Source organism: Leptodactylus fuscus, chromosome 5 (assembly GCF_031893055.1).
Source record: "Leptodactylus fuscus isolate aLepFus1 chromosome 5, aLepFus1.hap2, whole genome shotgun sequence".
NCBI classification, from domain to species: domain Eukaryota; kingdom Metazoa; phylum Chordata; class Amphibia; order Anura; family Leptodactylidae; genus Leptodactylus; species Leptodactylus fuscus.
Window position 1 is genome coordinate 19,811,710 of NC_134269.1, and position 144,179 is coordinate 19,955,888.

A 144,179-nucleotide genomic window follows, 5' to 3' on the forward strand; every position below is an offset into this window, starting at 1 on the left:
GCGTCTTTCCAGATCCCTCTCAAGATGGGACTGTTGCCTTGACTGTGAAGAATGCTCCTCTACAACCGAAATTCTTTCTTCCCATATTCACAATTAGATTAAGTTTTAGGTTCATAACTAAGATGGCCTAGACTTTATGCCTATGATACATGTACCTCATGGGGTAGACATCACGTCTCTTAGGGACACGTGGTACGTTAGGTGCAGCATGGTGTATGATCATAGTGTTGTCATGACATGATCAGTACTTGACTTTGGAATTTCAAAAAAAGCCAATTGTACCAGAATATCTTTCTCCTTTTGATACCAAGACGGGAAGACTTAGCTTTTGGTGTATTCTTAAGCTAAATACATGTTTCTTGTCATCGAGTAACAGAATGGATTAGTGGTTGGCATTGTTGCCTTGCAACACTTAGTGTCCTGGGCTTGAATCAACGTGAGCTCTGGATTCTTCGTACAATCAAAAACATACAAGTGACTTGTTCTATAGGACATAAAGGTTGAAGATCTAGTAACATAATGATCTGTGGCACCAATAGGATGATGTATTTTTTGTCTTCCTTTTAGGTAGTACATGAATCTTGCTAAACTTATGCTAGCAGTAGGGTTGAGCGATCGGGATCGGAAAAGATTGGATTCCGATCCGCAATCGATTAAATTTCACGATCGCAATCGGAATTCTGATCTCGATCTTTTCCGGCGGGATCGAGGTCAGAGGTTATCTCAAGATCAGCTCAATCCTATTCATGTATATATCATGAATAGGGTTGAGCGATCGGGAAAGATCGGATCCCGATCGGCGATCAAGCAAATTTCACGATCGAGATCGGATGGAAAATGATCAGAAATCGGATTTTAAAATCGATCCTGAAATCTCAAGATCAGCTCAACCCTAGCTAGCAGGTATGTTATGCACAGAGCTTGTTTACATACACACCGGTGTCGGACTGGCCCACTAGAGTGTCAGAGGATCCTCCAATGGATGTAGCACAATAATACGACCTCTGGGCCTCCAGCTGTTATGAAACTACAACTCCCAGCATGCTCCAGTTACCTTTGTGGGAGTTTCAAGAACAGCTAAACATTTGTACTTGCCTGGAGATGTAGTTTCACAACAGCTAAAGGCCTGGACGTTGCTGATCCTTACTATAGACGGACTATAATGATTAAGAAATGGATTCCAATATTCCAAAAAACAGTGAGGGGCAAGTATGTGCCATGCCATACAACAGGATAACACCACGAAAAGTCTGGAGAGTGAGTGTTTGACAGGCTGGGTCCTTGGTTTCCATTAAACTTTGTCATATGTTGCAGCATCTTCTTGATGTTCTTTGAATAATAATAAGATTTTTTGCTTTTCATCTCAATCCTTACGTTGTTGTTATTATTGATGATTATGAGTCACCATGTTAGTTTTAGATTTCAACAACTATACATGTCATGTTTCTCCAGAATATGTTCTGTTTGTGTCTTTAAGATTCTCAAGTGTTCATGATGATCTGTCATTGTCTCCATCTTGTTGCTGCTCATTTTCTCAGCCTTTCCCTGGGACTAATAATTTCTCCTATGACCAAAATAAGACAGATCTGTGGCCATGTCTTGATCCGTAGATAGTTGAGTCTTCATTTGGTCAAGTATCCACTTGTCTTTTTAGCTCAAGAGTCTTCACAAACTCCATGGAATTCATTAGTGTTGATGAATATTCAGTCAAATTTCTTTATTGCTCAAGATTTTTTTCCACATAATTCCAAATACAATTCAAGGCTGAGGATTTCGAGATGGAGTAGAAGTCGGAATCTGGGCCAATTTTAGGTGGAGTCGGAAAAATTTACCAACTCTAATGATGAATTATTTTAAATGATGTTATACAATTATTATTGTATAATTCATTAGATGTATAGTTCGATGCATATTTAGTATTACTAACTTTTTCGGGAATTAGGTCACTGGTTCAAATCGAGCATCAGCCATGAAGAAGATTTCCCAAGAAAAGATAGTAGACTTTCAGCCAAGAAAATTGCCAAACTGCATCAAGTGCAATGTTGGTTAAAAGAATGAAGTTCCGTCCATTTATTGAACAGCCAAGAGGCGGATGTCCAGGCAAAATATCAGAGTCAACAAGTCGACTCATCACAAGGTCTATCAGTTCTGATGCGACAAAGCAAGCAGTGGAGGTGGCTCATATGCTTAATAATAGTGAGATCACAGACATCCATGCAAGTACTATGTGATGTGTATTACACAAGTCTGGAATGGTGGCCCAAAAAAAGGTAAAGCGGCCTCGACTTCAATATTGTCATAAGAAGTGTTGATTCTAATTTGCAAAAAAGTACAAAAAAGTGGACAGTAGAAGATTGGAAACTGGTGATTTGGAGGGATGAGACAAAAGTCAATAGACTGGGCTCTGATGGGTGCAAATGGGTCTGAAAAAAACAAGGGAAAAGGAGGCTAATGGATCGGGAAATTGAAGGAACTGTCAAATTTGGTGGAGAAAGCCTGATGGGGTTGTTTCACAGCCAATGGCGTTGGATACTTGACCAAGATTGATGGTGGTCTCAGTGTTGAGCCATGTGTGAGTGACCTACAAGACAAGTTACTTCGTACACTCAAGTACTATGAGTATGAAAAGGACGACATAGTGTTCCAGCAGGACAACGACCCTAAGCATACATTGAGATTAGTGAAGAAATGGTTCGATGACAATGACCCTCAGACACCTCAACCCAATCCAACACTTGTGGGTAGCGTTGAAGAAAATTTGTACCCAAGTGAGTCGGCCAATATGCACCAACATGTAGAAGAGACCTGGAATCAGATCATGGTCGAGACACACTTCAATCTGATCTACAGCATGTCCAGAAGGATTCTAGCAAAATAATAAAATTAAAAAATTTTAGGAGCAAAACAGTAACAATGTAGTTACATGACAAGAATCTGTCAGTGTAGGAAAGTTAGTTATACTAATTTATAGTTGACCACCAAATGCCAACAGGATACTGTTTTAGCATTTGTCTTGTCTACAAGACACCAGAGATGCTACATCTTCTGGCTGTTACGCCACCAAATGTCCAATGCAAATACACTGCAACATAATACTTTTGGTGTGTGATATATAATACTTGTACTGCTATTGCTCTACTTAATATGTAGAGTCCCAACCATGACTTATGACCTTGGCCATCGACACAACTTTCTACTACAAGCTGGTTGAAAATACTCACAAATGGAAAATAAAAAAGGACAAGGTTGGTAGCCATCAATACGTTTAACAAACTGTTCATACATATAGTAGATTTTGGGTAATGGGGTCTACGGTATATATGCAGTTGATTATATTATAAATATACAGGTCATATAACACAATGTATAATCCTACTAGTATTCATCTGATAGACATGTAGACGTGTTTTTGTTATAAGGCCATGATCCGGTTATGTTTTTTCCTCTGTCCTCAAAAAATGTTTTCGGACAAAAAAAAAATTGAGGTCGTAAAAGCTTCTCAGTATATTCTCAAAATGTCGAAACCAGTCACTCTAATCATTGATCGAATAGTAGAAGGAACAAGGACCTCAAATATACTAGAGTACACGTCCTGATAACAGAAGGTTGGATGAAAAGAAAACAAGAGTCATAAAAACCCAGAATCTTTAATGTCAGTAGTTCTTGAAAACTCGAAAAACTAAAAAGTTGGAGATACTATCTGTCAGTAGAAATGTATTAAAAATTCTCGAGGACTTTACCTATAGTAGTACCATACTTATCTCATGCAAAGTGTCATAAAATACCCAAAGAATTATAAGATTTGCATGAAAAAAAAGTTGGCCTTTTCACAAATTTTTCCAAAAATATTTACAAAAAATGTGAAAAAACACCCCAAACCTAATGATATCTAAAAACAGGTAATTTACCAACACACAAAAACTGTTTTTTAAAGCCTAAAAGTCAATCAATATTTTTAATAGTTTTGTAAGAATCTTTGTTTATTTTTGAAATTTTTATTTTAAGTCGTTTAATATTTTATGTAATGACAACAATCTAAAATCAGATAACTATTTCATAGACCACCTATGTAAAGATTTACAACACCACCCAAAATGGCATTGAAAAGTGGTCTTTTAGGGGGATGGTCTGCACCAAGAAAATATCCATTATGCATAATATATGGTGGAATGGAAAATTTGTCTTGGTCAGGGGGTGGCCTTGCCAAAGAGATGATCTTTTGGAAAGGTTTCAGTATATATAATAACAATTCTATAGCTGGGCCTTAAATTATTAAACCTCTGCAGTATTAAAAATCTGAAAACAATGTTAAAAAAAATAAAAAATCCCAAAATAAATTAAATGTAAATGAATATTTTTTTGTATTTATTTCAGGTTTGGACACCAATGAAGAACACAAAGGGATAAAAATAAGAAAAACCACGCACTTATTCCATTCCTTTCCTATAGAATATTCATTTCATATTATGGATCAAATTTCTATTTTATCAAAATAATATAAATTTTTGAGAAAAAAAAACCTAACCCAAAAATAGAGACTATTCCACTTTGCACTAAAGTAACGTGTGAAGAACGAGAATGAAACGCTGTAAATCACGATCCCACTAATAACTCAGATAGGCAGTCATATATTTGGTTATAAATCCACCCCAGTACAAAGGTGGCCGGGAGCCAAAAATTTTCCAGCAATGTTTAAGGAAGTTTGAGACCAAAAATGACTATAGTTATATGAAAAAGGTACAGAATCCGTTTTATTGTACAATATGAGCTCTGTTTAATCCAATGACTACTCACTTTCCGGGGAAGAGAATATTTTTTTAAGACATCTCAGCAAGATCATTTTTTTATTATTATTTTTGAAATTTTACTTTTTAACATAATGTTCTTGCTATAAGCACGAAACATATTATGTCATTGTTAAATAGGGGAATAATAGAGAGACCAAATTCCAGGGCTCTGGTGTCCGCCAGCAAGGCAATGCATTCACACTGAATTGAGAAAAAAAAAAGGAACAACTTGGAAGTGGAGAAAGAGAGGGCCGTGTCGGAGAGAAGAGCAGTACAGAGCTGAGCCCGCTGCTCCACGAAATAAAACTGAGCACCAGTAAAAGTTCCATCAGATTGGGTTACAGCCTATACTTATTACACTTAGTTCATCTGTAATAAGCGGATAGAAAAACCATCAGGAAACGTTCCACGTAGAAAAACTGCTCTGAAACTTTATTTTTGAAATATTGGCCCGGGTTCACCGGTCGTGCTTTACGAGAACAAACTCTGCACAACTGGGACACGTTGGACACCCAGATATGTCAAACTGCCAACTTTTTTTCAGTGTCAGGCTGGCTCTTTGATTTGTATGAGACCAGCTGAGGAGGCAAAGTGCATCCGAGAGAGAAACAGACGAGATCACACCAAAAAATTTTTGGACGGACGCGGCATCTAGAATTTATTGTAAGTACAAAACCAGATTTAGAATGCGGAATGAAGCTCGAACTAAAATATCCGGTAATATCGTCCATAAAAAGAGAATATTGGACCAAAAATTTATGGAGAGTACTCGATAGTTCCCCATAACATTAGAACTGGGATGTATTAAGAATTCAGAACGGATGTATATTTTATATAGGTCCAAAGAGAATATAATATGGATGTATCAGAACCAGAATATAAATATGGACCCAGATAAATCAGAACCAGAACAAAATAGGGAGCCAGATATATCAGAATATAATGTAAATAGGGATTCGGCTATATCAGGGCCAGATTATAATATAGATATGGACCCAGATAAATCAAAACCATAATATTATATAGATATGGACCCAGATAAATCAGAACCAGAATAAAATAGGGAGCCAGATATATCAGAATATAATGTAAATAGGGATTCGGCTATATCAGGGCCAGATTATAATATAGATATGGACCCAGATAAATCAAAACCATAATATTATATAGATATGGACCCATATAAATCAGAACCAGAATAAAATAGGGATCCAGATATATCAGAATATAATGTAAATAGGGATACAGGTATATCAGAACCAGAATATAATATAGATATGGACCTAGATAAATCAGAACCAGAATAATATAGGGATCTAGATAGACCAGAACAAGATATAGAAAATGACTCAGATATCACAGAACCAGGAATTATTTTATATAGGGATCCAGATATATCAGAACCAGAATATAATATAGATATTGATCCAGATATATAAAAATGGAATATAATGTGGATATGGATCCAGATATAACAGAACCAGAATAAAATATAAATAGGGATCCAGATATATCAGAACCAGAATATAATGTAGATATGGATCCAGATATATCAGAACCAGAATATAATGTAGATAGGGATCCAAATATATCAGAACCAGAATATAATATAAATAGGGATCCAGATATATCAGAACCAGAATATAATCTAAATAGGGATCCAGATATAACAGAACCAGAATATAATGTAGATATGGATCCAGATATAACAGAACCAGAATATAATGTAGATAGAGATCCAGATATATCAGAACCAGAATATAATCTAAATAGGGATCCAGATATAACAGAACCAGAATATAATGTGGATATGGATCCAGATATATCAGAACCAGAATATAATTATAAATATGGATCCAGATATATCAGAACCAGAATATAATGTAGATAAGGATCCAGATATAACAGAACCAGAATATAATATAAATAGGGATCCAGATATAACAGAACCAGAATATAATGTAGATATGGATCCAGATATATCAAAACAGAATATAATATAAATAGGGATCCAGATATATATCAGAACCAGAATATAATGTAGATAGGGATCCAGATATTTTTGGGGCTGGTATATAATATTATTACATGATCAAAATTTCGAATGCATTATTATTATGGAGGCAGATATACCCAATGTGAAATATGTAGACCAAGATATATACAGATCCAGATAGATCAGAACCTGAACATGATATAAATACTTGGCCATATAGGTCAGAACCAGAATATAATATATATACAGGGGAAGAGATATCAAAATGCTAATACTGACCCAGATATATCATAACTGTAATGTATAATATAAAGATACTGATCCAGGTATAACAGGAATATAATAAAAAATAGGAACCCATAGATATCAGAACCAGAATATAATATGAATGAAGATCAGAACTGGATTAGAATATAAAAAGTGATCTGAATATAACAGAGCCAGAATACAATATAAATACAGAACCTGACATATACAATATAAATACATACCCAGATATATCAGAACCAGTATGTATTGTAAATATGGACCCAGATATATCTGAGCCAGAATACAATATAAATATGGATGGAGATGTAACCTTCCCACAATATATCAGAAATATAGATCCAAATATGTCAGAACCACAATATAATATAAATGCTGTACAGGTATATAAAAACAAGAATATCATGTAAATAACCAGGAGGTTGGTAGTGATGGATGTTATTACATATATAGGTACAGATCTTCTTGTACTGTATGTATATACTGACCAGATACCTGCATTATACAAATATACACCCTGATCAGAATATACTATAAATGCACACCATGATATATTGGAATTGGGATATATTAGAAATGTCCATGCAAATATATGTTATAGAATAATTCTTTAGAGCAATAAATACATCCAGATAGACGGGTGACATAAAATACATAGGAGCCACGATGGATCACAAGCAGAATGTAAAAGCTATCATAGATCACAGATCCAGATATATCAGAACCAGAATATAATACAGACCAAAATATACCAGAACCAGTACAATATGTGGACCCAAATATATAAGCAGCACTGTAGTATACAATAGAGAACCAGATATATTAGAACCAGGATGTCATACACATATGGACTTTGGTGCTATCACATCATATCAGGCAAACCCATCTATAGTAGATTAATTTATAATATACATACAGCCCTGATATATAAGGATGTCATACTAATACTGAGCCACATACAGTATATCAACAGTAGAATATAATAGAAATGCAGGCCCAGATATATCAGAACTCACAATATAGATAGATTTTATAGTAGATATTGGATAGATAGATAGATAGATAGATAGATAGAAGATAGATAGATAGATAGATAGATAGATAGATAGATAGGAGATAGATAGATAGGAGATAGATAGATAGATAGATAGATAGATAGATAGATAGGAGATAGATAGATAGATAGGAGATAGATAGATAGATAGATAGATAGATAGATAGATAGATAGATAGATAGATAGGAGATAGATAGGAGATAGATAGATAGATAGATAGATAGATAGATAGATAGATAGATAGATAGGAGATAGATAGATAGATAGATAGATAGATAGATAGATAGGAGATAGATAGATAGATAGATAGATAGATAGATAGATAGATAGATAGATAGGAGATAGATAGATAGATAGATAGATAGATAGATAGATGATAGATAGATAGATAGATAGATAGATAGATAGATAGATAGGAGATAGATAGATAGATAGATAGATAGATAGATAGATAGATAGGAGATAGATAGGAGATGAAATATTGTTGCTGATTCACACATCCATTCCCCGCCATATACTTTGTGTTAATGAGAATTCTGTGCTTGTTTGGGGTTTTTTAGGCAAATTAAAAAGAATAATCCTCAGATGAATTTCCTTCTTGTGTTGTGCAGTGTCGGGTATTCTATACTCATTATATATATATATATATATATATATATATATATATATATATATATATATATATATATACACACACACGGCTGAGAGATGGACATTTCTGTATAATGTAGCCACCATTTCTACTCTACATCTCTTTCATGTTTTTCCTTTCTATATCCCAGGTGCAATAAAGGCACGGTCTTCATTTTGTAAATGTGTGAAATGGCAAAATGGCAGCCAGGCTATTACTTGCTGTATAGCCGCCGCCAAATCTCTGTTTAGTAAATTGCATTTATCCATACAGTCAAATAGATCCTCCACTGCCTCCTGGTGGTGGACAGCTGTGTGTGCTAGTGAACGAAACACCAGAGAGTTGGGGAGGAGATTTTACCTCAAGCCTAAACTACATTAAAAAAAACTTCTAGTAGAGGAATCAGGTCACCCCAATCAATTGTAATCTCAGGGATCTCATTATAGTCGATGGTGTTATGGAACAGAGCTCCATTTTATATCATATTCTGCTCTATTCTTGACAGACGCCAAGCCTCGTCTCCTTCTTCCCCACTGGTAACGCCGTACCATCAGATGCATCTGGCCTGACGTTTTAAGAGTTCTATTTGCACTTGAAAAAGGGCCCGCAGTGGTCTGAAACGCGTCATACTATACCACAATAAATTAATTTCATTGGATCATCTGGTTTTCGCATCATTCCTCCACCAGCGAGCGCAGATCCAACACGAACTTCTGGTTCTTGGTACCATCAGAGATATCGATGGTAAGGATAGATCTGCAGACTGTACTGTTCTTACAATCCATGATAGACATACAAAACCACCGATGTCATCTGAGTTCATTTACGTGGGGGATACCAAGCTGAAGCCTCGCCATAGACTTGAACTATTTGTTGACCAAAATTCACGATGCCGAGAGTTTTTTTCAAATTATTAGCCATCAATTTGTCAGATTCTTTGTCCAGCAAAAATGGCCAACCATAGTTTGATGATCACAAGAGTAACTTGAAGCATCGGTTCTCAGTGCAAAATGTATAGCGGAGAACCCAACTATCATGTGCCATCGATAATATGGTGGTGGTGGGGGGGGGGATGTTAAGGTCTGCACCAAAATCAGAGCCAAATGACCAAATTTTTTGTTCTTTTCTGTTACCCAACTGGTCTTCTTTTTATTTACCCAAACCACTGATGTTTTTTTAATGGCTGGCACTGGGGCCATGTGGACAACAAGGACAAGCCTCGAACATACCAGTTTTTTAAATGGACTGTTTCCTCTGACGGTCAAAATAAAAACGGGCACGTGAATACACTCATTCACTCTCATTTCGACAACGGCCATGACACTGTCGAATAAGACCTTAGTCTCACAGCTATCTTATTGATATATATGGCCGGCTTCAAGTTTAAAAGACTTGTCCAATTTGTACAACACATTCGGTACGTCAAGGAGAGACAACCAAGGGAACATGGTGGCCTCCCGAGCAATAAGAGATAAACACCTGAGGTTTTGTCAGCTGGACCCACAGAGACCAGTTAATCTCTGGGACTATTCTTCAAGGAGTTGTCCCCATGAGATATAGACTCCAGACAGATATGACTATTGTATAGTCTCAGTGGTCCCCAGCTGAGTTTAGTCCAATCTCCTTTCCAAATGGACGGTATGACCAATACAGGACTCCATTTCTTCGAAGGAAATGACACATTACCAAATAAAAATGGGAGAGGAACTTCAATAGGTTCCAAGACTGAAGGTCTAATGATTCACATAGGATATTGCCCAACGAAACAGCAAAGCTCTCCACTGACGGGAAGGTTTTATATTTAGACATCTTCATAGTCACCATTGCCTTCACTAAATATTCCCCCACCATCACTGTAGGGGAACGGAGAGTCCTACTCCCTCGGGCAGGAGACCCACACAGCCAAAAGAATTTTTAATGTGGCAATGTGGTGAAACATATCATGTTTCTGAATTGTGGGTAGAATTGTTCTCTAAGGATCCCCTCGTATTTGTCTACGAGCTTCAAAAATGGAGATTCATTGAAGTGTAGAGAAATTGGCTAGTCAACTTTTTGGGTCCGCTCCAGACCTACTGGAGAAAGCGAAGGAGAAGGAAGATTTTTAAATCTGATACGGTTCCATGAAAGAAATAACTTGTACATGGGTGTAGCTTGTTCGGTAGTTGAGTAAACATGCCAGTACGCTTAGGGAGAGAAACTGAGCTGCATATTATGACATGTAGAACTGCCGCGCAATGAAGTCCAAGGCCATCACAGGGAACAGTGACATGCGGCGGCAGGAGGTGTCAGTGACTAGAAGCTTAAAACATTGGACCCGTGTCCCATGTTAATCTACTTTCGACTGTTTTATTTGGACAGTACTAGAATACATTTTAAAGGAACGCTACAAAAACACACATAACATAACATGCAGAATGCCCATTTTTTTATTGACTTCTACATGTGTCCTCGGAGGTGACCATTTTACTCCTGACCTCCCTGGCTTGGCACGGGATAATTTTCAGATCAATGGGGGGTCTGAGTAGTTGAATCAAGAGAATGGGAAACTTCTGTCAAAGATAGCCATTTGTGTCACAGATAGCCAACGTACAGTGCTTGGCTATCTCCAGTGTTTCCACTGAACTGAATGGAACAGAGAGCGATAACCAGATCACCAATCCATTCAGAACCATTAAAAAAAAACCTCCCCCATTCTTCTGCAGCCAAACCCTCATTGAATTTGGTAACCTTCCCACAATGGGTGATGGGTGGGAAGGTTATCTGTATGCACTTGAGAAAGAGCAAAGTAGGGTCGAAACGCATTGTGCAAATAAAGTTTGTTGATTTACCTGGGCGAGCGCGGTTCTTCTGTTCTCCCCTCGAGTGAGAAGGTCCACCCCCAATATTGTTGCCTTGATGTCTCCCAGACATATATCCAGCTGCCGCCCACGTTTACCTGTGCCATCCATTTCTAAGATACACTATAGGGGTGGTTGTGTCTCACACAACCCCACCAGGTGAGCGGCCATTTGTTTCTTACTCTGCTTACCCTGACTTTTTCAATCAAAAAATACTACACCAAGGTCAGCTCGGTGCCTCTCTTCTTTTTTGCTTCATAGTTGCACTCAGGTCAGGGATACAGTCGATTAGGCACATTGGGGAGAATTATTATTATGGTGCATTTTACCATACAAGGGCACCTCTACCAGCGCAGACCATTATCACTACTCTTGGGTCACAATGGAGGACCATTATTCCCATAGGGGTCACTATTTCTAATTGGGCATTATGAAGGTACGATAAACTTACAGGGCACTCTGAGGGAGCATTATTATTATGGAGGCACTATTACTCATGGGCACTATTTACTGTACACAATTATTTTTTGGGCATTATATACCACACTAATTACCGTAGAGGGCACTACGTAGGACACTAACCACTGTAGGGGTTACTATTTGTATGGTACTAGTATTTTCACAGGGCTATCTGTATGGCACACTATTAGGGGTATCAGCACACTATTAGTACACCAGGATGGCGGGATGATGGAACAGTCGCAGACTTAAGATGTTTGTGTAGCGAACCCTTTCAGAGATGAGCCATGACTTGAAGAAGTGTTCATGGTGGTCTGGGCCAAATGGGGAAGTTGAAGAAAGAGAATAACTACAATGAGAGAAGTCGTCATCTCGGATTCAGTGGATGTAATCGGTGAGGATTTTATATGTGACTGCCTATATTTTTCTGTACACATAGAAATCTATTATTATAAATAAAACTATAAATTTGGTATTTCTGTGACTCTACTGACTACGGGATAAAGTGAATATTGTAAAAGAAAGCACCAGAAACGTTGTCTTTTGTGTACCGAAAATGGAATAATAAATGATTAAAATATTTTATAAATCCCGAAATGGTATCAGTGATACTACAGCTCATCCCTCAAAAAGCCAAGCCCTCACCCCGATCCATTGACAGAAAAGTAAAGTTATACCTGCCAGAGTAAGGACTCAAAAACATCCTTCCAATTTAAAATTTATCATTGAGTTGTAATACATGAAAAAAAAATACATAAAAATGTTGTGATATGTTGTATATACTGCAAGCGGAAGGTTGTAAGGGAACACCTTTCCAACTATACCTTGTCCTGCAAAAAACAAGTCCTCAAAGAGCTACAATGGTGAAAAATAACACTTGGCTCGGAAAGTAGGGATGAAGAAACGTGTGGTGTCACAATGGCATCAAGAGGATGTCTTGTGAAGTTACATAGATAGAGATATAACCAGAATACCGAGGCTCTTAGTAATGGCGTCTCCTGCAATGGTGACTTGGCTTGCTTATATATCATCACATGGGATGGCCCATCACACAAAGATCTCCGCATGTCCTGCAACTCCTTCACCAACATCATTGAACAGAGTTGCATGGTAACACTGAGGGTGCTGCGACTACTAGTCGCGGGCATTGATATTTTTGCCAGCAGAAGTCACAGTGGCAACACCTATGGGATTACAATGCAGCTCAATTCATTTACATTGTGTGATTTTTGGTGACACAACAGGAGTCAAGGCCAAAGTTGCTGCATCGCTCTAGTCAGAGAATCATCTGAATGAGTGTTTCTACGAACTTGGGCTTGTATGGAAGTTCCAAGTAACATTAAATGATGCGTTTTGTCACACACGTTTCAGACTGTCATCTAATTATTATTTATTAAAAATTATAAATAAAAATAAAATCTTCATTATTGGTAAATACCTCCATTTATGCCCATAGAGCTGGGCCCTCGCGTCATCAGTGGGCCCCTCTAGTAACATTATATGTGTTTTATGGGGAACAAAGGATCAGTAAATCTCGGCTACAGAAATGGAACACTGCCCCCTAATGGTGCTTAATAAGTATTTCCGAAAATATGAACCTAAGGGATACACCGGGACGCTCCAATTCCTACTACTACTAATGACAATATGGCATCTCTATCTAACCGCACACAGACCATTGTATGTATTTTGTTCCCTTTTATTTTCCATACTGACATTCTACGGATTCCTCGAATCTGGCAACAATCTATAGATTGTTTAATAAATCACATAATATGGATGGCGCAGATCTTCAGCCCAAACGCCCCCGGAGATGAAGCTGTGCTGTTATTAGGGATAAGAGAACACTGGTGCACGGTCAGAACATTTGGCAATGGATTCCAACAGGAACAGGAGGGAACTGCACAATTCCACCTCGGGCCTGTCTGCACATCATAATAAAAAGCCTTTGTGCAGAAAAAGAGGCTTTTTCTTGTGCTTTAACAATAGACACCTTTCAGCACCCCCTCCCCCCCCCCTTATCCCGCCTCGACATCCGGGACAGCGCGAGATTCCTCTCTTATTTTCATAACTAAAATAATATTAGCAGTGGAAGGGAGAAGCCATCAGTCTACCTGCCGGGGGCGCAATCACTTTCAAAGGCCTCTCTGTTGTCTCTAATGACTTTAATTACAAAAAATAAAAAGAGAAATGACTTAAGTGGATGGAGATTGTGGGAGGCTGCGGCTGCCGGCGTTGCGGGGCTTTTATTTATTCCTCACGTGCGTGTGGATGGGGAGGCCGACACAGACGTCACTGCAGGGTGTGCTGCGTACCAGGGATTAAAGCTGGGTGACGAGAATTATGAATGGCAGATCGCCGGCTGTAAAGGGTTTACCTAGGCTGACTTATACGTCCATTCACACCTGACGTATAATATTGCATCAAATATGGATTCCATCATCGTGTTCTAGACTCCATTCACATCAGGTTTTGTCACTATTGACCTCTATGTAAAGGGATGGTCATCCGTTGTACGAATCTGGATAGAGCCTCACCTGTACGTTCCAGCATTGTGGCATGTGATATATTACAGACGGTATTATAGTGGTTGTATCTCATGCAGATCTGTTGTGGATTGGCAGATCTGTGTATGGTCTAATGATGATCATAATATCCATGTGGTATTGGACTGGACTTCCTTAAAGGGGTCTTCAGGGAGTCTCCGTACATTCACATACACCGGGTGCCATACGTAAACCCAGTGCCATATCTTGGAATTATGGGTTCCAGATCAGTTCCAGCACCTCACCCCCAAGTTGCTCTGCCTACCTACCTGTATTATATGTACTATAGTCTGCCACATCTAGCTACTTGTGAACATGGGAGAGGAGGGAATGGATGAAGCATCTCAAGACCCGGGCGTTGGTGCTGATCACACGATCCAGCCTGGAACCCCTAACCTATCCCAGCTTTAACAGGGTTGTCTAAGATTAGTAAAACATGGCTCCTTTTGTCCAAAAACAGCACCACACCTGTCTACAGGTTCTGTGTAGAATTGCAGCTCAGCTCCATTGATACCAATCGAATTGAGCTGCAATACTAGACACAACCTATGAACAAACGGGGCGCCATTTCTACAGGAAAGTAGTGGTTATATGGCAGCTAGCATAGTATAGAAAGTTGTAAATCTCCTACTGTTTTCAACAGGCCTAGTATAATAATTGTACCCACAAGAGTTAAGCGTTGGTCATGGGGTATGGGGGGCCCCACAGAGCAAGATGGGGTTATACATGCATAGTCCATTCAGTGCAACTATGATCAGTGTTATCCTGTAGTCCTCCAGGATAGGATCAGTGCAATAAAATATAAGGATCTGTATACACAAATGTAAAACTTAAATACAACTAAAGTCACAAAAATATTAAAAAAATTAATATGCCATGTGCATATGTCTGCGAGCCGAGAAATAACAACAGAATATACATCGGTGGCCTGCAGATCAGCTGGGGGAATAAAATCTGCAGTCACAGGAGCCGTGGTGTAGTGCGCAGTGTGAAGGCGCCACGGTGTAGTACTACTGTATGTGCATACAAGTCACAGTTTAATAGGGAGTCCCCATCCATTGCTTTAACACCTTCTCTTCCCGCCAGCTGTTTGAAGTCTCTGGCGCTGCACCCACATCTGTTCCTTCTGCAAATACAGTTGCTGGTCACCATCTGGACTGAGATTTTGGTTACCAGCTCCTGGGCTTTTCCCCTCCCCATGAGGATGCCAGGCATATGGGCACCATTTAACAGTCTGCATGCCAGACAGAACTACGCTTTGCCTCCTGTATTACGGTGTACCAGCTGCCTGTAGTCGTGTTATCTTCTTGTAGTCAACCAGCTCCAAAACCTCTTCTTATTTTTAACTTGCAACTCAATCTCCAAACCTATTATTGCCTAAGTAACATCTTATTACAGTAACCCGGCTCCTGATCCTCTTATTACCTCTGTAACATCTTATTACAGTAACCGGGCTCCTGATCCTCTTATTACCCTGTAACATCTTATTACAGTAACCCGGCTCCTGATCCTCTTATTACCCCTGTATCATCTTATTACAGTAACCCGGCTCCTGATTCTCTTATTACCCTGTAACATCTTATTACAGTAACCCGGCTCCTGATCCTCTTATTACCCTGTAACATCTTATTATAGTATCCCGGCTCCTGATCCTCTTATTACCCCAGTGTAACATCTTATTACAGTAACCCGGCTCCTGATCCTCTTATTACCCTGTAACATCTTATTACAGTAACCCGGCTCCTGATCCTCTTATTACCTCTGTAACATCTTATTACAGTAACCCGGCTCCTGATCCTCTTATTACCCTGTAACATCTTATTACAGTAACCCGGCTCCTGATCCTCTTATTTCCCTGTAACATCTTATTACAGTAACCCGGCTCCTGACCCTCTTATTTCCCTGTAACATCTTATTACAGTAACCCGGCTCCTGATCCTCTTATTACCCCAGTGTAACATCTTATTACAGTAACCCGGCTCCTGATCCTCTTATTACCCTGTAACATCTTATTACAGTAACCCGGCTCCTGATCCTCTTATTACCTCTGTAACATCTTATTACAGTAACCCGGCTCCTGATCCTCTTATTACCCTGTAACATCTTATTACAGTAACCCGGCTCCTGATCCTCTTATTTCCCTGTAACATCTTATTACAGTAACCCGGCTCCTGATCCTCTTATTACCCCTGTAACATCTTATTACAGTAACCCGGCTCCTGATCCTCTTATTACCTCTGTAACATCTTATTACAGTAACCCGGCTCCTGATCCTCTTATTACCCTGTAACATCTTATTACAGTAACCCGGCTCCTGATCCTCTTATTTCCCTGTAACATCTTATTACAGTAACCCGGCTCCTGATCCTCTTATTACCTCTGTAACATCTTATTACAGTAACCCGGCTCCTGATCCTCTTATTACCCTGTAACATCTTATTACAGTAACCCGGCTCCTGATCCTCTTATTTCCCTGTAACATCTTATTACAGTAACCCGGCTCCTGATCCTCTTATTACCCCTGTAACATCTTATTACAGTAACCCGGCTCCTGATCCTCTTATTACCCCTGTAACATCTTATTACAGTAACCCGGCTCCTGAGCCTCTTATTACCCCTATAACATCTTATTACACTAACCCGTCTCCTGATCCTCTTATTACCCTGTAACATCTTATTACAGTAACCCGGCTCCTGATCCTCTTATTACCCCTGTAACATCTTATTACAGTAACCCAGCTCCTGATCCTCTTATTTCCCTGTAACATCTTATTACAGTAACCCGGCTCCTGATCCTCTTATTACCCTGTAACATCTTATTACAGTAACCCGGCTCCTGATCCTCTTATTAACCTGTAACATCTTATTACAGTAACCCGTCTCCTGATCCTCTTATTACCCTGTAACATCTTATTACAGTACCCCGGCTCCTGAGCCTCTTTTTTTTTGTAACTCAAATTTTTATTGAAAATTTTTTACAATAAGAAAAGAAAAAACAAGTACAAGGTACAGGGCGAACACCCGCCCTGCGAACAGGAAAAGCACACAGTGCAACACAAAATACAATAAAAAAAAAAAAAAAAAAAAAAATAAAATTAAAGACAAAGAAAACAACATAGAAGAAAGAAAAAGGGAAAAAAAAAAAAAAAAAAAAAAAAGAAGGGAGGGGGGAGGGGGTTAGTGGGACAGATGGATGGGGGAGAGGACTAAATGTGGGGGGAGAAAGGGTAGGTAGGGGTGAGTGTGAGCAGTCAGGAAACCAGTGAGAGCACTCGCCAGGTCATCCATACCACAGCCAGTTGGGAAGGGCTCGGGAGCAACCACTGGTCAAATACATGAGACGAACAACAAGAGTATCAATCAGAGGAGGGGTCAGAGCCCAGAAGCGTCCGGTACTCTGCAGACTGTTGAAACCTGAACCAGTAGAACCAGGTTTTGATGTACGCCTCAGTCGTGCCATGCAGGAATGACGTGAGATTTTCCATGCGCATTATCTCGTTGACCTTTGAAATCCAGAGGGAGAGAGGAGGAGGATCCACTCGTTTCCAAAAAAGGGGGATACAAGCCCGGGCAGCGAGGATCAGGAATCTAAGTAGGGAACGCTTAAAGACCTTTACAGAAGACTCACAGTGATTAAGAAGGAACAGGGCAGGGCCCAAATGGTGAGAAGTTTCAGTAAGCTGGAGGGTTATCCGTTTGACCCCCTCCCAGAAGGACGAAAGGGCAGGACAGGACCAAAAGATGTGTAGCAGCGTGCCTTCCTCGTCGCCACAGCGCCAACATAATGGGGAGACCTGAGGAAACATAGCATGGAGTCTCGTAGGAACCCTATACCATCGGGACAAGATTTTGTAACTGGCCTCCTGGTGGCGAGAGCTGATGGAAGCAGCATGAGAAAGGCGAAAAATGCGCTTACGCTGCTCCTGAGAGAGGGAAAGGGACAAATCAGATTCCCATTTCAGCAAGAACGGCGGAACAAAATCCTCCGGAGGTTCAACCAGGATCCGGTAAGCAAGCGAGAGGGAGTGGCGGAGGGGGCCAGCACCAACACAAATCCTCTCCAAGGGGGTAGGTTCGACGCGGAACTCTGCAGGAGCAGGGAGAGAATGTAAAAAGTGACGAAGTTGCATCCCCCGCCAAGCATCCAAAGGGGGCAGCTCAGGAGGGGCCTGGGAGTTCAGGAGTGTAGTCCATCCCCCTGCGTCCTGGAAGTGACAGGCACGGAAAATCCCATGACGGCGCCAATTACGAAAAACTCGGTCAAACATTCCAGGTGGAAAGGCAGGATTGCCCAGCACTGGAAAAAGAGCGGAATCCTTAGGGAGGAGAGTGGAGCGAACAAGGCCCCTGGAGCAAATCCGAAGCGTGGGACCAAGGGTAGGGTGAGAAAAGAGAGACGACAATGAGGAGGAGTCCAACCAAGGGGCAACCTGCAAAGGGATCGGAGAGAATGCCTGTTCGATGTAGACCCAAGGTTTAGAAACAGCATGCCTACACCAGTCCACGACACGAGTCAGGTGGGTAGCCAAGTAATAGGACTTCAGGTCCGGAAGCGATAAACCACCGCAACTCTTGGGACGAAAGAGAAAAGCCTTGCTCACTCGGGCGGGTCTGCCCGACCAGATGAACTTCAGTTGAACGGAAGTGAGGGATCTAAGAAAAGACAGAGGGATGTGAATGGGAAGCGCCTGCATCAAGTAGAGAAGACGAGGGAGAATGTTCATTTTAAAAATCGCGCATCTCCCGAACCAAGTAAAGGCTCCAGCGGACCATCGAGTACAATCAGCCCTGATAGACGCCAGAAGTGGGGGGAAGTTGCAACGAAAGAGATCTTTTGGGTTCGGAGTAAGATAAACCCCTAAATATTTGAGAGAAGTGGGGGCCCAATGAAAAGGGAAAGATTGACTCAAGGAGGAGGCCGCCGAGGAGGAAAGGGTCACATTAAGGGCTTCCGACTTCGAAAAGTTGATTTTAAAATTCGAAAGGGTCGAGTAAACTTGAAAGGCGAGCATCAGAGCCGGAAGAGAGACATGCGGGGAGGAGAGAAAAAACAGCAAGTCGTCTGCATAAGCCGCCACTTTGTACAAACGGGAAGAATGAGCAGCGCCTGAGATGTTCGGGTCGGCTCGAACTTGGCGGAGGAAGGGTTCAAGAGTCAGGACGAAAATGAGAGGCGAGAGGGGGCATCCTTGCCTAGTGCCATTTCGGATAGGGAAGGACTGGGACAATAAACCGTTCACCCTGACCATCGCTGTAGGGAGAGAGTATAGAGCCATGATCCAACTCATCATGCGATGTCCAAGACCAATATGTAACAGGGTCTCTTCCATGAACCGCCAGTTGACCCTGTCGAAGGCTTTCTCAGCGTCAGTTGAAAGAAGCATGAGAGGAGAGCCCGACTGTTTAGCCCCATACAGGAGGTTGATAGCTTTGGCAGTATTATCTCGAGCCTCACGGCCGGGTAAAAATCCAGCTTGATCCGGGTGAACAATATCTCCTAACAAGGGCGATAAACGGGTCGCAAGGATCTTGGCTAAAATTTTTAGGTCAACATTGATTAGCGAAATGGGGCGGTAGTTAGAGCACAGAAGAGGGTCTTTTCCGGGTTTGGGGATAACCGCTATGTGAGCACGCAGGGAGTCACGACAAAGGGCCGAGCCATCAGTGAGAGAATTGAAAACTTTTAACAGTCTGGGGCGGAGTTCAGGGCCAAGTTTCTTATAGTATACCAAGGTAAGGCCGTCTGGACCTGGGGCCTTACCCGTTGCCATACTGGAGACAGCTAAAGAAATTTCCTCTTCAACAATAGGAGATTCCAAGGCCGTCAAGTCTTCTAGGGACAGCGACGGGAGACCAGAGGAGGAGAGATAAGAACGAATGCGATCTCGGAACTCCGTTTCAGGGAGAGAAGAAGGGCCAGAGTCTACAGAATACAGAGAGGCATAGTAGTCCCGAAAGGCAGCCGCAATATCGAGGGGCATGTGTAATCGAGTACCCTGGGCGGAACCGATGCATGAAACATAGGTGGAGGACTGCTGAACCCGAAGGGCCCTAGCTAGGGAACGCCCGCTCTTATTTCCGAACTCGTAAAAATGACGTCTACATTTAGCTAGAGTACCCTTCACCCTATCAGTGACGAGCGTACGCAATTCCTCTCGGGCGCTGGCAAGCTGAGAATAAACATCAGGAGTGATTTGGCGTTTATGAAGAAGTTCCAATGAGCGGATCCGCTGCAGCAGAGATTCAATGCAAGCCCGGCGTTCCTTGTTCAAGCGGGAACCATGTTGCAACAGGATACCCCGGATAAAACATTTGTGAGCCTCCCACACCATTGGAGGAGCAATCCCCGACAGTTCCTCCCTCTCAAAATATTCCCCCAAACGGGTCTTAATGTCATCCAAGATGGTTGCGTCATCAAGAAGTGACGCGTTAAGTTTCCACTGACGCTGGAAGGGAATAGGGGAGGACAAGGAAACAGACAAAGTAACCAAAGCATGGTCGGAGAAAGTAATGTTGTCGACTTCTGCAGCCAATAAAGAATGAAGATGTTGGTGACGGATAAAGAGGTAGTCGATACGAGAATATCGGTGATGGACCGGAGAATAATAGGAGTAATCCCTATCTAATGGATGGAGTAACCTCCAGGAGTCCATAAGTTGGTGGGAATGAAGATCCCTCTTAACCCTCCTGATGAGTGAGTAAGGGTGAGAAGAGACGCCAGTAGAAGAGTCCAATGAAGGGTCTAGGACCAGATTGAGGTCACCCCCCGCCACCAGGAAGCCCTCCACAAAGCCGTCCAACAGCCCCAAGTAAGAACTAAGAGCACGACCCTGTCCCGAGTTAGGTAAATACAAAGAAACAAAAGTAAAAAGCTGAGAGGAGATACGACCCTTGACCATAACAAGTCTCCCCTCAGAATCAGTGCGAGTCTCCAAATGTTCCCAAGGCAGGGAGCGAGAAATCAAGATACTAGTCCCTCTGGATTTCGGGTCGGGAGAAGAGCTATGATATGCATGAGGAAACCAAGCATTAGTCAACTTGTATGGCTTGGTAGAGCAATGGTGAGTTTCCTGCAAAAACACAACATGAAGGCGCTTACCTTTGAGCAGATTGAAGAGTACGGAGCGCTTCTCTGGACTATGAAGGCCTCTCACATTGAGGGAACCCACGGTGATGGAGGAAAGGTGGTCAAGCGGAGGCATGGAGGGAGACGGGCTTTCCCAGCTCACACCCTAGGAGAGAAGAGGAAGAAAAAAAAAAAAAAAAAAAAAAAAGGGGGGAGGGAGGAAGGAAGGGGAGAGGACGGAGAATTGAGGAGGGTAAAGGGGAGAGAAAAATAAGAAGGTAGAAAAAGGAGAGCAGTAAAGGTATGGGGGGGAAAAAGGAAAGGGAAAAAGAACCAAGAGTAGAACAAATCTAACTACCCCTAGACAAATGAGCCAGGGGCACAACAACAAACAGGAAGGAGTGAGGGAGTAAGAAAAGATGGGGGGAGAAGTGGGCCCGCAAGCACCACGAGTGTACCTGGTAAGGAAGACCCCATGCCTCTATCCCCAACAAAGTGTAACGGGATAGGAAGCACGGGGCTACAAAGTGACTCTAAGGTCCAACATTGTATATAAAAAAAAAAACAGCAATATCAACAACAAGGGCCATCTATAAAGCCCAGCAGGAACAGGATCAAGAGGAACAGAGTAGCCACAGGACCGAATAAACACAGTGAAAATGTCCACAAACCACAAAACAAGTCCGAGACCACTCAGCATAAAAGGATATTAGCACCATCCTGTGAACAGATCAAAAACCCGGCGGCATGAGGAATCATGCTTCAATGGGAAGCTGAGCTGAGAGATCTGGTTGGCGGAGCGGAGACCCAGGCGGACCCGGTATTGGAAGACGTCGTGGAGATGAGTTTCGCCGAGGTCTCTCTCTAGAGGCAGCCGAAGAAGAACGCCTGGAACCGCGGCCGCGCCTGGATACAGCAGGGCGGGAGGAATCCAGAGCAAGCCAGTTCAGGACTGAGACAGGGCGCACATCCAGGGAGGCAAACAAATCGGGCAAGTCCGCCGGGGAACGGACAACAATCGAGGACGAGCCAGCACGAACAATCAGATGGAAGGGATGACCCCACCTATAGGAACCTCCACAGTCCTTAATCAGAGTTAACACCGGCTGAAGGGCACGGCGCATAGCCAAAGTGCGGGATGAGACGTCAGGATAGAGCTTGACAGAGGCATTCTCAAAAGGCACCGATCCCATATCCCAGGCACACCTCAGGATGTGTTCCTTGTCTGTGAAGTAATGTAGTCTACACAGAACATCTCTAGGATTAGCAGGGTCAAGCGGGCCAGATCGTTGGACTCTATGCACACGGTCCATCATGAAGGTAGCATCCAGCGGGCGTTGAGTCGCCATATTGAAAATGGTATTAACACGGCTGATCAGATCATCCTGAGGGCCTTTTTCTGGCACTCCTCGTAATCGAATATTATTTCTGCGACCCCGGTTCTCCTGGTCATCCAGGAGCAAAGCAATATGCTGGAGACGGGCCTCAGAGTGGGTTTGATTGCTCTCCACTGCGGACAGGCGTTGTTCCAGAGAGGACAGTGTTTGATCAGTAGCATCAGCCCTAGTAGTAAGTTGAGACACATCAGACTGGATCGCACCGAGGGCCTGTGCCTGGGATTGTTCCATTCGGGAAACTACAGCATCCAGGTCTTGTTTAGTGGGCAGAGCTTGAATAAGGTCCCGAAGTAGCTGAAAGTCCGCAGAGGCAATATGGGCTGCCGAGCAGGGCAAGGAGGTTGAGTCCAAGGATTGCATGTCATGTCCAGGGAGGGTGGCAGACAGTGAAGGAGGTGGCTGCGATTGGCGTAGCAGAGGAGATGGAGGAGCCATGTCATCAGTGCCAGACCCTGTAGCCGAGGTTCCAGATCGGGACAGGAAGGTAGAAATTGATGGTGAGTGAGTAAGAGAGCGGCCCGGGGTGCGGGAAGAAGCAGTAGAGGTGTTAGGACGTCTTCTGGACATATCACAATGAGAAGCGACCATAGAGGGTAATGAAGGTACACTCGCAGTATCACCAGGCCTTACATGAGGCGGTCACACAGTTCCATAATCAAACCCGGTACCCATGAGGTGCCAAAAGAGCAGTGGGAGAAGTGCTAGGTCCGTGGGGATATATTGCAGAGCATATAACACATAGCAAGTGGAGGAAGGTGAGGAGCCCCCCCTGATGGTGGAGTAGGGGCTCAGCACTCCCTTCACACCACTGCAGCTCACAATAACAAAAATTCCCTGCTAAGAATGTCTCTGAAGAGGATAAGAAAGTCCAAAAAAAACCAGCAGGGAGTACTCACAGAGGTAGCAGAATGTCCCAGCAGAAAATGTCAGGATAGGAGCCAGACAGCAGGGGGGGGGTGAGGTGTCTCCACTTCAGGCAATGCAGGGATGCCAGGCAGCAGGTAGATCAAGGGCCCAATACAGTGAAGCCTTCCAGAAGGAGCAGGCTGTACGTCTCCACAGATGTTGCAGGAGGATCAGGAAGACCAGAGGAGGGACACCAGAGGACCTCGCCGAGCCAGGTCACTGAAGAGCAGCAGGCAGGGTCCACAGGAGGCAACCACCTACAGAGAAGCCAGCCGGGAGGTGGGCCGCAAATCCAAGATGGCGGCCGCAGCGTTATGAAGAGGAGGCAGCGCTGCAGACGGGGAGACCGGCAGACGGAGAACACCAGGAGGCACCAGAGGATCTCCACCGGGATGAAGAGGGACCGAACAGACAGACAGGTAAGCCGCTGCAGTCAGGCCACCGCGCAGATTTGGAGGAGCCGGGTAGGCCGCGAGGCCAAGATGGCGGCCGGACGCAAGCAGTGTAGTAGGCCGCAGGATCCAAAACCGCCCGGGACCACGCAGGAGCTGGCAGATGGCGCCCAAATTTAGCAGACGGAGGCTCGGGGGAAAGCCTCAACTCCTGAGCCTCTTATTACCCCTGTAACATCTTATTACAGTAACCCGTCTCTTGATCCTCTTATTACCCTGTAACATCTTATTACAGTAACCCGGCTCCTGATCCTCTTATTACCCCTGTAACATCTTATTACAGTAACCCGTCTCTTGATCCTCTTATTACCCTGTAACATCTTATTACAGTAACCCGGCTCCTGATTCTCTTATTACCCTGTAACATCTTATTACAGTAACCCGGCTCCTGATCCTCTTATTACCCCTGTAACATCTTATTACAGTAACCGGGCTCCTGATCCTCTTATTTCCCTGTAACATCTTATTACAGTAATCCGTCTCCTGATCCTCTTATTACCCTGTAACATCTTATTACAGTAACCCGTCTCCTGATCCTCTTATTACTCTTGTAACATCTTATTACAGTAACCCGGCTCCTGATCCTCTTATTACCTGTAACATCTTATTACAGTAACCCGGCTCCTGATCCTCTTATTACCCTTTAATACCTTATTACAGTAACCCGGCTCCTGATCCTCTTATTACCCTGTAACATCTTATTACAGTAACCCGGCTCCTGATCCTCTTATTACCCTTTAATACCTTATTACAGTAACCCGGCTCCTGATCCTCTTATTACCCTGTAACATCTTATTACAGTAACCCGGCTCCTGATCCTCTTATTACCCTGTAACATCTTATTACAGTAACCCGGCTCCTGATCCTCTTATTACCTGTAACATCTTATTACAGTAACCCGGCTCCTGATCCTCTTATTACCCTTTAATACCTTATTACAGTAACCCGGCTCCTGATCCTCTTATTACCTGTAACATCTTATTACAGTAACCCGGCTCCTGATCCTCTTATTACCCTTTAATACCTTATTACAGTAACCCGGCTCCTGATCCTCTTATTACCTGTAACATCTTATTACAGTAACCCGGCTCCTGATCCTCTTATTACCCTTTAATATCTTATTACAGTAACCCGGCTCCCGATCCTCTTATTTCCCTGTAACATCTTATTACAGTAACCCGGCTCCTGATCCTCTTATTACCCTGTAACATCTTATTACAGTAACCCGGCTCCTGATCCTCTTATTACCCTTTAATATCTTATTACAGTAACCCGGCTCCTGATCCTCTTATTACCCTGTAACATCTTATTGCAGTAACCCGGCTCCCGATCCTCTTATTTCCCTGTAACATCTTATTACAGTAACCCGGCTCCCGATCCTCTTATTTCCCTGTAACATCTTATTACAGTAACCCGGCTCCTGATCCTCTTATTACCCTGTAACATCTTATTACAGTAACCCGGCTCCTGATCCTCTTATTACCCTGTAACATCTTATAAAAGATAGACATAAAGACTCTCTCTTTATGCAGACCACCTCTCTATAAGACCACTTTGAATGTAGAGGCTTCATGATAGATACATAGATGATAGATGCATAGATGATAGATAGATAGATAGATAGATAGATAGATAGATAGATAGATAGATAGATAGATACTGACCCACAGTGGTCAACACTATGAAGTGCAGGTATATTCGGCAGTGATGTGATTGGTCTCATTCTGTGTCTGTTGTAATGGCACATTGTGCACACAACATTTCAGACAGGGCTGGCATACTTTGCACAAAGCTGGCACGCTGCAGGCACACAAGGCCCTGCATAAGGTAATATGGTTTGCAAATGATGTGGAGGTAACATTCTGCCAAAAGCATTACCTTGTGCAGTGCTCGCTGCCCAGCCTGCCAATCTCATTAACTTCCACAAAGTGCTGCTTTCCTGGTAAAGGTGACACACCAGTCAGCCAGTGCCCCAGCAGCTGCTGCCCCATGTTATATTGTGGAGATAGTGGAAGCCTAATGTGCTAAGAGCTGTGCATTCAGTAAGACCCCTCCACGGCCTGTGCTCCGTTCTCTGCACAAAGCCTGGCACACAGTTACATAACAGGCTCCACAAATTGATAACATTAGCGAGCGGAGCATCTTGCTCTGCACAAGGTGATATGTTTGGCATGGAAAGCACACTGCTCTGCGCACGGTAATAAGTTTGGCACATGCTCTATGCATTGCTCCTCCGAGTCTGCGCCAGTGTCTGCGTCAGGGTTCCCCTCTTGCCGCCATAATAGAGATGCCAGGCTCCTAATTGTAAGGCAGGGTGACGGGGGCACAGCAAGACCCAGATGCGCTATTTCTAACAGATGGTGTTGGCATTCCCTATTCACTGCCTTCATGCCAGCCTTCATGCCACCTGCACCCACCCTCCCTCCCCCCTCTCCTTTCTCCTTCCCTATTTCCACAAAGTGGTTATTACGGAGCCAGCACTTAACCCTCTCACCCCCAAAAAGACCTGGCACCTGTATTGTACCAGCTGCAAATGTCAAGCCACCAGCCAGCCTCTCGGGAGGGTATTCACAAGAAGGCAGGTGGCACGTTGCAGATTACTTCCTACACGCAGAACAACACCAATTTCTTTCCATCGTCACTAACTAAATGTATCGCACTGGAAAGCCATCGTCCACACCTGCCATCATCCCCAATGCCATCATTCCTCCCTGCTCTCCTCCATGGCCCGTCTTTCCCGTACCCACATGTCCCAGTATCTGCATTATCTATCATACATGATACAATAATCGACATCTGGGATTATGTGCAGCGCGCAGAACAATTATATAGAGAGACGGCGATGTAGAGAGGCGATTATGCAAACGCTCTGCGCCCAATGGGAAAGACTAATTACCCCGGATACGGCGGAAGAAAAGCTTCACCATCAGGTCTAAAGGGAAATTTTTACATTTCATTCGATTTCAAAGAATTTGCTGAAATTTACAAATTTCATTCCAAATTTTTTTGTGTCAAATTTGTGACATTTCCTGCAACATCCTATTCATCATAGATATTACATTTCTAATTTCCTACATGAGGGGGTTTCTAAGATAGGGATTCTCTCCTTCCCTATACCTGTATACGCCCGTAAGCCGTGCCTGTATCCCAAATGTCTTTATGCAATGAATGAGGGGGGGGGGGGGGGGGGGTTAGCCTATCCCGCCTATGAAAGGGTTAATCTTCTCTGGCTCACTAAGTCCCTGCTTAGCGACGCTCTGCGGGCTCTCCGCCTCGATGGAGTTAGAGGGAAGAGTGCTCTCTGCGATCCTGCCAAAACTTCCATTTGGTTCGGTAAATATTTAATGGCTGTCAGGACTCCCCGAAGCATCTTCAGAAATGAAAACAGGGGGAGGCTGGCAGTGGCATTGCCCATGGTGTACCTGCGCTGTGTACTGTATACAGGTCAGGGTGGAGTGGAACGCGTTGCAAGACGGCTTTGTATGGGCATGTGTATGGGCCGTGGACTGGCATGGCTACTTCTAAGGTGCTTTTTCACTGCGACATATGCAATGTAGAGGCTAACACCGCCATACCGGGGCCGTCGTCCTTCATGTTGCACTGTTTCTGCTGAGTTTTTTGTTAATATTGGTCAATTGGTTGAGACGTTGATAAATATACCTTGTTATACTACATATACATATGGGAGGAAATTTCAGAGTGATACGAGCAGATGCTCCAGAACTTCATGTTATATCATGAGGATACAAGTATACAAGTGTTTACACATTGCACATTGTTCAGTCTTTGGTATTGCTTGGTAGAGCAGAAGTATGTGCTTCAGAGCTGCTCTTACAACAGGATGCTGGAAACCTTGTCAGCCATTTTACGGCTATGGAGAGCTATCTTTAGTCACCTGGTCATCGATCATGGATACCAAGGAAATGAATATATGAAGGCTTTCCTCTCAGTCTCACACAACAGCCCGCATATACCCCGAACATGGCCGGCCTTAGCTATGAGTGATCTGGGCACTAGCAGCCAGGTTAGAAGGGTTGGGGGGTACCAGTAAGGGGCACACACAAGCCCCCGACAGTCCCAATTCCTTGTATCCATGTCCCTAAGTCTCAAATAAAATGGAACAATTGGGAGTCTTTCTTAACCAGTGGGCACAATGGGGGCACTTCAATAAGTAGGCACAATGGCGACATTTTCAATGAATTTCATCCTGTGCTTTGCATCATGGTTCTGTCCAACCTGGTCAACTGCAACCAAACCGGGACCACCTGATGAAGTAGCGGTCTGGAGGACTGCCCATAGCAAAGGCCAAAAAGGGGTTAAAGGGTGACATTCTGAGAATTTGCTTGGAGAATGTTCTTAGAGGTGGCCCCAAGCCAAAGCAGTCTGATAGCACAGCGGGTCCACGTCCACTGCCGGCCCTGAAACTACCAAGATGCTCGTCCAGGCCCTCATAATCTCCCGCCTAGACTACTGTAACACCCTTCTCCATGGACTCCCAGCGAACACCCTCGCCCCCCTCCAGTCCACCTTAAACTGTGCTGCTTGCTTAATCCACCTCACCCCCCGATCTTCATCGGCTTCTCCCCTCTGCCAGTCCCTCCACTGGCTACCTATAGCCCAGCGAATTGAATTCAACCTACTAACGTTAACATACAAAGCCATCCACACCCTGTCCCCTCCATATATCTCTGACCTCATCTCCCGCTACCTGCCCACATGTAACCTCAGATCCTCCAATGACCTCCTACTCCGCTCTGCTCTCATCCGCTCCACACACAACAGCCTCCAAGATTTCTCCCGTGCATCCCCCATACTCTGGAACTCCTTACCACGACACATAAGACTGACCCCCACAATCACAGGATTCAAGAAGGCCCTGAAGACTCCCCTATTCAGGAAGGCCTACAACCTCCAATAACACTATCACCGCACTGCCATCTGTACAGTCTCCCCCTCTCCTTCTGTCTCTACCCCCTTCCCCCATAGACTGTAAGCCCTCGCGGGCAGGGCCCTCTACCCCACTGTGCCAGTCAGTCATTGTTAGTATTATATCTACCTGTATATTCTGTGTACTGTATGTAACCCCCAAATGTAAAGCACCATGGAAGTAATATAATAATGTACAGCACCATGGAATTAATATAATAATGTACAGCACCATGGAATTAATATAATAATGTACAGCACCATGGAATTAATATAATAATGTACAGCACCATGGAAGTAATATAATAATGTAACGCACCATGGAATTAATATAATAATGTACAGCACCATGGAATTAATATAATAATGTACAGCACCATGGAATTAATATAATAATGTACAGCACCATGGAATTAATATAATAATGTACAGCACCATGGAAGTAATATAATAATGTAACGCACCATGGAATTAATATAATAATGTACAGCACCATGGAATTAATATAATAATGTACAGCACCATGGAATTAATATAATAATGTAAAGCACCATGGAATTAATATAATAATGTACAGCACCATGGAAGTAATATAATAATGTAAAGCACCATGGAATTAATGGTGCTATATAAATAAACAATAATAAATAATAATAATGTTACAATTATAGACAAACACAATATAACTAATAATAGAACCAATTGTATTATACAGCAATGCACAAAGTGCAGAATCATTCTAGTAACTTGTAGTTGTATAAATGATCTGGAAATCCTCCATATTCTATTCCAAATTGGAAAAACAATAACAAAATGTTATGTATAAACTGAAAGAATGCCGGAGATTTCACTTTAGTCTGACTAGCTAAACTAATATTTAGTCATTTTTTCTAAGAACTGCTTGACATCAATGTAAATGAAGTTCACCAACCTCTGACCCCTCTGAAAAAATATTCTGGTCCAGGAAGACTGGACTACACACCACAGGTCTTCTGCTTTTTTGGGACCCCTTTTTTTTCTGTCCCCCCCCCCCCCATACATTATCTGTGGGATTGAGGCGGCCACTCCATTGCCTCAATGCAGGTTGTCTGTAACCAAGATGGTGTTCGCTTACTGTTATGTTGTGGGCCACTGTGGTGTTGACAAGGGCAATTTCAAGGGAATTTCTTCTTTGGCATAGGGCAATATAATATATTCAAACTGTCAACCTGTACATGATAAATATGCCCAACTCCATGGGGCGAGAAACACTCCCATGTCATGAATTTTTGCTCCACCATGTTTTTTTGGTCTTCACCATGTACTGTAGCTTAAATTTAGTGCTCAGGGGTCATCGGACATGCTGTCTGTGGCCACTAGACTCAAAAGGAACAATTTTGCTTTAATCAGTCCACAAAGTGCTGCACCATTTCGTTTTGGGTCAGTCAGGTATTCCTTGGCAGATTTCAACCTTATTGAGACATGACTGCAGGGAGTACTTCCTGGTAATTTGGCTTCACATAATGGTCTTCTGGTTGTGGTAGTACTCACAGGTAACATTACATCTTCTGGTTGTGGTAGTACTCACCAGTAACTTTACATCTTCTTCTGGTTGTGGTAGTACTCCCCGGTAACTTTACATCTTCTTCTGGTTGTGGTAGTACTCACCAGTAACTTTACATCTTCTTCTGGTTGTGGTAGTACTCACCAGTAACTTTACATCTTCTTCTGGTTGTGGTAGTACTCACAAGTAACTTTACATCTTCTTCTGGTTGTGGTAGTTCTCACTGGTAACATTACATCTTCTGGTTGTGGTAGTACTCACCAGTAACTTTACATCTTCTTCTGGTTGTGGTAGTACTCACCAGTAACTTTACATCTTCTTCTGGTTGTGGTAGTACTCACCAGTAACTTTACATCTTCTTCTGGTTGTGGTAGTACTCCCCGGTAACTTTACATCTTCTTCTGGTTGTGGTAGTACTCACCAGTAACTTTACATCTTCTTCTGGTTGTGGTAGTACTCACCAGTAACTTTACATCTTCTTCTGGTTGTGGTAGTACTCACAAGTAACTTTACATCTTCTTCTGGTTGTGGTAGTTCTCACTGGTAACATTACATCTTCTGGTTGTGGTAGTACTCACCAGTAACTTTACATCTTCTTCTGGTCGTGGTAGTACTCACCAGTAACTTTACATCTTCTTCTGGTTGTGGTAGTACTCACCGGTAACTTTACATCTTCTTCTGGTTGTGGTGGTACTCACTGGTAACATTACATCTTCTTCTGGTTGTGGTAGTTCTCACTGGTAACATTACATCTTCTGGTTGTGGTAGTACTCACCAGTAACTTTACATCTTCTTCTGGTTGTGGTAGTACTCACCAGTAACTTTACAACTTCTGGTTGTGGTAGTTCTCACTGGTAACATTACATCTTCTGGTTGTGGTAGTACTCACTGGTAACATTACATCTTCTTCTGGTTGTGGTAGTACTCACCAGTAACTTTACATCTTCTTCTGGTTGTGGTAGTACTCCCTGGTAACTTTACATCTTCTTCTGGTTGTGGTAGTACTCCCCGGTAACTTTACATCTTCTTCTGGTTGTGGTAGTACTCACCAGTAACTTTACATCTTCTTCTGGTTGTGGTAGTACTCCCCGGTAACTTTACATCTTCTGGTTGTGGTAGTATTCACCAGTAACTTTACAACTTCTGGTTATGGTAGTTCTCACTGGTAACATTACATCTTCTGGTTGTGGTAGTACTCACCAGTAACTTTACATTTTCATCTGGTTGTGGTAGTACTCAATAGTAACTTTACATCTTCTTCTGGTTGTGGTAATACTCACTGGTAACTTTACATCTTCTTCTGGTTGTGGTAGTAATCACTGGTAACTTTACATCTTCTTCTGGTTGTGGTAGTACTCTCGGGTAACTTTACATCTTCTTCTGGTTGTGGTAGTACTCACCGGTAACTTTACATCTTCTTCTGGTTGTGGTAGTACGCACAGGTAACATTACATCTTCTTCTGGTTGTGGTAGTACTCACCAGTAACATTACATCTTCTTCTGGTTGTGGTAGTACTCCCCGGTAACTTTTCATCTTCTTCTGGTTGTGGTAGTACTCACTGGTAACTTTACATCTTCTTCTGGTTGTGGTAGTACTCACTGGTAACATTACATCTCTTTCTGGTTGTGGTAGTACTCACCGGTAACTTTACATCTTCTTCTGGTTGTGGTAGTGCTCACTGGTTCTTCCAATTGTGCTAGTACTCACCGGTAACTTTTCATCTTCTTCTGGTTGTGGTAGTACTCACTGGTAACATTACATCTCTTTCTGGTTGTGGTAGTACTCACCGGTAACTTTACATCTTCTTCTGGTTGTGGTAGTACTCCCTGGTAACTTTCTATCTTCTTCTGGTTGTGGTAGTACTCCCCGGTAACTTTACATCTTCTTCTGGTTGTGGTATTACTCCCCGGTAACTTTACATTTTCTTCTGGTTGTAGTAGTACTCACCGGTAACTTTACATCTTCTTCTGGTTGTGGTAGTACTCACTGGTAACATTACATCTTCTTCTGGTTGTGGTAGTACTCACCAGTAACTTTACATCTTCTTCTGGTTGTGGTAGTACTCCCCGGTAACTTTACATCTTCTTCTGTTTGTGGTAGTACTCACCGGTAACTTTACATCTTCTTCTGGTTGTGGTAGTACTCACCAGTAACTTTACAACTTCTTCTGGTTGTGGTAGTTCTCACTGGTAACTTTACATCTTCTGGTTGTGGTAGTACTCACCAGTATCTTTACATCTTCTTCTGGTTGTGGTAGTACTCCCCGGTAACTTTACATCTTCTTCTGGTTGTGGTAGTAATCACTGGTAACTTTACATCTTCTTCTGGTTGTGGTAGTACTCACTGGCAACATTACATCTTCTTCTGGTTGTGGTAGTATTCACCAGTAACTTTACATCTTCTTCTGGTTGTGGTAGTACTCACCAGTAACTTTACATCTTCTTCTGGTTGTGGTAGTACTCACTGGTAACATTACATCTTCTTCTGGTTGTGGTAGTACTCACCAGTAACTTTACATCTTCTTCTGGTTGTGGTAGTACTCCCCGGTAACTTTACATCTTCTTCTGGTTGTGGTAGTACTCACTGGTAACTTTACATCTTCTTCTGGTTGTGGTAGTACTCACCAGTAACTTTACATCTTCTTCTGGTTGTGGTAGTACTCACCGGTAACTTTACATCTTCTTCTGGTTGTAGTAGTACTCACCGGTAATTTTACATCTTCTTCTGGTTGTAGTAGTACTCACCGGTAACTTTACATCTTCTTCTGGTTGTGGTAGTACTCCCCGGTAACTTTACATCTTCTTCTGGTTGTAGTAGTACTCACCGGTAACTTTACATCTTCTTCTGGTTGTGTTAGTACTCACTGGTAACATTACATCTTCTTCTGGTTGTGGTAGTACTCACCAGTAACTTTACATCTTCTTCTGGTTGTGGTAGTACTCACTGGTAACATTACATCTTCTTCTGGTTGTGGTAGTACTCACCGGTAACTTTACATCTTCTTCTGGTTGTGGTAGTGCTCACCAGTAACTTTACAACTTCTTCTGGTTGTGGTAGTTCTCACTGGTAACTTTACATCTTCTGGTTGTGGTAGTACTCACCAGTAACTTTACATCTTCTTCTGGTTGTTGTAGTATTCACCAGTAACTTTACATCTTCTTCTGGTTGTGGTAGTACTCACCAGTAACTTTACATCTTCTTCTGGTTGTGGTAGTACTCACCAGTAACTTTACATCTTCTTCTGGTTGTGGTAGTACTCCCCGGTAACTTTACATCTTCTTCTGTTTGTGGTAGTAATCACTGGTAACTTTACATCTTCTTCTAGTTGTGGTAGTACTCACCAGTAACTTTACATCTTCTTCTGGTTGTGGTAGTACTCACCGGTAACTTACATCTTCTTCTGGTTGTAGTAGTAAAACCGGTAAATTTACATCTTCTTCTGGTTGTAGTAGTACTCACCGGTAACTTTACATCTTCTTCTGGTTGTGGTAGTACTCACCGGTAACTTTACATCTTCTTCTGGTTGTGGTAGTACTCACTGGTTCTTCCAATTGTGCTAGTACTCACCGGTAACTTTACATCTTCTTCTGGTTGTGGTAGTACTCACTAGTAACTTTACATCTTCTTCTGGTTGTGGTAGTACTCACTGGTAACATTACATCTTCTTCTGGTTGTGGTAGTATTCACCAGTAACTTTACATCTTCTTCTGGTTGTGGTAGTACTCACCAGTAACTTTACATCTTCTTCTGGTTGTGGTAGTACTCCCCGGTAACTTTACATCTTCTTCTGGTTGTGGTAGTACTCACCAGTAACTTTACATCTTCTTCTGGTTGTGGTAGTACTCACCGGTAACATTATATCTTCTTCTGGTTGTGGTAGTATTCACCAGTAACTTTACATCTTCTTCTGGTTGTGGTAGTACTCACTGGTAACATTACATCTTCTTCTGGTTGTGGTAGTACTCACCGGTAACTTTACATCTTCTTCTGGTTGTAGTAGTACTCACCGGTAACTTTACATCTTCTTCTGGTTGTGGTAGTACTCCCCGGTAACTTTACATCTTCTTCTGGTTGTGGTAGTACTCCCCGGTAACTTTACATCTTCTTCTGGTTGTAGTAGGACTCACCGGTAACTTTACATCTTCTTCTGGTTGTGGTAGTACTCCCCAGTAACTTTACATCTTCTTCTGGTTGTGGTACTACTCCCCGGTAACTTTACATCTTCTTCTGGTTGTGGTAGTACTCCCCGGTAACTTTACATCTTCTTCTGGTTGTGGTAGTAATCACTGGTAACTTTACATCTTCTTCTGGTTGTGGTAGTAATCACTGGTAACTTTACATCTTCTTCTGGTTGTGGTAGTACTCACCAGTAACTTTACATCTTCTTCTGGTTGTGGTAGTACTCACCAGTAACTTTACATCTTCTTCTGGCTGTGGTAGTACTCACCAGTAACTTTGCATCTTCTTCTGGTTGTGGTAGTACTCACTGGTAACATTACATCTTCTTCTGGTTGTGGTAGTACTCACCGGTAACTTTACATCTTCTTCTGGTTGTGGTAGTACTCACTGGTAACATTACATCTTCTTCTGGTTGTGGTAGTACTCACCAGTAACTTTACATCTTCTTCTGGTTGTGGTAGTACTCCCCGGTAACTTTACATCTTCTTCTGGTTGTGGTAGTACTCACTGGTAACTTTACATCTTCTTCTGGTTGTGGTAGTACTCACCAGTAACTTTACATCTTCTTCTGGTTGTGGTAGTACTCACCGGTAACTTTACATCTTCTTCTGGTTGTAGTAGTACTCACCGGTAATTTTACATCTTCTTCTGGTTGTAGTAGTACTCACCGGTAACTTTACATCTTCTTCTGGTTGTGGTAGTACTCCCCGGTAACTTTACATCTTCTTCTGGTTGTAGTAGTACTCACCGGTAACTTTACATCTTCTTCTGGTTGTGTTAGTACTCACTGGTAACATTACATCTTCTTCTGGTTGTGGTAGTACTCACCAGTAACTTTACATCTTCTTCTGGTTGTGGTAGTACTCACTGGTAACATTACATCTTCTTCTGGTTGTGGTAGTACTCACCGGTAACTTTACATCTTCTTCTGGTTGTGGTAGTGCTCACCAGTAACTTTACAACTTCTTCTGGTTGTGGTAGTTCTCACTGGTAACTTTACATCTTCTGGTTGTGGTAGTACTCACCAGTAACTTTACATCTTCTTCTGGTTGTGGTAGTACTCACTGTTAACATTACATCTTCTTCTGGTTGTTGTAGTATTCACCAGTAACTTTACATCTTCTTCTGGTTGTGGTAGTACTCACCAGTAACTTTACATCTTCTTCTGGTTGTGGTAGTACTCACTGGTAACATTACATCTTCTTCTGGTTGTGGTAGTACTCACCAGTAACTTTACATCTTCTTCTGGTTGTGGTAGTACTCCCCGGTAACTTTACATCTTCTTCTGTTTGTGGTAGTAATCACTGGTAACTTTACATCTTCTTCTAGTTGTGGTAGTACTCACCAGTAACTTTACATCTTCTTCTGGTTGTGGTAGTACTCACCGGTAACTTACATCTTCTTCTGGTTGTAGTAGTAAAACCGGTAAATTTACATCTTCTTCTGGTTGTAGTAGTACTCACCGGTAACTTTACATCTTCTTCTGGTTGTGGTAGTACTCACCGGTAACTTTACATCTTCTTCTGGTTGTGGTAGTACTCACTGGTTCTTCCAATTGTGCTAGTACTCACCGGTAACTTTACATCTTCTTCTGGTTGTGGTAGTACTCACTAGTAACTTTACATCTTCTTCTGGTTGTGGTAGTACTCACTGGTAACATTACATCTTCTTCTGGTTGTGGTAGTATTCACCAGTAACTTTACATCTTCTTCTGGTTGTGGTAGTACTCACCAGTAACTTTACATCTTCTTCTGGTTGTGGTAGTACTCCCCGGTAACTTTACATCTTCTTCTGGTTGTGGTAGTACTCACCAGTAACTTTACATCTTCTTCTGGTTGTGGTAGTACTCACCGGTAACATTATATCTTCTTCTGGTTGTGGTAGTATTCACCAGTAACTTTACATCTTCTTCTGGTTGTGGTAGTACTCACCAGTAACTTTACATCTTCTTCTGGTTGTGGTAGTACTCACTGGTAACATTACATCTTCTTCTGGTTGTGGTAGTACTCACCGGTAACTTTACATCTTCTTCTGGTTGTAGTAGTACTCACCGGTAACTTTACATCTTCTTCTGGTTGTGGTAGTACTCACTGGTTCTTCCAATTGTGTTAGTACTCACCGGTAACTTTACATCTTCTTCTGGTTGTGGTAGTACTCACCGGTAACTTTACATCTTCTTCTGGTTGTGGTAGTACTCCCCAGTAACTTTACATCTTCTTCTGGTTGTGGTAGTACTCACTGGTAACATTACATCTTCTTCTGGTTGTGGTAGTACTCACCGGTAACATTACATCTTCTTCTGGTTGTGGTAGTACTCACCGGTAACTTTACATCTTCTTCTGGTTGTGGTAGTACTCACCGGTAACTTTACATCTTCTTCTGGTTGTGGTAGTACTCACCGGTAACTTTACATCTTCTTCTGGTTGTGGTAGTACTCACCGGTAACTTTACATCTTCTTCTGGTTGTGGTAGTACTCACCGGTAACTTTACATCTTCTTCTGGTTGTGGTAGTACTCCCCGGTAACTTTACATCTTCTTCTGGTTGTGGTAGTACTCCCCGGTAACTTTACATCTTCTTCTGGTTGTGGTAGTACTCACTGGTAACATTACATCTTCTTCTGGTTGTGGTAGTACTCCTCTGAACACTGCAATCTCTTCAAACAGGTAATAGGTGGAGATCCCGGTTGTTGGACCCCTGCCAAGCTTTAATTGATCACCTATGACCTAAGGTTAGGTCATCAATTCATAAACCTGAAAAACCTCTTTAGGAACATACTGAGCAATCCTTAAAGAACCACAAAGGTGGCAGCAATCTAAAGAATAATCTCAAAAATTGCAGTTTCATGGAAAGTTACCAAACACCAAAAATAAAATAAAAAAATTAAAATTGTCCCCTCTCCAAAGAGAAGCTTACTCCTGTCCGTCTAAATGGGGATCTACACCAATTATTAAATACTGGATGTCAGGCCTAGCCCTCCCAGTGTCACCCACATTCATACAATCTGCATGCACGGCACAGAGTGGTGGTTGTGGACCCAAATGTGCACCACAATATCATCTCTCTACACCAGAAATGCTTCTCTATTACAGCTTTACTCTGCCTCTGTATGGCCTAGCGGTGGAGCCTTGGGCCTTAGCTTTATCACCCTGTGTTAATATGAAGGTGGCCTTGGATGGGGCAACAGAATTAGTGTAAGTACCATGGACATTACTTACTGTAGTATATAAGAGATTAATGTATCTGGACCATTGGTACACTGTACGGCCATTAAAGGGGTTTCCCATCTCAGTGTTTCAGCAGATTTGTCTGCAGTCTGTTCTTCTCACTTCCTGTATTTCTCTCCCCCTCCTCCCTCATGCTGAACGGGCTTAAGAAGTAGGAACACAATCCTTCTGCATATCAGATAATATGCAGACGCTTGTACAGAATGGACTCAGTGTTATCTGTGTGTTTACATAGCATTGGGGACCACCTAAATGGAATACCGAACGCATTAAAAAGCGGTAAGCCATGAAAGCACAAGGACCCCATAGACTATAATGGGGTCCGTGTGTTTTCCGCATAAATCATACGGAAAGGAAAGTAGTTCTTGAAGTAATTTTTTCTTAGCATGAGTCGTGCGGACACCACGTGGAAAACATTGCTTCATTGCTCACTGTTTTTTAAATGTGTTCGGTGAGTGGGGTCCCCAAGCAGACTCCTCAAACGGAATACCGAAGGCAGATGTAAAACGGACCTAAGGCCCCTTGCACACGAACGTGGGCTAGGTCAGGGTGCTGTCCAGGTTTTTCCCAGATAGCACACTGACCCATTCATTTCTTCCAGCCCATGCACACAACCGCATATTACACAGTTCCGTGTGAGGGCTGACAGTCTGGTTCGCAAAAGTCAGGACAGGTCCTATTCCTGTTCGGTTTTGCTGCTGTTCTTCCATGACCCCTATTCACTGAATGAATGGAGCTGTGGAAGCACGAGCTGCACATGGATGACATTCGTGTACCGCCTGAGTCATTCAATCATGGCCTGCTGCAAACCCACGGTGGTGTGCAAGGGGCCAGAACTAAATATATACAATATTATATTCAGATCTGCACAGTGTCCACCTACAAATCAGCAGAGGAAAAAGTCCATAGACTATAGTGGGGTCCATGTGGATTCCGCAGAATTAATGCGGAGAGGGGAACGGAACGCAGACGTGAACTGGACCTGAGCAGAGATGTCCTTATACATTGTACAGAGAGTGCAGCCTTAGCATGTTTTAGCCTTATAATGCAGAATAACTAGTAGAGTCGGGTCTCACGCTATACCCTGCGCCCACCATATTACATCCAGGGTGTATGTGCACACTAGGAATAGCTGGAATTCAGGCCCTGGAGGTCAGAACATAGAAAACGTGATGAGGCGGAGAATGGCGAGACGTGTATTACAGCAATAACCATAAAGAAGTGCACAGTGCTGCAGCACCACCATGTGGTCAATGATGGTCCTGCAAGTAATAAAACAAAACTAGGCCACTGCCAGCCACGTGATCTTGGACAACATATTAGTAAGGCTGGCCCCAGAGATGGCCAAAATATGGACACCCAGCCCCAGACACACTGCACTTGTACACGATTTAGAACAGCGTAGAATTCAGGGGAGGGGGCTGGCAGCCATAATACCAAAGGATGGTAAAAGGTAGCCATGTTAGCGCCACCTGCAGTCTGTTTATGTGATAAGTGTGCCTTAGTACCAGATGTACCCTGAATATGTTGTATATATTAAGTATACACTGTAACCTGCTCACAGCGGATGTAAGGGGTAGAATGAGACTTACTATATCTAAATTTTTGGCCACACCACCCTCTTTAATAGAAATCCCCCTTAACGGTATAATGTCCCCTTTACTGGCCCATTTTTTCCTTTACTCCCCCCATCTCCACTGCTGGCCAGGCCTGCCTCTGCTTTGACCTCCAGTGTTGGGGCAAACTGTGTAGCGCCTCCTGGAGGCCGACCGGGACAGGGGTGGTGATTGTCAAGTAAAATATTGGCCACTGTTTGTTTTAAAACATGACAAAATGCTACAGGACCCCTAATGTCTCTGAGGTCCCACGTAAGTGACGGCTGCTGGACCTTCATGATCTCTGGGTCCCCACATGATATCCCACCTCTAAAGGATCTCTGAAGCCCTACGTAACCCTGTACCTTGTTCAACATGGGGGCATGGTAATTGATACTGGCGACCTAGCCACAAGGTGGATAGTATCATAGATACTATATATATATATATATATATATATATACACACACACACACACACAGTGTTGGCCAAAAGTATTGGCACCCCTGCAAGTCTGTCAGATAATACTCATTTTCTTCCAGAAAATGATTGCAATCACAAATTCTTTGGTATTATCTTCATTTAATTTGTCTTTAATGGAAAACCACAAAAAGAATTGTCAAAAAGCCAAATTGGATATAATTCCACACCAAACATAAAAAAGGAGGTGGACAAAAGTATTTTGTTTGAAAAATCATGTGATGCTTCTCTAATTTGTGTAATTAACAGCACCTGTTACTTACCTGAGGCACCTAACAGGTGGTGGCAATAACTAAATCACACTTGCAGCCAGCTGAAATCGATTAAAGTTGACTCAACCTCTGTCCTGTGTCCTTGTGTGACCACATTGAGCAAAGAAAGAAGACCAAAGAACTGTCTGAGGACTTGAGAAGCAAAATTGTGAGGAAGCCTGAGCAATCTCAAGGCCACAAGTCCATCTCCAAAGACCTGAATGTTCCTGTGTCTACCGTGTGCAGTGTCATCAAGAAGTGTAAAGCCCATGGCTCTGTGGCTAACCTCCCTAGATGTGGACGCAAAAGAAACATGGATGAGAGATTTCAACGCAAGATTGTGCAGATGGCGGATAAAGAACCTCGACTAACATCCAAACAAGTCCAAGCTGCCCTGCAGTCCGAGGGTACAACAGTGTCACCCCGTACTATCCAGTGTCAGCGTCTGAATGAGAAGGGACTGTATGGGAGGAGACCCAGGAAGACCCCACTTCTAACCCAGAGACATGAGAAAGCCAGGCTGGAGTTTGCCAAAACTTACCTGAGAAAGCCAAAACCGTTCTGGAAGAATGTTCTCTGGTCAGATGAGACAAAAGTAGGAAAAGGCCTCAACATAGAGATTACAGGGAAAAAAAGAGGCCTTCAAAGAAAAGAAGACGCCCCCTACAGTCAGACATGGCGGAGGTCCCTGATGGTTTGGGGTTGCTTTGCTGCCTCTGGCACTGGACTGCTTGACCGTGTGCATGGCATTATGAAGTCTGAAGACTACCAACACATTGTGCAGCATAATGTAGGGCCCGGTGTGAGAAAGCGGGGTCTCCCTCAGAGGTCAGGGGTCTCCCAGCAGGACAATGACCCAAAACACACTTCAGGTCAGCACTAGAGATGAGCGAACACTAAAATGTTCGAGGTTCGAAATTCGATTCGAACAGCCGCTCACTGTTCGAGTGTTCGAATGGGTTTCGAACCCCATTATAGTCTATGGGGAACATAAACTCGTTAAGGGGGAAACCCAAATTCGTGTCTGGAGGGTCACCAAGTCCACTATGACACCCCAGGAAATGATACCAACACCCTGGAATGACACTGGGACAGCAGGGGAAGCATGTCTGGGGGCATAAAAGTCACTTTATTTCATGGAAATCCCTGTCAGTTTGCGATTTTCGCAAGCTAACTTTTCCCCATAGAAATGCATTGGCCAGTGCTGATTGGCCAGAGTACGGAACTCGACCAATCAGCGCTGGCTCTGCTGGAGGAGGCGGAGTCTAAGATCGCTCCACACCAGTCTCCATTCAGGTCCGACCTTAGACTCCGCCTCCTCCGGCAGAGCCAGCGCTGATTGGCCGAAGGCTGGCCAATGCATTCCTATGCGAATGCAGAGACTTAGCAGTGCTGAGTCAGTTTTGCTCAACTACACATCTGATGCACACTCGGCACTGCTACATCAGATGTAGCAATCTGATGTAGCAGAGCCGAGGGTGCACTAGAACCCCTGTGCAAACTCAGTTCACGCTAATAGAATGCATTGGCCAGCGCTGATTGGCCAATGCATTCTATTAGCCCGATGAAGTAGAGCTGAATGTGTGTGCTAAGCACACACATTCAGCACTGCTTCATCACGCCAATACAATGCATTAGCCAGTGCTGATTGGCCAGAGTACGGAATTCGGCCAATCAGCGCTGGCTCTGCTGGAGGAGGCGGAGTCTAAGGTCGGACCTGAATGGAGACTGGTGTGGAGCGATCTTAGACTCCGCCTCCTCCAGCAGAGCCAGCGCTGATTGGCCGAATTCCGTACTCTGGCCAATCAGCGCTGGCCAATGCATTCTATTAGCCTGATGAAGTAGAGCTGAATGTGTGTGCTTAGCACACACATTCAGCTCTACTTCATCGGGCTAATAGAATGCATTGGCCAATCAGCGCTGGCCAATGCATTCTATTAGCTTGATGAAGCAGAGTGTGCACAAGGGTTCAAGCGCACCCTCGGCTCTGATGTAGCAGAGCCGAGGGTGCACAAGGGTTCAAGTGCACCCTCGGCTCTCCTACATCAGAGCCGAGGGTGCGCTTGAACCCTTGTGCAGCCTCGGCTCTGCTACATCAGAGTCGAGGGTGCGCTTGAACCCTTGTGCACACTCTGCTTCATCAAGCTAATAGAATGCATTGGCCAGCACTGATTGGCCAGAGTACGGAATTCGGCCAATCAGCGCTGGCCAATGCATCCCTATGGGAAAAAGTTTATCTCACAAAAATCACAATTACACACCCGATAGAGCCCCAAAAAGTTATTTTTAATAACATTCCCCCCTAAATAAAGGTTATCCCTAGCTATCCCTGCCTGTACAGCTATCCCTGTCTCATAGTCACAAAGTTCACATTCTCATATGACTCGGATTTGAAATCCACTATTCGTCTAAAATGGAGGTCACCTGATTTCGGCAGCCAATGACTTTTTCCAATTTTTTTCAATGCCCCCAGTGTCGTAGTTCCTGTCCCACCTCCCCTGCGCTGTTATTGGTGCAAAAAAGGCGCCAGGGAAGGTGGGAGGGGAATCGAATTTTGGCGCACTTTACCACGCGGTGTTCGATTCGATTCGAACATGGCGAACACCCTGATATCCGATCGAACATGTGTTCGATAGAACACTGTTCGCTCATCTCTAGTCAGCACTAGAAAATGGTGGTGAGAGAAAGCCCTGGAGACTTGTAAAGTGGCAGCAATGAGTCCAGCCCTGAATCCCATAGAACACCTGTGGGGGAGGGGGAGAGAGCTCTTGGTGGCAGTTTGGAGAAGGCCCCCTTCACATCTCAGGGGGGACCGCGAGCAGTTTGCCAAAGAAGAATGGTCTAAGATTCCAGCAGAGCCTTGTAAGAAACTCATTGCTGGTTACCGGAAGCGGTTGTGCGCAGTTATTGTCTCTAAAGGTTGTGCTACCAAGTATTAGGCTGAGGGCGCCAATACTTCTGTCCGGACCAGTTTTGGAGTTTTGTGTAAAATGATCAATGATGTGACTTTTTTTCATTCTCTTTTGTGTTTTTTCATTGCAAGCAAAATAAATGAAGATATTACCAAAGAGTTTGTGACTGCAATCATTTTCTGGAAGAGACTGCGTATTATCTGACACGAGTGCAGGGGGCCAATACTTTTGGCCAACACTGTATATATACTATAGATAGATCAGACAAGGTGCCACATTTAGACCCATCTACCCCGATCAGGTGTTTTAGTTGCCAAAAGCAGCCCCCGCTCCTATTTAAGTGAATGTGAGTGGGGCTTCAGCTCCAGGCGTTCTTGCTAAACTATATGGACTACAGCCGGGGTTCTTCACCTTGTCTGATGTACCGCACCCACCAGTTTCATCTGCATATTCACCGAACCCTTCTTCAGTGATAAATCAAATAGGATTTTTTTTTTTCCAAATTCAAGACATAGGTACTGTATTTTTCGGACTATAAGACGCACTGGACTATAAAAGACACAGGTTTTAGAGGAGAAAAATAGGGAAAAAAAATTTTCAGGCAAAAAATGGTAAAATATTTAATATATGGGAGTTGTAGTTTTGGAACAGCTGCAAGGCCACATTAACAGGTGACCCTGCAGCTGTACGGGGATGTATAGGGCGGTTTTTTTGTGGGGCCAGGTGTACTTTTTAGTTATACCATTTTGCGAAATGTTTATTGCTTAGATCACCTTTTATTTAATTCAGAGGCAAAACAGAGAGAAAAACCCGGCGGTTTAGCACTTTTGATTTTGACGTTCACTGTACATAAAAATATTAGTAGACCGGGCATTTTCAGACACAGGGATACCTAATGTATATGTTTCACAGTAATGTTACACTTTTTTTTTTACTTTTTTTTTTTTTCACCTCCTTTTTTTTCCGCGATAGTAATGTATAGAATCTCCCATAGACGGCAATACACTTGTATTGCCGTCTATGGGACTTGCAATCAAATGATTGCAGGTTCAAGCCCCCTAGGCGGAGGATAATAAAATAGTAAAAAAAAAAAAAACAAAAAACACTTAAAAAATATAATAAAAAATAAAATAAAAGTTCACTTTTGAACTTATATTTTTTATTATATTTTTTAAGTGTTTTTTTTTTTTTTTTTTTTTACTATTTTATTATCCTCCGCCTAGGGGGCTTGAACCTGCAATCATTTGATTGCAAGTCCCATAGACGGCAATACAAGTGTATTGCCGTCTATGGGAGATTCTATACATTACTATCGCGGAGGGTCATAGACCAGCCGCGATAGTAATATATATCTATGACAAGCCTCGGAGCCTTCATTAGGCTCCCGGCTGTCATCGGAACAGGTCGGCTCCTGCGGCCTCGCCGTGCAGGAGCCGGCCTGCATCACTAAAGGTATGGGGCCGGTGGGGGGGCTAACTGACTGCCGGGACCTGTGGAGGAGGAGCGGATTTGCAGCATGGCCGCGCTTCCACCGCTGGTTTTCTTCAGCGGCAGTAGCGCGGCAATCTGCAGGCCCCGGCAGCTAAGACAGTCCCCGGCATCTGCTGTAATGGACCGGCGGATGCCGGGGAGTGTCTTAGCTGCCGGGGCCTGCAGATTGTCACACTCCTGCCGCTGCAGAAAACCAGCGGTGGCAGTAGCGCGGCCATCCCACATTCAGACTAAGACGCACCCTCATTTTCCTCCGAAATTTTGGGGGAAAAAAGTGCGTCTTATAGTCCGAAAAATACGGTATATGTTTTGTTACAAGTACACAAAATGAACCGTGCATATGGCCTAGGGTTCGATCAAACTCCGGTTAAGAACCACTGGACTAGAAGCTATATACAGTGTATGGAGCGCTGTATACTACAGCAGTGGCTCCTGGAGGTGCAGCCCCGGTCTGATTTACTTTTGGTATGAATTAGCTTTAGATCTAGAAACCACTTTATAGTAAGTTCCACCAATGTGGGCCAAAAATTCTGGTGCAAAGTAAGCTAATGGATGAAAGCTGTCTAAGGGTCAAGTCACACGGAGGAAAATGGTGAGGAATATTCCACGTAGAGAAAAAAAACAAAAAAACGTACCTTCCATTGACTTCAATTGGTTCTGCTAGCTTTTTTTTTTTTTCCACTAGTTACTTGAACATTTTATGACTAAGTTCACAACTGCATCTGGACTTTCAGTATGGAAACAGCGGACCCTCCTACAGTCAATGGAGTCTCCAGGTAACCACTGCTTTAGCCGTCTGTCTCTCCATTGTTCAGGGTCCCAGAGTAGGACGTTTCTGGGCAGTGTCTGGAAGGGGCTCAAAAACACACAGCAAAATCTGCAGCAAAAAGATCTGCGGTTCCACGACATGGGGCCTAAGGCCCCCTAAATGTAAATCTTGCCAAATTTCAGGATTGTCAAGTGATGAATGAAAGTGATTTTAGACAAAAGGTGAGCCAAACCTACCATATTTTTAGGACCATCAGATGCACCTAGGTTTTAGAGGGGGAAAATAATTTTGAAGCACAAAATGGTAAAATATTTAATATATAGGAGTTGTAGTTTTGCAACGGCTGCAAGGCCACATTAACCGGCGACCCTGCAGCTCTACGGGGATACATAGAGCTTTTTTTTTTTTGCGGGGCCACTTTTTAGTTATACTATTTCGGGGAATGTCTATTGCTTAGATCACCTTTTATTTAAATCAGAGGCAAAACTGACAAAAAACCCAGCGGTTTAGCACTTTTGCCTTTCACCGTACAGGAAATATAATAGAGCGGGCATTTTTAGACACAGCAATACCTAATGTGTTTCACAGTAATTTTCTACTTTTCAATGTATTCTAGGGAAAGGAGGGATTTAGAACTTAAGTTTTGTTTCTTTTTTTTAAACTATTTATTATTCCCCCTCCCCCCCTTAGGGGGCTTGAACCTGCAATCATTTGATTGCAAGTCCCATAGACGTCTATGGGCCATTCTGTATATTACTATTGCGGTAAGTCATAGACTAGCCGCAATAGTAATATAGCACACCTCCCAACTTTTTAAAAACTGAAAGAGGGACAAAGTGTGCGGTGCTCTATGTGGCAGGTTTAGCCCCACCCACTTTTATGTTGACTCCGCCCACTCATTCATTTTTCATGTGCTCCCAGACAGTATAACCCTCCTACAGTCACCCGTAAATTATATATCGCACCCACCCCCACCAGATCTGAGTTGAAATCGGGACGTACCTCCCACTGACTGGGACAGGACACCGAAATCGTGACTGTCCCATGGAAATCGGGATGGTTGGGAGGTATGATATAGTAATGACAGGCCTGGGAGCCTTCACTAGGCTCCCGGCTGTCACCAGAACTGGTTGGCTCCCACAATATAGCCACGCAGGAGTCGGCCTGCAACTTTACAGGTATGGGGCCGGCCCCGAGGGGGGAATTTTACACTTTGGGGGAGGGGGGGGGGGGTCGTCTTATAGTCCGAAAAATACGGTACATAAACTGTGCTTACTCCTGGTCGGGTGGCCATGTTGGGTCATTCAGTTCCAGATATCCAACTGAACAGAAGACTATACAGATCCTCCCCCACACAGGGTGATAAACGTCTGAAAGCTGCACACTAAACTAAACCCATCACAGGGCTAGAACGGGGGAACATGGCACAGGGTGGTGACTGCTATAGGCCCCGTATAAAACTACTTCAGGCTAAGGCCCCGCATTGCAGAAACTGCATTTTTTTTGCAGATTTTGCTGCTTTTTTTGAGCCAAAGCCTGGAGTAGATTGAGCAGAAGGTGGACGTATAAGAGCTCCCTACACGCTTCCCATTCCTATTGTAGCCATTCTTGGCGTTGGCTCAAAAAACCACAACAAAAATAAAAGCTGCTTTTCCGCAACGTGGGGCTTTAGGCCAAAGCTGTAAAATCAGAACCAGACAATGGGAGATGGCCTGGTCTATGGGACCCTGATCAGTTAGCTTATGGAAAGGGCCGCTTTGTGCAATAACCTATGTTGGTTTTGTGCCACTGGTGGGGCGAGGCTGCTGCCATCTTTGCTTCCTCTACTTGGACTCAGCATGCAGACCAGACACATACATTAGGTTATTGACCCTTGCTCCAGTCCTGATGTCTCCATTATCTTACAAGCCCACCAGACCTCTACTTGCAGTCAGTGAATGTATAACAGTGGTTACACAGAGCCCGGTGGACCCTATTGACCATACTGGGGTCCATGTGGTTTCCTACAAGCAGCACTTTTCTCTCTGCATGTTTCACCTGGAAACCACACAGACCCCACCACTTGGGTGAGCAGCTTGGCCCCATACACAGAACCCGCATTTAGTTCTCCATAATTAGGGATCGTATCAGATAGAGCTCGGACTGCACGAAGCCTAAACCATTCAGGTGTTTTGATTCACGGTCAGAGATTTAATAAAAACACAACGTAGAAAACATTTTAGGAAGTTGCAGAATTTTTAATCATAAAACTTAGAGACGCTGTCATATTAAAGTCTAATAAAAGTCATCCATGGAATGTATAGAAGTGAAATAGAAATAGGCAAAAAAAAATAAAATAAAAGAAATTTAAATCTGGAAACAGAACATAAACCGCTGCGTTGTCGGAACTAGTTTGGCATTCCCTTCTATAGGGGGACGTGTCAAAAAAAAAAATTTTTTTTTTAAAAAAGTTAAAAACTATAGGCTTCTGGCTGTGTCATACACAGAGGGTCACCAGGGGTCAAGGAGGGGTCCAATGTTTCAGGGGAAGGAGGATTATAAGAGATCAGAGGCCCTTAGAGAGGCCCCGTGTCGGACAAAGTCTTTCACACAGTCTGTTGCTTCTAGGACGGCAGAAAACCCGCCGCGCTGCCCGTCTGACTAAACTCCCGATCCAAGATGGTGTCACAGTCACATTCTTCTACAATCACCACGTCTTCCCACCAGACACGCGGGCCCCGACACTGCAGGGGGATAGTGATGCGCCTGGAACGGGAGGGAAGGCAGGACATGCAAGGCTGAGGATGATCGGAAGGCCAACCAGGAATGTAAAAGGAATTGCACTGACCAAAGCAAAACTTGTTGGGTACCCGCAGGGGAGCGCAGTTCTTCCTGAAGATTTTCTGCAAGAAAGAATATTAAATAGAAGGTTTTATTAGACTCCATAATAGAGACTTTAACTGGAGCAAACCTGGGTCACATGATAAGTACAAGGACCTGACTCCTGGGGTGCTCTGCCTGCTCCCTCCTCTCCCATTTCCACAGATCGATACCTGTGCTATAGTAAAGTCAGCACCATAGCCTATAAAAACAGGAGAGGAGGGAGGAAGAAAAACCCAGGACCTGGGCGCTGGCTCCGATAATGTGGCCCAGGGTCAAAACCCAACTTGGTGCACCCAGGTCCAGCCTCCCTAGAGGAAGCACGATAAATTACACTCCCTGGACAACCCCTTTAAGTGAAGTGACCCACTTATAAGTAATGATATAGTCAGACAAATCTCTATTATTATTGGACACATTATATGGAGGGATTCTGATAGAGGTCGGTAACAAGGAAAATCAGATGCCTCTACATCCGAATCAAGGCGCCATCTGTATACATGTTACAATCTGATCCATTAGGGGGCGCAGTCTTCATTTATAGACACCTACTCAGGTGGACCTGGATCTACGTTTAGGATTGTAGTCCACCGTCCTTAAACCAGCCCTGCATATAACCATATAGAGACTCTTTAGCATTGGGCCTTACCGAGACTGAGGAGCACTCCGATTTTATATCATTTATGGTGGATTTCTGGTCCCCCAGTCAAGACTATACTGTGGCCCTGACCATCTTCATAGTATCAACGTATTATAAGATTGATGATAAGGGTGGTTGCAGTCTTATTAGGGGAGAGATAATTTTGGGAAATACTAACATTGCAGGATAACATTACCCTATAGGCTACATTGCAACTTGTGGCTCTGCAACTTTGACAGCTTGTGATCTTGACTATGGTCACACAGGAGGGTTAAGTTTTTGCCAACGTTTGGAAACTTACAGGTTGGGATGCAAAAACATCCACTAACTATGTGCAAAGTAATGGTGTGACTATATCGCACGACTACAAGTCACGGTGTTGTCCTAGCCATAGGGATGAATACAAAAGAGGGAACTACAAACGCACAAAGTTACACTAAGGCACTGGTATCACTTGTGTTCAAGGGGTTTTCTGGCCCAAATTGATTTTTCATACTGATGACCCATCCATGAGATGGTTACATACTGATGACCTGTCAGGGTACAACACCTGGACCCCACACAGATCAGCTGTCACCTCTGAGTGCTAGAAACTGCTAGTAGATGGAGAGCGCGTGCAACACCACTCGTATATTAATATACAAGGGTATAGCGGTGGTCCCGGGGATTAGGAGCAGCACGGCACATGTGTCCACTGTCACAGAGAGGCTCCTAGAACAGCTGATCTGTGCAAGGTCCAGGTGTAGAACCCTAAAAATCAATTTGGGGCTAGACAACCCTTTTAACACGCGAGATGTTACATGGGCAAGTCCAAGAAGAAACTTTCTTACCTGTATAAACGGCAGAGCATCACATCTCACTCTGGTCAAGGCATCCTTATGAAGGGGCAGAATCTGGTCAGGGTGCACCCTGGGTTTCTTCTGGATGGCATTCTCCCAAATCAGTCTCCTTTGGAAGGCTTCTTTGTTCAGGTGAAGATCTCTGGGCATTTCTTGGAAACCTGGCTTGAAGGAATCGCTTTCACCCCTTCCGATAGAAGGGTTGTTGTGGAAAGGCAAAGGTGGCCCGCTCTGAGAAATCACCTGAGGTTCTCCATTATGTGTGTCCAATTTTATGAAGGCAGATCCTTCTTCTTCCTCAAGGAAAGGAGTCGAGCTCACCAAGGAGGCAGCCACAATAAGTAAGAGAAGGAGCATTTTCTTCAGCAGTAATGCAGGTCTAAGGATGTACAGTCTGGGGATCTGTCCCCTATCGTCAATCTTGAAGAGTCTCAAGAGACCCCAGAGTCATAAGATGGTTTACCTTGCAGAGACTGTAGCGTCTTATATACCCTGAGGGGGGAGAAGTCCTGATGGGCTGAAGATTAAGAAACTTGGAAGAAGAGAGAAATCTTCCACGTTCATCACACCTGTCTGAGCAAAAAGAAAACAAAAAATTGGTTTGTGTCTTGCCAAGGACAGGGATCTGCTGTCCGGTTTCGTTCAGACCTGTTTGAGTTTCGTAGAAAAGACAGGTGATGGGGCGTCTAGTGGCAATGTCTTGTGTACAGGAGATGTCCACACTGCAGGTCACAGTGGTCAAGGGGGGACAGCGACCCACAATGGTATCTACAACACCAAGACTGATTCACCCATAGCCAGATCTCCACTTTATTTCTCCATCGAGAGTCTGAATGCTTTAGGCAACCTATTAGATATTTCTTTGATCAATCTCATGTTTTTACCCCTTTCAGTCTATTATAACCTGGAAATAGAGGGGGCACCAAACTACGGCTACTTAAAGGGGTTTCTATTAAAAGGATTTTCTCACAAACAGCCGCATTCACATTCGTGGACCATTAAAAGTTAAATATTTAAGCAAAAAGAATTGAAAGTTTTGCAGTGTTAAAGATTTCCTCTAACCATCTTAGTGGTGACATCTGTCGTCTTGGTAAGTAACCAAGTGATACGACCATGAATGCAGGAACTTTCTATGGTCTGGGACTTGTCAGAATCCCGGCCATGATGTCCTTATTGTGGACAGGTTATCAGACAGGGACACTACAGGTATGAGAAGATAACCCGGACACAGGGGAAAATGAAATATGGTTTAATAAGTATTTATCACCTGGGACCCCACAAGAACAGAAGGGTAGGGGGCAGATTTCTCTGTGTGCTGTACATCTCCATGAGTTTGGAGTTAAAGGGGTTGTGCCGTTATGGTCACTTGTCCCCTAATACACAGGGATTAGTAAATGGAGGTCTGAAAATCCCCCTAAAGCTTCCTTGTGAATGGTTCCCCGGAGCAGTCCCGGGGCTACATATACCATGAGGCCTCAATATGCTGACAGTATTGGCTGTTTTAACATATCGGTGGGCCCAGTGCAAAGGTTTCATAGTGTCTCCCCCCCCCCCCAAATCACCACCACTTAGACAAACCTCCCAACTTCTAGAGTTCCCTGCAGACTGACTCTAGTACTGTCTGTCGCGGGACACCTCCCTGCCTCAGACAGCACTAGTCGAGGCCTGAATGGTGGAGCAGGGAGCGGATACAGTTGTATACAGTAGTGAAGAACTGGCAATCTGGTTCCTGAAGACACAGAGCTGAACAGGGACCATCATCCGGGATAGCAGGACTGTCCAGAAAGGGACCCGCCGCTACCTTCTGCTCTGTGGTTAAATCAGCCCTGACAGCAGCCTCGGCACACCAACTTCATTGTCATACCATCAATGGAGGGGAATCTTCACACCTTGAATAATCCCATCTTATTCCAAGGCATCCACTTAAAGGGAGTGTGTCCCCAACAACTGAGCATAACAACCCGGACCCACAGATGGATAGGTTAGGGTCACCTGATATATGAGCAATGGAGGCGGGATTCATATGGGGAAAACACTGATGATTCTGGTGACCCTAACCTATCTGTGGGAACGAGTTGATATACCAGGTTCTGGTATCTATCTGCAGGACTGGGGTGATATGCCGGTTCTGGTGACAGTAACCTATCTATCTGCAGGGTTGGGGGGATATACTGGGTCTGGTGACAGTAACCTATCTATCTGCAGGGCTGGGGTGATATGCTGGTTCTGGTGACACTAACCTATCTATCTGCAGGGCTGGGGTGATATGCTGGTTCTGGTGACACTAACCTATCTATCTGCAGGGCTGGGGTGATATGCTGGTTCTGGTGACACTAACCTATCTATCTGCAGGGCTGGGGTGATATGCTGGGTCTGGTGACAGTAACCTATCTATCTGCAGGGCTGGGGTGATATGCTGGGTCTGGTGACAGTAACCTATCTATCTGCAGGGCTGGGGTGATATGCTGGTTCTGGTGACACTAACCTATCTGCAGGGCTGGGGTGATATGCTGGGTCTGGTGACAGTAACCTATCTATCTGCAGGGCTGGGGTGTGATATGCTGGTTCTGGTGACACTAACCTATCTATCTGCAGGGCTGGGGTGATATGCTGGGTCTGGTGACAGTAACCTATCTATCTGCAGGGCTGGGGTGATATGCTGGGTCTGGTGACACTAACCTATCTATCTGCAGGGCTGGGGTGATATACTGGTTCTGGTGACAGTAACCTATCTATCTGCAGGGCTGGGGTGATATGCTGGGTCTGGTGACAGTAACCTATCTATCTGCAGGGCTGGGGTGATATACTGGGTCTGGTGACAGTAACCTATCTATCTGCAGGGCTGGGGTGATATGCTGGGTCTGGTGACAGTAACCTATCTATCTGCAGGGCTGGGGTGTGATATGCTGGTTCTGGTGACACTAACCTATCTATCTGCAGGGCTGGGGTGTGATATGCTGGTTCTGGTGACACTAACCTATCTGCAGGGCTGGGGTGATATGCTGGGTCTGGTGACAGACTCCCTTTAAACACAGTGTTAAATTCTATACATTTTGCAGTCTACACCCACCACTAGGGGGAGCTCACCACATACAGATAGTAACTGTATAAATAAGTATGTGGCCCACTTGCCGCTGTCCCCTATAGATGTGGCGTATTGGGAGATTATTCAGCAGAGAATTTTGGATGTATTTATAAAAATCTCCTAATCTGAGATTTCTGACAATCTAGGCCCCTTTAATACAGGATTTCAGGACTGTACCACTACAATCTCTGAGAGCGTCTCCAGCTCGATGAGACGAGGACAATAGACTTCTCCAGAGCAGCGCTCGCTGTAATCTCATCACCTGGTGACGGCGCTCAGTAACTCATTATGTGCGGCTAATGATCGGGCCTTGTCACACATTAGCCGCCGTCTCCCGTCACTGGAGAGATGACAGCGCTCTCACGCCACATTTAAATATCAATGGGGTAGACAAGCAATTCTCCGCCATTAATTCTGGAATAATTTATGCTGATGGATTCATCCTGCCACACCGAACAATTGACTGCAAACATCTTGTACGCTCTGGTAGTATTCACATCAGAAGAACCAACACATCGTGACGCAGACAAGCACACGGCGCCTATGGACTGTTCACTGGAGTATACAGAGCGGTCCTAGCTGTATACACAGCAGGCCGTCAAAAGGTGGAAATGCAAAGAATCTTCCATAGTGATGGGTGCCTGTAGCCTAGTGGTGGAGGTGTGCTATTACAACTAGGCCTACTTCTAGCCCCATACACCTAGTCAGTGGGGGTGCCGTGTATCACACCGCTACCATATTCAAAGTATAGGCCACCAATATGTAGTCTTGGACAACCCCTTTAAAGCCCATTATGGAGTCTGGTAGTCGTCGCAGATCACAGGCTTCCATAATGTGGCCACCCACTGATCCCGCTAAATGACATGGGAATCCTCTCCCTGCCTGGTCTATGCAAGTATCACGTATCAGTCATGCCCTCCAGATATCAATGAGCAAGGTAGCAAAGTTATATTTTAAGGTGACCGAAGAGTGCACCAGTCCCCTAATGGTGCAACCAAACATTCAGAACTGGGGCTTAAGGGGTGTTCTGGAAATTTAGTACTGGCTAAAGATTTCATACTAGATGAGACAGATGTAGCAGCGTTAACCAGAACTTATGTCTTTATTATTGACCCAGTAACAGCACCATACAGACAGTTGTGGCTATGCCTGGTACTGTAGCTCTGGTCAGATCATTCCCATTCAACTGAATCAACCGATCCTTTCCTTAGGCCTATCAATTAGGACAGGTCATCAATCAAGGAACAATGGAGTCCGACACCCAGGTCACAATCAACTGTTTGAGAAAAGACCGCGTAGTTGTAGCCTCTCCCCTCCAAGCACAGTGCTGTACATGGCATATTGGCTTTGCTTGCCATTACAGCTATGCTCAGTGACTTATTTTATGCTATTGTTTTGGGGAGTGGGTGGTGACCATTTTTTGTAACCTATCTAACTTTCTTTTAATAGAAACAGTTCTGTAAAATCCTAATTAGCAATGATCTAACTAAACATTGCCAGGAAGACAACGTCCACCTGTACTCAATGCAGCATGAGGAGCAGAAGCATTTACCAGAGGGGTGGACGGTCACTTCATATGGCTTGTATACTACCTAGAACAAGGGTACTAGCAAGAGATGAAGTACTAGCTAGAAAAGAATGAAAGATATCACTAGTTAAAAACAGGCGGGAATATGACTTTATAAGCAGCAGCTTAATCTTGGAGAATCTCGGCCGCCTTGTGATACCAGAACCATTTTTGTAGGTGGTATAAAACCAGAGATACAGCCACATGAGGGACCATTCCTCTCCCCTTTGGTAAATGCGTCAGCGCTGCATACTTACACTATAACTGTGTGCAGACTTTCCTTAGTAACAGCTCAGTTAGAAGCTTATAAGGAAAATGTTACTGCCTGTTTTATAAATAAAAGGAAATTAGATAGGATAATAAAAGTATATTACAAAACCAGTCACCATACACCCTGCAACACGGGGCTGAGCTGCTCTCAGGCCATGTGACCAATGAACAGGACATTACATGGCCCGTGAAGCAGAAGTGGTGCTCAGAGTACAGCTGATCAGTGGGGGTTCTGTCTGTGTGACCCATGCCAATCATCCACTGTGACCCATCATGAAAGTCTAGAAAACCCCTTAAACTTATCAGATATGTCAAGACTGAGACCATCACTGATGCTGGATTGGGCAGCCCCTGCTCTGGAGGTCTGGGTAGGCCTTGGGCTACAGTCTTGTTAGTCACTTGCTGCACATTTTTTGAGGCCAGGTCCACAAGGGACGCGCCCACTGCCGATTTCTCATTGTAGGAAGTTTCTAGAACTGGCATAAAGTGGACCCCAATGCAAAATCTGTACCAGGTCCCCCAACTATAGTGTATTGTTCATAATAATGGACTTCTAGTGGGAAAACACTCCCTAAAGCTCCTGGGCTCGGCCTGCTATTGAGCCTCCAGGTTACACCCTGCTTAAGCTTCGTTCACACTTGCACCTGGTGTCCGTCCGTCGTGAATCTGCCTTAATCAGAACAGATTGGGAACAGTTTGCAAATAGTCCGTTTTAAAAACCTATTCACTTCAATGGGTTTTAAAGCAATTGGCAGGTGTTCGTTTGCAGCCTCTCCACCACAAATCTGCTCTTTCATATGGAGACCAAAGTCGAACAGGCAGGACTTTGTATCAGACTGAAAAAAAGCGGTTAATAAATCTCAGCCACACGCAGTACAAAAAAAAAAAAACTGCAGAATTGTAAGTCACAAAATGTCAATTAGAACTTTTTTTTCCAGGGAATCCCACTATTTGCAATACAAAGAGTGAAAGCTGCGGCCAACCTGCCACTGCAATTTCCCTGGTTGTGTCTGGTATTACACCTTAGCTCAAATGGAATGAATTGGAGCTGAGCTGCAATACCGCTCACTACCTGTGGAAAGTGGTGGCGCTGTTTTTGGAAGAAATTAGCTAGATTTTCTAATCCTGAACAAGGCCATTAAAGATGTTGTCACCCTAGGACAACCCTAGTCCAAATCAGGACCCTATTCCCCTCTATTAACCTAAGCGGAGCAATAAGTCAGACACTGAATTCGCTTGTACAAGCGTAGTTGGCCATTGGGTACTTTATAATGTGCTGTCAGCCATAACCGGAGGCCAATGTATGCACCCTATAAAAGAGAACATGGGACTTGCACTACCCAAATCTTACACACATCCATGAGATTTTCATGGTGCGGTCATACAGGACATCAGTGACTAGCATCAAGGTCAGCTGCAATGTGAACGATGGCCAAATAAGTCACATTACTATGGAGGAGGACAGCGACTGCAATACAGGACGAAACTGTCACCTACTTGTGCGGGGCTGAGTATACAGGGCCGGGTGTCAAGTGGCCGTACACCTGTCTGGTGTCACAATGAAGGCTCAGCTGTCACCATCACTGCCCTGTGTGTACACAGACATAGGAGAAGATCTAGGCCTGTGGAATTGGTAGGCCAAACACTGACTAGGACTACTCTATTGTTCCACAGCCCGACTGTCTCCTTCACAAACGACTAACAGTCATGGTCAGATAGAAGCCATAAGGATCCTGTAATTCAGTACATAGTCAGTGACCGATCCCTGTGGAAGCCAATATGGAACAAACTCTATAACGCCAGGAATGTACCTCCCTATATAGTGTACAGGCCAGCATGTCCGAATCCATCCTCCGGCGACGTTCATATCCATGCTGGGCTGTCCATTGCTCTGAGAACTAGAACGGTCAGGCAAACTGCTAAGGTAGTGCTCATGTACAGAGCTGACGGACCCCGATTATAATGGCGTCTGTTTTCACACTGAAAGTGGTGGACAGAAAATTTGTGCAGATGCAAGATGGCGGACACGGGAACAGAGACTCCCCATAGACCGGTGTATGAACACTCTGGGAGTCACAGGGCCTTGGAAATCTCTTTAGCCCATAACTTGCCAGTTTTTTTTTTTTTTCTGTACTTGAGAATCCCAAATAAACCGGTTCTATAGAAGGAAAAACACAAACCAAAAGCAGCCACATTGTAAGGCTGGGTTCACACCTGCATCACAGAAACTTCTGAAAAAAGTCCATTATAGTCAATGGGGTCCTGTGGTCTCTGGGTAACGGCTCTTGTAGCGCCCAAGTTCTCCATTATTTGGGTCCCCTGATGGGCCCAGGATGACAGAGAGCCCGGCGCTAGTGTGAACCTGGTAGAAATATGTAGACGTATTAAGTTATTGAACGGAATAAACACTGCACCCCATGTACCCCAAAACGGTACCAATAAAAACATCTTACCGTGAAAAATCAAGCCCAATAGTTACAGTTCTCAGAATATGGGGAGACAAAAAGAAATAATTGTCATTGTTTACAAGTCAGAAAATGTATATAAATATATATATATATATATATATATATATATATATATATATATATATATATATATATATATAGTATATAACTTTGTAATGTATATAACTTTGTAATGTATATAACTTTGTAATGTATATAACTTTGTAATGTATATAACTTTAGTATCGTCCCCCTCAAATGAAATTAAATGGGTTACACCACATACATATTCATCGTTCGTTCATAAGATACAGGATAAACTGTTGCTCGGTGGCGGTCTGACCACTTGGGACCCCCATCCCCAATGTTTTACCCCCACTGGAGGCGACGCCCCTGCTCCCATTTGGAGTGCCATATACTGAACTTCACTCACCTCTGGGGCCCAAGTAGTAAGAAGTAAATGGGGGCAGGACTGTGAATGGACAAGTGTCTGTCTTATTAGGTTCATGCTAGGCTCACACTAGTACAGGCTCTCTGGTTTGCGGGTCCATTAGGGGACCCCAACAATGGAAAGGCGGGCAGCTAATACAGCGCATACATACTAGATATGGGGTCGGCAGGTCTCTGGTTTTAACGCAAACTGGTGGAGGAGAAAAAAAAAAAAAAAAAAAGTTGATTTTCAGCAAACCCTGATAGACTCCAGCACAGGTATGAACATAACTTAGTGGTCAGAGTAAAAATTGCAGGATATAGTACTAAAGATAAAAATACAGATAACGTGGAAAATATTAAAAATAAATTCTTAAAAAACTTGGACAAAAACTTAACTTTAAAAAATACAAGGAACGCAACGCCAAAATACATCATGTCCTAAAATAGCCCAACACAGGCGATACTCTGCACTAGTTCACTAGTATGTGACATCACAGCTGACTAGAATTCACTAGAATTTTGCACATTGTCACCATTTCCCCACTCTTTGCAGAACAGCCAGCTAAGCTCTAGTTATAATTGTAATTCACCTCTTTGGCAGTCAGTGGTGTGCCTGAGTCTGGCAGGGGGCAGTGTGTCCTCCTTCACACCTGTGCACTGGGCCTCCCCCTCCCCACATTTATCACCCATAATTAATTACCATCAATCAAACAGGCATCGCCATGGACGCCCCCTGTCTGTCATCAGCCTTCTGTGCAGGCAAACGCGGCGTCAGCTATGGAAGGACCCACATAGACGCAGCGCGCTAGTGCACTTCCGCCACTCTCTGAGGCCCCCGTCCGGGCAAGAAAGTGGTGTACCAAGATGGCGCTGCCCATGCAGAGGTGCTGGACTAGGCTACGGGCACTGACCTTACCCTGGCCCGCAGCGGGCTACCACGCCAGGCCGAGGACTTGGGGCCTGGACACCATCTATAAACCTGATCCTAACGACCCTGCGACCAAGGAGTGGCATAAAGGGCCGGCGTATGAGGCTAAGCTGTACGGCCGCCATGGCAGCGCCTCTGGGGTCAGGCCTGAGAGCCTGTGGCCGAGCCCCGAGCAGCTGAAGGCCATAGAGAAGGAGGAGAAGGAATGGTACCCGAGCCTGCAGGAGATGCTGGAGCGGCTGGAGGCCAAAGACAAGGAGATGCTGCAGAAGAAGAGGGAAAGGTCAGCTGGGTTACCATGGCAACCGACCACCACAAGGCCCAGCATGCCCTGTCTGAGTCTGACAACCTTATAGTCCCAGTAGAGGGCGCCAGAGTGCAAACTTTAGACTGCTTGTTTGCTATATCAGTAGTAGACACTAGGTGGCGCTGTTATAGATACACCTATGGTAGGCAATGATGGCTCAGTGCTAGAAGGGAATGGGTACAGGCAGGTGTGCTGTGGATCCAGTAGGTGGCGCCACCTGCTGACTCCATGTCCAACCAGGCGGGTTAGGGGTGTATATAGGGGAGGCAATACAACACCTAAAAATCCTAGGACTCCAGTTGTGTTTGCTGTGACTGGCGGGTGGGAGGAGCCTGTCAGACCACACAGCTAACACTGTAACAGCGCCACCTACTGGATCCACGAATCACCTCCAGTGACCTCATGTGTGATGATTGGTGGATGTGGTGACATGTCTGTAGGTGTTACATACTATGGCGCCACCTAGTGTTCATTTTACATCCCATGATTGAGGACCATGACAATGGAGTGCTGGTTGACTATGCGTGCTCCATATAGAGCAGGGGGTACGCACGACGGACCACCACTCAGCAGGGAACATACCATCTGGTGTTCGGGGTCCCAGGGGTCAGACCCCCATTGATTAGACCCTAATTTATCACCAATTCTGTGAATAATGGGTCACATGTGAAGAGAATCCAAAAGATTTGGGGTTTCTAGATCTGTCATGTCACGGTCATAGGTCACAATGCAACAACCATAGAAATAGACTGAAAACAGCGGAGACTGTTCACATCAGCATTGTGTTATCCGTTGTTCTGATCCTCTAGACCACTAAAACCTCATGGACTATAATGGGATCCATCGGGTGTTTTAAACTGAAACCACCAGACTTGAAGGAGTTTTATGCCTGGCAATTTTCATCGGAGACTGACACAGATGTGAAACCGCCCTCATACACCTGCACACTTGGCTCAGCTGAGCATCTCCGTCAGGATTTCAGTTTTTCTGACTGGTGGGTGGGGGTCTAGCACTGGGACCCTCATAGATCAGCTGGTTGAAAATCAACTGCTGCAGACATTTCCCTTAGTACCAAGTACAACATATATATCGGGGTATTGCCGCTCAACTGCATTGACTTGAATGGGACTGAGCTGCTGCACCATGTGACTGCTGAACATGGCATCATAGGCACTAGAAGTGTACTCGGCATTCATGAGAGAGTCTTGGGGTCTGCCCCCTCCCTTCCAATCAATCCTGTATCCTAAGGATAGATCACCAATATACAATCCCAATTTCAGCTTCCTCATTAGTCCTGATACTCATCGAGTTCCCTACCCCTCCCCCCCTCCCTATCTTATCCCCTGACCTGTCCCGATTACTATACCGATGTCCGTCTGTCTCTTTCAGGGAACGTCTGATAGCCGCCAACATGGCTAAAATGCCCAAGATGGTGGAAGAATGGCGCAGAGCGAAGAAGGAGGCAAGACAGAAAGAACGCGATGAGAAAGCCCGTAAGGAACGTCTCCTGGCCCTCGCCCGTGAGAAGTTCGGTGTCCATGTGGACTCTCGTAGCACTAAGTTCCAGGAGATGGTGAAGGAGCTGGAGAAGGAGGAGAAGAAGAAAGCGAAGGCTGTGAAGAGAAAGCAAAGGGAGGAAGAGAGGGCGGCCATGGCGTCTGTACTGAGTGCAGTCCCTGCAGCCGCTCATCCAGCGCCTGATCATAAAACGTGATGCCAGAATATTCTTCAGGGGTGTGACGCCATACTAGCAGGACTGTTACTGCTGGACACACTGCAGGACTCCCCTAGTGCTAGGAATCTTACAAGACTGTATATAAGGATGTGTGTGATCATCTGATTTCTAATAAAATAAGCACTGAGGAGGGGTCTATGGACTGTCTGACTCATTATTATGGGGGGGGGGACTACTGACGGACTACTGCACAGTGTCGGCCATAGATGCCCATCTGTCCATGCGGTAACCCCTCTATCATGTACAGACAGAATGAATCCCATCCCAATAAAGTCCCCACATCCCAGGTGCACGCTGCTACCAAGATGAGATACGGCAGGACATGGAGGTATATACAGGCTGTGTATGGTATATAGCAGTACATTTACCACAGATGTTACACCTGTAGTCTGGATACAAGATGAGATACAGCAGGACATGGAGGTATATACAGGCTGTGTATGGTATATAGCAGTACATTTACCACAGATGTTACACCTGTAGTCTGGATACAAGATGAGATACGGCAGGACATGGAGGTATATACAGGCTCTGTATGGTATATAGCAGTACATTTACCACAGATGTTACACCTGTAGTCTGGATACAAGATGAGATACAGCAGGACATGGAGGTATATACAGGCTCTGTATGGTATATAGCAGTACATTTACCACAGATGTTACACCAAAGCCAAGCGCCATTACTCTGTCCTCCTCCTCCTTGACCTCTCCTCTGCCTTTGACACAGTTGACCGCTCCCTCCTGTTAGAAATTCTCTCATCCCTTGGCATCTCAGACCTGGCCCATTCCTGGATCTCCTCATACCTCACCGACCGCACATTCAGCTTCTCCCACTCGCACACCACCTCCTCACCTCGCCCTCTCTCTGTACTATTATAGTATATATAGTCTTTTGTGTGGAGCTACACACATGGGGAGCTGAAAATGGCAGCCAAATCTCAGGGCACTCCAAACAGAGATGTCTTTTCCTCTGTACTCAAGATTCTCCTCAGAGAATACTTTCCTCTGAAACTCCAAACACTAAAGTTTACGGACCTGTTTTATCCAACTCATCTGGGACCTCTACACGTATCTCTCTATTCAAGTAAGTCTTTGGGACAAATCTATATTTAAGAAGCCCATAGCTAGTCTGGCAGAATTCGAGGGTCTCCCGCTGCTGACAAATTCTAGTTCCTCTCCTACATACGTGTACCCAGTTTGTTGAGGACTAACCTCTTGGATACAGGCCATCTTTACAAGTATATACAAGTTTAACTACCCAAGCAACTACTAATTAAACTATCCAAAGCATCCAAGCTCCATCACCTGCTCAATTGGACACTACCTACAAAGATCGCTGTATTGTATGTGAAGAATTACTCCATATGTACATTTGTACTACCTTGTCCTGCTAGTAAAAGAGCAAGGGCTACCCCTGAGACCTGGTTGTCTGTGGTCATTGTCAGATATCACGTGGGGGTGGGTAGTCGGTGACATCAAAAAGGAGATTTTGTGCACATTTGGGACCCAGGGACCCCCTAAAAGCCGGCCACATCTGATATATTACCCGTTATACCAGCCCTGGCCCTGCTGAGTTCTACATCCTCTTCCTGTATTACTCTGTACCTGTATTACTCTGCTGCTGTAACATGCTGAAATTTCCCCAATGTGGGACTATTAAAGGATTATCTTATCTTATCTTAGGTGTCCCCCAGGGCTCCGTCCTAGGACCTCTCCTGTTCTCCATCTACACCCTTGGCCTGGGCCAACTCATAGAATCTCATGGCTTTCAGTACCACTGCTATGCCGATGACACCCAAATCTACATCTCTGGACCAGACATCACCTCCCTGTTGGCCAGAGTTCCAGATTGTTTAGCAGCCGTAGCCTCCTTCCTCTCCTCCCGCTTTCTCAAACTCAACATGGAGAAAACAGAGTTTATCATCTTCAGCCCATCCTGTATGGCCCCTCCACCTGACCCATCTATCAAAGTTAACGGAACCACACTTACCCCTGTCTCACAGGCCCGATGCCTTGGGGTGACCCTGGACTCTGACCTATCCTTCAAGTCACACATCCAAACCCTCAACACCTCCTGCCGCCTCCAGCTCAAGAACATCCATCGAATCCGCTCCGTCCTCATCCCTGAAACTACCAAGATGCTCGTCCAGGCCCTCATAGTCTCCCGCTTAGACTACTGCAACACCCTTCTCCATGGACTCCCAGCTAACACCCTCGCCCCCCTCCAGTCCACCTTACACTGCACTGCTCGCTTAATCCACCTCACCCCCCGATCTTCATCGGCTGCTCCCCTCTGCCAGTCCCTCCACTGGATAGCTATAGCCCAGCGAATTGAGCTCAAGCTACTAACGCTAACATACAAAGCCATCTACAATCTGTCCCCTCCATATATCTCTGACCTCATCTCCCGCTACCTGCCCACACGTAACCTCAGATCCTCCAATGACCTCCTACTCCGCTCTGCTCTCATCCGCTCCTCACACAACCGTCTCCAAGATTTCTCCTGTGCATCCCCCATACTCTGGAACTCCTTACCACGACACATAAGACTGACCCCCACAATCACAGGCTTCAAGAAGGCCCTGAAGACTCATCTATTCAGGAAGGCCTACAACCTCCAATAACACTATCACCGCACCCCCATCTGTACAGTCTCCCCCTCTCCTTCTGTCTCTACCCCCTTCCCCCATAGACTGTAAGCCCTCGCGGGCAGGGCCCTCTACCCCACTGTGCCAGTCAGTCATTGTTAGTATTATATCTACCTGTATATTCTGTGTATTGTATGTAACCCCCAAATGTAAAGCACCATGGAATTAATATAATAACGTACAGCACCATGGAATTAATATAATAATGTAAAGCACCATGGAATTAATATAATAATGTGCAGACCATGGGATTAATATAATAATGTGCAGACCATGGGATTAATGGTGCTATATAAATAAATAATAATAATAGTCTGGATACAAGATGAGATACGGCAGGACATGGAGGTATATACAGACTGTGTATGGTATATAGCAGTACATTTACCACAGATGTTATAGCTGGGGCTGTAGATCCTGCACACTTGTAGGTTGCGATGTCCTAGATCAGGGGTAGGGAACGTACGGCTCTCCAGCTGTTGCAAAACTACAACTCCCAGCATGCATACTGGCTCTGCTGTTCTGGGAACTCCCATGGAAATGAATGGAGCATGCTGGGAGTTGTAGTTTCACAGCAGCTGGAGAGCCAAAGGTTCCCTACCCCTGTCCTAGATGGTTCCATAAATTTCTGGGAAACCCGTGTGTGTGGGGGGGGGGGGGGGGGGGGGTGAGCATTATCCTGCTGTCCTATGTGATGACTCCCCGATCATCTCACCAGCAGGGGGCAGTGCGTCGCTCCACAGCAAAGGCAGGATTGTAGCGCTCATTATGAGGTCTCGATACCTGAACCAGACCATAATCTCAACCCAAACAGAATCTGGATTCATCACTAAAGACAATATGGTTCCAGTCTTTACAGTCCCGGCTTTTTGTTTTCAACAACTTCAAACAAAGCTGATGGTGGCTGAGTGCCAATGGCGGGACACGTAATGGGCGCCATAACACCAAATGGTCAGGGCAGAGACGGGGACACAGTGTAATGAAGTATCCTGTGGGAGCTGCTTATGCTTGTTAATGGATAAAACAATCCTTTCCACTTACTGGTGGTCTTATTTTATAATAAGATACGTCCTGAGCAAGAAGTGGAGGGCGACCTACTGTAAGCGCATACACCCGGCCATACACGCGTGTCACATCCCTGCCATGCAGTTAGACATGATTGTATTGTATCAGGGGCGAGGGTCTACCATTACATATGGGCCTGTACCAGGGGTGTCTTAATGCTTTGTTGGGAAGCGGTGCAGAATATAATGGCGCTATACAAGTACGCTAAATAAATAACCTATCCCCGTCCCCTCACAGGTGCCTGTAATGATCTCTCCATCTTGCCGCTCATGGCGCCTCCCTGCTGCAGACATCATTAGTCAAAGCCTGGAGATGCCGGGGTGTCCTGCTTAATCCTAGTAGGCTGCGAGGCCCCCCCCCCACTACCATAGGGCCCAGAGCACAACTGCAACTATATCTCCTGCTAGAGGCGGAACGAAGGAGGAAACGGATTAGAACATTTACATAGCACAGGAGGAGATAAACACCTGGAAGGAAAGGCGCAAATATTACGTGGCACCTACAAGACAATCCAAAGAGCCGACCTCGGGGCAGCTAAAGTCTTCAGGTTGGCACTTGGCACAAACCTACACGGCTTTACAGGTACGTATAGCTCTGTATAGATCACCATTGTAAGGATTGTTACACTATGGCGGCCTGTGACATGCTATTCACTCCTTTAGTTTCTTCTCTCTCCCTTAGTAATAGGCTCTGACTAATAAGGCCTAATGCACATTACCGAGGGTACAGGCCGAGACCCTGTAGTGGGAGGGGCAACTGTCACATGGCTCCTCCCTCCTGTGACCCTATGGTGGGAGGAACTAAATCAATAGCTCCTCCCTCTTGTCTACACACAGTGACACACAGAACAAGATATTACAACTATATAATTTATTACATTTACATCCGGTATTCTGGTTCAGACGCTGCCGTCATGGCCACAGATCGTGCGTCCTCCTGACAACCAATCAGAGGCCAGGTTTCATTTGAGAACCTCCGACTGGACACATTTTGGGGTCGGGTCTCCTGTGCACTATTGTAGCTCACAATTTAGCACTATTATTACGGTTTCCTCACCAGTTCATTCATATAAAACATATCAGAGTCACTGGGGAGTAGTTTGGTATTGTTACCAAGAGCAACCAACAGGGGGCAGGCTCAGATTTTGCACTATTAGAGTAACCTTCTGGGTTGCTTCCTATTGGTAATATCTCTGGTATCGCTGATTTAGCGGTGTCATGGCGGTCATGTGGTGCTGGCGCCATCTGTGCTGTTCTCCTCCGAGTCTGGAGCTTTAAGCTTGGAGAGTGCGGCGTGAATCCTGAAGAGGGTGCGCGATTCCATGGAGTAATTCTTGTAATTGTTTCTATAGGAGATGGAAATAAACAAACTGGAATAAGGGAAAGAATTCCTTGTCTATGTGGCGCAGGTTCCTGCAGATCACACCTGAGCATTGCTGTATGGCATCTGCTTCAGCACAAGCTCTCCCCACAATCCAAATGTGAAAGTTTGTGTGTTTGGATGTTTGTTCCTCAATCACGCCTAAACGGGCGAACGGATTTACCTGAAATTTCGCACATACATACCGTAGGTCCCGGAATGAAACATAGGCTACTTGGTATCCCCGTACACAACTGGGATTCACGTCCGCGAACGGTGGTTTTCACTTCAGAATTCGCTGAAGGACCTGAGATGACGTCATCCCAGGGCCTTCAACCGCTCACCCGGTTGGATGGCGCTTCTGTGTGGGCGGAGCTATCGGACGGCCAGCAAGCAGAAGAACATGGCGTCGCTGAGCGCTCCGGAGCGTTCGGCACAAGCGGCCGTACTGTGGGGTAGCGAGACGTGCATCGGCTGACCCACCTGTGTGTGCACGCCGCATGATCGCAGTGTTCTGCCGCGGCCGGGGAGCGAGTCACCTGCGCCGCTGTTTGGAACGCCTGTTCAGCCTGCTGTCCTGCACACAGTCTGCGGTTGCACACAGTGTCGCGAAACAAGCTGTGGTGAGTACGCCGTGTCATTCAGCCGCGGGACAGTGCATGTGGCGGCAGGGGAGTTAGGGGAGTTTGCGGAGGGGGGCCGCAGGAAAATTTGGTTGGGGATGTAGACCCCAGGGGCCGTGGGAGGGATAGGGGGGGCAGGGGCGCCATGGGGGGCCTATGGAAAGAATAGGGGCGCAGGGGGTGCCGCGGGGTGTGGCCGGGGCCATGGGAAAGAGAGGGAGGCTGGGGGCGCCGGGGCGGGAAGGGGCATGAGCGCAAGGGATGAGGGCGGCAGGGGGGAGCCAGAGGCAGCCAGTAGGTAGAGAGGTCGCGGGGACAGGTGAGGAGCACAGGGGGCAGGAGCACACAGGGGTGGACGTGACGTCACATGGCAGATCATAACCAACGGCGAGTGCCTAAATATGAGCGGCTCAGCGCCAACGCCAACCCGCAGACGAAGTCGCGGGCAGATGCTAGTACTCATATACAGTCCTATGAAAAAGTTTGGGCACCCCTATTAATCTTAATCATTTTTAGTTCTAAATATTTTGGTGTTTGCAGCAGCCATGTCAGTTTGATATATCTAATAACTGATGGACACAGTAATATTTCAGGATTGAAATGAGGTTTATTGTACTAACAGAAAATGTGCAATATGCATTAAACCAAAATTTGACCGGTGCAAAAGTATGGGCACCTCAACAGAAAAGTGACATTAATATTTAGTAGATCCTCCTTTTGCAGAGATAACAGCCTCTAGTCGCTTCCTGTAGCTTTTAATCAGTTCCTGGATCCTGGATAAAGGTATTTTGGACCATTCCTCTTTACAAAACAATTCAAGTTCAGCTAAGTTTGATGGTCGCCGAGCATGGACAGCCCGCTCTCAAATGATCTGAAAACAAAGATTGTTCAACATAGTTGTTCAGGGGAAGGATACAAAACGTTGTCTCAGAGATTTAACCTGTCAGTTTCAACTGTGAGGAACATAGTAAGGAAATGGAAGACCACAGGGACAGTTCTTGTTAAGCCCAGAAGTGGCAGGCCAAGAAAAATATCAGAAAGGCAGAGAAGAAGAATGGTGAGAACAGTCAAGGACAATCCACAGACCACCTCCAAAGAGCTGCAGCATCATCTTGCTGCAGATGGTGTCACTGTGCATCGGTAACAATACAGCGCACTTTGCACAAGGAGAAGCTGTATGGGAGATTGATGAGAAAGAAGTTGTTTCTGCAACCACGCCACAAACAGAGCCCCCTTAGGTATGTAAAAGTACATTTGGACAAGCCTGTGGACTGTTGAAACAAAGATTGAGTTGTTTGGTCATACAAAAAGGCGTTATGCATGGCGTCCAAAAAAAAAACAGCATTCCAAGAAAAACACTTGCTATCCACTGTAAAATTTGGTGGAGGTTCCATCATGCTTTGGGGCTGTGTGGCCAATGCCGGCATCGGGAATCTTGTTAAAGTTGAGGGTCGCATGGATTCCACTCAGTATCAGCAGATTCTTGAGAATAATGTTCAAGAATCAGTGACGAAGTTGAAGTTACGCCGGGGATGGATATTTCAGCAAGACAATGATCCAAAACACCGCTCCAAATCAACTCAGGCATTCATGCAGAGGAACAATTACAATGTTCTGGAATGGCCATCCCAGTCCCCAGACCTGAATATCATTGAACATCTGTGGGATGATTTGAAGCGGGCTGTCCATGCTCGGCGACCATCAAACTGAACTGAACGCGAATTGTTTGTCCAAAATACCTTTATCCAGGATCCAGGAACTGATTAAAAGCTACAGGAAGCGACTAGAGGCTGTTATCTTTGCAAAAGGAGGATCTACTAAATATTAATGTCACTTTTCTGTTGAGGTGCCCATACTTTTGCACTGGTCAAATTTTGGTTTAATGCATATTGCACATTTTCTGTTAGTACAATAAACCTCATTCCAATCCTGAAATATTACTGTGTCCATCAGTTATTAGATATATCAAACTGAAATGGCTGCTGCAAACACCAAAATATTTAGAACTAAAAATGATTAAGATTAATAGGGGTGCCCAAACTTTTTCATAGGACTGTATATATTAAGTGGAATTATAATAAACTACTTCACAACAATGCCCCCTAGTGGCAGCAGCGGGAGACACACAGAGGTACCTACTTGGCACGTCGCAGCAGGGGGATGGCGTCTTCTCCTCTGCGTTGCAGCATGTATAACAGACTCAGCTCCAGCAAGGAGTTCGGCACTAAATGGTGATCATACTTTATCTTCTTCTCACTGTACAATAAGATATAAGATTATCAATAAACACTCCGCCCCTGAGCACGCTCCACAGAGAACGCCGACATAAAACGTTGCGTCATTTTATCAATGGTTGACTTCTACCATAAGGATTTAGCTTTGGTCATGAATGGAGAAGAAAATCTCGTATCCTGCCGAGTGTCTGCTATCAGAACACAGTGGATTGTGGGAGCAGAGGCTCTCGCCGTTACGTCACGTCTGACCTCGGGGTGGGGATAATTTGGTGTCCGTTTCCGTGGGCAATCGGAAGAATTTTGAAAGGACTAATGTATATGACCGGGGATGGCTTGAAATAACACAAAGTATATACAAACCATTACTGACCTCTGGGAGATGTGGAGGAAGCATTGCTCAGCCTGTGCCAGCCGCCCCCGATGCTTCAGACATAGACCTTTCAGTAGTAAAATGGAGCAGTGGTCGTCGTCCAGGTATTCATTGGCTGTAGAGGAAAGCGTATATAGGTGATCTATATGTATATGTGGACCTAGGGGCATAACTACAAGTCCATGGGTTCTGGGGCAAACGCTCAGCTTGGGCCCCCCTGCCTTGATCGCTGCGAGCTCTACAGTAATACCAGTACTTATGGGCCCCCTACGGCTCCTGGGCCTGGTTTGTCTGCTCTCTCTGCACCCTCTGACGTCATGCCCCTGTGTGCCCCCATACCATTCCTTATGTCTCCCCTGATGGCGGCATTCTGGCACATTACTCACCTGGCTCCTGCAGCAGGCGGCTCTCAGCCATACAAAGTGTATGTAACGTGTCTTCTGTCAACTGCGGGTCCTTCCCAAGTACTGAGAATCCATTCCACAAGTACATCATCTCCTGCAGGATATAAGGATGTATATATTACTCTGCTGCTTAAAGGGGCGGCTCACACAAACCTCCTGCACCAGGTATTCCTATATTGTGCCGATACTACAGGCCCTGGCTACAAGGGACAAGAAGATGGCGGCAAAGACACAGCAATGGAAGGTGGACTATAAAGTAAGGAGTTGTCCTATCCATGCTGGGGTGTCCCTCACCAGATAGTCTTATATCTACTACATTAGAGCTGACCACACATGAGACAATCGTTGACCAACCGAATGTTATAGGAGAGGAGAGAAGGCCACTGCTGCAGAACTTCATCCCATGAACCAAAGGATCGGGCATGTTGAAATCCAGCTGCCTAATCCTTATCCCCCTATCACCAGCCACTGGGAAGAGTCAGAACGACACCATACACAGATGGTTGGCTGAACCAACCAAAATTGTATGGGAGATGTGTATGGTCGGTTCACATCGACCCCTGTCCATATGTTTGCAAAATGGAAAGAGGTACGGCACAAACGCTTCCCATCTGAAAAAGTCAACACCCCAGTCAGGAGCTCCTGGGGCCCTAAACCAACCCCCCCCAGCTATAATGTACCACTTATAGATATATATATATATATATATATATATATATATATAGATCTTCTCTTATTAGGAAGATACCTTATGAGCCCCTATTAGAGATGAGCGAACAGTAAAATGTTCGAGGTTCGATATTCGTTTCGAGTAGCCCCTCAATATTCGACTACTCGAATCGAATATCGTTTCAGGGGTAGGCAACATTCGAGTGAGGGTCGGGCTGGATCCTCCGAGAAGTCTTCTCCTTGCAGCTTCCCCGCGGCGTCTTCCAGCTCTGAATTCACTCTGCCAGGCATCGGGCCTGGGCAGAGCAGACTGCGCATGCCCGTAATACAAGAAAATGGCCGGTTACAGTCAAAGTGGCAGTCGGCTCTGCCCAGGCCCGATGCCTGGCAGAGTGAATTCAGAGACGGAAGACGCCGCGGGGAAGCTGCACAGAGAAGACTTCTAAAGGTAGGAGAAGAACCAGCATTGATTGGCCGACTGTATAGCATTCAGCCAATCAATGCTGATTCTGCATCGAACTTTTCCATTCGAATAGCGAGTGGTACTTGATTGAGTACGAGTATTTCGAATACTGTAGTATTCGATCGAATGCCTACTCGATTGAATACTACTCGCTCATCTCTAGCCCCTATAGCTCCTGCACCTTTGACAATCCCTAAAGTTACGCCCCTGATCCCAGTCATCAGTTCTGAGTGGGGAGGGCGATGCCAAGCAAAAAATTCTGCATGCCCCCTCCCCATAAGAAATGAGAGTAACCCCGTCTATCTGCACTTATCACAATAACGAAGCACCCACCAGGGCAGGGACGGGTAAGCGGACAGGACCGTCAGGCTGGTACCTCCTGGCCTTGCGGATGGCGTACTTTTCAGTGGGTGGAGATTTTCCAGCTATTTTCTGTTTCAATGAGGGCACAAGCCTGCGGGTACCAGAGAGGGAGAGGTTAATGGCTCCTCACAAATCTGTGATGGGCCCCAGCAATATAGAGTCAGTACCTGAACAACTCCACCTCGCTCTCTCCGAAAGGCCGAGGCTCATCGGCAGGTAACATGCTGAGAAAGGCCGCCTTCATGTACACGTACATGGCCTGGGGGGGAGGGGAGACGAAGAGATGAGGACACACAGTCATGGGGGGGGGGATCAATGTCTGGAAAGAGTAGATGGAGGACTTATTCTAGTCTACTAGTGTAGGGTACACGCCGGTCAGGCCAATAAAGTGGGGGCCCCTCTATGACATAGTAGCAGAGCATTCCTCTATATCAGTTTACTATACAGTGCCCAGTGTTAAGACAATGGACTCGCCTTACTAACACCAGTCTTCATGGCCGCGGAGCCTCATATTTGACAAGGCACTTACCTCCTCATACATGAGACATGTCCTATACTGGGCTGTGAGCCTTGGGGGGAATATATGCCAATTCCTAACCAATGGCCCCAACCCATGTCCACCTTCACCATGCCCCCTTCCAGGAAAATGCCGAAGGCAGCGCAAATTTTTTTAAAAATGCAATTTTTATGCCAGAAAACTGCTCTATAAAATACAACAGATCTACCCCAATATTATCAGGAGACAGATTACTAGAACCAGCAGGGAGTGCTGGAAGATTTCAGCTCTGAAGACTGCAGAACTGTGAATGCAGCTCTAGACTAGACTACAGGCTGTAAATCAGTAAGACAAGGGGAACAAATCCTTTATATTCCTTTGTATGTGACTGGCGGGGTCTGTAGTTGTCTCTAACTCTGCAGGTGAGTGGTAGTGAGGGAGGAGGTAAATGCCAGGCACAGGGGTAAGAGGGGTACCAGAGGAGGGGTAAGGGGGTAAATCTAAAGCACCTTAGACCAACGGCTTTCCTTGCTCAGGAGATCGGCATAGAAGTACGCCACCTTCCAGATGCCCTTGTAGGCAAAGCACCACATCAGCTCCCAGTAACACATGTGGTGAAACTGCTTCCAGGACTGCTGGGCCGAACATCCAACCTCAAACCAGTGGATGGCCTGGGAGGGGGCGAGAGAAGAAACTGAAATGAAGGATGGGTACCCCAAGTGAGACGGGTAGCACGAGAACAGGAAAACACTGTCTGCAAATTTCCATAAAGTACAAGATCCCTGGTGGTCTGGAGGAGTTTAGGGATCAAGAGCAAATCTCTATGGTGTGTATATTATCCCTGTACTGTGACATCACTGGGTGTATTATCCCTGTACTGTGACATCACTGGGTGTATTATCTCTGTACTGTGACATCACTGTGTGTATTATCCCTGTACTGTGACATCACTGTGTGTATTATCTCTGTACTGTGACATCACTGTGTGTATTATCTCTGTACTGTGACATCACTGTGTGTATTATCCTGTACTGTGACATCACTGTGTGTATTATCCCTCTACTGTGACATCACTGTGTGTATTATCCCGTACTGTGACATCACTGTGTGTATTATCTCTGTACTGTGACATCACTGTGTGTATTATCCCTGTACTGTGACATCACTGTGTATTATCTCTGTACTGTGACATCACTGGGTGTATTATCTCTGTACTGTGACATCACTGTGTGTATTATCCCTGTACTGTGACATCACTGTGTGTATTATCTCTGTACTGTGACATCACTGTGTGTATTATCCCTGTACTGTGACATCACTGTGTGTATTATCCCTGTACTGTGACATCACTGGGTGTATTATCTCTGTACTGTGACATCACTGTGTGTATTATCTCTGTACTGTGACATCACTGTGTGTATTATCTCTGTACTGTGACATCACTGTGTGTATTATCCCTGTACTGTGACATCACTGTGTGTATTATCCCTGTACTGTGACATCACTGTGTGTATTATCTCTGTACTGTGACATCACTGTGTGTATTATCCCTGTACTGTGACATATTAGTATATTTGAGTTTTCCCTGCTTCGCTCTTACTTGATCAATGTTTCCTTTAATTTCTTCAATCCTTCCAGCAAAAAACAGGAATACGGCGCTCTGCGATGAAAGAAAAGACACACAGGTTACAAATGCAGCACTACAGACTTCTGATAAGTGCACGACATATACATACGGTATGTAGCGGAGTTCCTTCTGTGCACTGCGAGTTGGATCACCGATAGCACATCAGGATACAACACAACAATATCTCATTTACAGATTCAGCTCTGCTACATGTGTGATACGTTAGGACTTGGGTCACAATAACTGTTATGATCTCTTTGCTGACAACCACTGACTTTTATACACGCCGCTTCATTTGATTTCTTTCAGAATTTGCAGTTTTTATATTGACCACTAGATGTCAATAGGGGGGTTACTGGTTTAGGCAAAGCAACTCACTTTTCAGCTGCTGTGAAGACTAAATCTTATTACCTCTTGTGTTTCTAGTAAGTCGCCACGACTAATACTGCATGTAAGACCGCAATGATACATGTGAAAACTAATGTAGTATATTGCCCCAACATCAGTGCAGTTACCATGGGGGTATAGACGTTGTGGTCACACAAAGACGTGGGGGTCTGAAGCCCCTCTGCCAGGAGACAAGGTTGGGGGGTCTGCCATCCATTATGTGGATTACTAGGAGACTGTAAAGCTTTAATACAATGGCCTATGTTTAATGCAAATGTGTCAAACATCCCTGAGGCTCCCAAAAAGAAGAGTGACCTCCGGGACTCCCAGAAGAGTCGCCAAGTCTCCTGGGCGAGGTGACCTACTCCGGCATCTGCCTGGCTAGCAGTCAATTTATGTGCCAGTCATGTCCAGAAAAGGGGTGTCACATCCATGTCATATACATGGGGTGTGCCCAGGGGTAATAGGCGGTGCGGGCCCACTCATAGGGGCGTGGCCACTTCATAGGGGCGTGGCCTCACTCTGCACCATTTTCCCAGACCTCATTGACCACGTGTTGACAAGTTCAGTTTAATGTTACTCCAATTTCCAGCTATGGTGATCGGTGCTCACCGTAGGATATCGGCTGAGGTATGGCTGAAGAAGGGATTCTGCTTCCGAGACATCTTCCTCACCAGTACCTGTAAAACATGAAGAGGACTCCTAGGACCACAACCTTCTCAGAAGTCTACAAAAGGTCTCCAAACTATTGGGTCAACATTTTGAGACGTTTCTGTCCATGTTCTCAGAATCGTAAAATTCAGTGGATGGTTCCAAATAAGAAGACCTTGTCCCATCAAGACATCAGTCCAGAAGAATGAAGGGATCAAGTCTGGGTTCGGTATGGGTTTGAGGGTCAAATATGGAGTTTGTATTCATTTAGAAGTAAAGTTTAGATTCTGACTTTGTTCTGGTGTCCATAAGGATCTAAAGGGCCAACTCAACAGACAATATAGACTATTACATTCTGGATTTGTGATCACAAGACGTTCCTCCTAAGTCTACGACCAACTTTACGACTCAATCACAGAAGAAAACATAGAAGAAAGCCACAAGGAGAAGACTCACCCAGGATGAAGCTCAGGAAGGTGTAGTAACACAGCAGAAGCATGGTGCACAGCAGGGAGCGCAGGTTATAAGACATGGCCCCTTCATGGAGTTGGGACAGACCATAGTCCTGAGGAGGAACAGGACAAGATAAGAAGACCAAAGACATGCCCGACCTCCCTGGTGGCTCCACAAGGTCTTCCTGCCGATGTACGGCCAGTTATACCACACCATCTATACACCTTATTATAGCTAAGGAACAGATATAAGACTATGCACAGACGCTGGAGGACACATAAGAAGAGACCTTATCTCCAGAGAAGCCAGCAAATTCCAGGATCTTCAGAATCCGCGGAGGGAAGAGAGACAACGTCTGAAGGGAACAAAGAGAAGTCAGTGAGTGGGGCTATAAGTCCATGGATACGGCTACCACAAAAAGTGAAGACAATTTTGTAAACATATTACTGTACTGAGTTACAGCTTGTATTATACTCCAGAGCTGCGTTCACAAGTCTGCAGGCTTCAGAGCTGAAATCTACCAACATTCCCTTGTTATTTGGTGTAAGCACAGAACATCCTTAACTGTACAATAGAAACTTATATAGGAAAAGACGTCTCTGTGCTGCGTTATAGGTGCCCAGTTAACGTGTGTCGGGTACAACCTTGCTGATGGTTTCCGTGACCAGTAGCAGAACTCTGAGTACAGCTCTGGAGTCTGGAGTCTTTTATCTGACTTTCGTAACACAAACAATACTACAGTACAGCAATATTGTCTTGATTTGAGACCAGCAACCCCAAGGGGGCAGCTTCTTGAATCTTTGGTATACCATAGATCACGTAGTTGCTATGAGGCCTGGCCCCGGGGTTGCAAGACCTTATGGGAGGCAAATTGCCATTCAAGTCCCCCCTACCCCAGAAAATGACCGCTGTGATGTACAATACACATATACATTTACCTCCAGATAGAACTCCACTGGCAGCAAAAAACAGGAGAAAAAACATGAATAAACTTACTGCAATACGTGACAGTAAAACATCCCCCAATATCGTAAGATCCTCACAATGACACAACCTATATACAGAATATACAAGACACTCACCAGATTAAATGCTCCGATACCGAGTGAGACGCCGCCCTGGAGGTGAACGTGGGACTCGCCCTTCTGAAAGCCATTAGACTGCATGAAGTTATTCAGATCCCTGGAAAAGGAAATTTATATCAGAATTAACCCCGAGGGAGAAACGGAGTCACCGCAGGAAGTCAGAGCATGATGGGAGGTGCAGAGAGAAGGACCAGATCTTACCTGTAGATGAGGTAACTGTTCCGAACCTTCATGCCACCCTTTATAAAGTTTATCATATTCTCATCCTGTATAGAATAGATGGAAAGAATTAATCCTATAGCGGCTATATTCTTATACATAGGGGGCAGTATTATAGTAGTTATATTCTTATACATAGGGGGCAGTATTATAGTAGTTATATTCTTGTACATAGGAGCAGTATTATAGTAGTTATATTCTTGTACATAGGGGGCAGTATTATAGTAGTTATATTCTTGTACATAGGAGCAGTATTATAGTAGTTATATTCTTGTACATAGGAGTAGTATTATAGTAGTTATATTCTTGTACATAGGAGGTAGTATTATAGTAGTTATATTCTTGTACATAGGGGGCAGTATTATAGTAGTTATATTCTTGTACATATGAACAGTATTATAGTAGTTATATTCTTGTACATAGCAGTATTATAGCAGTTATATTCTTGTACATAGGAGCAGTATTATAGTAGTTATATTCTTGTACATAGGAGCAGTATTATAGTAGTTATATTCTTGTACATATGAGCAGTATTATAGTAGTTATATTCTTGTACATAGGAGGTAGTATTATAGTAGTTATATTCTTGTACATAGGAGTAGTATTATAGTAGTTATATTCTTGTACATAGGATGTAGTATTATAGTAGTTATATTCTTGTACATAGGAGCAGTATTATAGTAGTTATATTCTTGTACATAGGAGCAGTATTATAGTAGTTATATTCTTGTACATAGGAGCAGTATTATAGTAGTTATATTCTTGTACATAGGAGGTAGTATTATAGTAGTTATAGTCTTGTACATAGGAGTAGTATTATAGTAGTTATAGTCTTGTACATAGGAGTAGTATTATAGTAGTTATATTATTATACATAGGAGCAGTATTATAGTAGTTATATTCTTGTACATAGGAGCAGTATTATAGTAGTTATATTCTTGTACATAGGAGCAGTATTATAGTAGTTATATTCTTGTACATAGGAGCAGTATTATAGTAGTTATATTCTTGTACATAGGAGCAGTATTATAGTAGTTATATTCTTGTACATAGGGGTCAGTATTATAGTAGTTATATTCTTGTACATAGGAGTAGTATTATAGTAGTTATATTCTTGTACATAGCAGTATTATAGTAGTTATATTCTTGTACATAGGGGCAGTATTCTATGATATAACATGTTTTCGCGCATCTCTGGGTCTCCTAGATGACGCCTTGGGGATTATTTGCAGATGAATATGGCAGACGTACCTGTAAAAAGATCAGAGCCGCCCGCTGTAGCAGACACTCAGCAAAGCAAACTTCTGCATGTGCTTCAACTACAAGATGAAAGACACCAGTGTAACCAGTGTGTCAGGTCCTTACACCACAGTGTTCCCCAGCAGGCGAGGTTACATAAAGATGTCCATACATTATGGGACTACAGAGTACAGGGCAATAAAACCCGCGCCAGACAATGACATCAGATGCCTGATCTCAGCCCGAGGGCAGACTCACATCACATATTCACAATTCAGCATAACTTTCAAATGTTTGAGTCACTCTCTTAAAATATACACGGCAGCTGCTGCTGAACCTCTTTATAAGAGAGAGGGACAGAATGTTTGACTTCCTCTTGCACTAACACAATACAGCAATGTGTCAAATAATGCCATATCAGCACATTTCATTCTACAATCTAGGTCTAGATATATGGCAGGGTCCATATTCACTATTGGGCTATGGAGGAGAGGTTAGAGCAATACTAGTTAGTGAATACGGTGCTATTACACTGCAGTATTATGTGGGCTCTTCAAAAGAGAATTATTAGGATACTGAACACTATTTGGGCATTATATGGCAGTATAATCTTGGAACTAGATGGTGGTATTATATGGGCTATAGTACAAGAAAACTGCTGAAAATGGCAGGAGGGAGAGAAGACCCCTGTGCTTGTTGCCCATGACCCTATGATGTTTCAAATCAGCAGCAATAGTGCAGTGACCCCTCCACTCACAATGACCCCCATAACAGTGTAATACACAGAACCCTTCTCATAACATTGTCACCAACAGCGACCTGCCCGTAACATTGTCACCAACATCAACCCTTTAATAGACAATTAAAAGTTAAACAGTTTTGCAAATATTAATAAAAATTTAGCAAAATAAAAAAAAAAAATTGTTACCCCCCCCCCCCCTCAGTTGACATTAGTTGTTTTGATCAGTTGCCAATGGATACAACCATGAATGTAAGAACTTTCTATGAACAGAATCCCAGCCATGATGTCCTTATTGTGGTCAGGTTATCTTCTCATACATGTAGTGTCCCCTCCTGATAACCAGCCATGATGTCCTTATTGTGGTCAGGTCATCTTCTCATACATGTAGTGTCCTCCTGATAACCAGCCATGATCTCCTTATTGTGGTCAGGTCATCTTCTCATACATGTAGTGTCCTCCTGATAACCAGCCATGATGTCCTTATTGTGGTCAGGTTATCTTCTCATACATGTAGTGTCCTCCTGATAACCAGCCATGATCTCCTTATTGTGGTCAGGTTATCTTCTCATACATGTAGTGTCCCCTCCTGATAACCGGTCATGATGTCCTTATTGTGGTCAGGTTATCTTCTCATACATGTAGTGTCCTCCTGATAACCAGCCATGATGTCCTTATTGTGGTCAGGTTATCTTCTCATACATGTAGTGTCCCCTCCTGATAACCAGCCATGATGTCCTTATTGTGGTCAGGTTATCTTGTCATACATGTAGTGTCCTCCTGATAACCAGCCATGATGTCCTTATTGTGGTCAGGTTATCTTCTCATACATGTAGTGTCCTCCTGATAACCAGCCATGATGTCCTTATTGTGGTCGGGTTATCTTGTCATACATGTAGTGTCCCCTCCTGATAACCGGTCATGATGTCCTTATTGTGGTCAGGTTATCTTCTCATACATGTAGTGTCCTCCTGATAACCAGCCATGATGTCCTTATTGTGGTCAGGTTATCTTCTCATACATGTAGTGTCCCCTCCTGATAACCGGTCATGATGTCCTTATTGTGGTCGGGTTATCTTCTCATACATGTAGTGTCCTCCTGATAACCAGCCATGATGTCCTTATTGTGGTCGGGTTATCTTCTCATACATGTAGTGTCCCCTCCTGATAACCAGCCATGATGTCCTTATTGTGGTCAGGTTATCTTCTCATACATGTAGTGTCCCCTCCTGATAACCAGCCATGATGTCCTTATTGTGGTCGGGTTATCTTCTCATACATGTAGTGTCCTCCTGATAACCAGTCATGATGTCCTTATTGAGGTCAGGTTATCTTCTCATACATGTAGTGTCCTCCTGATAACCAGCCATGATGTCCTTATTGTGGTCAGGTTATCTTCTCATACATGTAGTGTCCCCTCCTGATAACCAGCCATGATGTCCTTATTGTGGTCAGGTTATCTTCTCATACATGTAGTGTCCTCCTGATAACCAGCCATGATGTCCTTATTGTGGTCAGGTTATCTTCTCATACATGTAGTGTCCTCCTGATAACCAGCCATGATGTCCTTATTGTGGTCAGGTTATCTTCTCATACATGTAGTGTCCTCCTGATAACCAGCCATGATGTCCTTATTGTGGTCAGGTTATTTTCTACATGTAGCGCACCTGTCTCATAACCCGTCACAATAAGGACATGGCTGGGATTCTTGACCATAGAAAGTTCTCACATTCATGGCCGTATACATTGGCAACTGATCAAGACAACAGATGTCAACAGTGAGGGGAATAAAAAAAATGTTTTTTTTGCCAAATTTATTATAATTTTTTTTATTATTTGGATAATATCCGTTTACAAAACCTCGAATCCCGTACAGTCCTAATACAGCGGAGGGTTTGTTACAGTTGTATTCAGCCTAGAGTAAAGTTTCGATCTCACCTTCTGTAAACATTTCTGCTCCGGATTTACCGATGAGGGAAGTTTTCTTCCGGAACCTGAAGGAACAATATAATCACATGACGGGATCACGGGCACATTGTAGTCAGTATACACAATTTCACTAGGTCTCTGTTCACAAGCTGCAGTTTTTTAATTTCATACATGGTCACATGATTCTCTTAAATTGCCCCCAAACTCTTTCTAATAGTATAGTATATTACATTGAAGTCATTTATTATCCATATCTACAAAGGAAGTATAAAGTGGAGTTGCCCTTTAAATCAACAAGCCTTACCTTTGGCATATTTCTTGCGCCTGTTTCATCACCTGACCGGCGTTGATGATGTCATCGTGTTCAAACGTCATCATGGCCTGCATCTCCAGGATAGTGCCATACACCAGACTGTGGTACATGCTCTCTTTAGCCCTGTCCACAAGGGAAGGGGGGGGGGGAATGTTAAAATCCAATGGGAAAATGTTTGTAAATCCCAACTATATGGCCTTAGGCGGAAGTCAACAAATTATTATTATAGGTCGCATCCATAAACCTAAGACTATGAGAGAAAAAACTAAGATGATGGCAAACCAGGGGAAGGAACTTTAAAGGGAGTGCGTCAGCAGAATCAAGACACAGATAATGTAGATAGGTTACAGTCACGTGAATCAAATGGGGCTTTCCCTTTAAGAATCTCTGTCCCTATTACTTTCTCTGGGTTTGTCAATATTCGAATGAGCTCTTTGGTGCAGTGAGGGTTTTGCTGAATATCTTTTTGGAGCAATCACAATGTCTTCATTGGTCCAAAGAGCTCATTTACACATTAACCAAAATGGCAATATCTCGGCAACGGAGGTGAAAACAGTTTGATTCAGGTGTCCATAACCTATCTATCTGCAGGGCTGGGGTGATATGCTGGGTCTGGTGACAGTAACCTATCTATCTGCAGGGCTGGGGTGATATGCTGGGTCTGGTGACAGTAACCTATCTATCTGCAGGGCTGGGGTGATATACTGGTTCTGGTGACACTAACCTATCTATCTGCAGGGCTGGGGTGATATGCTGGTTCTGGTGACAGTAACCTATCTATCTGCAGAGCTGGGGTGATATGCTGGGTCTGGTGACAGTAACCTATCTATCTGCAGAGCTGGGGTGATATGCTGGGTCTGGTGACAGTAACCTATCTATTTGCAGGACTGGGGTGATATGCTGGGTCTGGTGACACTAACCTATCTATCTGCAGAGCTGGGGTGATATACTGGGTCTGGTGACACTAACCTATCTATCTGCAGGACTGGGGTGATATGCTGGGTCTGGTGACAGTAACCTATCTATCTGCAGGACTGGGGTGATATGCTGGGTCTGGTGACAGTAACCTATCTATCTGCAGGGCTGGGGTGATATGCTGGTTCTGGTGACACTAACCTATCTATCTGCAGGGCTGGGGTGATATTCTGGGTCTGGTGACAGTAACCTATCTATCTGCAGGGCTGGGGTGATATGCTGGTTCTGGTGATACTAACCTATCTATCTTCAGGACTGGGGTGATATGCTGGTTCTGGTGACACTAACCTATCTATCTGCAGGGCTGGGGTGATATACTGGTTCTGGTGACACTAACCTATCTATCTGCAGGGCTGGGGTGATATTCTGGGTCTGGTGACAGTAACCTATCTATCTGCAGGGCTGGGATGATATACTGGTACTGGTGACAGTAACCTATCTATCTGCAGGGCTGGGGTGATATGCTGGTTCTGGTGATACTAACCTATCTATCTTCAGGACTGGGGTGATATGCTGGGTCTGGTGACACTAACCTATCTATCTGCAGGGCTGGGGTGATATGCTGGTTCTGGTGACAGTAACCTATCTATCTGCAGGGCTGGGGTGATATGCTGGTTCTGGTGACACTCCCATTAAAGGGAACTTTATCACCTACATTTTCTAGTTAAACAATTAGGTGGTAAGACAAAGTTTATTTTCTGATTGTAAATTTTTTTTTTTCTAATTTCAGTACAAAACTATGGGGCGGCCATCTTGCCTGAGCTGCTGTGTTCAGTTAACAGCAGTTCAGTGAGTTGCTTTACAGCATCCGGGGGAAGGGCTGTCACCTTGGTTGTAGGAGGTCCAGGCTTTCATTGAAGCGATTGTTCAGAAACAGATTCAGAGCGTCCATACAATCACTGAGATCCCGGGACAGGTCCATGTTAGACCTGCAAATACAAAATCACACACCCTGTCCTTAAAGGGAATCTCTACTTACTGGTAACGTAATTATAAAAACAGAAATGTCCAAGATGATACATTTATAGCAAGTGCACAAATCAGAACTAAATCGAGTTACTGAGCCCCCAAAGAGCCTTAAACCAGGACCAGGAAGTATAACAGTGACCGGACCGGTCGCCATTACCCGGCCTTTCAGATTCTGACCATGTAAGGGAACGTCCCCGACACCCCGTATATTGTAGTCAGTAAAACGAGAAACTTCCAGCTCAGGAAAGAAGAAGGAATAGAAAATAAAGGTAAAAAGGTAATGTATTCCCCATAAGATCTATAAATAACCCCCCTCATTCCTACTCGGAAGTAAGAACACTGAGAGGGAACCACCCTGCGGTATGTTTACTATTGGTGGGGAACGCGGAGAACTCACACATATAATCATTAATGAAGGGTCATTATATCTACAGCACGGAACACAATGAGACTGACCAACAGTACACCGGAAATAAGAGGATCAGGAGCCGGGGTACTGTAATAAGATGTTACAGGGGTAATAAGAAGATCAGGAGCCAGTTACTGTAATAAGATGTTACAGGGTAATAAGAGGATCAGGAGCCGGGTTACTGTAATAAGATGTTACAGGGGTAATAAGAGGATCAGGAGCCGGGTTACTGTAATAAGATGTTACAGGGTAATAAGAGGATCAGGAGCCGGGTTACTGTAATAAGATGTTACAGGGTAATAAGAGGATCAGGAGCCGGGTTACTGTAATAAGATGTTACAGGGTAATAAGAGGATCAGGAGCCGGGTTACTGTAATAAGATGTTACAGGGGTAATAAGAGGATCAGGAGCCGGGTTACTGTAATAAGATGTTACAGGGTAATAAGAGGATCAGGAGCCGGGTTACTGTAATAAGATGTTACAGGGTAATAAGAGGATCAGGAGCCGGGTTACTGTAATAAGATGTTACAGGGTAATAAGAGGATCAGGAGCCGGGTTACTGTAATAAGATGTTACAGGGTAATAAGAGGATCAAGAGCCGGGTTACTGTAATAAGATGTTACAGGGGTAATAAGAGGATCAGGAGCCGGGTTACTGTAATAAGATGTTACAGGGGTAATAAGAGGATCAGGAGCTGGGTTACTGTAATAAGATGTTACTGGGTAATAAGAGGATCAGGAGCCGGGTTACTGTAATAAGATGTTACAGGGGTAATAAGAGGATCAGGAACCGGGTTACTGTAATAAGATGTTACTGGGTAATAAGAGGATCAGGAGCCGGGTTACTGTAATAAGATGTTACAGGGTAATAAGAGGATCAGGAGCCGGGTTATAGTAATAAGGTATTACAGGGTAATACGAGGATCAGGAGCCGGGTTACTGTAATAAGATGTTACAGGGGTAATAAGAGGATCAAGAGCCGGGTTACTGTAATAAGAGGATCAGGAACCGGGTTACTGTAATAAGATGTTACTGGGTAATAAGAGGATCAGGAGCCGGGTTACTGTAATAAGATGTTACACTGGGGTAATAAGAGGATCAGGAGCCGGGTTACTGTAATAAGATGTTACAGGGTAATAAGAGGATCAGGAGCCAGGTTACTGTAATAAGATGTTACAGGGGTAATAAGAGGATCAAGAGCCGGGTTACTGTAATAAGATGTTACAGGGGTAATAAGAGGATCAGGAACCGGGTTACTGTAATAAGATGTTACTGGGTAATAAGAGGATCAGGAGCCGGGTTACTGTAATAAGATATCACAGGGTAATAAGAGGATCAGGAGTCGGGTTACTGTAATAAGATATCACAGGGTAATAAGAGGATCAGGAGCCGGGTTACTGTAATAAGATGGTACAGGGGAATAAGAGGATCAGGAGCCGGGTTATAGTAATAAGGTATTACAGGGTAATACGAGGATCAGGAGCCGGGTTACTGTAATAAGATGTTACAGGGGTAATAAGAGGATCAAGAGCCGGGTTACTGTAATAAGAGGATCAGGAACCGGGTTACTGTAATAAGATGTTACTGGGTAATAAGAGGATCAGGAGCCGGGTTACTGTAATAAGATGTTACACTGGGGTAATAAGAGGATCAGGAGCCGGGTTACTGTAATAAGATGTTACAGGGTAATAAGAGGATCAGGAGCCAGGTTACTGTAATAAGATGTTACAGGGGTAATAAGAGGATCAAGAGCCGGGTTACTGTAATAAGATGTTACAGGGGTAATAAGAGGATCAGGAACCGGGTTACTGTAATAAGATGTTACTGGGTAATAAGAGGATCAGGAGCCGGGTTACTGTAATAAGATGTTACACTGGGGTAATAAGAGGATCAGGAGCCGGGTTACTGTAATAAGATGTTACAGGGTAATAAGAGGATCAGGAGCCGGGTTACTGTAATAAGATGTTACAGGGGTAATAAGAGGATCAGGAGCCGGGTTACTGTAATAAGATATCACAGGGTAATAAGAGGATCAGGAGCCGGGTTACTGTAATAAGATGGTACAGGGGAATAAGAGGATCAGGAGCCGGGTTACTGTAATAAGATGTTACAGGGTAATAAGAGGATCAGGAGCCGGGTTACTGTAATAAGATGTTACAGGGGTAATAAGAGGATCAGGAGCCGGGTTACTGTAATAAGATGTTACAGGGTAATAAGAGGATCAGGAGCCGGGTTACTGTAATAAGATGTTACAGGGTAATAAGAGGATCAGGAGCCGGGTTACTGTAATAAGATGTTACACTGGGGTAATAAGAGGATCAGGAGCCGGGTTACTGTAATAAGATGTTACACTGGGGTAATAAGAGGATCAGGAGCCGGGTTACTGTAATAAGATGTTACACTGGGGTAATAAGAGGATCAGGAGCCGGGTTACTGTAATAAGATGTTACAGGGTAATAAGAGGATCAGGAGCCGGGTTACTGTAATAAGATGTTACACTGGGGTAATAAGAGGATCAGGAGCCGGGTTACTGTAATAAGATGTTACAGGGTAATAAGAGGATCAGGAGTCGGGTTACTGTTATAAGATGTTACAGGGTAATAAGAGGATCAGGAGTCGGGTTACTGTAATAAGATGTTACAGGGTAATAAGAGGATCAGGAGCCGGGTTACTGTAATAAGATGTTACAGGGTAATAAGAGGATCAGGAGCCGGGTTACTGTAATAAGATGTTACAGGGTAATAAGAGGATCAGGAGCCGGGTTACTGTAATAAGATGTTACAGGGTAATAAGAGGATCAGGAGTCGGGTTACTGTAATAAGATGTTACAGGGGGTAATAAGAGGATCAGGAGCCGGGTTACTGTAATAAGATGTTACAGGGTAATAAGAGGATCAGGGGCCGGGTTACTGTAATAAGATGTTACAGGGGTAATAAGAGGATCAGGAGCCGGGTTACTGTAATAAGATGTTACAGGGGTAATAAGAGGATCAGGAGCCGGGTTACTGTAATAAGATGTTACACTGGGGTAATAGGAGGATCAGGAGCCGGGTTACTGTAATAAGATGTTACACTGGGGTAATAGGAGGATCAGGAGCCGGGTTACTGTAATAAGATGTTACAGGGGAATAAGAGGATCAGGAGCCGGGTTACTGTAATAAGATGTTACAGGGTAATAAGAGGATCAGGAGCTGAGTAATGGGGGGTAATGGGTTCCCATATTACATGACGGTGCTCCCTCGCTGTACATAACAGTGCAGGGTGTGTATACCTAGACAGGTTGTGTAGTAGAAGATAAACAATGAAGTGGATGAGACTGATCAGGAATAACAGGAGTGGCCGGATATAATGGAGATCACAGCTGCTGGCGATAGAAATCCACAATGGTCCATTCAGGTCTCTACAGTGTTACTGGCTTTAAATATGGGTCAGATCCGCCAGCTGTGACCACCTGGGCCATGTAAAGGAGACCATAGGTCTGTTAGTCGCTGACTAGTCACTAGGGACTGGTCTGATGTGCAACATGGAAACCCCCTTTAAGAATAATTGTTGCCAATGTACACAAGTCCGTGCTTTGGCCTCTGGGACACTTAGTTGGTGACTACCCTGTCACTGGTGAATATATCTGACACTAGTGCCCACATGTCATCCACATGTATGTGTAGTATATGTTTGTGCAGATGCCTGTGGCTAGTCGGTGACTACCGGAAGCCCCAGCTGTCCCCCGGCTAGTGATACCCCTAGTGCCGCTCTGCAGCAGCCCCTGCCCCGGGAATCATCCCTACCTGCCCGCAGGATCCTGCTCCCCGCTCATGCTGCGACTCTCGCTCCAAGCACCAGGCCACGCCCACTGACACCTGTCTCCCAGAGGAGGAGGATCTATTCTCAGCCACGCCCATTCTGCGGGACCGTCCCGTAAAACACGCCCCGTGACACGTCAGCGCACAGGTGAGCGCTAGCCACGCCCATCAGAGCTGTGCGGGGATTAGTTGCTGCATTGCTAAGAGATGTGAATGTTACTATGGCCTATCTCCTAGAGTGGCCCAGGAACCTCGGTCCCACCCTGCCGGTCCCTGACTAGCAGAGATTTCTATTCTGGCACCTGGGACCTCACGTGATGTGCCGGAATTATTAAAGGGGTTGTCCACAGAGATGTAATTAGACTAAGCCCACACGGCAACACTAGCCGTGCGACCAAAGATTTCTGGGTTGCCCTGTGGCTTGTGTACCAATGTAAGCGAATGATGTCGCGTTACGACCTGAGGGGGCTGCAATGGCAACTTCTGGTCGCAATAAGATCCAAGAACTCATGGCTTTTTGGGACTAGAAGTCCCGACAGGACGATCATTGGTCACACAATGGAAGTAGCCATAGACCGAAGAGGGGCATAGCAGACTCCATTCTGAAAATATCGTCCCCATAGTGTGACAGTGGCGCACTGATGCCCCAGAAATACACCCATAGAGCCTGTCATTGTTGCCCCATAGTGTCTTTCACTGATGCCCCCATAGTACCTGCAACCATACTATCCGTGACTGATGCCCCCATAGTACCTGCAACCATACTATCCGTGACTGATGCCCCCATAGTACCTGCAACTATACTATCCGTGACTGATACCCCCATAGTACCTGCAACTATACTATCCGTGACTGATGCCCCCATAGTACCTGCAACTATACTATCCGTGACTGATGCCCCCATAGTACCTGCAACCATACTATCCGTGACTGATGCCCCCATAGTACCTGCAACTATACTATCCGTGACTGATGCCCCCATAGTACCTGCAACCATACTATCCGAGACTGATGCCCCCATAGTACCTGCAACCATACTATCCGTGACTGATGCCCCCATAGTGCCTGCAACCATACTATCCGAGACTGATGCCCCATAGTACCTGCAACCATACTATCCGTGACTGATGCCCCCATAGTACCTGAAACCATACTATCTGTGACTGATGCCCCCATAGTACCTGCAACCATACTATCCGTGACTGATGCCCCCATAGGACCTGCAACCATACTATCCGTGACTGATACCCCCATAGTACCTGCAACCATACTATCCGTGACTGATGCCCCCATAGGACCTGCAACCATACTATCCGTGACTGATGCCTCCATAGTACCTGCAACCATACTATCCATGACTGATGCCCCCATAGTACCTGCAACCATACTATCTGCGACTGATGCCCCCATAGTACCTGCAACCATACTATCTGTGACTGATGCCCCCATAGTACCTGCAACCATACTATCCGTGACTGATGCCCCCATAGTCCCTGCAACTATACTATCCATGACTGATGCCCCCATAGTCCCTGCAACTATATTATCCGTGACTGATGCCTCCATAGTACCTGCAACCATACTATCTGCGACTGATGCCCCCATAGTACCTGCAACCATACTATCCGTGACTGAAGCCCCCATAGTACCTGCAACCATACTATCCGTGACTGATGCCCCATAGTACCTGCAACCATACTATCCGTGACTGATGCCCCCATAGTACCTGCAACCATACTATCCGTGACTGATGCCTCCATAGTACCTGCAACCATACTATCTGCGACTGATGCCCCCATAGTACCTGCAACCATACTATCTGTGACTGATGCCCCCATAGTACCTGCAACCATACTATCCGTGACTGATGCCCCCATAGTACCTGCAACCATACTATCCGAGACTGATACCCCCATAGTACCTGCAACCATACTATCCATGACTGATGCCCCCATAGTCCCTGCAACTATATTATCCGTGACTGATGCCCCCATAGTACCTGCAACCATACTATCCGTGACTGATGCCCCCATAGTACCTGCAACCATACTATCCGTGACTGATGCCCCCATAGTGCCTGCAACCATACTATCCGAGACTGATGCCCCATAGTACCTGCAACCATACTATCTGTGACTGATGCCCCCATAGTACCTGCAACCATACTATCCGTGACTGATGCCCCCATAGGACCTGCAACCATACTATCCGTGACTGATACCCCCATAGTACCTGCAACCATACTATCCGTGACTGATGCCCCCATAGGACCTGCAACCATACTATCCGTGACTGATGCCTCCATAGTACCTGCAACCATACTATCCATGACTGATGCCCCCATAGTACCTGCAACCATACTATCTGCGACTGATGCCCCCATAGTACCTGCAACCATACTATCTGTGACTGATGCCCCCATAGTACCTGCAACCATACTATCCGTGACTGATGCCCCCATAGTCCCTGCAACTATACTATCCATGACTGATGCCCCCATAGTCCCTGCAACTATATTATCCGTGACTGATGCCCCCATAGTACCTGCAACCATACTATCCGTGACTGATGCCCCCATAGTACCTGCAACCATACTATCCGTGACTGATGCCCCCATAGTGCCTGCAACCATACTATCCGAGACTGATACCCCCATAGTACCTGCAACCATACTATCCATGACTGATGCCCCCATAGTCCCTGCAACTATACTATCCGTGACTGATGCCCCCATAGTACCTGCAACCATACTATCCGTGACTGATGCCCCCATAGTACCTGCAACCATACTATCCGTGACTGATGCCCCCATAGTGCCTGCAACCATACTATCCGAGACTGATACCCCCATAGTTCCTGCAACCATACTATCCGTGACTGATGCCCCCATAGGACCTGCAACCATACTATCCGTGACTGATACCCCCATAGTACCTGCAACCATACTATCCGTGACTGATGCCCCCATAGGATCTGCAACCATACTATCCGTGACTGATGCCCCCATAGTACCTGCAACCATACTATCTGTGACTGATGCCCCCATAGTACCTGCAACCATACTATCCGTGACTGATGCCCCCATAGTACCTGCAACCATACTATCCGTGACTGATGCCCCCATAGGACCTGCAACCATACTATCCGTGACTGATGCCCCATAGTACCTGCAACCATACTATCCGTGACTGATGCCCCCATAGTACCTGCAACCATACTATCCGTGACTGATGCCCCCATAGTACCTGCAACCATACTATCCGTGACTGATACCCCATAGTACCTGCAACCATACTATCCGTGACTGATGCCCCCATAGTACCTGCAACCATACTATCCGTGACTGATGCCCCCATAGTACCTGCAACCATACTATCCGTGACTGATGCCCCCATAGTACCTGCAACCATACTATCCGTGACTGATGCCCCCATAGTACCTGCAACCATACTATCCGTGACTGATGCCCCCATAGTACCTGCAACCATACTATCCGTGACTGATGCCCCCATAGTACCTGCAACCATACTATCCGTGACTGATGCACCCATAGTACCTGCAACCATACTATCTGTGACTGATACCCCATAGTACCTGCAACCATACTATCTGTGACTGATGCCCCCATAGTACCTGCAACCATACTATCCGTGACTGATACCCTCATAGTACCTGCAACCATACTATCCGTGACTGATGCCCCCACAGTACCTGCAACCATACAATCCGTAACTGATGCCCCCCATAGTACCTGCATCCATACTATCCATGACTGATGCCCCCATAGTACCTTCAACCATACTATCCGAGACTGATGCCCCCATAGTACCTGCAACCATACTATCCGTGACTGATGCCCCCATAGTACCTGCAACTATACTATCCGTGACTGATGCCCCCATAGTACCTGCAACCATACTATCCGTGACTGATGCCCCCATAGTACCTGCAACTATACTATCCGTGACTGATGCCCCCATAGTACCTGCAACTATACTATCCGTGACTGATGCCCCCATAGTACCTGCAACCATACTATCCGTGACTGATGCCCCCATAGTCCCTGCAACTATACTATCCGTGACTGATGCCCCCATAGTACCTGCAACCATACTATCCGTGACTGATGCCTCCATAGTACCTGCAACCATACTATCCATGACTGATGCCCCCATAGTACCTGCAACCATACTATCTGCGACTGATGCCCCCATAGTACCTGCAACCATACTATCTGTGACTGATGCCCCCATAGTACCTGCAACCATACTATCCGTGACTGATGCCCCCATAGTACCTGCAACCATACTATCCGAGACTGATACCCCCATAGTACCTGCAACCATACTATCCATGACTGATGCCCCCATAGTCCCTGCAACTATATTATCCGTGACTGATGCCCCCATAGTACCTGCAACCATACTATCCGTGACTGATGCCCCCATAGTACCTGCAACCATACTATCCGTGACTGATGCCCCCATAGTGCCTGCAACCATACTATCCGAGACTGATACCCCCATAGTACCTGCAACCATACTATCCAAGACTGATGCCCCATAGTACCTGCAACCATACTATCCGTGACTGATGCCCCCATAGTACCTGCAACCATACTATCCGTGACTGATGCCCCCATAGTACCTGCAACCATACTATCTGTGACTGATGCCCCCATAGTACCTGCAACCATACTATCCGTGACTGATGCCCCCATAGGACCTGCAACCATACTATCCGTGACTGATACCCCCATAGTACCTGCAACCATACTATCCGTGACTGATGCCCCCATAGGACCTGCAACCATACTATCCGTGACTGATGCCTCCATAGTACCTGCAACCATACTATCCATGACTGATGCCCCCATAGTACCTGCAACCATACTATCTGCGACTGATGCCCCCATAGTACCTGCAACCATACTATCTGTGACTGATGCCCCCATAGTACCTGCAACCATACTATCCGTGACTGATGCCCCCATAGTCCCTGCAACTATACTATCCATGACTGATGCCCCCATAGTCCCTGCAACTATATTATCCGTGACTGATGCCCCCATAGTACCTGCAACCATACTATCCGTGACTGATGCCCCCATAGTACCTGCAACCATACTATCCGTGACTGATGCCCCCATAGTGCCTGCAACCATACTATCCGAGACTGATACCCCCATAGTACCTGCAACCATACTATCCATGACTGATGCCCCCATAGTCCCTGCAACTATACTATCCGTGACTGATGCCCCCATAGTACCTGCAACCATACTATCCGTGACTGATGCCCCCATAGTACCTGCAACCATACTATCCGTGACTGATGCCCCCATAGTACCTGCAACCATACTATCTGTGACTGATGCCCCCATAGTACCTGCAACCATACTATCCGTGACTGATGCCCCCATAGTACCTGCAACCATACTATCCGTGACTGATGCCCCCATAGGACCTGCAACCATACTATCCGTGACTGATGCCCCATAGTACCTGCAACCATACTATCCGTGACTGATGCCCCCATAGTACCTGCAACCATACTATCCGTGACTGATGCCCCCATAGTACCTGCAACCATACTATCCGTGACTGATACCCCCATAGTACCTGCAACCATACTATCCGTGACTGATGCCCCCATAGTACCTGCAACCATACTATCCGTGACTGATACCCCATAGTACCTGCAACCATACTATCCGTGACTGATGCCCCCATAGTACCTGCAACCATACTATCCGTGACTGATGCCCCCATAGTACCTGCAACCATACTATCCGTGACTGATGCCCCCATAGTACCTGCAACCATACTATCCGTGACTGATGCCCCCATAGTACCTGCAACCATACTATCCGTGACTGATGCCCCCATAGTACCTGCAACCATACTATCCGTGACTGATGCCCCCATAGTACCTGCAACCATACTATCCGTGACTGATGCCCCCATAGTACCTGCAACCATACTATCCGTGACTGATGCCCCCATAGTACCTGCAACCATACTATCTGTGACTGATACCCCATAGTACCTGCAACCATACTATCTGTGACTGATGCCCCCATAGTACCTGCAACCATACTATCCATGACTGATACCCCCATAGTACCTGCAACCATACTATCCGTGACTGATGCCCCCACAGTACCTGCAACCATACAATCCGTAACTGATGCCCCCCATAGTACCTGCATCCATACTATCCATGACTGATGCCCCCATAGTACCTTCAACCATACTATCCGAGACTGATGCCCCCCATAGTACCTTCAATCATACTATCCGTGACTGATGCCCCCATAGTACCTGCAACCATACTATCCGTGACTGATGCCCCCACAGTACCTGCAACCATACTATCCGTGACTGATGCCCCCATAGTACCTGCAACCATACTATCTGTGACTGATACCCCATAGTACCTGCAACCATACTATCTGTGACTGATGCCCCCATAGTACCTGCAACCATACTATCCGTGACTGATGCCCCCACAGTACCTGCAACCATACAATCCGTAACTGATGCCCCCCATAGTACCTGCATCCATACTATCCATGACTGATGCCCCCATAGTACCTTCAACCATACTATCCGAGACTGATGCCCCCCATAGTACCTTCAATCATACTATCCGTGACTGATGCCCCCATAGTACCTGCAACCATACTATCCGAGACTGATTCCCCATAGTACCTGCAACCATACTATCCGTGACTGAAGCCCCCATAGTACCTGCAACCATACTATCCGTGACTGATGCCCCCATAGTACCTGCAACCATACTATCCGTGACTGATACCCTCATAGTACCTGCAACCATACTATCCGTGACTGATGCCCCCATAGTACCTGCAACCATACTATCCGTGACTAATGCCCCCATAGTACCTGCAACCATACTATCCGTGACTGATGCCCCCATAGTACCTGCAACCATACTATCCATGACTGATGCCCCCATAGTACCTGCAACCATACTATCCGTGACTGATGCCCCTATAGTACCTGCAATCATGCTATCTGTGACTGATGCCCCCATAGTACCTGCAACCATACTATCCGTGACTGTTGCCCCCATAGTACCTGCAACCATACTATCCGTGACTGATGCCCCCATAGTACCTGCAACCATACTATCCGTGACTGATGCCCCATAGTACCTGCAACCATACTATCCGTGACTGATGCCCCCATAGTACCTGCAACCATACTATCCGTGACTGATGCCCCCATAGTACCTGCAACCATACTATCCGTGACTGATACCCTCATAGTACCTGCAACCATACTATCCGTGACTGATGCCCCCATAGTACCTGCAACCATACTATCCGTGACTGATACCCTCATAGTACCTGCAACCATACTATCCGTGACTGATACCCTCATAGTACCTGCAACCATACTATCCGTGACTGATGCCCCCATAGTACCTGCAATCATACTATCCATGACTGATGCCCCCATAGTACCTGCATCCATACTATCCGTGACTGATGCCCCCACAGTACCTGCAGTCATACTATCCGTGACTGATGCCCCCATAGTACCTGCATCCATACTATCCGTGACTGATGCCCCCATAGTACCTGCAACCATACTATCCGTGACTGATGCCCCCATGGTACCTGCAACCATACTATCCGTGACTGATACCCTCATAGTACCTGCAACCATACTATCCGTGACTGATACCCTCATAGTACCTGCAATCATACTATCCATGACTGATGCCCCCATAGTACCTGCATCCATACTATCCGTGACTGATGCCCCCACAGTACCTGCAGTCATACTATCCGTGACTGATGCCCCCATAGTACCTGCATCCATACTATCCGTGACTGATGCCCCCATAGTACCTGCAACCATATTATCCGTGACTGATGCCCCCATAGTACCTGCAACCATTCTATCCGTGACTGATGCCCCCACAGTACCTGCAACCATACTATCCGTGACTGATGCCCCCATAGTACCTGCAACCATACTATCCGTGACTGATGCCCCCATAGTACCTGCAACCATACTATCCATGACTGATGCCCCCATAGTACCTGCAACCATACTATCCATGACTGATGCCCCATATTACCTGCAACCATACTATCCGTGACTGATGCCCCCATAGTACCTGCAACCATACTATCCGAGACTGATGCCCCCATAGTACCTGCAACCATACTATCCGTGACTGATGCCCCCATAGTACCTGCAACCATACTATCCGTGACTGATACCCTCATAGTACCTGCAACCATACTATCCGTGACTGATACCCTCATAGTACCTGCAACCATACTATCCGTGACTGATGCCCCCACAGTACCTGCAACCATACTATCCGTGACTGATACCCTCATAGTACCTGCAACCATACTATCCGTGACTGATACCCTCATAGTACCTGCAACCATACTATCCGTGACTGATGCCCCCATAGTACCTGCAATCATACTATCCATGACTGATGCCCCCATAGTACCTGCATCCATACTATCCGTGACTGATGCCCCCACAGTACCTGCAGTCATACTATCCGTGACTGATGCCCCCATAGTACCTGCATCCATACTATCCGTGACTGATGCCCCCATAGTACCTGCAACCATACTATCCGTGACTGATGCCCCCATAGTACCTGCAACCATACTATCCGTGACTGATACCCTCATAGTACCTGCAACCATACTATCCGTGACTGATACCCTCATAGTACCTGCAACCATACTATCCGTGACTGATGCCCCCATAGTACCTGCAATCATACTATCCATGACTGATGCCCCCATAGTACCTGCATCCATACTATCCGTGACTGATGCCCCCACAGTACCTGCAGTCATACTATCCGTGACTGATGCCCCCATAGTACCTGCAACCATACTATCCGTGACTGATGCCCCCATAGTACCTGCAACCATACTATCCGTGACTGATGCCCCCATAGTACCTGCAACCATACTATCTGTGACTGATACCCCATAGTACCTGCAACCATACTATCTGTGACTGATGCCCCCACAGTACCTGCAGTCATACTATCCGTGACTGATGCCCCCATAGTACCTGCAACCATACTATCCGTGACTGATGCCCCCATAGTACCTGCAACCATACTATCCGTGACTGATGCCCCCATAGTACCTGCAACCATACTATCTGTGACTGATACCCCATAGTACCTGCAACCATACTATCTGTGACTGATGCCCCCATAGTACCTGCAACCATACTATCCGTGACTGATACCCCCATAGTACCTGCAACCATACTATCCGTGACTGATGCCCCCACAGTACCTGCAACCATACAATCCGTAACTGATGCCCCCCATAGTACCTGCATCCATACTATCCATGACTGATGCCCCCATAGTACCTTCAACCATACTATCCGAGACTGATGCCCCCCATAGTACCTTCAATCATACTATCCGTGACTGATGCCCCCATAGTACCTGCAACCATACTATCCGTGACTGATGCCCCCACAGTACCTGCAACCATACAATCCGTAACTGATGCCCCCTATAGTACCTGCATCCATACTATCCGTGACTGATGCCCCCATAGTACCTGCAATCATACTATCCGTGACTGATGCCCCCATAGTACCTGCAACCATACTATCCGTGACTGATGCCCCCATAGTACCTGTAACCATACTATCCATGACTGATGCCCCCATAGTACCTGCAACCATACTATCCGTGACTGATGCCCCTATAGTACCTGCAACCATACTATCCGTGACTGATGCCCCCATAGTACCTGCAACCATACTATCCGAGACTGATGCCCCATAGTACCTGCAACCATACTATCCGTGACTGAAGCCCCCATAGTACCTGCAACCATACTATCCGTGACTGATGCCCCCATAGTACCTGCAACCATACTATCCGTGACTGATACCCTCATAGTACCTGCAACCATACTATCCGTGACTGATGCCCCCATAGTACCTGCAACCATACTATCCGTGACTGATGCCCCCATAGTACCTGCAATCATACTATCCGTGACTGATGCCCCCATAGTACCTGCATCCATACTATCCGTGACTGATGCCCCCATAGTACCTGCAATCATACTATCCATGACTGATGCCCCCATAGTACCTGCAATCATACTATCCATGACTGATGCCCCCATAGTACCTGCATCCATACTATCCGTGACTGATGCCCCCATAGTACCTGCAATCATACTATCCATGACTGATGCCCCCATAGTACCTGCAATCATACTATCCATGACTGATGCCCCCATAGTACCTGCATCCATACTTTCCGTGACTGATGCCCCCACAGTACCTGCAGTCATACTATCCGTGACTGATGCCCCCATAGTACCTGCATCCATACTATCCGTGACTGATGCCCCCATAGTACCTGCAACCATACTATCCGTGACTGATGCCCCCATAGTACCTGCAACCATACTATCCGTGACTGATACCCTCATAGTACCTGCAACCATACTATCCGTGACTGATACCCTCATAGTACCTGCAACCATACTATCCGTGACTGATGCCCCCATAGTACCTGCAATCATACTATCCGTGACTGATGCCCCCATAGTACCTGCATCCATACTATCCGTGACTGATGCCCCCACAGTACCTGCAGTCATACTATCCGTAACTGATGCCCCCATAGTACCTGCATCCATACTATCCGTGACTGATGCCCCCATAGTACCTGCAACCATACTATCCGTGACTGATGCCCCCATAGTACCTGCAACCATACTATCCGTGACTGATGCCCCCACAGTACCTGCAACCATACTATCCGTGACTGATGCCCCCATAGTACCTGCAACCATACTATCCGTGACTGATGCCCCCACAGTACCTGCAACCATACTATCCGTGACTGATGCCCCCATAGTACCTGCAATCATACTATCCATGACTGATGCCCCCATAGTACCTGCATCCATACTATCCGTGACTGATGCCCCCATAGTACCTGCAACCATACTATCCGTGACTGATGCCCCCATAGTACCTGCAACCATACTATCCGTGACTGTTGCCCCTATAGTACCTGTTGCTGATGCCCCCATAGTCCCTTTTATCGATCCCTCTGTAACGTGCAAGCGACGGACAACTCAATAGGGTTTGGAAGTTACTTTACGAAAAGACTCACAACTCTGAGAACGGTCAATAGATTTGTAAGCTGATAAAGTAACCACTGCCTGTTACTGGTCTTCAGTCCAGGCCGATGTAACCGGAGTCTTCCTCCTCCTTAGACAAGATATGGGGCAACACTATCGGAGTCGCTTCCACTAGCTGAACTCCACCATCTGCTCAGCGCTTTTCCGGTCCACCATTGCACGTACTGCCCATTTTGGACTCCACTTCAGGCTCCTCGAGGCCTTGTCATCTGGTTTCTCCTCAGTTGGTTTTCTCTCTCACAAGAGTAGTCTGAGATTTGATCCTCTGGACGCCAATTGAACCACCCCAGTGTACCAACCACTTCGGACTCATGTGCTTGACGCAACGTCCATGTTGGTGAGACCAGCACCCTCTAGCATTTCAGGTGCTTAGTTACATTTTCAGTGCCCCATACATAGTCATTGTACCTGCTGACCGTAGTTACTCTGCTTATAATGCCGTCATTGAGTGGGGGTCCCCCTGCTCGCACTTCTTTCCCTACCTTAACTTGCACAAGAAATCTCCACAAGCCTCCCAGCCTCTGTAGACTTGTCCATCGGCCTCTTCATCTTCAATTTCTCGTCGTCTCTGGTCTCGCTTTAGACAAGGATATGCATGATGCGGGTTGACCAACCACCATGTGCAGAACATTTTCCGCCACAATGTACCTGCTCTCTAGGATCTTGGGCTCCGCTCTACCACATGATCATCAACGCAAAGGAGCAGATTTTGCAGCGGCTTATTTGACGGCAGTGTGTGTAGATTCACCTGCTGAGACACCAGGTCATACTGTACACCTCCAGTATGGCAGCAGAGATTTTCCCCATCCCCCTCACACTTCTCATTTCTTTGACACAGACATCGTCCATGTTTTCTGAACATCAACATGAAAAGCAGGAACCCAATGGAGTGCCCTGTATTTTTATACAACCATACCAATGGTAGCGCCATCTTGCCACTGCCATTGGCCTCTCTCTTTGAGCCGCACTTCTGTTGCAGGTCACGTGCGTTGGATTTCAGTACTTGCCTGTAGTGTGTGCTGGCCCTAAACTTTGCTACCTGCTCCTACCTAATCTCCTGCCCCCTGTGGGCTATGTAAGGTAGCTTATTCCATAGAAATCTGAGCAATGGCTTCCTTGTTTCCAGCAATGGTTGTCTGTACTTGGCCTGTTTACCAGATACCTGGCCTGTTCCTCATTCCTGAGTCTGTGGTATCTGCCCTGATCTCTGCCTGGATTGTCATAGTAAAAAATATGCAAATCTATTCTCCAGGATGTAATTAGGAGAACAGTGCACTCTGTACGCCGCCCTCTAGAGGGCAGTATCCTTAACATCATGCATGACTCAGTTACAAAGTCTAATATCATGATGCGGATTTAATTGCCAAATTAGTATTTCTATTCCAAAAGGAACAGATTCCCAGTGATAGTGACTCCACTCCGCCTGCCCCAACCACTGCTTGGATCACCATAAGAAATGTACTCGGCCAGTCCTGATTTCGGACTATACTTTAATAACTCTCTTTCCTGATCCCTTGATGCTACAGACTGGACTCGCCTGGGTTAGTTGTCACCTATTCTGGGATTAGAGGTGGTGGGTCCGTACCTGCTGCTCATTACACCAACGCTGAATGTGTGGCCATTCTTCCTTCTTTCGTTCCTCCAGGGTCCGGAGTAATTGTACCAAGGTCCTGTTCATGCTATCGCAAGCACAATTTCCCCGCAGATGGTAGCGAGTAATCCTTGATTTTTTCATTTGATACAACTGGCCAATTCATCAATGAATCGACCCTCCAAATGGATTGCTTGGTGTCAAGGTAACCATCAGACATCTGTAAGGAAGGATAAAGTTTTTCCACGTCTCGGCAGCCTAATCCTGTATGGGAATTGGTACCACAAACTTTGTAAAATGGTCAGGGATTGTCAACATGTACTTGTACCCCTGGAGAGACTCCTCAATTCTGGTGCTAGCTGTACCCTACAACAGAGGTCTTCCTCCTGGATCACCATCCACTTTTGTTGTTGCCACCACCCCTTCACCATGGGGTACAATGCCTCCTGCTGTCCTTGTGCAGTCACTGTGTTCATAGTCAATCCACGAGCATGGTGACCTGCGGATCCCATACCTGATACACTAGCCACTCTTCACCTGTCAGAGCCTTGGGTATGTTCTTCCCCAGGTTTGTCCATAAGGCAGTTAGGTGGTTCTGTGCCATATTCACATTATCACTGATGCCCCCATAGTACCAGTCACTGATGTATCATAGGACATTTCAATGATGCTCCGATAGTAGCTTTCATTAGTAGTTTCTTCTTTGCTGCTAATAACTGCATTATAGCTGCAGCACATTTTGCATTTCTCTCTGACGTATGCATTATGAAATCTCAAAGACGTCTGCCAGTAGATTACTGTTACACACTTCCTATCCCTCACTACCCATGAGGCTTCAAAGAAATCACTTCTTGTACATAGAAAATTCTAGATTCTCTGCAGTTCCATACAGTATGTCCTGTTCATATTAACCCCTGTTTTCTGTGTTCTGTCTTGAGCTTGTTAGTTTCTAAAGACAGACTTTCCTTAGTAACAGGACGTCAACACAAAAATTAGCGAGAAGGGAGACACCTAGTGGATAGGACCTATAGAGTGGTGGCACAAAACTTAACATTTTTAGAAATAAAGTGCACTACGCTTTACCGTGTTTCCCCGAAAATAAGACGTACCCCGAAAGTAAGGCATGGCAGACATTTTGTTGCCTTGCCTAATATAAGGCGCTCCCCCGAAAGTAAGATGTAGTGAATAGAAATGAATGTAAGTAGCCGGCAAGCGGGGGGTTAATCGGCGTGCCGGGCGCTTCCATTCATTTCTATGGGAGCATGTGTGGGCACCGACCGGAGGCATTTAGCACTGGATGTCTGCTGACACCAGCAGACACCAGGCGGCTATGGTGGCCGCCCAACTCCCGGGTGGCCGCCATAGTTAAACACCCGGCATCCTGCCGGGCATCCTGCAGTAAAGACTTCCTTTTATATGAGACCTTCCCCGAGCACAAGACATCAGTCCAAAGCGTGCATAGGCACGATGGATACAATGCACATGCCCGCCACCCCTATATGCCCACTGATCTCAATGTGACCAAGGTTGTAACGGGGGGGGTGCAGAGGTTGCAATCACTAAGGGGGTCCAAAGCCCTGTAAAGAACATAAGACACCAGCATTATAGACAGCACCTGTAAGTGGGGGCCCAGGGTCTTCAGGATGTGTCCTGTGTATGATTTACAGCCGGTAGTACATTATATGCACATATGTGTATCTTCTGCACTGTATGACCTAGGTATGTCTGTAGTGATGCGTGCACTCTCTGTTATCAGATTCTTGTGTTTGGTCACATGTTACGTTTTGTTCTCATCATCTCCTCCATCAGAAAACTTCCCAAACCGGATTCTCCAGGATGCCGGGGCCGGACAGACCTTTCACTGCGTTAACTCCTTCACATCCCTATGTCTTGACAGCAGAAGTGAGCCTAGCCTCTCTGCAAACAATAGAAAGGGCGCACCGTAACCAACGCTGAAGGACGTCAGGACATCATGGCATTCTTCAGCATTGTGATGTAATGTGCACCCCAGCCTAGAGGTCACAGCGGGGGTCAGCCTGGACTGGAGCACGGATGGGTGAGTAAATTGTTGGCTGCTACCAATTGGAATAACACAATAAGTTATTATATCTGCAGTTTTTCTCCAATTTTACCTCATTCTGAATGTTTTCTCAGCTTCCCAGTATAACATATGAATAGTATATCGCCCATGTGCCTGTATGATACGAACTACATGATAGAACTGCTCCGTGTTACATGACAATTTAGCCTTGTCCACATGGTGTAGCTTTCATGTGGATCCGGTGTTAGACTACAGGCTGAGGGACGCGTTGGCTGAACACAGCGGTGCTGGCGAGGTGAAGGTGACAATGACAGAGTAGCATGACAAGTCACAAGAAGCCAAACCTGATGGGTTCCCTACGACCATTGTCACAGTAACATCACCAGGACGCATTCAGAAGGCCGGACTATACCCGTATGTCGGCCACAGCATTGTAGGGATGTATGGGGCTGCAGGTCAGTTTATTAGGCCCGCGGTGAGGATCGGATCTGTAGCCACAATGCGGCCTATATACTACAGATGTATTATGGCCGTCTGAATGAAGCTTGTGGGGAATACTAGATCTCATTCCAGAGACCCGGCGATATAGTCTGGAGGATAATAACCGGACCCATCATCTACAGGACTATAAGGCCTCCTGCACACAAAACCTGCACGGACTGACCGTGGTTAGAGGTGTATAGGATTCACTAATATATCCTGGCAGTGAGAAGGAGCTATAGGGGTCGGTCCTCCTAGATGGAGTGGTTTAAATCAGGTGTGTCATGGATCCAGTAGGTGGCGCTGCCTCAGTTCTCGGAGCGTCAGCATACTTCCCAACCATCCTGGATTCAGCGGGACAGTCCCAGAGTTCAGGTACTGTCCTGCTGTCTCAGTCGGCTGGAGGTTTGTCCCTGGCTTCAACTCATCTGTGTCCAAGAGGCGTTGCATGTATATACAATGGTGGAGCAGGAAGATGTCTGCTCCCTGCTTCACCATTCATTCTTTGTCTATGCTCTGGGAGCAGTAGGTGTGATGATGTCACTTATATCGTGCCTGCAGCTCCCTGAAGACTCCAGGCCAGATCCAGCAGGTAGTGAGGACAGGCGAGTATTAGGGTTTTGTTCTTTTTTTTTGGTGGTACTAGGAGAGGAACACAATATTGTGGAGGCATTAAACTGTGTGGCAACTGGAGCAAATAGAAGACTGGAGGGGGGGGGGTGTCATTAAGCCATTAGAGTAAAAAATCAAACTGGGAACAACTGGAGGGGGGCATTATACTGTGGGGGCATATGTTAGGGCAAGTTTAAGGGCATTATACTGAAGAAATGAATGGGAGGAGTCAAAATGGAAGTGGGTGGGGCTAAATGCTGTCCTTTGAAAGCTGCTACATGTTCTGTCATAGCTCACACACCCATAGACTCAGCATTTTCAGGTGTTGCATTGTTGATGTAGAGATTGACTATACCTCTCCTATACTGTATGTAACCCTATCCTGCCTGGTTTGACATGGCTATAGCAGGTGGTGCCAAGTCACAGGATACAGCGCCACCTACTGGATCCACAGCACCTGATTGTACCCACACCGTCCACCATCCTTCTATTCTCACACCATCCTCATATCATACACACAGTAATGACTGTTGCCAGGAAAATAAATACTACTGTCATACACTGTCTGTCTGCCTAGACCAAAGTCTAGTAGAACCGCACATGTCCTGATGCTGGCCACGGCCAACCAAGGTGGACTACCAAGGCTACAGGTTTCTCCAAACCAAAGGTTCTTAATAAACAGGTGATTGGAGACTATCTGCTGGATAAGCCAAGATGCCCTCTGCTAGGGTCAGGTCCACCGACTCTCTGCCCCTTGAAAGGCAACTACTCATACCTCTGTGGCACAAATCTGGTCCTGCAATCCAGTCAGTGAGCAAACCCAGCTTCCAAAAGATTTTTTTTGGGAGTTCAGGAACCTACAAGCAAGGTCAGAAAAGGGCAAAATGTGCTATAGGCAAGAGCCCAAAGCTGCAAGTACTAGCCCATTTGTCTTCATTATAATGTGACCTGATCCACGGATACAGCTCATCACTGCGGTGGGTTGTGTGACTATACAGGAGAGGATTTGTTGCAATTTTGCAAGATTTCTCTTAAATATTTGAGGTTTGCCAGGTCTGAACATCTCCAAACTTGAACCTGCACCAACGCTAAAGAACTAGCGCTCACAATGGGAAAGCCTTTATTCCACAAGTGGTTTCAGAAGGCATACTATAAAAATATTGGCTGATGTGACCTCCACTAGAGGGCATTGTGCTGACATCCTAGTACATAATAGCTGCCTGCACCCTACAGCTCTAGTGCTGCACTTTGAATTCTCACACTTTATTTAAACAAACGAGGACACCGTTTTGGACACAACTTATTTAATTAGAAATTTTTATCCGACATCTGTACATTCCAAAACATAACCCATTCATACATTCTGGCGAAGAGCCCTGCATCTATATAAATTAGAAGCATACAGCCTGAAGCAGGGCGGACTCCGGGGGACCACAAGGCCCATTTCACCACATCACAGGACACTGAGGGGCATGTGTTGGCAAGTCAATTTAAACACTTGTGGTCAGATGTCAGAGGTGGTCAGTCTAGATCGAAATGTCCGCAGAGGACACTGCTGCATAGAGTGCGACATCTACTACGGCTGGACTGGCATCCAAAGGGTGGGACCAGTTGCCAATGCCACACTGGCAAGTTTACCTAAACAGACTATGGTGGAACGCAAGAGCTGTCACCTTCTGGGGGAGCCAATCTGTGCCATAAACCAGTCCCATATATTAGCATATCAGGTACTGACCCTATAGACTGGCATCATGGCGCACAGTGGCTTCTACACCGCAGGGGGCAGTAATGCTATTGAGCCCTAGGACTATAGGGCAGAACACTGAATTATTGATACTGCAATGACCCAGGTCTTGGGGGTTCAGGGAATGATCATGAATTTGGCAGCGCACATGGGTGCCGGAACCGGTCGATGCCCCTCACAAGGTTAAAGAAAGAGGCGTGAGGTTCCCACGGACCACCAAGTACTGCAGTTGGGACACATCTACTGCAATGGAAACTGGTAGGGGAAGAGGTGGTGACAGGGCTGAAGACAGGAGGGGCAGGAGAGAGGAGATGGGGGAAAGGGAAGATTGACAGACCGTCTTCCAAATAAGGGTTAAAACAAAAACTGTAAAAAATATATATAAATTTAGAGTCTCATAGAGACAGAACGATCCCATTTCCCCTCTCCTATCTAAGACGTGACGCCCAGGGAAGGGGAGCGCTGGTAGGGAGGACAGAACCAAGCCTTCATCTTTAAAGCTCGTCTTTCTGGGGTGTTTCGTCCTCATCCTCGTCTTCTTCCTTCTCTTCCTCCTCCTTTTCATCTTCATCATCATCATCGTCGTCATCAGCTTCTTCCTCCTGTGGCTCTTCCTCTTTCCTCTTCTTTTCCTCTTCCTCCTGCTTCTTGCGTTCTTCCTCATCTTGATCTTCCTTCATCTTTTTCTCTGCCTCCTGAGTATTAAGGAGAAGGGAACACATCAGCAAGACCGATCTCCCCAACATTAGATTTACACGGGATGAGCTAGAGTCTGCAGCCAAGCAGCAGGTTGTACCGGGGGCAACAAGGTGGCTCAGTGGTTAGCACTGAAGTCTTGTAGCCCAGGGTTCAAATCTCACCAGGAACAACATCCGCAAGGAGTTTGTATGCTCTCCCCATTGCACAAAGACATACAGGGGGGCTTACTCCCCTCCCCCATACACATGCTCAGGCCAAGAGGACGTGTCTGGGAGTAGCTAATGGCCGACTACTAAGGGTGTATGGCTTGCTTAAGAAAATCAGGGGCTTCCAGTGATAGGACAGTCAATTTTAGGGGTACTTTGTTATAGGTAGCGCACACCCTCACTCCATTATCCAGGCAAGTGGAATCTGTTCTCCATAGCCCGTAGTCAGGAAATGGGCTATTTGGGACACTAAACCACCAGTATATAAGGATGTAACTAGACCCGACAGGTTGTCAGACTAGGCTATTGACTACCTAGTCCTGAGTGATGGGGGTGGAACTCCCTGCACCCCTACTGATCAGCACAGTACCAGTCATATCATGCCTGTGCATTGCCCTTCATTAAACACAACATGGACACGTGACTCCTTTAATTTTTTCAGTCCTTGATCAACTGCCCTGTTTGCTACCTATCTATAGGAAATAACCCGAAATCCTGAGGGAGCCCCATTTCTGATTTTCTATATAGTAACCCCATAAAAGTAATGCCACCCAATGAGTCCTTCTAAACACTGGAGAGATCCATCAGCCTCAATGTTATTCAACACGCAAATACATGTCACCAAGTTTACCAGGCCCATGTCAACCCCTCACCTTTCTGACACCCCAGTTCTTGGCAGCGTAGTCCTCTGCGTGTTTCTCATCGTCTGTGATCAGGATGTCGTCGAAGATGGTTCCAGATTTCACCTGTGGGATGAGATATGGCCGTGAGATAACAGACTCCATGTCACCGCAGCACAAGGCGGCCGCTACTCTATATCCTTACCTGCCACAGATCAAAGCCGATTACGCCAAAGTCTGCGTATTCATACAGGTTAGGGTCTGGGGTGTATTCGGGGTTATCGATCTCTGGGTGGACCCATTTTCCTTTGTAATCAGGGTTATCAATCTGTCGGGGTTTCCACTCTCCCTGTGGATTATATGAGGTTAGTAACATGTGGGAAGGAAAGACAAGACATTGCTTTTACAGCATGCACTATGGATGCCTTTACTGAGATACTGGATATGCCCAGTACAGGTCGTATATGAGCCCTGAAACCCCCCACAGCTCACCTTGTACTCAGGGTTCTGGATAACAGGGGGTTCCCATTCTCCGTCCATCTCCTCGTCCCAATCTTCTGGTTTCACGGCATCTGGGTCAGAGATGTGCTCGGGCTTGTCCCAGTCCTATATGAGATAAGGACATGAGTCTACAGTCCAGATGGAGAGAAGCAATGACCTACTACAGCCGAGGCCTGGTACTCACCTCTGGTTTCTTGTCCTCTGGGTCATCGATCTTGGGGCGCTCATCCCAGTCATCGGGCTTCTTGGCTTCAGGGTCCTTGATCTTCTTGGGAGGGAGGAAGTCCCAGTCATCCTCCAAGTTGCCAGATTCCACCTTGCTGTTGTCAATCTTCACCTCGTAGGTGTTGTCAGGGCGCACGATCAGGGTGTACAGATGAGTGTACACGTCATCCTGAGGAGAATCAAAGATGGTCACCATAACTGAGGGTAAAGAGGAGTTTACACTACAGGGAACAAGGGTATTGCTATAGTGAGGAAGGTGAGCAGTGGCATGCTGGGCCGGACACCTCATTTACATAACTCCACCCACCAATCTGGTCTTATGTCAACTGATCTGATCAGACAAAGCTGCATCTCCTCACCTTACAACGGATGTCCTTGTTGATCTGCAGGTTTTTTCCCTTGTAGTTGAAGATTACATGAACCTTCTTTGTAGGAGGACCACAAATATCAGGACCTGGAAGATATAAAAGGGATCAATACAGGGATAGTCCAGGACAATCACCTATCCTACCCAATAGCTCATCAATATGTGATCGGCGGGGTCACTCATCCAGGACCCCGGACGATCAGCTCTTAGAAGGAGCACAAAGCACCATTAGTAGCACCGCCATTTCAGAAGTGGCACTGCACGAGAGAAGAGTCATAATCCAGACGTATTACCAGTGTCCAACCCATCTCTACCCAAAAATTCAGATGACCAGCAGGGGTTCAAGTCCCATAGGTGACTAGAGCATGCACATTCAGTTACGGGGGAGGGGGGATATAATCTCCCTTAGGTGTGACTAAAGTGGTGGCGGTCATCATAAGATGCCCTTCTATTTATGTACATGGCTCCAGCCCCTTCATATATACACAGTATTGCAGATAGGACAAGTGACCCAACAATGCTGCACATCTATAAATAAAAGGTAACAGCCACCCCATGCTAATGAGAAATAGCACCCCCTTCTGGCAGATGCCGGTATACTCCTACCTACCGAACATTATGTTGTACTCGGACTCTCCATGCATGTCAGCCTGGTTCAGCGTGCTAGGGAAGATCTTCATGTATCCACCTCCACAGTCAATGTTCTGCTCGTGCTTCACAGTAAACTGGATGACCAAGGTTTTACCCTTATTGGAGAAGGGGGTGAAGCGGGCAGACTGGGCATAGAAGCGGGCATCCTGGCTGGTCTGTAGACCTAAAGAGGAGGAGTAATGGTTATGACCGAATTCTAATGTTACCGGTGGGGTTGTCCTATGGGTGCGGAGTAATAAGCTCGCAGCCTGCAACTTTCCAGCTTGAAACTACAAGTCCCAGCATACTCTGAGAACCTGTGGCTGTCAAGGCATGCTGGGAGTTGTAGTTTCAAGCAGCAGCAGGATTGCAGTGCATTTCTATCCTCTTCAGTGTCAGAGCTCACCTTTGTCTTTTTCAGCATCTCCGTAGAACTTGCCGGCGCTAACCTTGAACTGGCCGTAGTCTGACTTGTGCTTTGACTCTACCCAGCGATCTGTCCAGCCATCTGCAAGAGACACGAGACATCAGACAAGGTTATAAAAGCCTCCACCTCGTATCCAGACCCTGGAGAGCTACCCCTGCTACCTCTTGTGTCACCCCATCTACCTCATAGATTGTAAGCTCTTGTGAGCAGGGCCCTCAGTCCCATTGTGTGAAATGATTTTCTTTGTAATGTATCTTTCTGTCTGTATTTGAACCCTACAAATTGTACAGCGCTGCGGAATATGTTGGTGCTATATAAATAAATTTTATTATTATGAGAGCGGTGCAGCCAAATACAAGGTTGTCATCACCTACACACTAGAGAAGTGCCTGACCTGTGCACGCCATATCAATGGAGGGGCCGTCACGCGTACACAGCTGTCCAAAGTCTACGGGGCGGATGAGCCTATAGCATCATACCCTATATACGTGTACTAGACTGCAGCGGACATGCTCAACCACTGCACTCATAAGGACAGTGTAGACACGTTTCGATCTTGGTACTACCCATGTATACCGTGCACTACATACAGCGAATATACTGCTAACTGGACAGCTGGCTATGATCAGAGCACAGCAGGCAAACTTCTTGTCCAATGAGATGGGGTGCAGCAGGAGGTATATCTTACCCCGCCCAGTATACGCTGGGTGTATATATAAGTGGCACACCCCGCCTTATAACCCCCTGTCTTCTATGCTACATACATATATACAGTAGCTACAGTAACGCGTGCACGCTACACGTCACACGAGGAGCCGGCACTGCTTTCTCTTTCTATATGACTGGATAGAGGAGGGGAGGGATTGGGAAGCTGCTCCCCCTCCCCCGCCAGCTTCCAGAAGATTCAACTACTCCATACATCTGCAAGGGAAGGAGGGGGATGAGTCAGGACACAGGACAATGCATGACGGACAGGCAATGCCCAGAAGTGCCGACACGTGAGCCCTCAAAGCTGCATTTAGGGGGGACAACACATCATTGTAATATGAAGTATACAGAACATACCGGCACTATATACGGGAGAGGTCATACATGACAATATGGATGCACTAGACAGGCTACACCCTGCACAGCAGCAGTAAAGCAAGCCTATCAGGGTTATATAGGAAAAACTGGGAACTAAACATGACATGCGGCAAGCACACACTGGATGGATCCTATAGGAACCTAGATGAATCCTAAGCACGCTATAGGAACCTAGATGAATCCTAAGTATCCCATATGTATCAAGTATCCTGTATATATCACATACAGAGCAGGATGGCACCAGAAGCATGGATTAGCTCCCTTACTAGCCCTGATCAGGTAATTTGCAGATTTGTGGGTGACTAGAGAGCTGCCAGCCAGATGCGGCCAGTATTAGGGGCTCTGGTTACCCCACAGGATGTATACAGCGTATATAATAACATAGGATACAAATTACAGGGATGCCACACAGCTAATTACCCACAATGCCCTCCCCTGCCCCCCTGGGGCACACACACACACACATCACCAGCCCACACCATTGGCACCCTGCAATCTAACAAAAGCAGCGAGAATAGCACGAGAACTACAACTCCCAGCAGGCCATCCCATACAGACAAAGGACAAGGCATGCTGGGAGTTGTAGTGCTGAACCCCAGATAGAAGCAGGGCAGGGTCTCACCTCCATCAGAGAATTCTTCCAGAAAGTGGACGGTGGGCTCTGCTGCACACAGCGCCGCCAGCAAGGGCAGGACGAGGAGGGCGATGCGGGCCATGGCGTTGCCCTGAGAGACCTGTCACCAGCAGTGTCCAAAAACCACTGAGCACCCAGCGCTGGCCGAGCGCCGCTCTTATATGCCCTCAGCGCTCCCTCCCTGAACGCGCCGTCCCATTGGCTGCCCCCGTACCGGTGTCCGCTTTTGATTGGTCGGCGGATTCTGCCATTCAAGGCACCCAGATGGCTAGTTTTGATTGGACGGGAGGATAGCCAATGAGAAAGCACCACGCAGGGGCCTCCTACTAGTCGCGCGCTGGTTGGCTGAGGGTGTGTGTAAAGAAGGAAGGCTGCAGGGAAGGTCACATGGTACCAGCGCACCACGTGATGTCTTCCGGCCGTGGGTGTGGCCTGGTGGCCCTGGTATTAGCATAATGTAATAGGGTTTGATATATGAGACTTGTCATTAGGAGAGTGAGGAGAGTGATGGAGGCCGTGCAGAGCTGCTGCACCCAGACATGGAGGACAGGCACCTCAGAGGGGGGACATGGAGGACAGGCACCTCAGAGGGGGGACATGGAGGACAGGCACCTCAGAGGGGGGACATGGGGACAGGCACCTCAGAGGGGGGACATGGAGGACAGGCACCTCAGAGGGGGGACATGGAGGACAGGCACCTCAGAGGGGGGACATGGAGGACAGGCACCTCAGAGGGGGGACATGGAGGACAGGCACCTCAGAGGGGGACATGGGGACAGGCACCTCAGAGGGGGGACATGGAGGACAGGCACCTCAGAGGGGGGACATGGAGGACAGGCACCTCAGAGGGGGGACATGGAGGACAGGCACCTCAGAGGGGGGACATGGGGACAGGCACCTCAGAGGGGGGACATGGGGACAGGCACCTCAGAGGGGGGACATGGAGGACAGGCACCTCAGAGGGGGGACATGGAGGACAGGCACCTCAGAGGGGGGACATGGGGACAGGCACCTCAGAGGGGGGACATGGGGACAGGCACCTCAGAGGGGGGACATGGAGGACAGGCACCTCAGAGGGGGGACATGGAGGACAGGCACCTCAGAGGGGGGACATGGAGGACAGGCACCTCAGAGGGGGGACATGGAGGACAGGCACCTCAGAGGGGGACATGGAGGACAGGCACCTCAGAGGGGGACATGGGGACAGGCACCTCAGAGGGGGGACATGGAGGACAGGCACCTCAGAGGGGGGACATGGAGGACAGGCACCTCAGAGGGGGGACATGGAGGACAGGCACCTCAGAGGGGGGACATGGAGGACAGGCACCTCAGAGGGGGACATGGGGACAGGCACCTCAGAGGGGGGACATGGAGGACAGGCACCTCAGAGGGGGGACATGGTGACAAGCACCTCAGAGGGGGGACATGGGGGACAGGCACCTCAGAGGGGGGACATGGAGGACAGGCACCTCAGAGGGGGACATGGGGACAGGCACCTCAGAGGGGGGACATGGAGGACAGGCACCTCAGAGGGGGGACAGGCACCTCAGAGGGGGGACATGGAGGACAGGCACCTCAGAGGGGGGACATGGAGGACAGGCACCTCAGAGGGGGACATGGAGGACAGGCACCTCAGAGGGGGGACATGGGGACAGGCACCTCAGAGGGGGGACATGGAGGACAGGCACCTCAGAGGGGGACATGGAGGACAGGCACTTCAAATCCTGACATGTATGTACTAAAGTGGACTATAGTGCAGGGGACACGCGTCATGTCATGTGTGATATAAGGAAGTGTGTATTATACAGTCATATACCTGTACAGTAGTGGATGTAGGGTTATAGGGGTAGACTACACTGGTGCTTGAGGCTTTAGGTGGACTTTCGGGTCCCCTATCCTCCTAATGACCTGGCAATTGGGCCCCAGTGCTTGGAGACTTGCACCTTGTCCTATGTATAGGGGGATGTTTCCATAATGGCCCTTTAATGTGTGCTGTATGCTATTCACAAGAGCAGATATGTATGGTGGGAGTGAGTGACAGAATATGGCGGATGTACATGAGAAATATTGGAGGCAATTGGGTGACGACTGAATGAGAGCAGAGTAAAGGAGGTCCAGTAAGGGTCACAAGATTACATGTAGGGAGATTACGTAAGAGGTGTATGGAAGGGACAGGGTATAGACGTAATGCATATCTAATATGATACAGTGATGTATCACAGTACAGGGATAATACACACAGTGATGTCACAGTACAGAGATAATACACACAGTGATGTCACAGTACAGAGATAATACACACAGTGATGTCACAGTACAGGATAATACACACAGTGATGTCACAGTACAGAGATAATACACACAGTGATGTCGCAGTACAGGGATAATACACACAGTGATGTCACAGTACAGAGATAATACACACAGTGATGTCACAGTACAGGGATAATACACACAGTGATGTCACAGTACAGAGATAATACACACAGTGATGTCACAGTACAGGGATAATACACACAGTGATGTCACAGTACAGGGATAATACACACAGTGATGTCACAGTACAGGATAATACACACAGTGATGTCACAGTACAGAGATAATACACGCAGTGATGTCACAGTACAGAGATAATACACACAGTGATGTCACAGTACAGGGATAATACACACAGTGATGTCACAGTACAGAGATAATACACACAGTGATGTCACAGTACAGAGATAATACACACAGTGATGTCACAGTACAGAGATAATACACACAGTGATGTCACAGTACAGAGATAATACACAGTGATGTCACAGTACAGAGATAATACACACAGTGATGTCACAGTACAGAGATAATACACACAGTGATGTCACAGTACAGAGATAATACACACAGTGATGTCACAGTACAGGATAATACACACAGTGATGTCACAGTACAGGGATAATACACACAGTGATGTCACAGTACAGGGATAATACACACAGTGATGTCACAGTACAGGATAATACACACAGTGATGTCACAGTACAGGATAATACACACAGTGATGTCACAGTACAGAGATAATACACACAGTGATGTCACAGTACAGGATAATACACACAGTGATGTCACAGTACAGGGATAATACACACAGTGATGTCACAGTACAGGATAATACACACAGTGATGTCACAGTACAGGATAATACACACAGTGATGTCACAGTACAGAGATAATACACACAGTGATGTCACAGTACAGGATAATACACACAGTGATGTCACAGTACAGAGATAATACACACAGTGATGTCACAGTACAGAGATAATACACACAGTGATGTCACAGTACAGAGATAATACACACAGTGATGTCACAGTACAGAGATAATACACACAGTGATGTCACAGTACAGGATAATACACACAGTGATGTCACAGTACAGGGATAATACACACAGTGATGTCACAGTACAGGATAATACACACAGTGATGTCACAGTACAGGATAATACACACAGTGATGTCACAGTACAGGGATAATACACACAGTGATGTCACAGTACAGAGATAATACACACAGTGATGTCACAGTACAGAGATAATACACACAGTGATGTCACAGTACAGAGATAACGCAAAAAGTAATGGTGTAGATAAGTAATACCACACACATCAGAGAGGTAAGACTCTCCCATGGTTACATTCATTATTGCCCTTTTAATTGTCTGTAGTCATCACTAACTGCACTTTATTTCTTAGTAAAATGCCCCCCTCCCCCCTTAGACTTTGTGCAACATTGCTGTTCTACTACCACATGTTCAAAACCAGACTAAGGGTGCGTTCACACGGAGGAAAGTGGAGCGCAATCTGGCACGTATACACATGCCGGCAGATTACACGCTCAAAATGCTCCCATTCATTTCAATGGGAGTTAGGAGCATATACGCCGCATAATTTTGCGCCCGTGATTTTGTGTATACGTGCCAGATTGCGCTCCACTTTCCTCCATGTGAATGCACCCTAAGGGGACATTCACAACCAATTTTTTTAGCTGGGCACAATATCCTGCATGTCCGACTTTGTGTTCGGCTAAAAAAGAAAATACGGTTTCCCCGCGGACAGGCCGCAGGCAGTCACCTTTACAAGACCATTCAAGTGAATGTCCCCTCTCCAGTTTTGCCAGGGCTGAAGACAGAAACCCGGTGGAATACACACATCGGACACCGGGCGCAAGTGTGAACAAAGCGTAACCCGTTCTCATCTGCATTACAGGCTCATCCATTTAGTTGATTGGACATGGCCATGTCATATGCTATTTCCCCTGCAGAGGGCGTATGGAGCTTCTCCGGGCAATGACTACAGACTGGAGCATATGCAACCTATAGACCAGGGGTAGGGAACGTACGGCTCTCCAGCTGTTGCAAAACTACAACTCCCAACATGCATACTGGCTCTGCTGTTCTGGGAACTCCCATGGAAGTGAATGGAGCATGCTGGGAGTTGTAGTTTCACAGCAGCTGGAGAGCCAAAGGTTCCCTACCCCTGCTATAGACCTACTGAGATCAGGACAGATGAGGGAACCTCTATAAATGTGCTACATCAGCTATACACAACTCTACCACATCCGATAATCCCAGCTCTGCTATATCAGGAACATATAATGGATAACAGTCGGCTCAGGCGGTTTGCCTGTGCACATGGACAGTGATCTCCATCCTGTGGTTCTCCGGCTATTGGGAGACTACTACTCCCATCATACGCAGAACTCCAGGCATTGCTCTATCTCTGGATAATAATAGAAACCTAGAAGAATTCTCAGCATCCTCTGTAACACCGCCATATTATTCCCAAGTGGCAAATCTACAACAACTGACTGACTACTTATGACTGCCATATTGGTAGAAATTTGGATGAAAGTGTAGGGGGTCACATACTTGTCAATACTGATATACTCTAGTACAGGAAGTCAGCAGCAGAACCTGAACTTATACTTGTCATACATGACTGACTACGAGTGTGTGAAGTGAGACGTCTGTGGTCACATAATCATCCAAGCAGAGCCAAGTAATACATTATATGTACAGTATATCATATATATTACTAAATGTACACAGTATTATAGCAGTTATATTCTTGTACATATAACAACTATAACACTACCTCCTATGTACAAGAATATAACTACTATAATACTACTCCTATGTACAAGAATATAACTACTATAATACTACTCCTATGTACAAGAATATAACTACTATAATACTGCTCCTATGTACAAGAATATAACTACTATAATACTACTCCTATGTACAAGAATATAACTACTATAATACTACTCCTATGTACAAGAATATAACTACTATAATACTGCCCCTATGTACAAGAATATAACTACTATAATACTACTCCTATGTACAAGAATATAACTACTATAATACTGCTCCTATGTACAAGAATATAACTACTATAATACTGCCCCTATGTACAAGAATATAACTACTATAATACTGCCCCTATGTACAAGAATATAACTACTATAATACTACTCCTATGTACAAGAATATAACTACTATAATACTGCTCCTATGTACAAGAATATAACTACTATAATACTGCTCCTATGTACAAGAATAGAACTACTATAATACTACCCCCTATGTACAAGAATATAACTACTATAATACTACTCCTATGTACAGGAATATAACTACTATAATACTGCTCCTATGTACAAGAATATAACTACTATAATACTACTCCTATGTACAAGAATATAACTACTATAATACTGCCCCTATGTACAAGAATATAACTACTATAATACTGCCCCTATGTACAAGAATATAACTACTATAATACTGCCCCCTATGTACAAGAATAGAACTACTATAATACTGCTCCTATGTACAAGAATAGAACTACTATAATACTGCTCCTATATACAAGAATATAACTACTATAATACTGCTCCTATATACAAGAATATAACTACTATAATACTGCCCCCTATGTACAAGAATAGAACTACTATAATACTACTCCTATGTACAAGAATATAACTACTATAATACTGCCCCCTATGTACAAGAATATAACTACTATAGTACTACTCCTATGTACAAGAATATAACTACTATAATACTGCCCCCTATGTACAAGAATATAACTACTATAATACTGCTCCTATTCTTGTTCTTCCTCTAGTGTTAACCATATGTAATTACAGCAGGTAAGCTGTCGCTATGTCACTGTTGTTACCAATGTACAAAGCCCAAGGTACCGTCTGTTGACATAAGTGAATCTTCTGATCTTCCTCCCTGGAGGTTATGACTGGTGATTATCATTTTCTCATGTATAATTATTGCATTCTCTTATCATTATGTTAGGTTTTTCTAGTCTACACAGTCAGACCTTCGTACACATTACCTGACCTTCACATGTGGCCAGTAACAATGGATGTGGTTAGTGCTGGCAGGAGTTTGATATTAATCCTACTAAGGGCTAGTTCACACAGAGTTTTTTGCAGGCGGATTTTGATGTAGAATCCGCCTCAATATCCCATTGACTTCAATAGGAACCACTCACTTTTATTTCCACTAGCTAGCAGAAAAAAGAAGCATCATGCCCTATTGTGCCACGAATTCTGCGGCTGAGTCAGCCACGGCGTCCGCGGCTCGAGACGTACTCCCGTTTAGGTCCATTCATTCAGGTCTAATCAGGAATGGGATGCCGCAACAGAATGCTGATGTACTGCATCGGCCTTGGCCACGCAGAGAGTTCACACGGTGGAAAAGGTTTCCGCCGTGTGAACATACCTTAATATTATAAACGTGAAAGTTTGGATGTTTGAGTGTTTGTTACTCGATCACGCAAAAACGGCTGAAAGGATTTGGATGAAATTTGTCACATAGATAGTTTGTAACCTCGATTAACACATAGGCTACTTTTTATCCTGGTAAATGACATGGCTTCACGACTGTTATGAATTTATGTTCACATACTATATTACACTGCTCTTGGCAGCAGCTTATCTCAGTTAATTGGAGTTTGCTGATAAAGCTTGGTTTGTTATCTATGTAAACACACAGATAACACTGAGTCCATTGTGTACAAGCATCTGCATATTATCTGATCTGCTCCAAGCAGTGCTGAGATACTGACTTTGGAAAACCCCTTTAATCCAATTTGACAGTTTGCCAATTTTAAACATGCCGGGAAAAAGAAAATCTAATTTGTTCTAAAACAACGAGAGCTGTGAAGGTAACCAGAAATCAACAGACTTCTACTCAAGCGGAGCTGAGGCAAGCTAGTTGTAAAGCGGCTCTTAATGTAGCCGAAACACCGGAGCAGACGGATCATCAATGCCAACAACACGCTCATTATGTGATATCCCAGCGAGCTGCTGAGATGCCAGAACAATCACAGGCACGGAGTGAGGAACATGTTCAGTAGCAGGCCAACTTGACAACTGCCGAAGCAGGTGGATCATCAACGGCAGCAATTTGCTGAATATAGGCGGATCATCGACACCAACACTACACAGATGACGTCGCGGGGCGGAGGCTAGTAGAGTATAAACATCTCTCGTGCTTTGTCAAGCCCATGGTGTCTAGTCTTCAGCAGGTCTTCACCATCTTCCTTCCACCTTCCCTTGGCTTGGACAGTGTCTGGCATCTGTCTGATTTCCAGCGGGTAGGACCACCAAGGGCGACCGTTCTGGGTATATTTAGGTCACCCTCCATTTCAAGTCAGAAGTGAAGGGGAAGAAATCTCTGCCCAGGCAGGAGACTCTTAACATCGCCTCTTTGATGTTTACAAAACCCAAGGATAATTAGATCCACCCTCCAGTCCACCTTCGACCTCTATATAGCAGGCCCAACATCAACCCATCGATATCAAGTCAAACCTGCAACACAGGATAGTAGACCTACCCTTGACCCCAAGATACCATACACAGCCTGGACCTGAAAGGATATTAGACCTCATCTCCAATCCAGAACATCAGACCCTATCTTGACCCCTGGATAGAAAACCCAGTCTCAACTTCAGAATACTAGACCCAGCCTCGACTCCAGGATATCAGACAACATCTCCACTCTAGAACATCAAACTCAACCTTCACCCCTGAATATCAGACCCAACCTTGACCTTTGGGTATCAGACCCATATCTACCTCAGGATATGAGACACAGCCTTGACCCCAGGATACCAGACCCCATCTACAGAACATAAGACCCAACTTCATCCCTTGGAGAGCAAAGCTATTCTCATCCCCAGGATATCAGACCCAGTCTTACCTCAGGATATCAGACCCAATCTCAGCCCTTGGATATCAGACCCAGCCTCAACTCCAGGATATCAGGATACCACATCTCCACTCCAGAACATCAAACCCAACGTTCACCCCTGGATATCAGACCCAACCTTGACCTTTGGATATCAGACCCAACCCAACTTGACCCCAGTCTCGAGACCAGGATATCAGACCACATCTCCACTCCAGAACCTTGACCTCTGGACATCAGGCTGAAGTTGCACCACAAGATATCAGACCTAGCCCTGAATCCAAGATATCAGACTATATCTCCACACCAGAACATCAAATTCAACCTCCCCCCCTGGAAATCAGACCCAACTTTGACCTCTGGATATCAGACCCAACCTCTACCTCAGGTTATCAGATGGAGCCTCGAGTCCAGGATACCAGACCCAGCCTTGACTCCAGGACATCAAACCACCATCTATAGAACATAAGACCCAACCTCGACCTCTGGAGAGCAAACCCAGCCTCAACCCCAGGATATCAGACCCAACTTTGACTTCTGGACATCAGACTGAACCTGCACCACAAGATATCAGACCCAGCCTTGACCCCAGAATATCAGACCCAACATAACCCCCTGGATATCAGACCTATCCTTGAGAAATGACCAGAGGATTTCATTTTATCCCAGGAATGTGATGATTTGGCCTAAATTGAGACTGAGATAAAAATGTCAAAGTCCACCCTACTCCTGCTTCACAGTCCAAGGTCCAGAAGGTGGCCATTAAATGTATAAGCTGACAGTGCCCACTATCCTGGGGATGGGCTCGAAGTCATCCTGCATTTCTCAAGGCATGTAAAGGGATTTGAGGAAGATTTTGTGGCCTGACCCAGCTGTACATTAAGGAATGGGGGAGCCATCTCTGCTACATGTAGCTCTGACTTTATTTGGGGGGGTTTTAGAGGTAGAAACAAAATGTTCTGACCATGGGGCAGTTGTGGCCGCTCTGGTATACTCCACTTAATGACCACTGGGGGCAGTGGCTTGATTATTAGGGAATCGCAACAACAACGATTTCACCACGTTGGTTCTTACAATTTGGAGCGCTGGACAGGTGTGCATGTGGCTCCTCCGATGAAGTGTAAGCGAGCCAATGGCTCAGTCATACTATAGTCATCAGTGGAGACAGAGGTGTAACTTGAATGGGTGAGGAGGGTGTAGTCACACCCAGATCGAATAGCTGTAGGTGGCCAATATGCGTAGATATAGGGGTTGTAACCAAGTGGACCACAGGTCAACCTCGCTACACTAAGGCTGAGGAAACCTCTTTGTTCTCCATTCTGATTCCCTTTGATGGCCGTCTAGATGTATACTGGAATTCATGACTCCAGCTTATCGGGTGCAGTGTAGGTAAGTGTACACCGTATATCTGTCAGCAGTACAATGATCCATCCGTGTGGGTGTAATACTATATGACTCAGTGACACCGGCAGAGAGATGACACTGCCAGGCTTATGTAACCTGCATATAGCAATGGAGACTTACTAAGCACACAATGTGCACATATACAACAAACATACAGATGTACACATACACTATATACAACAAACATACATACAATTCTACACATACACTATATACAACAAACATACAGATGTACACATGCACTATATACAACAAACATACACACACAACAAATATACAAACATCAACATGCACAACAAACATATACGCACACACAGATGTATACACCAAACCTGCACATATATATACATAACCATATTACACACTAGTAGACAATAAGCATGAATATTATAAATGTATATACACACACATACACATATATGGGGCAAGTGGCATCAGCCTTATGTTTGTTTTTTTTGCCTTTCTCTGTACTAACAGTCGGATTATAGGTCGGACTTTATGGACCGGTGTCTTCGTCCAATCTCATCTACCATGTAACTACATACAATAAGGCCATTCATATACAATGTGTAACTCCTCCCGCTCTCTGGTCTGCTCCTCCCACTTGACTCCAGGGTATCAGAAGAGGGATGCGCCAAAAATTGCACCATGCTGATTGCAGACTCCAGTAGTAAATCTGCCCCTGTTTGTGAGGATGAGATGTCACCGTCACCCACAAACCAAACATAAGCACTGCGGTGTTTCCTAATAGTCGCCATCAGGTAGGAGCTGTCACTGTCAGGTGACAAATGTGTAAGGTGCGGTGCTGCCGCCTCGTACATGTCACCAGGACCTCGCTAGTGTCTTAGACATTTCCTTTTGGCTGTGGCTGGCAGTGTGTATGTGCAATAGTCTGCAGAAGTCACTTGCGTCATGTCAGGGCGATGATCTGCTGCAGTTCCTTGTTCCGCGCCACATAAAGTTTTTATTACACAATGGACACTGTGTACACAAGACTGTGCCCGGGGACAGCGCCGTACCTGGGGCTACTATTTCCTCACACTGACACCACTACAGACGTGTCACTTGGAAGAGACGGGGTGCAGGGCCCTGCTGCTTATTGGGTATTCTGATTATTTCATATATAGGATAGGGGGTAACTTGCTGATCAGGGGGGGTCCGACCTCTGGGATCCTACCAACCATTCCCCCATCTACATGGCTGAGCATGCGCGCCGTCACAGAAATCCTTCACCTCTGACAGTCCCACTGGTGGGATGGGATGGACTAAACATGCGGACACTCATTCATATGGGGGTACAAGGGGCCCCAGTTCTGGTGATCGGTGGGGTCTCAGTGAACAGCAAATTATACACAATCCTGTGGATCATAGGGGATAACGTGAAATAACCAGAATACCCCATTAAGGGGGCTCCTGTGCTACATAAGAAGACCCCAATATAAGAACTCGCACAGGGATAGCGCAGGATCTTATTGCAGATTTTACATTGGACGCCAAGAGATTTAACACCTTCCTGCCTGGAAATCAGTGGTGACCAGGTATACAAAAGTGTGTATACATGAAATAATAGAGTATACACAGACAATAAAGAGCGTACATAGTCCATAAAGAGTATACACAACAATAAAGAGTATACAGTCCATAAAGAGTATATATAGTCCATACAGTATACATGCATAAACAATACAGAGTATACATAGTCCACAGAGAGCAGTGACGTAACTAGGAATGATGGGGCCCCGTGGCAAACTTTTGACATGGCCCCCCCCTTCCTGACAGACTCCGAAGACCTCGACCGACCGACCCCCCGCCGCATTTCTGTGCGCAGTATTATCCCCCATAGTGGCCCCTGCACACAGTATTATGCCCCATAGTGGCCCCTGCACACAGTATTATGTCCCATAGTGGCCCCTACACAGTATTATGCCCCATAGTGGCCCCTGCACACAGTATTATGTCCCATAGTGGCCCCTGCACACAGTATTATGCCCCATAGTGGCCCCTGCACACAGTATTATGTCCCATAGTGGCCCCCTGCACACAGTATTATGTCCCATAGTGGCCCCTGCACACAGTATTATGCCCCATAGTGGCCCCTGCACACAGTATTATCCCCCATAGTGTCCCCTGCACACAGTATTATGTCCCATAGTGGCCCCTGCACACAGTATTATGTCCCATAGTGGCCCCTGCACACAGTATTATGCCCCATAGTGGCCCCTGCACACAGTATAATGCCCCATAGTGGCCCCTGCACACAGTATTATGTCCCATAGTGGCCCCTGCACACAGTATTATGCCCCATAGTGGCTCCTGCACACAGTATTATCCCCCATAGTGTCCCCTGCACACAGTATTATGCCCCATAGTGGCCCCTGCACACAGTATTATGCCCCATAGTGTCCCCTGCACACAGTATTATGCCCCATAGTGGCCCCTGCACACAGTATTATGCCCCATAGTGGCTCCTGCACACAGTATTATGCCCCATAGTGGCTCCTGCACACAGTATTATCCCCCATAGTGGCCCCTGCACACAGTATCATCTCCCATAGTGGCCCCTCCACACAGTATCATCCCCCATAGTGGCCCCTGCACACAGTATCATCCCCCATAGTGGCCCCTGCACACAGTATTATGCCCCATAGTGGCCCCTGCACACAGTATTATGCCCCATAGTGGCTCCTGCACACAGTATTATCCCCCATAGTGGCCCCTGCACACAGTATTATGCCCCATAGTGGCTCCTGCACACAGTATTATCCCCCATAGTGGCCCCTGCACACAGTATTATCCCCCATAGTGGCCCCTGCACACAGTATTATGTCCCATAGTGGCTCCTGCACACAGTATTATGTCCCATAGTGGCTCCTGCACACAGTATTATCCCCCATAGTGGCCCCTGCACACAGTATTATCCCCCATAGTGGCTCCTGCACACAGTATTATCCCCCATAGTGGCCCCTGCACACAGTATTATGCCCCATAGTGGCTCCTGCACACAGTATTATCCCCCATAGTGGCCCCTGCACACAGTATTATGCCCCATAGTGGCTCCTGCACACAGTATTATGTCCCATAGTGGCCCCTGCACACAGTATTATCCCCCATAGTGGCCCCTGCACACAGTATTATGCCCCATAGTGGCTCCTGCACACAGTATTATCCCCCATAGTGGCCCCTGCACACAGTATTATGCCCCATAGTGGCCCCTGCACACAGTATTATGCCCCATAGTGGCTCCTGCACACAGTATTATCCCCCATAGTGGCCCCTGCACACAGTATTATCCCCCATAGTGGCTCCTGCACACAGTATTATGCCCCATAGTGGCTCCTGCACACAGTATTATGTCCCATAGTGGCCCCTGCACACAGTATTATCCCCCATAGTGGCCCCTGCACACAGTATTATGCCCCATAGTGGCCCCTGCACACAGTATTATGCCCCATAGTGGCCCCTGCACACAGTACCTTTCTGGGGCCTCTGATCATTATACTCGGGGGTTTGAAAAGACCCCACCCCCGAGTATAATAATAGTGTTTTTTGGGGCCGCGGCATCACTTACCAATCCCAGCCCCTGCCAAGATCGGTAAGTAAATAGGGCCCATTACCAGCTTGAATAACTCCAGCCAGTAACGGTCTATTAAGAAAAAAAAACGTGCAGGGGAAGGGGCTGTCGCCGGGCCACTGCTACCCCGGTAGTTACGCCACTGATAGAAAGTATGAATAGACAATATTGGCCAAACCCTGGCCGTGCTTCCTCCATAGCAGTTGCATGGTTACAGGAGTTGTCTGATGAAGACTGCCGCTGTCCTATTAGGACATATGGACATCATAACAGGGGTCTATCCTTATCTTACATGATAGCCCTTCATCTGAATGCTGACCAGGTAGCCCAACATACATGTGACGGGGACACCTTCAGCTACACATCAAGGAGACTCCCAACACAACATGATGGAATCCATCTGTAGGGTGTGGGTCCATATATGATCTAATGTGCCTCATGGGGGATAGTGAGGCTTCTGCTTGTCTATGGCCGCCCTTCTACTAACAATATCTAATGTGTCCAATATTATCATCAAGGACTATCTAACTGTTCTAACAGTCTCCTTATCTGCAGGACGTCTATTGTATGATACATAGAGATACAGTAGGCATTGTGCCTGATATCAATATGTGAGCTCCCACAGCAGCACAGAGTGAAGAGCTGTTCAGTGGTGGATCAGAGTGAGGGCACAGAACTCTTTTTATTCTTGTACATAGGGGGTAGTATTATAGTAGTTATATTCTTGTATATAGGAGCAGTATTATAGTAGTTATATTCTTGTACATAGGAGTAGTATTATAGTAGTTATATTCTTGTACATAGGAGTAGTATTATAGTAGTTATATTCTTGTACATAGGAGTAGTATTATAGTAGTTATATTCTTGTACATAGGAGCAGTATTATAGTAGTTATATTCTTGTACATAGGAGCAGTATTATAGTAGTTATATTCTTGTACATAGGAGCAGTATTATAGTAGTTATATTCTTGTACATAGGGGGCAGTATTATAGTAGTTATATTCTTGTACATATGAGCAGTATTATAGTAGTTATATTCTTGTACATATGAGCAGTATTATAGTAGTTATATTCTTGTACATAGGAGGTAGTATTATAGTAGTTATATTCTTGTACATAGGAGTAGTATTATAGTAGTTATATTCTTGTACATAGGGGGCAGTATTATAGTAGTTATATTCTTGTACATAGGAGGTAGTATTATAGTAGTTATATTCTTGTACATAGGAGGTAGTATTATAGTAGTTATATTCTTGTACATAGGAGTAGTATTATAGTAGTTATATTCTTGTACATAGGAGCAGTATTATAGTAGTTATATTCTTGTACATAGGAGGCAGTATTATAGTAGATATATTCTTGTGCATAGGAGGTAGTATTATAGTAGTTATATTCTTGTACATAGGAGGTAGTATTATAGTAGTTATATTCTTGTACATAGGAGCAGTATTATAGTAGATATATTCTTGTACATAGGAGTAGTATTATAGTAGTTATATTCTTGTACATAGGAGTAGTATTATAGTAGTTATATTCTTGTACATTGGAGCAGTATTATAGTAGATATATTCTTGTACATAGGAGCAGTATTATAGTAGATATATTCTTGTACATGGGAGGTAGTATTATAGTAGTTATATTCTTGTACATAGGAGCAGTATTATAGTAGTTATATTCTTGTACATTGGAGCAGTATTATAGTAGTTATATTCTTGTACATTGGAGCAGTATTATAGTAGTTATATTCTTGTACATTGGAGCAGTATTATAGTAGTTATATTCTTGTACATTGGAGCAGTATTATAGTAGTTATATTCTTGTACATTGGAGCAGTATTATAGTAGTTATATTCTTGTACATAGGAGCAGTATTATAGTAGTTATATTCTTGTACATAGGAGCAGTATTATAGTAGTTATATTCTTGTACATAGGAGTAGTATTATAGTAGTTATATTCTTGTACATAGGAGTAGTATTATAGTAGTTATATTCTTGTACATAGGAGTAGTATTATAGTAGTTATATTCTTGTACATTGGAGCAGTATTATAGTAGTTATATTCTTGTACATAGGAGTAGTATTATAGTAGTTATATTCTTGTACATAGGATGTAGTATTATAGTAGTTATATTCTTGTACATAGGAGCAGTATTATAGTAGTTATATTCTTGTACATAGGAGCAGTATTATAGTAGTTATATTCTTGTACATAGGAGTATTATTATCGTAGTTATATTCTTGTACATAGGAGTAGTATTATAGTAGTTATATTCTTGTATATAGGAGCAGTATTATAGTAGTTATATTCTTGTACATAGGAGCAGTATTATAGTAGTTATATTCTTGTACATAGGAGTAGTATTATAGTAGTTATATTCTTGTACATTGGAGCAGTATTATAGTAGATATATTCTTGTACATAGGAGGTAGTATTATAGTAGTTATATTCTTGTACATAGGAGCAGTATTATAGTAGTTATATTCTTGTACATAGGAGTAGTATTATAGTAGTTATATTCTTGTACATAGGAGGTAGTATTATAGTAGTTATATTCTTGTACATAGGAGGTAGTATTATAGTAGTTATATTCTTGTACATAGGAGCAGTATTATAGTAGTTATATTCTTGTACATAGGAGTAGTATTATAGTAGTTATACACTCACCGGCCACTTTATTAGGTACACCTGTCCAACTGCTCGTTAACACTTAATTTCTAATCAGCCAATCACATGGCGGCAACTCAGTGCATTTAGGCATGTAGACATGGTCAAGACAATCTCCTGCAGTTCAAACCGAGCATCAGTATGGAGAAGAAAGGTGATTTGAGTGCCTTTGAACGTGGCATGGTTGTTGGTGCCAGAAGGGCTGGTCTGAGTATTTCAGAAACTGCTGATCTACTGGGATTTTCACGCACACCGATCTCTAGGGTTTACAGAGAATGGTCCGAAAAAGAAAAAACATCCAGTGAGCGGCAGTTCTGTGGGCGGAAATGCGTTGTTGATGCCAGAGGTCAGAGGAGAATGGCCAGACTGGTTCGAGCTGATAGAAAGGCAACAGTGACTCAAATAGCCACCCGTTACAACCAAGGTAGCCAGAAGAGCATCTCTGAACGCACAGTACGTCGAACTTTGAGGCAGATGGGCTACAGCAGCAGAAGACCACACCGGGTGCCACTCCTTTCAGCTAAGAACAGGAAACTGAGGCTACAATTTGCACAAGCTCATCGAAATTGGACAATTGAAGATTGGAAAAACGTTGCCTGGTCTGATGAGTCTCGATTTCTGCTGCGACATTCGGATGGTAGGGTCAGAATTTGGCGTCAACAACATGAAAGCATGGATCCATCCTGCCTTGTATCAACGGTTCAGGCTGGTGGTGGTGGTGTCATGGTGTGGGGAATATTTTCTTGGCACTCTTTGGGCCCCTTGGTACCAATTGAGCATCATTGCAACGCCAAAGCCTACCTGAGTATTGTTGCTGACCATGTCCATCCCTTTATGACCACAATGTACCCAACATCTGATGGCTACTTTCAGCAGGATAATGCAATGCCATGTCATAAAGCTGGAATCATCTCAGACTGGTTTCTTGAACATGACAATGAGTTCACTGTACTCCAATGGCCTCCACAGTCACCAGATCTCAATCCAATAGAGCATCTTTGGGATGTGGTGGAACGGGAGATTCGCATCATGGATGTGCAGCCGACAAATCTGCGGCAACTGTGTGATGCCATCATGTCAATATGGACCAAAATCTCTGAGGAATGCTTCCAGCACCTTGTTGTATCTATGCCACGAAGAATTGAGGCAGTTCTGAAGGCAAAAGGGGGTCCAACCCGTTACTAGCATGGTGTACCTAATAAAGTGGCCGGTGAGTGTATTCTTGTACATAGGAGGTAGTATTATAGTAGTTATATTCTTGTACATAGGGGGCAGTATTATAGTAGTTATATTCTTGTACATAGGAGTAGTATTATAGTAGTTATATTCTTGTACATAGGAGGTAGTATTATAGTAGTTATATTCTTGTACATAGGAGGCAGTATTATAGTAGTTATATTCTTGTACATAGGAGGTAGTATTATAGTAGTTATATTCTTGTACATAGGAGGTAGTATTATAGTAGTTATATTCTTGTACATAGGAGTAGTATTATAGTAGTTATATTCTTGTACATAGGAGTAGTATTATAGTAGTTATATTCTTGTACATAGGAGGTAATATTATAGTAGTTATATTCTTGTACATAGGAGGTAGTATTATAGTAGTTATATTCTTGTACATAGGAGTAGTATTATAGTAGTTATATTCTTGTACATAGGAGGTAGTATTATAGTAGTTATATTCTTGCACATAGCAATAGTATTATAGTAGTTATATTCTTGTACATAGGAGCAGTATTATAGTAGTTATATTCTTGTACATAGGAGGTAGTATTATAGTAGTTATATTCTTGTACATAGGAGCAGTATTATAGTAGTTATATTCTTGTACATAGGAGTAGTATTATAGTAGTTATATTCTTGTACATAGGAGTAGTATTATAGTAGTTATATTCTTGTACATAGGAGCAGTATTATAGAAGTTATATTCTTGTACATAGGAACAGTATTATAGTAGTTATATTCTTGTACATAGGGGGTGATATTATAGAAGTTATATTTTTGTGCATAGGGGGCAGTATTAGTTATTGTCTTTTCCATGCAATGAATGAACACAAACTACAATATTATCAGTTAATACTTTTGGTGGTTTAAAGGTGGGTGTTGTACATGGGGAAAGGGGTCACTGGTGCAATAAGTGTCCAGAAGGTTGGTGGGCTTCCTGACAGCGTTACACAATACAGTTTGGGCCTCTTTGCTCAATAACCACTATAACTGCTGCCATGTTGTAATTATAACCATGGGGGCTGTAAGAGACCAGATGCAGAGATGTCCGAGGCCACCAGGAAACTGGAGCTGCTGATAACCTTCATGTAATATTCTCATTATCTCCGTAAAGAGGAAGTAAAGTGTATGAACCTTCCCCCGCACTCAGCCTGGGCGTGTATGACATAACAGGGAAATATCCGATGTTGAGAGGAGAGGCAAGACAATACACATGTAGCCAAACTAGACTTACAGATACCTAGAGAAGTAGGCTGAGCAGACAGGTGACAGGCAGGTGCTATGGAGTAATTCACCTGGTATATGGCTGGGCTTAGTCTTGGATGTCTGACCAGAGTTGTCACCTGAGGTACTAATGCAGTATTATTGACAGGAGGCATATCCACATGCAGAACTCCAAATACCTTTCTTATACATAAAATCAAATTATACTTTTCAGGGACCTGCAGCATTCACTAGAGGGCGCTCATGAGCTTGCTGAATACTCATGTACTATTAAAGGGGTCGTCCTATCAGAGACAATCCTTTGTGCATCTTGGAATGATCAGGTGATAGATTGCCCCTGACACCCCCAGCAATGGCTGTTATAGGGGAAGGCTGCAGAGAGTCAGCATTTTGGGCAGCTTTTGCTACAGCGAATATGTAGTATTACCTGACAACCAGTTAAACAAATGGCTGACCAAAAAATATATGGCCGACTTGAATCTGCCAGAATAGGAGACATTCCTATAAAGTGACTATCCCTTCTGGTTTATAGAGCATCCTTTTAATATAACATCATCTGTCACCTGGAGCATTTTGGTGTTTTGCTAATCTGTTCGGCTATTCCAAAGCTACACTCAGTGTCCAAAAGTCACAGGAAGGCATGTCACAGTGCCGGTTGTGTTGGATATGTCAAACAGTGTGACGTGATGCGACCTATGGCGCTAGTGTCACGGGGATATCTGAGCAGTCTGATAGAGGCGTCTCGTGAACATGGCAGCAAGTCACAAGTAAAGTGACTTTGAACGTGGGATGATAATCGGTGCAAGACACATGGAGGATAGCATTTTGGAGATTACTCGGGAATTTGGGTTTCCGAGGTCAACAGTGTTTCGGGTAGATCCGGAAATATTGCAGAGACAACGTTGGCAGCTGCGTAAACTGGCGCACCGGTCAACCACGAGTGTTCGATGAACGGACGTCACTTCCGCAGAGTCGTACGGGGCTCTCGACAGTCTACTGTGGGTCAAATCGCTGCCAATTTGAATGTTGAGCGCCAGAACCCCATTTCCACCAGGACTGTACTTCAAGAACTGCACCACATGGGCTTCAACAGTCAATGCCCGACCCGTGTCCCTCTGCTGACGTGACAACACAGCGCTCGAAGACTGGCATGGGCCTGCAACCATCGTCATTGGACCATGCAACAGTGGCGGCATGTGGCATGGTCTCCTGAATCACGGATGCAGTTGTACAGAGCTGATGGGCGTGTGAGAGTGTGGCGTATGCTTCATGAAGCCATGGATCCTGCATGCCAACAGGGACGTGTCCAGGCGGGAGGTGGCTCCGTCATGGTCTGGGCCGTGTTCACATAGTCACAATTGGGCCCCATTATCCAGGTGCAGGGATCAATGACCGGTGCTCCATACGTGCAACTTATGGCAGACCATCTGCACCCCTTTCTGGTGTTGGAGTTCCCTGATTTGAATGCTGTGTACCAACAGGACAATGCAACGTCATCAATCGGTGGCACGGGACTGCCTTAATGAACACACCAGTGACCTCACAACCCTCGATTGTCCCGTCCGTTCATCCGACCTCAACCCCATAGAGCATTTATGGGATGCTGTGGATACCAGTGTCCGCTCCATGGATCCAGCGCCAACTACACAGGACCAATTGTGGGCTGCAGTGCAGACTACGTGGATCAATATCACTTCAGAACTCTTCCAACACCTCGTGGAATCCATGTTTCATCGTCTTGCTGCAGTGATCAGGGCTCGTGGAGGGGCAAACCACTATTAATGGCACATTCGGTACCTTGCCACGACTTTTGGCCACTCATTGTTTTCACTCAGCGCACTGTTGGATATGCCTTATACATTCTGGTTACAGAGATATTGGTGCGGTTAGCTTTGGTACGGATACCCCTGTACTATCATAGGGGCCATCTTAGAGCTAAGTGTCATCACTGGGTACTGATGAATGCCCCCCGACAGTACAAGACTATAGCAGTGTACCATCGGGGGGCGCTGCTCACCACCTAGTGATGATGCTGAGCTGTAAGGCCCAACTCTCTGACCATATACTGCCAAAATTAGCAGCACTGATATCTCTGCAACCAGGACACAGTGCTCTGACTTCAGCACACTATAATAAATAATACCGCACGTCTCCGAGGACATATACAGTGTTCAGCACTATACTGTAGGGGCGTTATAAGAGGAGCGGGTGATATCAGTCACACATGTACATATTATAGTCTCTGGAGATCCAGGACATCACTGATCATGGTGGAGTTTATGGGATTTCCTAATGAGGAAGTCGATAATCCGCCTGAAGTGGCTGCTAACAGAGAACAATTCATCCGGGGTGAAATATGAACTTTATCGCTATCATTTTTGAGTGCAGCAATTTTAAGAAGACTCTAAAAAAAAAAGTGATTATTAATCTGGATAGGAACCAATAAGTAGTAGCTGGCCGGGTATTTATCCTGGGGTGCGGGCCAAGTTACATAGAAGAGTGCCAGCCATTGTCTTATATCAATATGTACTGGGTCAACAGAGAAGAAGGATAAGATTACAAGCAGGACTGGCACTTCATATTCACAGCTATTGTAAGTTTAGGGGTGGGGGGTGTCATCCTCATATATAATCCTAATATATATATCTGTATATGTGGCCAAGGTAAGAGATGGAGGAAGAGAATTATTTTACTCTCAGGCTAGGTTCACATGTAGGAATCTGCCACCAAATTGGGAACGGATTCCATCCCGAATCTGTCTCCTATTGAAAACAATGGCAGCCAAATATGGGAAAAAAAAAAAAAAAATCAGCGACCTGCTCAATCTTACAGCAGATTTGGTGGCTCGGGAGTCCCTGCCAATAAGGCCCATTCGTCTAGTCTAGTCAGCAAAGGACGGCCGCAACGCAACACTGTGCCAACTTAGCCTATCTGATGCTCGGGCGCTAGGTCTATGGCATTACTGGATCATTTTCTTTCAGGTTTTATGTCTGGGATCATTGTACCTTAATGTATACACCAGGAAAGCTCCCAACACATAAAAGGCCCATTTCCTGCTACACTGCACCAAATACTCAGCTGTGAGGGCCGTCTACTTCCAAAGACTCTCTGTCCACATCCCAGACTTCATATCTGCAGACGAGAAGAAGAAACTCTACATCCTACTGGGAGAAGAAGAGGCCACTGTGGAGATCGCTGCCCAATACGTGTCCAGCTGTCACCAAACAAGAGGAAGATGAGACTCCATGGACTGTTATACACACAGTGATGTCACAGTACAGAGATAATACACACAGTGATGTCACAGTACAGAGATAATACACACAGTGATGTCACAGTACAGGGATAATACACACAGTGATGTCACAGTACAGAGATAATACACACAGTGATGTCACAGTACAGGATAATACACACAGTGATGTCACAGTACAGAGATAATACACACAGTGATGTCACAGTACAGAGATAATACACACAGTGATGTCACAGTACAGGGATAATACACACAGTGATGTCACAGTACAGGGATAATACACACAGTGATGTCACAGTACAGAGATAATACACACAGTGATGTCACAGTACAGGGATAATACACACAGTGATGTCACAGTACAGGGATAATACACACAGTGATGTCACAGTACAGGATAATACACACAGTGATGTCACAGTACAGGATAATACACACAGTGATGTCACAGTACAGGGATAATACACACAGTGATGTCACAGTACAGAGATAATACACACAGTGATGTCACAGTACAGGATAATACACACAGTGATGTCACAGTACAGGGATAATACACACAGTGATGTCACAGTACAGGGATAATACACAGTGATGTCACAGTACAGGATAATACACACAGTGATGTCACAGTACAGAGATAATACACAGTGATGTCACAGTACAGGGATAATACACACAGTGATGTCACAGTACAGAGATAATACACACAGTGATGTCACAGTACAGGATAATACACACAGTGATGTCACAGTACAGAGATAATACACACAGTGATGTCACAGTACAGAGATAATACACACAGTGATGTCACAGTACAGAGATAATACACACAGTGATGTCACAGTACAGAGATAATACACACAGTGATGTCACAGTACAGGGATAACACACACAGTGATGTCACAGTACAGGATAATACACACAGTGATGTCACAGTACAGAGATAATACACACAGTGATGTCACAGTACAGGGATAATACACACAGTGGTGTCACAGTACAGAGATAATACACACAGTGATGTCACAGTACAGGATAATACACACAGTGATGTCACAGTACAGGGATAATACAGTGATGTCACAGTACAGGATAATACACACAGTGATGTCACAGTACAGGGATAATACACACAGTGAGGTCACAGTACAGGGATAATACACACAGTGATGTCACAGTACAGGATAATACACACAGTGATGTCACAGTACAGGGATAATACACACAGTGATGTCACAGTACAGAGATAATACACACAGTGATGTCACAGTACAGAGATAATACACACAGTGATGTCACAGTACAGGGATAATACACACAGTGATGTCACAGTACAGGATAATACACACAGTGATGTCACAGTACAGGGATAATACAGTGATGTCACAGTACAGGATGTTAGAGTTGTCATGGTTGTCAGGTATCTTACCCCAGGACCGACCAGGTAGATTGCACAGTCAGACATTACAGACAGATACACAAGTCATACTTCTGTGTGTCCGGACAGAGCTCTGCAAAGTTCCGCCCAGAGACCGTTTATTTTATAGCATTCAAATACAAAAACCAATTCATCATAATAATGATATAATCCTGGCTCATGATATACTTATGGATATGATTTCATACAAATTCTAAGTAAAAGGGATGCGGAATGAGGGTATTTCCGGAACTGACCTCTTCCACAATTGTGTTTGACCACATGCTATACTCCCTCTTCCTAGATCCATTACCACACATCCTTTAACTCTGTATAAATGTGATAAATGTCTAAGAATAAAATATGTGTATTAGGTTATGGAACAACAACTTGTTTTGCTCATCTACTAAGGGTACAAAAGTTCATATAAAGGTAACATATGATCCAAAATGGAGTCACTACTGTTGAGCTCAAGCAAGCTAACTATAAGATTACTCTAACAACTCCTCTCTTTTTATCATTTTTATATAGAGCCTATGAACGAACCCTAATTTCCTTTTCCTTTTGGATAGCGAAACAGAACCATCCTACCTACTCAAAGTGTGTGAATACTAATTCCACAGATTGAGGGATGCAAGCATCCATCCAGATGGCCCCACCACCTCTATCCTTCTAACTTAGATCAAATTTGATCTGTGTGTGTGTCTCAGGACCTCATGTAGAATAAGGACAAAAAGATTCAAACAAGAGGGAGTACAGTATATATCCATTCTATTCTCCTTTTCTGCTGCCTTAACTGTAATAATGAGTATGCTACAAGATGAACAAAATATATATCAATATGGCGGAAAGGCTTCTTCTTAGCAGGCTGTGGCTGTTTTGGACTTTGTTCTACAACAGATGCAGTTAGACAGGCCTTCTAGAGTCTCTTTTCCGTAACGAATACATGTGCATTTTCGGGCTGTCAATATCATCATAGAATGGACGTTGGAGCCTTGTACAAAAGTTGGTCCAATCTTAACATTATCTGAAAAACAATTAGACTTTAGTGCTATTTTAAATCATCAAAACAAGGTTAAGCACAATCTACAGTATAAATATCAGAAGACATGTCTTAAGAATGAAGTGGACAATTCCAAAAATCTATTCTCCTGGTCCTCTGAACCAATTAACTGGATATAACCAGAATAGCCATCCTGGCCAGGGGCATCTTTTTCTAAATAACTGTCTCTGAATTTTTCCTTCAATCTCCTTGTTTTTAGTAAATTATGGGCAACCCTAAGCATACCTTGGACATCAATATAACAACAACAAGCTGGGCCCACAATCTGACATAAGCCTTCTTGAGCTGTAGTCAAATAATCTAATGTCATAACATGCTGACTAGTGTCTAGAACTAACAGCTTATATACCAAATACTAGTATTAATAATTCACTTTATCTGCCTGCCATCATACGCATCATATGTTCTGACTTAAAACATGAACAAAATATTGAATAAGAAATCAGATAATCTCTGAGACTCATGATTGAGGAATCGGCTGCAATGTGAGGCTTGAATCCAGGCCGGCTTTCCTCCAGTTTAACTGAGGTGGATATGCTCAGCTGGACCTGGAATGGACCATTGAACTGCGGATCCACCAAGGATCTCCTGATATGTCGCCTCACAGTAACCCAATCTCCAGGCTGTAGAGAATGAGTCTCCTCCAATGAGTCAGGATCTGGAATAGAGCTGAGACCATGGTTAGGAATCTATGGGAGATTCTTATGCATATCCCTACATATTCTGCCATATCAGAATGTCTGATTTTGAAGCTATCGTGGAAAATTAAAATCAATCTTTGGGTTTTTTGTTTTAAGTTCCTTCCACTGACTTAGAATCTGGAGGGAAGGGAAACTGAAAATATACATTAATCATATGCTATTAATGATTTATCACAGTCAGAACATCAGACTACATCTAGGACAATTATGAACAATACAATCCAAATCTAGGGCTAAGGCTAATTTCTCCTGTCATGAATGTAGGATATATATAGCTACAGAGAATACAAATGCATCAACCAATAAATACTTCCCAATACTCTGGGAACAGTATGGGGGTAAGATACACTTGTTATATCCCCATAGTATACATTTTCTTATTACCCGTATGGTAAGTTCCATTATCACTTTGATGGTCTCAGGGATCTTACTTACACTACATCAGTCCCGTTTGTGGTGGTTTTCTTCACCAGATATGCCCCAAGCCATCCTGAAGGGAAACAACTACACACAAGCACATACCCATACCATATCACCTTTAGTAACTGTATATACTCAACCTGCAATCCCTGGAACAGGTACAAGGGCTTCAGGCCTGACTCTTGGACCTAACACATGCCATGCGGCTTACATATATATCTGACCGTAGTGATGCTAGATCCTGCAGCTGCCCATTCTCCGCTTACCAGGTCACACATGGCTACGACTAAACAGTGCATTTAATGCTGCTTATACCATCAATGGGGACAATGCTGTCAGTAAAGATACTCTCTTACCACCGGACACCAGGACTTGTACATCCTCTTTCCAACTCTCCTTTCCTCCTGGACCGTTCTCGGTGCATCAGTGTCGTAAAACCTGAAAAGAGAGCTTAAAACATTTTGGGTCTAACATAATGACCTCTTATCAGTAAAACATGTCCCCTAGGCTTGTGCAACTGGGCTAATGGCAATATCTGCCCACATGCTACCTCTACTTTTTTTCCTATCAGTCTTGGTGTGTGCCATGACTTTCAACTATACCCACCTGTGTGGGGGCAGCAGCAGAGTCTCCATCACTACCTGAACAGCCTAGAAATCCTTTTAGGCTTAACATTAAGCATACTGAAAGTTCTCGCTCTCCAGATCGGACCATAGTCCCACTATATCAAACACCTACCCTCAGGCATTGTACCATGTTCAAGCGATGGCTTCAAGTTCAGCTAAGACCCTTGGAGTCTCATAATAGATCTCCGGTCTCCTTACGCTTGGTTTACCTCATATACGGTGACTGTGGCATATCTGATACAGGATCCACCATCTTTCCCAAATCCAAGACCATCTATAATAGAACTCAATAAAAAAAAACTATCAATAGACTCAATAGATTCATTTAGATTAAATTTTCTTAAATTGTCTTAGTCTTCCTCACTCCCCCCTTGAAGCTGTTGATAACCAAACGCAGTTATGAACTTTATTACACTTCAATTTACGTGGACTGGACCTGAGAAAAATAACCTTTAATTACAATTCAATATTCATTAGCAATGGCTCTTATGATTTCCTATCTTTTTTTCCTTAAATCATTTCATGTTTTGTGAGAGAGGCATATAGATTCTCTACAAGATTAAAGCTAGACATCACAAGAAGAGCCAGTTGTGATCTTATCATGCTGCAGCTCACATAGCTTCTTATCCCACTCATAGCTGAGGCTGGGTTTCCCCCCCTGTATTTTATAGCTGTGTCCTGTGTAGGACTACAGACCTCAGCAATCTCTCTTAAAGAAACAGAAACACATTTATACAATCTCATAATATCAATGCAGCAAGGTTAGGTAAATATTCACAATATACATATATCAGCAAAGTAAGCAGAAATATCAACTGAAAGGTCAGATCAATCTCCTGATCACACAACAAAATCATACACAAAACATTACACAGCAGATATGGGAGTGACTTCTAATTCACTGACATGCACATACATATTCAATTCAGATATCTTACTGAGTTTTTAAGTTTTAATAACGGTTTTTCTACAATGGGGACAATCCTATTATGTGCATATTATCACATCACTTTATGTTTCAACATTCTGAGTTCCATCTTTTTGACATTCTAAACTTAGGCAAAATATTTAAACTTCCTGTTTATGATTGGGTATTTCTAAGGCTGTTGCTAACACAAATTGCCTCCTTTCAGCTAAGAAATCCTTCTAAGGATCAGAAAAAGACTTGGAAACTTTACATACCTCCTGATATAGAGACTGCAGAAGTGATGAAGTTTCCTTTAAATAAAGCTCCTTACTTGTAGTGCATAGAAATAAATCATCTACATATTGGAGCAAACAAGTATATTCACTCTTAGGATGCCAGGACTGTAATATCAAATAAATATCAAATAAATATGCTAACTAATCGAACAATCAAGCATAATACTTATTCCCTGCGTCCTCTATCCTTTGGACAGCATCAGTCAACCCAGTGATTAACACTAATTGGTTGTTTAAACTCTGTATTACTATCTGCAACCTCATAAACAACAATTTCCTTCTCTCCTTTCATTCTAGTACTGGTTCTATTCAAGTAGCCATATCAGTTAGAAATTTCTTAATTCTGCTTATAAATGGAGCACCTACTCCCCAGTACACAAAAATGATAAATCAAGAAATGTCACAATCACGAGTCACATATACCCTTCCTAAAAGTTTCTGGAAACCTGATGGATTTTCATATAACTATATAGGAAAATACACTTACTGGACTAGTCACTGTAAGCTGTTCATTCTGCAGGATTTGTATTCTTATATGCGGAGTACACATCTTCCTTTATGTTTACCTGGTGTACTAGATACTTGTACTATAACTGGATATATACTGTCAATCACGGGTTGCTGCTGCAGAGTCTGTGAACCTTTATAACCCTCCTAGGTGCTCTAGGAAATTTAACATAATCCTTCATCTTTCAGTATTCAAGTGTCCGTTCAGCATTCTAGGGAGAAATTTGCACCATGCTCTCACCTTCAAATCATACTTGTCTAGGAGCAGTGGGGAACCTAATGTTCTCCTCATCTGAATCAGATTGGGGTTCGTGTTTTGAAATCCTTTAGCCTCAATCCAGTCTTTCTGCTCCATTTGAAACCTCCTCCACCTACTGACATCAAGACACCTCGTCCTGGGCATACCGGCTTTCTTTAAGATTGCACTTGCATTCTTAACCGCATGCTTTCCATTTTCTGCTTCCACTAAATCCTTTATTGTTATTTTGGGACCAAAAGTTTCATACTTGGGTCCTTTTTTTGATTTTGTGAAAGCAGTTCCTATAGCAAACAGTCTGGGGTAGCGAGTCCCTCCCTGTTTTTTCCGCTATGGTCAATTTGTAGCAGCCCCTACGTCTGCAACTATTCTCAACGAGGTGAGGGCAACGTCCTGTGAGGGAGGAGGTGTCAATGCCTGATGACAAATTCTCACCCACAAGTGTGATCTGAAATTGTACTTTGAGATTCTGGACACCTGGAAATGTATCATCCACAGCAGCTAATCAAATGATCATTGCAATACACTCAACAAATGACCTTCATTGCGGTTAAACGTTCAGAACAAGTTACAGTAAAACTTGCAATCTTGCACTTCTCTGCCTCAGTATGATTTTCTAGTTGATCAAGATTCTGAGGATATCGAAAATCTATCTCCACCAGATGACACAAATTTATTTTCAATCACAGATTAGCAGTCTCAATTCAGTATTTTCCAACTTCAACCTTGCTCTATTATTTTAACAAATCTTTCATATTCTTCTAATCGGCAAGCATTAATCCCAATCTGCAATGTGGATAAAATATTTACAACAATATCCCACATTGGTGTCTGCATTTTCTTGCTACGCAAATGCTTAAAAATGTACTGAATAATAACAGTCCAACAATTGTTAAAGCAAAACCTTCTAGACCGGGAACAAATAATGCATATTAGTGTGTTAGTGACAGGCATTAATGTTGCTTTGACTTTAAACAGCAAAAATATAAAACACAGACACAGATATGTTGCACTGAGAGGAAACCCTCCCCCGTTCTTCCCCTCTGCAGAAGTTAACTCTTCAACAAAGAGGCGAAGGATATCCAGACAAACAGGTCAAAAAAAGATGAAAACTGAATTTAATCAAAAAAACAAATATTGGAGAGTGTTCTTAATGTTTTGGTGGCAAGTTTACCCATAAAATATTCTTTTGGCCAGATGCCAAGAGATCACACCTAAATTTAGGTACCCACATACGCTCACATAGTCTCATTCAAGGAGTCTTAATGTCCATGAAACAAACAACATATGATCATACAACAAATAGAACAAGAAGTCAAGAAGATACCTTATCTTATACAATAGCAATAACTATTTTTTTTTCTAATTGGCAGCAGCACAAACGAACACACACTACTTAACTCAAGTCTGTAAGTAGAATCTTTCCAATAAAAATCAAAACAGCAATAGCCAAATTAAACAGTTAACTCCTTCCTGCTGTCAAGACACGTTAATCAATCTACATAACATAACTTCTAAATCACTTCCCACAATAACATACAATGGTATCAAAACATGTTACAGACAAACAGAAGACATAAAAGAATAAAAGAGACAGACAGGAAAGAAGATATACATCTGAGTATACAATCCACTTGGGGTGCATGCCTTGTGGTTCCTCCAATGAACTGATAGGAGCATTACTCTCTACCAAAGGAAAGCACAGTGGGGCATTGTTTTCATTTACCTAGGATATATGCGTTCCTCTGACAGAGAAGCAACCCCCCCACACCTAGTCCACCAAAGGGTTAATTGGCATTATGCCCGCATTCTCCACCAAGCTGTTAGAGTTGTCATGGTTGTCAGGTATCTTACCCCAGGACCGACCAGGTAGATTGCACAGTCAGACATTACAGACAGATACACAAGTCATACTTCTGTGTGTCCGGACAGAGCTCTGCAAAGTTCCGCCCAGAGACCGTTTATTTTATAGCATTCAAATACAAAAACCAATTCATCATAATAATGACATAATCCTGGCTCATGATATACTTATGGATATGATTTCATACAAATTCTAAGTAAAAGGGATGCGGAATGAGGGTATTTCCGGAACTGACCTCTTCCACAATTGTGTTTGACCACATGCTATACTCCCTCTTCCTAGATCCATTACCACACATCCTTTAACTCTGTATAAATGTGATAAATGTCTAAGAATAAAATATGTGTATTAGGTTATGGAACAACAACTTGTTTTGCTCATCTACTAAGGGTACAAAAGTTCATATAAAGGTAACATATGATCCAAAATGGAGTCACTACTGTTGAGCTCAAGCAAGCTAACTATAAGATTACTCTAACAAGGATAATACACACAGTGATGTCACAGTACAGGGATAATACACAGTGATGTCACAGTACAGGATAATACACACAGTGATGTCACAGTACAGAGATAATACACAGTGATGTCACAGTACAGAGATAATACACACAGTGATGTCACAGTACAGGGATAATACACACAGTGATGTCACAGTACAGGATAATACACACAGTGATGTCACAGTACAGAGATAATACACAGTGATGTCACAGTACAGGGATAATACACACAGTGATGTCACAGTACAGGGATAATACACACCGTGATGTCACAGTACAGGATAATACACACAGTGACGTCACAGTACAGAGATAATACACACAGTGATGTCACAGTACAGAGATAATACACACAGTGATGTCACAGTACAGGGATAATACACACAGTGATGTCACAGTACAGGATAATACACACAGTGATGTCACAGTACAGGATAATACACACAGTGACGTCACAGTACAGAGATAATACACACAGTGATGTCACAGTACAGAGATAATACACACAGTGATGTCACAGTACAGGGATAATACACACAGTGATGTCACAGTACAGGATAATACACACAGTGATGTCACAGTACAGGGATAATACACACAGTGATGTCACAGTACAGGGATAATACACACAGTGATGTCACAGTACAGAGATAATACACACAGTGATGTCACAGTACAGGGATAATACACACAGTGATGTCACAGTACAGAGATAATACACACAGTGATGTCACAGTACAGGGATAATACACACAGTGATGTCACAGTACATGGATAATACAGTGATGTCACAGTACAGGATAATACACACAGTGATGTCACAGTACAGGGATAATAAACAGTGATGTCACAGTACAGGATAATACACACAGTGATGTCACAGTACAGAGATAATACACAGTGATGTCACAGTACAGGATAATACACACAGTGATGTCACAGTACAGAGATAATACACACAGTGATGTCACAGTACAGGGATAATACACACAGTGATGTCACAGTACAGGATAATACACACAGTGATGTCACAGTACAGAGATAATACACACAGTGATGTCACAGTACAGGATAATACACACAGTGATGTCACAGTACAGGGATAATACACACAGTGATGTCACAGTACATGGATAATACAGTGATGTCACAGTACAGGATAATACACACAGTGATGTCACAGTACAGGGATAATACACAGTGATGTCACAGTACAGGATAATACACACAGTGATGTCACAGTACAGAGATAATACACAGTGATGTCACAGTACAGAGATAATACACACAGTGATGTCACAGTACAGGGATAATACACACAGTGATGTCACAGTACAGGATAATACACACAGTGATGTCACAGTACAGGGATAATACACACAGTGATGTCACAGTACAGAGATAATACACACAGTGATGTCACAGTACAGGATAATACACACAGTGATGTCACAGTACAGGGATAATACACAGTGATGTCACAGTACAGGATAATACACACAGTGATGTCACAGTACAGGGATAATACACACAGTGATGTCACAGTACAGAAATAATACACACAGTGATGTCACAGTACAGGATAATACACACAGTGATGTCACAGTACAGGGATAATACACACAGTGATGTCACAGTACAGAGATAATACACACAGTGATGTCACAGTACAGGGATAACACACACAGTGATGTCACAGTACAGAGATAATACACACAGTGATGTCACAGTACAGGGATAATACAACACAGTGATGTCACAGTACAGGATAATACACACAGTGATGTCACAGTACAGGATAATACACACAGTGATGTCACAGTACAGAGATAATACACAGTGATGTCACAGTACAGGGATAATACACACAGTGATGTCACAGTACAGGATAATACACACAGTGATGTCACAGTACAGGATAATACACACAGTGATGTCACAGTACAGAGATAATACACACAGTGATGTCACAGTACAGAGATAATACAACACAGTGATGTCACAGTACAGGGATAATACACACAGTGATGTCACAGTACAGAGATAATACACACAGTGATGTCACAGTACAGGGATAATACACACAGTGATGTCACAGTACAGAGATAATACACACAGTGATGTCACAGTACAGAGATAATACACACAGTGATGTCACAGTACAGAGATAATACACACAGTGATGTCACAGTACAGGGATAATACACACAGTGATGTCACAGTACAGGGATAATACACACAGCGATGTCACAGTACAGAGATAATACACACAGCGATGTCACAGTACAGGGATAATACACACAGTGATGTCACAGTACAGAGATAATACACACAGTGATGTCACAGTACAGGGATAACACACACAGTGATGTCACAGTACAGGGATAACACACACAGTGATGTCACAGTACAGAGATAATACACACAGTGATGTCACAGTACAGGATAATACACACAGTGATGTCACAGTACAGGATAATACACACAGTGATGTCACAGTACAGAGATAATACACACAGTGATGTCACAGTACAGGGATAATACACACAGTGATGTCACAGTACAGAGATAATACACACAGTGATGTCACAGTACAGGATAATACACACAGTGATGTCACAGTACAGAGATAATACACACAGTGATGTCACAGTACAGAGATAATACACACAGTGATGTCACAGTACAGGGATAATACACACAGTGATGTCACAGTACAGAGATAATACACACAGTGATGTCACTTGCCTAGTTTGTGCTCTCTGACAGCCGTGTAGATGAAACATGTCATCCACACAGACAAATGAAGATTGTTTCATGTATTTTATATCCCGGGCTGGATCTTTAGCCGAGTTTATTCTGATCTTCTTGGTTCATGAAAAGAACACCAGGACTACAGTAATGACTGGCACTGAGTGACTTCAGAGAGTATGGGGGATTTAAATGAACATAGAAATCTCTATTTATTTGTAGGATATGTCACAAGCTGCGTACCTATACAAGCTCTAGTGACTGACTGTAATGGTTGTCACCGCCATCTGTCCATACAGGATGTTAAAATTACTCAGACATGTAATAAACAATTAAAACACATAACATAAGAGCTGAGACTTATGTAACCAGGTCACATTTTGGGCGGAGTCCCTCGGATCCTCTGTTCTGTTACACCTCATCACAGTTGCCCAATACTAAGTATCTTGCCTGTTACTTGGTGGCGGCCATACAATATGTAGAGCAGAGCCGCTCATTCATACTGATCACTCTCCATAGATGTAGAGGCAGTGTGGTGACATCTAGTGGTCATACTTGATATATCAATGTAAGACCTCATGCACATGAACAGGTGTGAACGCAGAGGGGTTTCAATTATTTAACCCTTTCCAGTCGATTGTATTTTTTGATTTTTGTTTTTGACTCCCCTCCTTCTAAACCCCATAACTTTTTTTATTTCTCCGCTCCCAGAGTCATATGAGGTCTTAATTTTTGCGGGACAAATTTTTTCTTCATGATGCTATCATTTATTATTCTATATAATGTACTGGGAAGCAGGAAAAAAATTCAGAATGGGGTGGATTTGAAGAAAAAAATGCATTTCTGCGACTTTCTTACGGGCTTTGGTTTTATGGCGTTCACTGTGCAGCTAAAATGACATGTCCACTGTATTCTGTGTTTCGTTACGATGCCGGGGATACCAAATTTATATGGTTTTATTTTCATTTTAACCCTTAAAAAAAATCCAAAACTGTGATAATTTTTTTTTTTTCTAAAAGTCGCCATATTCTGACAGCTGTATCTTTTTATACGTCCATGTACGGGGATGCATAGGGCGTCTTTTTTTGCGGGGCCGGGTGTACTTTTTTTAGTTCTACCATTTGGGGGAATTGCTTTTTGCTTTGATCAGTTTTTATTCAAATTTTTATCAGAATCAAAACAGTGAAAAAAACGGCAGTTTGGCACTTTTGACTATTTTTCCCGCTACAGCGTTTACCGTACAGGAAAAATATTTTTACAGATTTGTAGAGCAGGCGATTTCGGACACAGGATACCTAATATGTATGTGTTTCACAGTATTTAACTACTTTTATATGTCTTCTAGGGAAAGGGGGGTGATTTGAATTTTTAATACTTTTTTTAAAAAAATTATATTTTTTTTTACATTAATTAGACCCTCTAGGGGTCTTGAACCCCAGGGGGTCTGATCACTAATGCATTGCAATAAATCATCATTTCTTTTGCAGGCTGCATAGACCAGCCTGAAAAAGGAAATCACTGCAGACAAGCCAGGAGCCTTTACAAGGCTCCCGGCTGTCATGGAAACATGACGTTGTCCCTGGAGCTTGCTCCAGGCGCTGGCGATCACCAGCAAAATGGCGGCGCCCATGCGCCGCCGGAAAATTGGCGCCTCCAGCGCCTTTGACCGCAGCGCCAGGGGGGTTAATGCCACCTTCTCAGATGTGTGTGGTCTCTCCCTAAGGAGTGACGTTATCCCCACAATCTGGTCTTTCAGCCTCTCACTTAAACCAAATCAGTTCTCTCTAGGCTGCGCTGATGACGTCCAAAG

General features: G+C 44.7%; 4 protein-coding genes across 4 annotated transcripts; 1 reads left to right on the forward strand and 3 right to left on the reverse strand.

Annotated features, from left to right (window-relative positions):
* Positions 1-48,375: 48,375 nt before the first annotated feature.
* LOC142204440 (DAN domain family member 5-like) lies at positions 48,376-50,467 on the reverse strand. Its single transcript, XM_075275751.1, has 2 exons — positions 50,102-50,467; positions 48,376-48,654 (listed from the first exon to the last, which is right to left on the reverse strand). The coding sequence occupies exons 1-2, from the start codon at positions 50,465-50,467 to the stop codon at positions 48,376-48,378; spliced, it is 645 nt and encodes a 214-aa protein (XP_075131852.1).
* Positions 50,468-58,751: 8,284 nt separating this feature from the next.
* On the forward strand, positions 58,752-61,008 carry GADD45GIP1 (GADD45G interacting protein 1). The gene is made up of 2 exons (XM_075276064.1): positions 58,752-59,122; positions 60,536-61,008. The coding sequence occupies exons 1-2, from the start codon at positions 58,776-58,778 to the stop codon at positions 60,858-60,860; spliced, it is 672 nt and encodes a 223-aa protein (XP_075132165.1). The 5' UTR covers positions 58,752-58,775; the 3' UTR covers positions 60,861-61,008.
* A 4,578-nt stretch (positions 61,009-65,586) lies between these two features.
* Positions 65,587-86,401, reverse strand: LOC142202445 (tetratricopeptide repeat protein 39A-like). The gene is made up of 18 exons (XM_075272552.1): positions 86,356-86,401; positions 82,022-82,123; positions 80,211-80,342; positions 79,916-79,971; positions 77,251-77,318; positions 75,982-76,046; positions 75,778-75,877; positions 74,985-75,050; positions 74,699-74,807; positions 74,204-74,271; positions 73,178-73,237; positions 72,087-72,248; positions 71,249-71,340; positions 71,052-71,172; positions 69,569-69,680; positions 69,183-69,297; positions 68,718-68,834; positions 65,587-65,941 (listed from the first exon to the last, which is right to left on the reverse strand). The coding sequence occupies exons 1-18, from the start codon at positions 86,382-86,384 to the stop codon at positions 65,821-65,823; spliced, it is 1,695 nt and encodes a 564-aa protein (XP_075128653.1). The 5' UTR covers positions 86,385-86,401; the 3' UTR covers positions 65,587-65,820.
* Positions 86,402-103,596: 17,195 nt separating this feature from the next.
* CALR (calreticulin) lies at positions 103,597-109,571 on the reverse strand. The gene is made up of 9 exons (XM_075272561.1): positions 109,431-109,571; positions 107,702-107,803; positions 107,276-107,479; positions 106,658-106,752; positions 106,258-106,467; positions 106,065-106,178; positions 105,778-105,921; positions 105,606-105,698; positions 103,597-104,742 (listed from the first exon to the last, which is right to left on the reverse strand). The coding sequence occupies exons 1-9, from the start codon at positions 109,522-109,524 to the stop codon at positions 104,542-104,544; spliced, it is 1,257 nt and encodes a 418-aa protein (XP_075128662.1). The 5' UTR covers positions 109,525-109,571; the 3' UTR covers positions 103,597-104,541.
* Between the last annotated feature and the right edge of the window lie 34,608 nt (positions 109,572-144,179).

Coding starts and splice junctions, on each gene's coding strand:
- LOC142204440 (XM_075275751.1), bottom strand. CDS start 50,467: ATGCTCCTTCTCTTACTTATTGTGGCTGCCTCCTTGGTGAGCTCGACT. Junction 48,655..50,101: donor ATGCTCTGCCGTTTATACAG/GTAAGAAAGTTT, acceptor TCTTTCTTGCAG/AAAATCTTCAGGAAGAACTG.
- GADD45GIP1 (XM_075276064.1), top strand. CDS start 58,776: ATGGCGCTGCCCATGCAGAGGTGCTGGACTAGGCTACGGGCACTGACC. Junction 59,123..60,535: donor CTGCAGAAGAAGAGGGAAAG/GTCAGCTGGGTT, acceptor TGTCTCTTTCAG/GGAACGTCTGATAGCCGCCA.
- LOC142202445 (XM_075272552.1), bottom strand. CDS start 86,384: ATGAGCGGGGAGCAGGATCCTGCGGGCAG. Junction 74,808..74,984: donor CTGGCTTCTCTGGAGATAAG/GTCTCTTCTTAT, acceptor GTTCCTCCTCAG/GACTATGGTCTGTCCCAACT. Junction 74,272..74,698: donor CTTCCTGAGCTTCATCCTGG/GTGAGTCTTCTC, acceptor CATGTTTTACAG/GTACTGGTGAGGAAGATGTC.
- CALR (XM_075272561.1), bottom strand. CDS start 109,524: ATGGCCCGCATCGCCCTCCTCGTCCTGCCCTTGCTGGCGGCGCTGTGT. Junction 107,480..107,701: donor AGATGCTGAAAAAGACAAAG/GTGAGCTCTGAC, acceptor CCTCCTCTTTAG/GTCTACAGACCAGCCAGGAT. Junction 104,743..105,605: donor AGAACTGGGGTGTCAGAAAG/GTGAGGGGTTGA, acceptor CTTAATACTCAG/GAGGCAGAGAAAAAGATGAA.